This window comes from Meriones unguiculatus, chromosome 20, assembly GCF_030254825.1.
Source record: "Meriones unguiculatus strain TT.TT164.6M chromosome 20, Bangor_MerUng_6.1, whole genome shotgun sequence".
In the NCBI taxonomy this organism is placed as follows: domain Eukaryota; kingdom Metazoa; phylum Chordata; class Mammalia; order Rodentia; family Muridae; genus Meriones; species Meriones unguiculatus.
In genome coordinates, this window is record NC_083367.1 from 24,670,792 (window position 1) to 24,814,970 (window position 144,179).

General features: G+C 42.0%; 1 protein-coding gene across 1 annotated transcript; it reads left to right on the plus strand.

Moving 5' to 3' along the window:
* The first annotated feature begins 12,602 nt into the window (after nucleotides 1-12,602).
* On the plus strand, nucleotides 12,603-90,269 carry Moxd1 (monooxygenase DBH like 1). The gene is made up of 12 exons (XM_021653709.2): nucleotides 12,603-12,917; nucleotides 34,099-34,245; nucleotides 40,262-40,429; nucleotides 40,574-40,657; nucleotides 70,481-70,660; nucleotides 70,952-71,054; nucleotides 73,644-73,810; nucleotides 74,781-74,972; nucleotides 76,970-77,029; nucleotides 80,315-80,457; nucleotides 87,568-87,736; nucleotides 88,773-90,269. Exons 1-12 carry the CDS (start codon nucleotides 12,654-12,656, stop codon nucleotides 88,932-88,934), a joined length of 1,839 nt encoding a protein of 612 aa, XP_021509384.2. The 5' UTR covers nucleotides 12,603-12,653; the 3' UTR covers nucleotides 88,935-90,269.
* The last annotated feature ends 53,910 nt before the right edge of the window (nucleotides 90,270-144,179 follow it).

Here is a 144,179-nt window from a genome sequence, read left to right on the forward strand (position 1 = left end):
TCGCAAGAGTTGTCGTGCTGGAGAGGTCTTAGCTGGCTGTTTTCATGAGGAGCCCTATATTTAGTTTTCAGGCTGAGTGGTTCCTCCGGTGAATAATCTTCTATCTCCTGTTCAAGTCCACTCCTACAAATCTATGACATGCAACACCTCACTTATTCTCCTCTTCCCTCCCATGCCACCTTCCCTCACAGCTGCCTCTGGACCCATGAGTTTTCGTTGTCACCTTTTCTGAAGATGGCCTTTCAGTTTGGAGCTGAAATAGATCAGGGTGTATAGGCACAGTTGGGTGGAATGGTGCAAGGCTTTGCTTGAGTTTTTCCCTAAGTTTTCTCAGGCCTATATTGATGGTTCTCTCCACTCACCTTCTCTTGAAAAACTGCCAGTAATTCCTGATGCTGAAGCATCTTTTGGAGAGTATGTGATTGATTTAAGATGTCATCCTTCTCCTGGTTGGGATCGTTCCCCAGATTTGGTGAGCAAGGGAACACTGGTCATGCATCGAGGTTGTCCAGATCTTGCTGCTCTTTCTTGCCTTTCTATTTTTCTTCTTGGGTTTCAGGCTCTGCAAGGTGAACAGCAAGCCCAGAGGTGACTCAACCTGCCTCTTCCACTCAGAGATTGTGTGCACTGCATCTTCTCACATGGAGAAAGTTTCTGTCATTTCAACCAGTTCATTGGAAACTCCCATGCTTAGAAACAGATAAAGTCAGAGTGAGCTCAGTGGTCATGTTGGTTGTTGAAGCATGACTCAGTCAACAGTATTGCCCCATAGAGGCACCTTCTGTTATACAGAAAGATTATGCTTCTTCTGATACTGAAAACCAATGTTTTAAACTGGCAAATATAAAATAAAAACACACATCTTACCCTACGTCTTCACATTTGACTATTCCCTTTGCTTATTTGTTTTTCAAAGTATGAGATACTGAATAGTGGCTTATAAATTCAGATAAGAACCCAACAATACACGCATTAGACTTTCAGGATTGCTGACTGCTTCCAGACGACTTCCTCGGCCTTATGTTTTCACTTCCTCACGAATGAATGGCTATCTCAGAACTCTCAGGAACTAGATCTTTCAGTTTGGTCAAAGGTCACCTTGATGCAGCTCATAGAGGGTAAGTGTTCTGTGAGTGATGTCAAAGCCCTCAGGGGAGTCTGCCAGTCTGGGGGGGCCTTATTCAAAGATCCTACACAGCAGCCTCATGGCTCATGAGACATCTGGTGCCTAATTTCAAGGATTTCTGAGTTGGTCCCTAGCAGTTGTTGTTGTTGTTGTTGTTGTTCTTCTTCTTCTTCTTCTTCTTCTTCTTCTTCTTCTTCTTCTTCTTCAAGCTCTTTGCATGCTCGTGTGGCAGGGCTAGTGAAAAATTCATACTTAGCATCAAAGCTGAAGATCTGAAGATTTGGTTAGTACACTGGACAATCTATCTGGTCCAGGAGGAATAGGTGGGGCCCTTTGGCCCATCACACTTCCCCTTCCCTTTTAATGGTATTCACTCTACAACTCTTCCTCCGTGTATTTATGGCTAATGACACAGGAAAGTGCCCACTTCTTTCCTAGCCATGTGATAGGAGGCTGCCAAGGTTAACAGGGCTCACTAAGTGCTTTTAATTATAGCACTTGTAAATATTTTTTCTTGCTTTTTCTGCCTTGCATTTTTTAGGCACTTCTGCTGCACTAGCTTCTAACTCCATCTAACTTCAGAACTCTTGCCTCTCACTAAGGACCTACCGAGTGGCAGCAGCAGGCCCGTTATGGAACTTGTATGTACAAATGCGATCTCAGTGGGTAAAAAGAAACAGCTTCGGCTTCTTGAAACAATGTATTTGTTGTGCAAGAAGAAGAATATGGGTGGGTCAATGGAAAAATCTGGTGTCTTCCCAAACTTTCCACTGCTCTGTTCTAGGGAAACTATTTCCAAGAGTGAAGATGAATTTTGTCTTCAGTGTTATTCATTAATTTTATTAACTACACGCTTGCGTATTATTTCCTAGACTCTAAGGATTTTGTAGGTGAGTTTACTTTTTCCTGACAGTCCCTGAGATATTTGTCACCTTCACTCACATTTTACAAAAGATGAAAATGAAGCCCAGAGAAATTAAGTAACTTAATTGACTTTGCAGAAACTGTGGGTTGCAGGGCTGAGGATCAATTCTATGAATTCACTCCCCTGTCTCAAAATTCATGCTCTACCTGCCCTAAAATTTGAAGCTGAAGTTATATTGTCATTGACAGGTTTACAGAGGGAAAGAAGGCAAGGGAAAAGAAAAAGAGAAAAGAATAGGAGAAGGAGGGTAAAGGAAAACAGGGAGAAAAAGAATAGAAGTAGAATGTAAGGGGAGAGAAGAAAAAATCTCAAGGGACAATGATTAGTTTGTGTCATCATATATATTGTATATGTGGTCAATACATATTGATCAAAACTTAGAAGGAAAAGTTTAAGTTTCAGCAGTTTTCCTACATATAGGTTTCTGATTCAAAACACAGACTGAATGACTGAGCTTCTACTCCTGCAAAAAATGGACTAAATTGATTTTAGCCCGATGCTGTAGATGTGTGTGTGTTTCCAGGGAGATCCAGCTGTTCTGTACAGCCCATCGCCTGTGTGCTGCCTCACAGCCTGGAGTGTGATTCGGGCTGCACAGGAAATAAGGCTAGGAGGTGGAGCTGGAGTGGTGTGCCTTACAGAAGGAGGGTAAGCCTCCACTCAAGCAAACACAGGGGAGAAGCCAAGACTATTTTTATTTCCGAAAGAGCTAACGATAAAGAGAGTCACACATACTCAAACAACCAATTGCCCCGACGAATTTGCTTCCTGATGCATTAACTTGATAAAGAGTTGTGTTTTGGGGTGACACATAAAAAAAAAAAGAACATGGATATTCTTGACTTTGGTGAACTAAAGCCTTACTCATAATGACACTTTTGCGTTTGTGTCTTTAGAGCCTGGGCGCATGACGTTTTGCTGGTTGAAACTTTGTGTCTTGGCTCCATGAAGAGTATCTTGATGCCGTTTTTATGTTATGTAAATATTTTGTTTTGTTTTAGTTCTGATAATTCTTACCACATGGACAAAAAAACAATTCAACACTTTATTTTGGAGCATGGAAGCCTCATTTTGTACTTTTGTTTTGTGGGGTTCAAAATAAAGAGAGTAAACCAGGTAATAGAAGACAAGTAGAAATCTAGGTAAATAGATGGATGATGGGCAGGTAGACAGAGAGATGCATAGCAGGTAGAGGGAGCTAGGGAAGGAGGGAGGGAGGCAAGGAGAAAGGGAAGGACAAGGATGGAAAAAGAGAGAAAAGGAGAGAGAGATTTCGTGTCTTTAAACCTGGCCTTGAGCACCATATCCTCCTGCTCATACCACCCAAATGCATCATTAGTCCTGCCTATAAATGACTAACATCTTAAATTATTTAAATATTAAAGAAACATCTTTAATTTAAAGGGAGGGGGTTGTCAGGCTTGTGACCAGCTATGATTTATTTTCTCCAATACTTTCTAAGTCAGCTAAGGACTAGAATGCAAGATCCACGTAGCGACAAGGTAGGTTTGCTCAGCGCTATGTCTCAAGTGTCTGGAAACTTCCAAGAACATGGCAGTATCTCAGAGGTATGGGTGAATCGACTTTGCTCACTGATGCAACAGGTAAAAATTACGTGGGTTTTTAAGCAAATAAAACATAAAAGAATCAGTTTCAGTGAATCAAGGAAATTTCCTTTTACAGAGCTTTGGAAAGTTTTGCTTTAAAGTATTTATTTTTAAAAATAATCTTTTTTATTACTGAATGTCTATGTTTTTCTGGTTCTGTTGGTCTCCTTGTGGAGTTCCAGTCACCTCCAGGTCTTTTATCTTCCCCTTCTTTCAAAAGATTACCTGCACTCTGCCCAAAGTTTGGCCATGAGTCTCAGCATCTGCTTTGATACTCTGCTGGGTACAGTCTTTCAGAAGCTCCCTGTGGTAGGCTCCTGTCCTGTTTCCTGTTTTCTCCTTCTTCCAATGTCTGTCTCATTTGCCTTTCTGAGTGAGGATTGATCATCTTAACCAGGCTGACAACATTTTTTATGATCCTTCTTAATTTAAAATTTTCCTTTCCACCCACACCCACCAACACACACACACACACACACACACACCAATTTTCTCTGACTTTCTGCTTTTAAGGTTTGGGTATTCCTGCAACTGGCGTCTTTAGATGGGGCTGGTCTTACAATGGGAACCCCAGATGAGATTGCACACACATGCGTGTTCATTTTCAATTTGCTCTTTACATTTCCTTTTAAGGCTGCACTGCGGTGTCCTGACTCCTGTGTGTTTGCCACGTTGACAGAGATATCTTGGGAAACACACCCAAGGTGAGCCAGCTTTGCTCTACTTACTCATTAGGTCAATGGCAAAATCTTACAGAATGGCCAAGAAGGGAAGTGATGGCAGTGAAGAGCTACCTTGAAATGGGTGCCATGGGAGGTAGAGCTCATAGGGGCTGATGACTCTGAAATTCTATTGCCACCTTCACCCCTTTTGTTTTTGTATTTGTCTTCTGACCTGCTCAGAGCAATTTTACCTCCTACTTTCGAGTCCATTCTTTTCTTGTCCTTAGGCAGCAAAGAGCTCTGTTTCTACCATTCTCTCCATATTAAAAATCCCACCTTCTCCATCAGTTACTATATATATTTCCATAACACTAATCATTTTCCTAACTTTGTCATCCTGAAGTAGCATGCAGCTCACATGCTAATTCCTCTTGTTCACCATGTATTAAAAACTTAAGGTTAATGTTCTTTTCTCTAAATTACTTGCTATTTCCACAGGACCTAATGTACAAATTTCTTCATGATCATGTTTTGAAGAAGACAGGAGGATGAGAGCAGGAGCTGTTTTAACTGTGTCCATCATTTGGCTTCCTCTGTGTTAGAAGCAGAAAGAGCAGTTCCAAAAAATCATCTCAAAGACCCTTCCTTGAATATTTATGTATCCAATGTTCTTTATATGAATAACTCTCACAAAAGTCGACTGCTTTTTTTTTTTTCAAATCAAAGTCTTGGTTCTTCTAGGGAAACAAAGAAGCTCTTTAATAGTAATGAAGATATAAAAGTAACATGGATTTCCTGGACTGTACCTCAGGGGATTTTTCTTCTTATTAGTCCTGACATAAGACATGTCAATGATAAAATCTTATCTGTCAGGTCCATTAAAACAAACAGTATTTTTTTTTCTGTTTAAATGTTCAAACAAGACATGCATCTAGGGGAAAAAGATGATAAAGTGGGGAAGGAGGAGAAAAGAGAAGTGGGTATGGGTTGTGTATGGTCAAAGTAGGGCTTGAGCACGTAAGACAATGCCACAGAGAAACCCACTGAGCTCTATGATCAGGCAATTATAACACAATAGAATTTCAAATTACATTGTAGCCAATGATGGGTTAAGCTATATCTGCAGTTATGGTCGAAATGCCTCTGCCTTCTGATGTCACTGCAGGTCACAAGATAAACACATAATTAAAAACGTTTGATCCTGGCAATTTTCTCCATAATGTTTTGCTGCTGTGAATTCTAAGCAGTGATTATATACTTGAAAAGGAGAGCTGGATTACTTTTGGTTTTAAAGTTGTATCTTACAAGATAATCCTCTCTCAGTCTTTGGTAAACAAAGTTTGAATTTTCAACTCGCCCATTCCTAACAGCTAAAAGAAAATAGATTCAATAGTAGCATGCCCCTTAAAAAGAATAACTCAATTAATTATTACTTTCTTTGTGTGTGTGTGTGTGTTTAGGGAGGAAAGGAGGGAGGAAAAAACAAGGACAGAAAGAGAAAGAGAGAGAGGAGGCACTTCTCAGCTTCACTCATTTCTGCTATTCACTTTCTCCATCGTGTCTTTTTTCATATTGATTTTTTTTTAATTTCCACTGCCATATGATTAATTCCTGTATATAGCCACTTCCCTGGGAGTTCAGTAATCACATAAAGTTCTAGAAACTTAGGACAAGTATAGCTCCAACCATATGTAGCAAATTGGTCCTCTGTTATGTACTTATCTGTGTCTAACAAAAATGGTTTCCATACAGTTATTTGATGAGACATGAAACCGTTTTAAAAGAGATAGCAGTTGAGAGTCTAGTAACCAACATTGTAGGAAACCTCTTTCTTCACACTAGAGAGACAATCCCCCGTCTTTGCTTTTAGGAAACTTGGACGATAGTTCCTTCTTCAGTTGCTTCCAAATGGTTTCCATGAAATCTGTGCATTACACCCAAGGGCTCTGAATTACTGTTGTCCTACTCTAAATATTAACAGTAGCTGGCTCCTCCCACCGCCTCTTAGCAATTGTTCTTTATGCTTCTGGTGTCTCAGGCAAGTGTTGGATTGTCCTAGCTGTGTATTAACTTCCCATAAATGCTTTAGAGGAGAAAGAAAGAGGAGGAAGAAAGAAATGTGCAGTGAGTTCCCCCCAAACCTAGCCTCCTCAGGCTCTGTTCCATTGGTGAGGCACCATTGGTTGTTTTGCTGTTCAAGGTCATCATGAAAGAGTATGGGGTCTGGATAGACACCCCCACCCCCAAATCTGGGCAAACACTACTTTAAGAAAAGTGAAAGTTAGTATCTGTCCCGTGCCTTAGATAAGGTTTCTATAAAACACCACGACCAAAAGCAACTTGGGGAAAAAAAGTGTTATTTGGTTTATACTTCCACATCACAGTCCTTCACCAAAGGAAGTCAGGGCAGGAGGTCAAGGCAGGAACCGGGAGAAAGGAACTGAAGGTGAGGCCATGGAAGAAGGCTGCTGTTTGTCTTGCTATCCATGGCTTGCTCAGTCAGCTTTCTTATCCAGTCGAGGACCACCTGTCCAGGGGTGGCACCACCCAAACTGGGCTGGACACTGCCCCTACATCCATTACTAAATTAAAAAGGAAGGAAGAAAGAAAGAGTCCCATGGGCTTGCCTATAGGCCTATCAATGGAGGGTTTTCTCACCCGTGGTTCCCTATTCTCAGATATATCTAGCTTCATGTCAAATGAATGAAAACAATCAGCACAGCCTGTTGCAATTGTGATGTTGAATCTGATTATTTAAAGAGTTATTTTATAATTCTCAAAGGAAGGGAAATTATTCTTTTTGAAAACCAATCTATATTTATATGAAGCCAGTTATATAGATTGGACCTTGAAAGGTAGAAATTTCTAAAAATATTGAGACTAGAGATTGGATTTAGTGACAGAATAAAATCTTGCAGCATATGAAATGGGCACACAGAGTTTTCTTCTTTCTCCTCATGGTGACTGGAGTGCTTCAAAGCCTTATCCCTCATTGCTCAACTATGCCCTAAAGCTGTCATTTTCCATATGAGGATAAACACTTTGGTGTTTCCTCTTCAGAGGAAACTTTACTCGCTGTTTGTTATTCTTGGTAATGGCCATAATGATTTTAAGCTTTTTGGCTATTAAAATTTAGTTTTGTATTTCTGGCCTTTGTGTTCTTTTATTACTGTACAGTTTATAGTATATTATTTCAGTGTAGTATAGATTTCAGTAAATTTTCCAAAACCGCATTTGGAAGTTTGGAATCAAGTGAGTTACTCTGAACCTCCTGTCACACCGAGGGAGGGGTTAAATTTGCATTGAGCTTTGAATTGAAGTCATTATCCCATTTTGAAAGAACACATGCTTTTTTTTTTTTTTTTTTTTTTTTTTAGTTGATGGCTACAGAAGTATAAAAGCGTCAAAACATTTAAGTGCCAAGTCCAGCAGAAAAGGTGATATGTCGGGAGTGATAGGCCTGGGTGAGGAGAATGATGCTTAGACTGCATCCTCTTCCTCTCTGCTCTCTTCTGCTGGGCTCCTCCAAGTAGCAAACCACTGCCCATGGTGGACAGGACAGCCTCAAGATGTGGAGCAGGCATTGCTGCTTGTGTTGGGCAACACTTTTCCTGCTTATTTACTTTTAAAACTGGAACAACTGCTTTTCCACAGGACTCATTTCCTTTATGTGCAAGATAAGAGAATGGGGGAAAAAAGTTTTGTGGTCTTTTGCAAAGTTGACAGTCGGTAAGTAACTCAGTCCTTTCACCTCTCCTCCTGCAGTCAGCTCTGGTTGTCTACTCCCCTCAGAAGTGAGATCTAACGAGACACAAGAAGATGGACCTTTCTTCGATGTTGACGATCCTTCTTGTGAGGCCTAGGCCCCCAGACCCAGACAGGGCTCCATGTTACTGCAGCTGGGTGCTTGGAACACATTGCTGATGTCACTGTGCTTCCTTGTAAAGAGAAATTCTCCTAGGTAGCATTAGGAATAAAACTTTTGCTCCCTCCCCACCATCCCTAGCCTTTTAAAGTCAAAGCAGCTGACTTTCAGAGCGTAGTTCATCAGTAACAGTAAAGTGTATGTTTTTGCCTGAAGAGGTTTGCTTGCAGTGATTGCGAATAAGAGCCTAAGAGTGATTTTTGTTGCCAAGCGGCATCCATTGCAGAGTCAAGGGTAGCAGAAGCAAGGCCACTCCATCCTCTTCCTTTTCCCTACATGTCTCTACAGTCAATCACAGCAGCACTGACTGACATGAGGAGTACTCCATCCACCCATGGCAGGGCTCACAGCGCCTCCTAGCTCTCGGGAAATATCAACCCTACTGAATGCTCCAACGTAAGGACCTGGTGGCTTTAAATTTTACTATTATTTTTTATTGGAGATGAACTGAGATCTAGAAAAGGTATGTAGTCGGAGGGATGTCACACTTCTATTTCAGTCTTTTCCGCCACTGGCTGGCAGGATGTGTTTGAACACCCACCCACAAATGGAGCTTGGTTATGAAGTGAAGGAATGCTTCAGATTTCCTGTTCTAGAGCTGAAGAACTGCTGAACACTTAGATAAATATTCTTCTTTGAGCTCCCTAGAAGACAGGAACTTATAAATATTTAGTGTTATTGTTACACCTTAGGTACAAGGAGACAGGAAACTAATGATCCTCCCAAGAAGGGAGCTGTTCAGAGCCCCTACTGCACACCAAATGGCTCTGCCTTGGCTTGCCCCCACCTGCCTGACTGCTGGCTTTCCTTATTCTCCACCCCACAAACGGCCCTGTGTAGTTGACTAATGTAGCAATATAAATAAACTTTAGCAATAGAGGGTTGGGGTGGGAGAGAGGAAGCTCAGCTTGGGTAGGGCCACACCAGCTGATGTCAAGCTGTGTCAAGTTCACAGGAGGGCCATCAACATAAATATCAAACTTTGAGGTAATGAATGAAAAGGGTAAGGAATAATTCATTTTAAGAAAGGGTAATCCAGCCGGATGTAAGATCTCACAGAATTTCCAGCTTCCTTCCGTCCTTTCTTTGTCTTCCTTCCTTTCTCTCTTTTTCTTTTCTTCCTTCCTCCCTTTCTTCTTTCTTTTCTTTCATCTTCTCCCCCATCCCAATCTATTCATGTATTCCGAGGAGACGAGGGAAAAAGAAATAAGCCCCATCCCACGTTTCCAGTCACTCTGTTATTAACTCCACGGTCTCTTGGTACATTCTCGCGCAGCAGGCTGTTCCTGGGATGTTTCAGTGTCAGCCCTGCAGGATGTTCCAACGATGTCCTGGGGACAAGGTCCAGAAAGGCACACAGGGTTATGTTTGGAGTACAGACTTTCAGGAGATTTCTTTTTTTCTGAGTTTACTTTCTTAGTTATGTTTTTCAGAGTTTGCTGACTGTTTTCTTTCTAAAAGGCACATTTCATTTTTATAAAACCAATACCATAAAAGATGAACTTGAACCTTCTTTACCCTTGATGTCATTCTCTTTCCTGCTATACCCCAAGCTTTAATGGACCTTCCTACTTCTTTCCTTAACTTTTTTTTTTTTTCCCATTGCTAAGGTTTGGATCTGCTTACCCACACAAAGTAGCCACTGAACTGCACCCCAGGCCTTCTGATTTCCTTATACATTTAAGACAGGCATTAATACAGCAACCAATTTCCAAATGAACTGACAAGACGCTTTTGATCTAGGGAACTCAGGCGCTTACAAAGGGAACATATTTTGTCTTAAAGCACAAGGCTATTTCAAGCCAAAGTAGAGTGAGTCTCTTGAGTAGGAATCATGCTGACAGTTTTCTCTGTGTTCAACTAAGCTCAAGATGAACACAGTGGCAAATTTAGGGCATATTTGAGAAATGGGTGCTAAGGTTTTGAAATAACTCCAGTCAGTACAGGTATAGAGGAGTGAAAAGTGAGTATGGTTATTTCCCATGATGTAAGATTTTATTTCAACTCTAAATCGAAGTTCTAATTTTAATATTTTGAAAATTTCTACATCTTAAGCTCCACGATAGACAATTAGCCTTATATAAGTATAATTTGGTTTTCAAAAAGAAATATGCTTGATTCCTTCTAACAGGTTTAAAGATGTACAGGTTTTACACATCACACACACACACACACACACACACACACACACACACACTGTGCTGGATAGTTTTGTCAACTTGACATGAGGTAAAGTCATCTGAGAGGAGGGAACCTAAGTTAAGAAAATGCCTGAATGATCATGGCTGCATCACACTGTTGTGAGACTCTAATCTTGCATATATACCACAGGCAAACCAAGGAGACCAACACCAGAAGGCCTGCTAACACTCCCATGCCCGCCCATTCCTTCAGATGATTCATGGCTGCAGCAATCCATGTTGATCATTCAGGCCTTTACAGCCATTGAAGCAGGACATTCTCCCCAAGCATGGTTGGATACCATAAAAAGCTAAAATGATACGCTCAGGATGCGAGGCTAAGCACTGCACTCAGGGTCAGCCGCTTTGGACCCAGAGAAGAGCATGTCTGATTGCATGCGGGTTGATGCCCCAGGTCCCGCCTCTGAGAAAAAGGTATCGGACGGTCTGATGCTCTTTGGGTGGATGACACCTAAATGAACATCTGTACAAAGTCCCAATTTATTTCTAATATCAGAGATCAGACCTCTACTCTTGCCTGATGCGTCTAAAACAAAAAGGGGGAACTGTAGAGAGCTGCGGAATGCCGCGCCTTAAAGATGGAGCTGGTTTCCGCCTTCCACCTTCCCGATGGTGAGTGCTCTCTGTCACGAACAACTCCACATTTGGCTAAGGCCGAGGATCTGGCTTGCTTCCATGTATGTGGACCTATCTGCATTGCCCCCATGGCACGCCTGGGTTGGCTACCCAGAGGCTATTTAAGCTGTGGGCTGGCTTTCCCCGGGGTCCTAGGATTGTTCAATGTTCCTGAATAAACTGCATTGAAAAAAAAAAAAAGAAAATGCCTGCCGTAAGATTGGGTTGTAGGCTGGCCTGTAAGGCACTTTCTTAATTAGTGATTGATGGGGGAGGGCCCAGCACCCTGTAGGTGGTACCACTTATAGGTTGGTGGTCCTGGAAGAAAGCAAGTCTGGAGGAGCAGGCCAGTACTGCAGTACTCCATGGCCTCTACCTCAGCTCCTGCCTCCAGGATTCTGTCCTGCTTGAGTTCCTGTCCTGACTTATTTCAGTGCTGATGTGGAAGTGTAAGCCCAATATATATTTTTTTTCTCCCCAATTTGCTTTTGGCCATGGTGTTTCTCTCTCTCTCTTTCTCTCTCTCTCTCTCTCTCTCTCTCTCTCTCTCTTTCACACACACACACACACACACACACACACACACACACGCATGCACATCCCCTAGTTTGACATCTATACACACGTGGACAAAATACGAACCACAGGTGACCCTAGAAGGACAGAGCGTGCATCTCTTTTCTTATCCGTATTTTGGTCTGATATCGCCTTATTTGGTTTCTCACTTGTAATTTTTTAAGTCGGCCTAGAAGCTGCTTTTGAAGCATGGTAAGATGTACATAAACTAATGAGGAATCTAATTTACTCTTAATACGAGTACTGAGCATCTGGAGGACATGAGTGGTGTGTTCAAAGGCAAAGCAAACAAGACTTCTGATTAACAGACTCATGGCCAGAACTTAAACCACCGGGTTTGGAAGGAAAGTTGACCTTGATCTGATCCCCTTCACAACCAAACTAAATGAAATCAAATCCCAAAGAAAAGCTCCTAAATCAGCAGAAGTACCAAGATTTGCACACACACACACACACACACACCCATCACCTCAAGAGGAAAGACTGAAGGAAGGGCGATGGGGGTGGGGGTGAGTTGTGCCCTCCTTGAGGAGCAGGCATCCTTAGGTGCCCTGGCTGAGGAAAGCCAGGGATGTGCGGTCACCATCTGGAGGTGGGGTGCTTTCGCTTTCTTTCCACAGACAGAGTCTCCCAGCTGTCTCTTCCTTCCTTTGGTTCCGAGTGGGAAGCCCTTCGATTCTTTCCTTCCCAGTCTTAACTTCAATTCCTTTTCTCTCTCTCTTCTTCTTCTTCCTACCATCCATCTGGCCAGGTCCCATTTCCTCTGTTTCTTCCGGGAGGTTCCTCGCGTTCCTGCCTTCTTAAGCCAGACTTCAGGGACAAGATAGGGTGCAGGGTGGCAGCAGCAGGTGGATGCCTGGGAAGAGGCTGGGGAGTCTCCCCAACCCGGCGCCCGCGGGGGCGGGGACAGCGGGAGGACCAGGCCAGCCCCGGGGGCGGTCCCAAGCTGGGCTCCCGGCCGCGGTGCGGGTCTTCGCCCCCAAGTGGCGGCAGCCCAGGTGCGGCGGGACGGGAGGATGTGCGGCTGGCCGCTGCTGGTGCTGTGGGCGCTGCTCTCCGCGACGGCTGCGGGGAGCCCGGGCGGCGGGTTCCCGCACGGCACGGTCCTCGACCCCGAGGGCAAGTACTGGCTGCGCTGGGGCCGGCAGGGTGGGCGGCTGGCCTTCCGCCTGGAGGTGCGCACCACAGGCTACGTGGGCTTCGGCTTCTCGCCCACGGGGACCATGGCCGCCGCAGACATCGTGGTGGGCGGCGTGGCTCACGGGCGGCCCTACCTCCAGGTAAGCTCCCGTCCCTTCGGGGAGCTCCTTGCGCCGGGATAGCCCGGGGCTCACCCCGGGAGCGCGGTGCTGGAGCGGGTAGGCAGCGGAGTCCACGCAAGGGCGAGGCTGACACAGCCTCCCTCTGCTCAGCAGAGTTCCTGTTGCCTTCGCTGCCACCTTTCGCCCCAGGGTCCCCGGAGTCCATCCTGGGGTCCCCGCCTAAGTCATTGGCAGTCTTCACCCAGGGACGTTTTTCTTCTCGGGAAGCTCTTTCATCCTGTGCGCCGCTTAACAAACTATCTCGCTCTGGAGACCCAACCTGCGTGGAAGGGCTGGGTGCACTTGGGTGTCTAGGGCTGGGGATAGCAGGCAGTCTCTAGTGGTTGGTTTGGTGAACACCGGAGCAGGTTAACCTTTCCTGTATCATACAGGGGATGAACGGAAGGCCCCGAAGAGTTGCTTTAGAAGACGCTCTGTTACTGACAGCTGTCGAGGAAGCCAGGTTTAACGAACCCTCTATGCAGGGATTTTTTTTTTTTTTTTTTCATTTTGAAGGGCAACAAAGCTCGCTTCTTCTCTCACTGCCCATGCTGCCCCGTTTGTTCCAGGGAGCGGTGGTCGATGCTGTCTGATACAGGCGTCTTTCTGTGTAGGGAAGCGGCCGGAATGATTCCGTGGTTCGGCTTCTGGGATATTTATTTGATATTGAACAACATCTGGGCCACAGCGGATAGACGCACTTTCTTAGGGGCCAGCTTCCGTCGGAGAACACTGCCCTTTGTAGAAGCCTCATGCAAACCTGCTTTTCGAGATTGTCTCCCCCTGGGCAGCGTGAATGTCTCGGTAATTTCTCCTGACTTCTTAGATGTTCAGAGCATCCCGATTGAGGTGTCATTCCATTTTAGCTTCAGTTCTGACCCGGAAATACTTGGCTAAGAGTAAACTGACAGCAATTCAGATTTCCAAGCCACTCTTCTTACGTGCTCGTTTCTCCCAGATTCATCATTTCCTCTCCATGTAAGTACTGTGCAACTCTGAGAGGAAAAGGCCCGTTGAGGCCCACTCTGCTGACTTCCCCCACGTGTAAGTTTTAAGGGGCTACATCATCTCCGCAATGAAATTTGTTGGCTGAGGATTTGACCTCAGGCACAGGCCTCACCAGCCAACTGTCTTACTCTCCCTTGATCTGAGGTGGGATGCTACCTTACTTTAATAACTGTTGCAACCGAGTTGCTTTTCTCAAGCTGTTTTTGGAGAGTATCATGACCTTTGCACAGCATATAGAAGTGGGCATGAGGCATCTTGCTGTGGTTACAGCAATAGGGCACGCGTTAAAAGTTAACTACTTTTGCCAAAAGAGCAGCATTTCTAGAAAAGCCCACACAATTAGATATCAAATGAAAGTCAGAGGGGAAAAAATCCTGATCCAACTTGCCATAATGGGTCCATCACAAACATCTTGCTAAACCACATACTATTTCCATCTTGTGGGAGGTTATTCCTGAGATTATGTAAGAATTAAGTGTTCTTCAGATTGATTTTGAAACTCTGAAATTTTCTTAAAGCAGAGGGCACATACTACTGTGAGATACATTAAAAACGATCACTCTATGTAGCGAACAAGAAATAGCATTTTTGTACTTCCTGTTGCTCCAGAAATGCATTCCTTGTTTGCATATATAAGACCTACTCAGTTTCTTATTTGGCTGATATCTTTTAGCACTTCACTTCTTTAGAGATTCTGCTGACTTCAGGGCACAGATTAGATGGAAAGAGAGCCTCTTTAAAACCTCCTTAATAAGGTAAAAGATTAACAGTTTTAATAAAAAGAAACATTTTGATTATAGCCAGTAATCCCCGGTGAGAGATTTCATTTTTCTAATACTTAAAATAAGCTCCTCTCCCTAAATACTTATCTGGATTTTTTTTTCACACAGTGGTATGACATTATGCCTTAAGTAACTATACCCAAACCAAAGCAGTCTTCTTTAACGAAGTATATGTGATTTTACGACTAGACTTTGGGTTGTATGCAGTTCTGCTCCCAGTGAGAACTGACTTTGCATGGAGCGATGACAAAAATCTCTGGTTGCCCAGGGCATCAGTATAAGCATAGCTCGTACAAATAGCGGCACAGCAGCACCAGGCTATGTGATGTAAGCCATGTTGGCACCACAGTCATCCACGCTGTGGCTTTTCCCTTACGTTTCAGTCTTCCCAACTTAATTTTAGACTTGAATTTTCAATTTCTTAACCTTCTGACTTTTATTTTTAAAAATTATCTATAATGTCTTCATTGGGAATGAGTCGACTCCTGCATGACTAAGAGTAATTCCCAGCCAACCAGGCAGAGAATTTTTGAATAGATGCCTCAAACCAAAATGCTTGGAGACAGCAAGAGGGCGGTCTCAGTGTAGTGCGGGCTTGAGGAGAATAGGCAAGAAAGACAAGAGTTTTCTGTTGAGTTACTTTTTCTGGGGAGTTCAGATCCAGTGTTGCCAGACATTTTGCTTGTCTGTCTTGTTCTTAGAGAGAAGACGGAAATTCAGTGTGTGTGTGTGTGTGTGTGTGCGCGCGCGCGCGCGCGCGCACACACACACACACACACGTGTTATCCAATTAAGTTTGCACACAGCACTGTGGACAAAGCATGCATACATGAGCACTTTCAACTGGAATATATCTTCCAGATGATGTAATCTTGGACCAAGAAGGAAAAAAAAAACTAAGTTGAATAAATTATCAACACAAATTATGAAAATCCATGGAAGGGAGAAAGGGAAGGCCAATTTCTGTTCAGAGTGTTAATTCTGTGCCAGGAAATGATTTCAATATGGGGGGGGGTGTCTTGGCCATTATTTGAGCTATTGACTTGCATGTAAAAAAAAAATAAAAAACTACCCCCAAACAAACAATCACCGTTATTTTGTTCAAAAGTATGTAATTTGGGCAGGGCTTGGTGGGACCTACTGCCATTCTCCACGCTGTCTGTGTCAACTCTAAGGTGGGCGGCTGGAAGGCTCTGAGGGCTTACTCACCTTCACGTCTGTCTGGGATTGAGGTTGACGATGGGCTGGGGCCTCACTCAGCCAGTTCCGTGGTGTGACTGTGGCCTCTCCATGCGGCTGCTTAGCTTCCTCATGGCATAGTGGCTGGTCTCAGGCCAAGCACCCCTAGAGGCCAAGGTAGAAACTCAATGTAGCCTTTTATGACTTTTTGACCTTGCCTTGGAGCCAGCCATTGGTGTACTTCTGCTGTTGCCATAGGATCTTAGAGTCAAAAGAGAGCCTATCTTGATAATGGGATGTAGTAGTGTGGCCATTTTTGTAGAATTAATTCTACCACACTTGTTTTAATAATATGCCACCCCATCATATTTGGTATAGAGGAGGTTTATTGTGGGAAAGGCGGGGTAGGTGGAGGGGATGAGGATGTTCAAGACAGAAACAGAAAGAGAAGGAATAAGAGAGCACAGATCCCATGCTCTCCCAGTTCCATCTTATCCAGCACACACCTGGCATCGGTGGCATCAGCTGATTGCATCAGAGGTTGCTAGGCCTTCATGAAGCTAGTAGGACTGCCTATATACTAAATTCCTCCCCCCCCCTTTTTTTGTTTAATTAAAAAATTGCAAACTTAGGAAGCGGTAATGAGGTGGGAATGCAGACTTTGTGTTCAAAAAGGCTGCTTCCTGCTGACTTGAGGGTGCTTGCATCTTTGGGGACCCTAAGAGAATGGGGGAGAGCTGGCGAAGTCCTAGGAAAACCTCCTGTTTTACTGCTGTTCAGGATCTGTGAGGACATCTTCAGCTAGGAAGGAAAATGCAGGTCAAGCTAACACAATCTGTGAGGCTAGATCGGAGCACCTGTGGGTAGCTGCTTTGTCGCTGACCTGGATGTGGGAAACACCTGGACTTGACAGAATCCTGGAACATAGATATGGGCAGAAGACAAAATTAAGGAGGGCAGAGAGAAAATTCTCTTTTAGGAGTACATTTGAAACTTTTAGACCCATGATTTTGTTAGTTGGGAGAGGGGAGTCCCAAAACTAGGGAGAGGGGGAGAAATCTCACCCTCTGAAATAGGCAGTAGATGGGAAACTTATTGATTGGCAGTACTGATCTAAAGTCCATCTGACCTGAGAGGTGGATTTGGGTGGATTTCCTGTAGCTTATCAGAATCCTTTTTTTTTTAAGTTTACAAAGAAGATAAGTTTTGAACACGTTAGCATCACCATTGTTGAAATGCACACTGCAGGAAAAGGCAGCCGACACACATCTTTGTGTCATAGCAGAGCAGAGGCTTGGGAAATTATTTTGTGTTAACAGCATGAACATTCTTTAAGGTGAGATGAGGGAAGATAGAAAGAAGCCCTCTGTAGGATAGAAAGGGCAAGACTCACTTGATCTTGATTTTCAGTATGACTATACATTATGAAGGAGGGGCTTTTTCCCTTTACCCCCAAGACTGGAGATATATAAATCTAGCACCACAAGAAGCATTTCAGTCTATATTTAAAAGAAAAACCAAAGGAATTTTAAAATTTTGAACTTGGAATCATGAAAGTGTATCATATAGTGGAATGGTTTCTTTTTGTTGTTGTTGTTGTTGTTTTCCAGAGTTAGATTAATAAATCAGAACTCCAGTGATTAACGTCAAAGCTCTGAACATTCTTAATAAATACCACAGTACCATAGCAACAGGAAGAAATCTGCAGCATTTTCCATTCTTTTTGGGCGAATCGCTGTCTTATAACCATGTAGGTTTTCATTTGTATTTGTTAACCTTAAAACACCTTCTTAGACCCTAAAATACTTTCTTGGGACATCATAACTTAGGCTTCTGTGTCTTTGGGCCTTATGTAAGCTTTATATCTTTCTTCCTATCCAGTTATTTTCCATGAGACACAGGTGACACTGTGGTAGCAGTCACTGTCCCTTAGCTAAAGGAATACTAAAAAGTTACATCTAAGACCTGTTTTTGAGTCTGGTACCAACGAAGACTGTGTCTAGATCTAGCGGCAGCATCTCCAGGAAGACTGAGTATATATCTGAATCCTGTTTAGCCTTTAACTTGAGGTCTGTGAGCAAGGCAAACCTGTTTGCCTTTTAAATAAGAGATCTAGTACTTAGTAGTTTTAACTAGCTAATGAACTGACTAGTAAACTAACATGGTGGGTTATCTTGGGATGAGGAACTAATTTCCTGTTCTCTAACTGTCAAGCTACGATTAGCTTAGCCAATGTGATCAGGGACCTGAGAAGGATAAATTGTAACCTAAATGAATCTATGTATCAGTCAAAATGACAGACACTAGTCAGTCCATAGTCCACTACCTAGACAGTTGTCCCAGTTCCTGGAGTCTCCATGGTTATATGGTCAGAGGCAGTCTGGCCACCAGGCACAGAAGATGAGAGGCTTTTTCTGGGAGGAAGACCACGGGAGAGACCAACTTCACCATCTTTTCAGCAACATGAGACAATAACTCTCCATGTGTCCAGTTTGTCCACGGTTCAGGCCTGGCCCTAGCGGCAGGCAAGGCATCAGGCAGTCTGCCTAGTTGTTGGCATACCACAATCCAGGGGTGAAGTCACCTGTCCTGCCCTTGTCTCCTCGGAGGCCTTGGGAGTTACTGATAGGATTAGGAGTTTCTGTCTGTCATAACAAGCATACACATATACCCAAAGTTTGTTCAAGTACACAAAAAGGACACTTGCTCAACCATGTTTATAGCAGCTCTATTTGTAATAGCCAGAACCTGGAAACAACCCAGATGTCCATCAACGGTGGAATGGGTACAGAAATTGTGGTATTTTTATACAATGGAATACTACTCAGCAATCAAAAAGGAGGAAATCATGAAATTTGCAGGCAAATGGTGGGATCTAGAAAAGATCATTCTGAGTGAAATATCCCAGAAGGAGAAAGACAAACATGGGATATACTCACTTATATAGACCTATAAGATATGATAAACATAATGAAATCTATACACCTAAAAAAGATAATCAATTGAGCGGACATGGGGTAAGATGATCAATCCTCGTTTAGAAAGACAGATGGGATGTGCATTGAACGTATGACAGGAGTCTACTGAGCGCACCTGAAAGACTCTAACTAGCAGTGTTTTCAAAGCAAAGATTCATGACCAAACCTTTGGCAGAGTACAGGGAATCATAAGAAAGAAGGAGAGTTAGTCTGATGGGGAAAGGATAGGAGCTCCACAAGGACCAAATATATCTGGGCACAGGGTCTTTTCTGAGACTGACATTCAACCAAGGACCATGTATGGATATAACCTAGAACCTCCACTCAGATGTAGCCTGTGGTAGCTCAGTAACCAATTCCCCAAAGTGAGGGGAACAGGGACTATTTCTAACAGGAACTCAATGGCAGGCTCTTTGACCTCCCCACCCCCGAAGGGAGGAGCAGTCCTGTTAGGCCACAGAGGAGGGCTTTGCAGCCAGTCCTGAAGATACCTGATAAAACAGGATCAGATGAATGGGGAGGAGGTCCCCCCCATCAGTGGATTTGGAAAGGGGCACGGTGGAGATGAGGGAGGGAGGGAGGGAGGGACTGGGAGGGAATGAGGGATCGGGACACGGCTGGGATACAGAGTTAATAAAATGTAACTGATAAAAAAAAATAAAAAAAAAAAAAAAGAAAAAACTCGTCCACCTTGAAAAAAAAAAAAGCCATATTCAGCAGGCTTGAAGGCTCATACTTGAGTTCAGCAATCTTTGTCTATCTTTAGGTATCTCCTCTAAGCTATACCTTGCAAACATTAAACAGAATGTTATGATCTGTTATTATGCCATAATCTGCAGATAAGTGTTGAGGGGGGACCACGTCTATCTCAAGTAGATCTAAATGGATCAGCTTTGCTTGTTTCTAGTTACTTTTTTTGTTTAATTTTGAAAACATGTACAGGAGCCTAAATAAAGCTTAATCCTGTAATCAGTCACACTAGTTCTTAGCATAACTACAAATGTATTTCTGGACACGTTAAAGGATTGGATCATTTATAAGATGACTGACTATTGTTAAACACAAGGACTTTAAATTTCATCCTTGTTAAGTTGGAGCCTTAAAGATCTCAACATAGTCCTTAAAGAGACTGGGAACTTTTTGACCTTTTATGCTGTACTACTATAGAACATAACAGTTTCCTGTATGATTTAGTTTATACAAAATATATAGTTCATAGAAATCTAACGCCATATTATAGATTAGTAATATTAGCAAACACAAGACTAAACATATTTCTAAGGCAGTGATTTTTAACCTTTTGAGAGTGAGAAACAGCATAATAACCCAGTTCTAACTTTGTAAACAATTGCATGTCTTCTTACTAATATATGCCAACTTAAAAGTATCTTTGGAATCAGGTCACATGGTTTAATATTTTCTAAGCACAAGCTTTTAACTATGAATCCTGATTATGAGATTTAACCATATCCTGTTTTTGACCCTGGACCTTGAAAACATGCATGGGTCTAAGAGAGGATGAGCAATAACCTGTTTCCAGAGTCACCAATACAGCAGAACAATATAAAACAACTTTTAAAGTTACATTTGAATTTATTATGCCAAATCCAGAAAGCCTAGAGGCGAACCCTTAGCTCAGGCAGCTGGTGGCAGGAGAAAGAAACAGCCTTCATTCATGCATCCAAGGGCTAGCAGAGACATAAGTAGTTAGACATACATCCTGTAGATTTCCCATTCCTTTCATAGCAATCCCTCCCGCTTTTCCTCCCATTCTGATTGTAGCTGCTCGGTTACAAATGATATTACCTCCCCAGAGGGTCAGAAAGGCACAAAATGGGCAAAGTGAACTTCCATAACTAAGAAACACATATATATGTATATACGTATGTATGTATGTATGTATGTATGTAAGTAAGTATGTGTGTGTGTGTGTATGTATGGGTGAGCAAGGCAACCAGCTTAATTAACTATTAAAAATATACCTGGGGCTCAGCATAGTGGCATACACCTGTTGATGCAGGAGGATCCCACAGTTGAACCTAGCCTGGAACACATAATGAGCTACCTTTCCAGAACAGTCATGTGAACGAACAACATCTAGACCCCGAGGCTTCTCGGGGCGGTGGGCAGGTCACTTTCCATTCTGTCTTTCACAGCAGTAGCCGGGCTGGGTGGGAAACATTCTGTCCTTTCCAGCTGGCTTCTCAGAACCACAGTAGTTTGTCTCACTGAATCAGCCCAACTCTCATTTCCCTGATGGATTCCTGTCCTTCCCTTCTTCTCTGCCCCTTTGACACAACAACCCCACCCCCATCCGAACCATTTAGCAACTGTGAGTGCCCATTCGAGGCAAGTAATCCCGTTGATGAATGCCCAGCTTGTGTGAGTGAGAGAAGAGAGCATCATTGTCGGATGTGCTCTTGATTTGCACAAAAATGGATTCACCCTTCCTACGGGGGTAGACATCGCCCGTGAATGGAGCCCGACACATATGTCATCGTTTGTGATAGCCTTGCTTGTTGGCCCATTCAGAAACTGAAGCCTTTCTGTGCAGAGCAGTGTCTTGAGCATCTGGGTAATTGCTGCCGGGCCCCTTGCTGAGGAAGTTCCTGCGAGTGATCCGAAATCACAGAGAACAGTCAGCATTCTTTGTGGCTAACGATGTGCTTCTTTCTAAGCTCGCCCCAGCCAACTGCAACAAAGCAACATTGGCAAAGCAAACTGAGAGCGTGCGAGCCTGACACCGCTCAGCTGCAGCTTCATTAAGAGATGTTTATAAATTTCGGGACGATGCCCCCCAACTACCAGATGAGGAAGGGACCTTTCCAGTAATCTTGCTCTGGGCATTACTAAACAAGGGCACATGTCCCTCTGTTCAAATACAAGATGATGGTCCTCAGTTGTAAGCTATGTGCTTCTCTTGGCAAGAATAGAAGGTTTCATAATTAGCCTAGGGAAACGAGCCGGCCTCACAGCCAAGGAAACAACGCACCTGAATTGACAAACAGAGTTCAAGGCTTTGGGCTACCAAAGGCAGAATTTGGGAATCTTGGAAAGAGAAGCCAGAGTCCACTTCAAAGAAAATGAATGGCGGTTGATTGATTTGTAGTTTGTAAAAGGGTGCTGTTCAAGTTACTCACCAAAGAGACGAATCCATTACACACTAATGTTTTTCTGGAAGTGTTCAATCCGTGTGTAGTAAAAACAACAATAATAAAAAAACTGTGCACACAGATGACTCACAATGCTATGCATAATAAAAATCAATCATAACTAAAGAACTTTCAAATAGAAAGAACCTTCAGGTAGGAAAAATATAATTTAAGAAAGCTTCTTCAAAATGTACCTCTCTCTCCTCTTCTGTCTCTTTCTCTCTCTCTCTCTCTCTCTCTCTCTCTCTCTCTCTCTCTCTCTGTGTGTGTGTGTGTGTGTGTGTGTGTGTGTTTGTGCTTTGTTCCACCCCTGGGAGAAATAAATCACAGAATATGTTGTAACATGACTAAAGAAAGTAACACATAAAGCTTAATTTCTTTCTCACCCAGAATTTTTCTGTTTGTTTTGTTTTATTTTTAGACAGAGTCTCTCTATGTATCCCTGACTGTGCTGGAATTCATTATGTAGACCAGGCTGGCTTTGAACTCACAGAGATCTGCCTGCCTCTGCCTTTCAAGTGCTGGGATTAAAGGCTTGGGCTACCACACCCAGCTTCAAATTTGTATCTTTTTTTTTTTTAACTTGTTAAAGTCTATAGTAAAAACACCTGTTTGAAGGACAGCACACAACATAAAACAAGCATATGAACAAAGGCTGCTCCAAAAGTAATTCCAGGGTGCCTGGATCTCTACACAATTGTGCTGTCCCGCCCGATGACCTGAGTTCAAGATCTGGAACCACATGATGGAAAGAACTCTTAAAAATTGCCTTCCGACATACACATGTCCTGTATACACATGCACCCCTCCTCCTCCCCAGTAAAAAGGTTACAAAAAGCACAACTTTATTGGCTGTACTCCTGGGATCATCAATTTGACTGCTGTATAAATAAACGCTTTACTAAGAAGGTCTTATTTCCTCACCCAATGAGCCTAAGAGTTATGAGGTCTTTCTACTGCTTCTGCAGGTGAGATGTTGGTGGTTTGTATATTTAATCATTGTCCTTTAGGAATTCAGAGTTTGATAGCCTCCTTTCAAACTTCCTATCTCCATGCTGCAGACGCTGGGTGCCATGATGGCCTAGAACAGAGAGGGATTCACGTTATGGTTGACTATAGAGCTGGGATAAGATGTCAGACAATTGAGAACTGGGAAGGATATAACCTAGTTCCACATCAAAAATTAAGTGATTTGATCCTATATAAAAATAAATATGTTCACAGTGCCTGGGAGTCATCAGGAAAGTATTTGCTTTCCTAGCATGAGGACTTGAGTCTGTTCCTTGGAATCCATGTGAAAAGGCCAGGCATTGTGTCAACTCATAATCCCTGCTCTGGAGACATAGGATGATCCTCAACATTTGCTGGCCAACCAGCTTAGCCTCATCCATGAGCACGGGCTCTCAGCATGAGATCTTGTCTCAGAAATGAAGTAGTTACCCCTGAGTAATGACAATTGAGGCCTCCCTCTGGCCTCCAGTCACATGTGCACATACTCACAAAGACACCCCCACCATAATTCCCCACATCTCAATACCTTCCTCTATCCACCCCTTACTTAGGTAGATCATACGTGGATACCATGGAGCCATAGTTCAGATTTCTGAGGTAGGAAGGCAGGTCTGCTAGTTACTGGTTGTCTGTGGCTCTGGTAGAAAGTATGGCACTCAGCCTGCAGTTAGCTTAGAAGGATCCAGGCAGAAAAGTTCATATAAAGCCATTTCACCATCACCATTTGATGGGCTAATACCTGCTTGGCTGTTCAACAACTGTGTTTTAAAATGGAAGCAAGGCTGGTTGTTCTTAGCATGGGAACACGTCTGAGTTGTATTTAGTGAATTTGTATACAGTTCTAAGCATCTCACCAAATTCTTTAGCTACAACAAGAGCACCCGTTTTTACCCTTTGAGTATAAGTGTGTTTTAAAGCATGCATAGCAAGGAGTCTTCCTCCCCTCCCCCCATAGCCCTCTTTATATAACTACACACCTTATTTTGGCTTGTACTACTTGCTGTATTTCTAAGCAACAGGAATATCTAGCCTACACAGTGTAAAATGTATCAGATATGTGTTGCCACAGGCTACCTTATTTCTTTCGTAATTAACTGAAGGTCCCAGGATATCCCCAGTCTATAATTTCACCAAGAGAGGGGTTCTAATTGGAAAACTTTTCATCAGTGTTAACAGCAATGCTTTCTTTTATATCTGAAAATATTCTCTAGCATTGTTCATTACATAATAGATACCCTTTTCCTCCCTCCTCCATTCTGGGAGATTGCTAATAAGCTGTGAAAATGCCCCCAAGCTATCCTTGCAGAGGGCGAGGGAGAAGAGGTATAGGAGTGGTGGATAATTAGTATCTTATTAGGGCATGCATGGAACATTGTAGGTTGATGACTGTGTCAGTGTTGCCAAACCTCCCTGAGGTACCAGGAACAATTCCACGTGCTTGGCAGCATCTCAAGAAAGATGGCTGAGTAACTGGTGCAGATAAGATTGGGGAGTCTTCTAGACTGGGTATGGGCCTACAGCAACGCTTGCTGCTTATTTCTTGTGTGGCCCCTGGCAAACCCTAAACCCTCCCTAAGTGTCAGTTTCCTCTTGTGCAGAAGGGAAAGATCATGTTCTTTAGCTCACGGGCTTTGTGAGGATTGAACAACATAGGCAGTAAAGCTCTCTGAGGAGTGTGCTACCACGCAAAACTATAAATGAGAGATGTGATTATAGTGAGTCAGTAGTGAATTTGGGAACAGTAAGAAGACCACAGGGAGACAAGTACCCCAGCTTTTGAAAAGGCTTTCACTAAATATACAGATAGGGGGCTTAAGAAGTAAATTGTGAAGAAGTCAGTACAAACTTCGAGCAGTTGGATGGCGATTGTTGAAACCATTAGTAACCAGAGGCCAGCTTATTTCCGCAGATAGAATTTATAGGATGCAACTGCGTTTTCTTTTTCACTTGATGCATTGCTCTTGCAGATTAGGGTCTTAAGCAAATGGTATCTGAATGAGACAGTAAAGCAGTTAGCAGAGTTTCTCATTCTATCCTTCTAGAAAATAGATTAAAATCTTGAATTAGTTATAATTATGAATATTTAATATCCATACCCAAACACGATTTCAAAGTGTCTGCCTTAGGTTACAGATGGGGACACTAAAACAATGCAAGGAAACTAAAGGCTAAAAATTTGTTACAAATACAAGTAAACAACAATTTAGTGGGAAAAAAAAAACTAACTATATATGAACTTTGTAAAAATTGTGCTCAGTTGGGTTCATGTGGTTTTGGCCTAGTTAATTTTGGAGGTGCCTTCCAGTTCCCTGTTGTGGAGGTCGTGTTCGCTAGTGATCTGAGCTGTTCATATCAAAGGATTTAATAGCGAGGTTGTGAGATGCTGAACTTTGTGCCCCACGTGGTCGGCGCTGTGTGGTTCTCCCTGAGAGCTGTTTCCGAGAAGATGGAGACACAGATGGATTTGGCAACGACTGGAGTTTGGATCTCCGGAACCAAACAAGAAGGCTGTGGAGGCGGTGGCTGGAGGGCTGTGGCAGCCAACCGAGTCTCACCGGAGAGCTTCGGGAGCGGATGGCACCCGAGGGAGGGCAGCGAAGCACGTGGGCCCCACCCTCAGGCATGCGCAAACACGTGTGAGAGCAAAGCTTTGGGGAGAAAGCGTGCTTGATGCCAGCTGGATTAGGTTTGCCTCGGAACTAGCTTCCAGCTACAGCCTGATGCCGACGTCTCTTCGCTCCACACACGGGCTCTCAGATAATCCAAGAAATGAGTAGTAGAAAGCGCCATGCTGCTTTTAAAAGGACATTTTTCCTTGTGTCTTATGTATGCATGATAGTTATGTACGGAGCTGTTCCAGTGTCATGACGGCATCTCATCTCTAGGCCGTTCAGAAACGTCAATATGTATAGTGGATGTGTTCAGTTTTAAATCTGAAAAAAACAAAACAAAACAGAAGAATATTTGTCTCTGAAAAGCAGTATTTGGAGGGCCTCAAGAGCAAAGGCCAACAGGAATTTGTTTAGTCTCCGAGGCCTGCTTCCACGGGCTCATTGCTTTGACCCTTATTGAAACATTTTCTGCCTCCTGCCCTGTCCACCACAATATTCAGATATACTGCTCAAACTGAGTGCCATTCATTTTCCCACCTGTCTTCCTGCTGGCCTTCCCTGTCTCAGTGAGTGAGAGTTTTTGTTGGCTCCAGCTGAAAATTAGGAGCAATCTTTCCTTCTTCTCTTTCCTTTATCCATCATCTAACCATGTCTTCAGGTTCTGTTGTCTTTCCTACAGCATCTAAAATCTACTCAGTTCTCTTCCACTGAACTAAAGCCAGTGGGATTACTGAGAGATTTCCGCATCTCTTGGCCACCATTCGTTTGCATACTCCTCTCCATTCTCCTCACAGTATGCATTGTAATCTGTAAATACTTTATTCATAAATGCACACACACACAGACTTGCATGAAAGGAAGCAAGGAGGGAAGAATGGGGGAGAAAAGGGAAGGAGAGAAAGACAGAATAAATGTGTTTCTCTAAAGATCATTATTATTTCTTGGATAAAATGGACCTGGGCTCTTAAGGGAAGTCATCCATTTTTTTTTTTTCACTTAGAAGATGGATTAGGAAGGAAGTAAAATAATATTTAAAACTGAGATTTTTTTTTCTGCCAAAGCATGTGGTTAGGAATGCAGGCTTAAACAATTAACTTTATTGTATATGTCTCATCATTCTGTAGATTACCTTACATGGATGCCGAAGCGAGATGGACAGGTGTTACTGACCTCGTGTGTGTCCGAGTGTAGCACTGACAGAAAAACTCAACCTTGGGTGGCCCCTTAGCGAAGCATGAGTGCATACTTTGTAATTCACATGGCTATTTAATGACCCTTAGGAGACCAAGACAGCAGTTGGTCTGACATCGTTCCCTGAGGGCAGTCAACTTCTACTTTGAAACTCCATTTTGATTTCTAAGTGATGAAATTCCTTTTGAAAGTTGTTGAAATGTCAAGGTTTGGTTTGTATAGTCTTCCAATACAGCTTTCTACGGCCTCCTGACTGCTTAGGATCAAGGATGCTGCTTTAACTCAACAATATTTATAATACTGTCAATATCATGAAACGACTCTAACACTGAAGTTAACCTCATAGACAGAAATGTGCGGCTCGGCAGGCTTTTGAGCACAAGAAACAGAAGGGGAGCTGCAGGCACCTGTCGAGGGATGTGATGAAAGATGGAAACATTTTCCTCAGAATCTGCGTGCAGCTGTGCTTACAACCCAAAGTCTATTCAGATCTTCTGTTACACCCACCAGACGCTTTGCTTCCTCACAGCACCCGTCAAAGCTCTGTTCTGTAGCGGAGATTTCATTTCAGAGAGGAGGAGATAGAAGGAGACGGAGCAAGAAGCAGCTGAGCATCTGTGTGAGCATGCTGCTGGGCAAGAGACTGCCAATTAGCAAAGCTGGCTTTTTGGTACGTTCAGAAGTGGCAGGCAGTGCTCATGGTGACGTGAAATAGTGACCATCAACTCCCTGCCGACTGCTGGTAGGGATGACTTACTTTACTGTTGTCACACAGCATTTAAAAACCTGTTACATACTTCATGTTGATTTTTTTTCCAAGTGTAAAGCATTCCAGGGAGAAAAATATCTTGTGAGAACATGCGTCAGCAGGCATGCTTTCTGGGACACGGCTAAGAAATATCTTCATTGTTGGGGCTTATTAACTCACCTTTGAAGGTACTGGGTGATATTTTATTAGGGAAATAATCAAGGTCAGAATATGATCAATAAAATAGTCCACAATAAAAACAAAGACAGTCCACATGGAAGCTGGGCTGAGTGTCGGTGATAGAACCAATGGAGACTTACATAAAGGAAGAAGATTTTATTCCTAAACTCTTACAGTTTCTGTGAAGTTGGGCTTTCCTCTATCCTAGATAGCTCCCCCTGTCATAAGATCCAATTTTAACAAAGAAAAGTATGTGTGTGAGTGTGTGTATGTGTGAGAGTGGTGTGAGTATGTGTGTATACGTGTGTGTGTGTGTGTGTGTGTGTGTGTGTATGGGTTCTTGTAGAGGTCAGAAGCTGGTGTCACGTGTCTTGTCTTGATTTCTCTCCACCTTCTCCTGTTACTGCTTTTCAGAGTCTCTCGCTGAATGTAAGTGTGAAGGCTACTGATCGGGCCCAGCTGGCCCACAGCCTTCAGGGGTCTGCTTATCTCACTGTGGTGGTGGTGTGGTGGGCAGTTATATTTGGACACTGCCACATCTGGCTGTCTTCACGGGCGCTGGGGATCCCAACTCAGGTCCTCACGCTTACATGCAGGTAAGGACTGACTGAGCCACGTCTCCAGCACTCACTCCTCATTAGCCTTAACTGGACTTTTATCTATCACCATTTTGTTGGACATTTATAATGAATGCATTTACTGCATAGATGCTACAGTTAAGATTTTAAAATGCCTGGCTCCAGTCTCTGCCGTGCCTAAGCACCATGAGCCACATTTCTATCTTATTTTAAGTCCCAGACTCCCTTGCCCCACAGGAAGGTGGCTGAGTCATGACTTCTTGCTTGTCCAGTGCAGATGTGTGGTTCTGTTTGCTATGTAGATCAGTGAGTGGCCAGGGCAGCATTTGGCTCAATTTTTAAGGTAGGAACAAGATTCAGCAAAAATGAACCCAGAAATTTAAGTATTATACAGTATCATTTTGTCAATATCAATGTCTAAGTCATTTTATCAATATTTGAATTCTCAATTGGTTAATGTTTTAGCATTTCAGTGTCATTTTCTTCCCCCCAGAGGACAAAAACAAAACAAAACAAACAAACAAAAAAACAATACTCTTTGATTAGGCTCCTGAACAACAATTTGTCCATTCTTAAACGATAGGAAACAAACTCATTAAACCTTTTTTAAAAGGCTTAATGAATCTAGCTCTTAGTGCTGATCTTTGTTTTCTTCTTTTTCCATTTGTTTTTTCCTCCAGAGAATGTTTGAAGGGTGTGAACTTGAGATGTTTTTGTCCTTTTTCCCATTCCCTCCCTTAATTGCACTTGAAGGTTTTCCAGTGTGCCCCTTTCCCCGTGCAGCCCTGACACACAGGCTGTGCGTGGCACTGTCCACACACTTCCTTGTGTCCCGCAGACACCAGATGCATCTTTCCATTTCTTACTTAAAATGTCCTCATTGTGCAAAGTGGTCACTTTATGACCCTCTCCTTTCCCCCCTCTAATTCATGAGTTCAGTCTCTCAGGACACTTTTATGTAAAGTCTAAAAGATCATGGCAGCATTTCAGGGTGTCACAGAAAGCTGGGCTCCGCGATGGCTCATGCAGACCCCAATCCGTTCCAGGATCTTCCACACCACATCTTAACGGTGTATGGAGAGCATGTATTAACACAATCTATTAGATCATCTTTGGGTGGTTCCGTCTGCAGTATAATTGACCATTTTAAATATGGAACTATATAATTAGATTAAGAGGATTAGTTGTCCATTTCTTGGCAGTGGCCTCCGGCTCAAGATGGTTTAGTAATTTCTAGAAAGTGTCACTTGTTACACAGGAATGCAAGTGGAGGCAGATTCAGAACAGCAGTGACTACTTCCTGCCGGGATGGGTGGCTGGTAAAGACTGTAACCAGGAAATGGCATCATGAGTTTTGAAGGAAAGAAAGGACTTCCATGGGTGAAAGAGTGGAGAGAGAGAATCTCAGTTACAGTGAGAGAAAGGAAAGATGGAAGGGGATCAACAAGCAGAATGCTGAGGAAAAGCTAAACATTTGAAGGAAGCAATACACACAAACAATATATTAATAATAATCATAGCAACCGTGGGAAGCCATGCAAGGCTAAGTGTTAGGGAACAAAGAACCTGCAGTCTAGATTTAGTGCATTATAGTGCATGCCATTGAATAAAATGCAACAACATACTGAGGGAAATGCAATGACATCTCCAAGAAAACCTTGACAGAGCTGTTTAGTTGCTGGAGTCTGAAATGAGTTGTTGAGATGAGATAGAACAAGGTAGGAGCAGGAGCTATCTGTTCAGAGAGGAGTCACAGGGGAAAAGTTAAACAAGATGAGAGCTTTGAGTTAGACTAGCCGAGTGAATCATTAAAGACTATCTGGAAAACATATGCACAGGTTGGGCTGGAAATACAAGGTTGGATTCACTGCATTTGAAGTGGCAGCGAGCCTTGTCAGTCAGATGGGCTTTGGCAACTGACGACAGATGGCAATCTGAAGCCATTCCTTGGGAGTAGGGGAGGACTCAATAGGGCCAGAGAACAATGGGAGATAGACTGGTCCTCTAACAGTGGGACTGTCAATATTGAGAGAGAGAGAGAGAGAGAGAGAGAGAGAGAGAGAGAGAGAGAGAGAGAGAGAGAGTGTGTTTCTTTGCCTTTCTTCCAAGACTTATTCTCCACCTTGGGCAGGAGGATAATTCAGCCCTTCATCATTAACTATAAAGATGTCTGTGGACCCTTCCCTGGTGCCCTTTTTAAGGTTGAGAGTTGAAAGTACTATTCATCTACTGCATGATTATTGAAAGGTCTGGCTGTGCATAATCTCTTCTAGTAGCCAGAAGGCATTTGTTGAAATACAAATTTTCTTGGTTAGACATCTTTCAGAAATTTAGATGACTGCTTTTCTATCGTTGACTCAAGTCTACGTATCCATGATATACTATTTTTACATTGCAGCCATGATTTTCTATTTATTTCTGTAATTTTAAGAAAATAGCACCTAGTTCTCAGAGAGATATTAATTTGCAGTTTTTACAATGTCTTTCACATTGGTATCATGCTAGAGATTTAAAAGTCTGATTAAAAAGTGTCCTTTTCTTTTCTAGAAAAGGTTAGAAGGGATTGGGATTAACTTTTTCTTAAAATTTCTGAAAAAAAATTTCAAGTGAACCCATTCTGGCCTAGAATTGCCTTTGTAGAAGGTATTTCACCTATGAGATCACTTTGATTGTCTGTGTTCCCCTGAATGACTTTTATTGGCTCATGTCTTTTTATTTTTTGCCTAAAGTATTTCATTTTTTTTTCACTAAGAAGTGCATGATGTCATAAAATTTGAATGTCTTCACACTCTGATGTGACCTTTCCCCCATATTTTATTTACATCCGTGTCCTTATCCCACCTGCCTTATGCGTTTCTTTTAGATGTAGTACATTTTATGATTTACTAGAGTTGGTATTTTCTAGAATAGAGATAAGATAGGAAAAGCGCCCTTAAGAATCACAGCTGAAATTCTCACTAAGTAAATGAAGACACAGAGGGCAAGGGTGGGAAAAAATTGACCTCTTGCAAACGTGCACTTGCTGGGAAGCCTGGAGGCATATAGGTCTTCAATCATTGATCTGAACTAAATATATAACAATAACACCACTGGGATAGCTGAGATATAAAGATATCTCCAAATAAGCCTAAAAATGGTAAAATGGGGTAGGGGGAGAATCATCATGTGGTTACATTATTTTACAGATCAACTTAATTTTTAATAACATTCAGCCAAATTTTGGTTCACTTATATTGAGATTACGAGTTTCTTTAGGACAGTGTTACTCAGGTCCTGAACCACCTAAAGAATCCTCCTGTTTCATCCTTCTTCCTGCGGGCCCCACAGATGAATGCCGCCATAGAAAAGTCCACTCTAGACTTTTCCAACCATTAAGGGCTGCACAGACCTATATTTGTAGCTAATTGGAAAGCTGAGGCAGGAAGATTACAAATTCAGATTCAGCATCATCCTAGGCTACAGAATCAATTCAAAGCTAGCTTTAGCAACTTAGCAAAACTCTGTTGCAAGAGAAAAAGAAAATAAAATAATAAAGTAAAAGAGGAGAGAAGAGAAGAGAAGAAAGAAAAGAAAAGAAAAGAAAAGAAAAGAAAAGAAAAGAAAAGAAAAGGAAAGGAAAGAAAAGAGAAGAAAAGAGGACTGGAGACCTAACCTCCAGAGCAGAGTGTCTGCCTAGCATGTGGCACCATAAAATCCATCATACCTACATGCACACTTAAATAGCTATTGTTGATTTAGTTATGACTGAATCAAGAGATCTAGAGTAGCAGTTGAGTGAGACATCTGCTTTCTCATAGCTCAGTCCTCCGAGAAGCTAGAGGAAAGTAGACAGTAGGAATTCGTGCTGGTGAGCAGGAATACAGTGAACAGAAACTTGGCAGGCAAGATGGATATTTTATGCAACTATGGGTTTGGGAAACGTTTGCGCGATCAGGATAATTATTCTACTCTTTGAGCTGTTTGTGATTCGTGTTGTATTCATTTTGTTTGGAAAATTAGTGGTATGAAGAATGTAACAAATCATGAGCTGAGTAAAAAGGCACAACTGATCCCAACCCCCTCCTCCCCGTGGAAACTGGGATATCACCAACGGATTCACATACACGCGATCAGAACCAGCAGGCACACAGGCATCATCACAGGAAATGCCCTTTAATCTGCTTTCCCATTTATAGCCTAGTTCTCAGGATAAATGGTCAGCCCTCATGCTTAGCACACATAGGGAATATTTTATGTGAAAACTAATGGAATGAGTCTGTACAGGCAGGGAGAATAAAATAAACAAACCCATCACATTCCAGCAGTGGTCACTACAGTGAAGAGGAAGGACAGGGACGGTCAGCTCTGGCTGACAGCATCTGAGTGCTGCTGTTACCATTTCCAAGTGGACTATCCTGTGCATACTGCTTCAGTGTTGTTTGCAAATGGGAAAATGGTTGCATCTCATCAATTTGACCTAGTGGAGAATGAGTGAAGACATGAATCACGCTGCAGCAGTGCCAGAGGTGTAATGTGCACGTAGATGCAGTTGTTTTCAGGGTGAGGGACGTCCGCTTACACTCTGCGCTGTCCATATTCTGAGGCTCTCTTGTATTTTTAAAAGTACCGAGGCTTTGCATGTCAAATTTCTATGCATTTGGTAATCATGTTAAAGTGTACTAAGAATAAAATTGCTAAATGTCTCTCAAGTGTTGCTCTCTTGCATACTTGAAGGCTTTTCTTGTGTTGTATTTCTAGCCTAGCACAGCAACCAATTCTTCAGATATAATTGATGTTAGTTATAGTAATTATAGTTATATTTTGGTATGTATACTCTAACACAGCGGGCTTTTTCAAAAACAAAATACATTAGATATTTAAAACATAATTAACTTATATAGAAAACTGTATTTTGTAAATAATAAAAACCTTTATTTTGATCCTTTTTAGTGTTGTACACTATATATTATTTAAAAAATCTACAACGGAAATACATGCTATCCCTATTTTTGCTAGTGTTCAAACAAAAGGTCTTCTAATATCCTACAAAGCCATTGACTGGGACAGCTGGGGTTTGGATTCCCATGATCTTGCCTGAATTTCATGCTCCCTTCCCTGCTATTGTCTGCCTCTCAGAAATGGTTCACAAAACCGTATTTTTTTTCTCAGTTGGCCAATATATAGTAATTTAGCATTTTTTCTCTGCATATTTTGCGTTTCATTGTAAAAAAGATGTGCCATCAAAGTTTGTTTTGAAGTTACTGGCGACCCCTCAGGGCTGTGTTTCACATTATGAGTGGCGGGATGCCTCAGGAGGTTTAAGATAAGAGAAAGATGCTCTCGAGGCTGCTTCTGGCTTTGCTGCTGACACTGTCTTGTGGGGATAAGCCATTACATGGTGCTGGCCTTCGCCTTTCCATTTGTACACTAGAAAACAAACAAACAAACAAACAAACAAAAACACGCCCACACAGTGATTTCAAATAGTCATTCATTTCTGATGCTCTTTGGGTAGCATGGATCTTTACTGCCTTTCCATGAAAGGGCCAGTTGTTTAAATGTAAACCAGTTTCCTAGATAACCAACTCTTGATTTGTAATAATCAAGTCCATAGGGAAGTCCCAGGATTCATAACATGGCTTCAGATAAACAAACCGAGAATGGGCTTGGAAAAGTCCCCTAAATTCTCTTAAGTTTTTTGCATACTTAACAATATATATTTATCCTGATCTCTCTTTTTTTTTTTTTCCTGTTTTCCACAGGACTATTTCACGAATGCAAATAAAGAATTGGAAAAAGACACCCAGCAGGATTACCACCTAGAATACGCCATGGAAAACAGCACCCACACGGTGATCGAGTTTACCAGAGAACTGCACACGTGTGATGACCACGACAAGACTGTCACGGTAAGAAGCGTGAGAGGGAAGACTCCTGGTGAGGTGTGTTTACACCTGTGAGGATCTGGTAGCCTCGAAGGAGGAGCTCCTGGCAAACAGGCTGCGCCGGCAAAGTCACACAGTCCTCAGGAATGTTTCCTCAGGGATGTTTTGAACTCTTTACAAATCATACAAACTCCCACAGTTTTAAAACCGTAAATTTCACTCAAGGCATTTTTTTATGCAGATGTAACATTTTGAAGATGTCTTTTGAGTCTGTTGATTTAAGAAAAATAAATACATGTCGGCTTTTTCCCCATAAAAATTTGAAACTAGATAATAAAGGTTTGATGGTTATACAGAAGAACCACGAGGCTGAATATGAGAGTGCAGTTCACCTGATTGCTAACCAATCTGGCTTTGTAGGTTTCTAAACTCCGGATGAATAGTAGGCAGATTATAATTACCTATTGGCTCGTTCTATGAGGTTTCTTATTTTCAGGTTTCACACAGTCATCGTCATGAATATGCAAATTAGAGGCGATGCACTCCTGTGGCACTTTGCATGGATTGCTTGTGCCGTTTCATTTTGACAGGCCAATAGAATTTTCTTTCTTTCTTTCTCTCTCTCTTTCTTTCTCTCTCTATTTTTTCTTTCTTTCTTTCTTTCTTTCTTTCTTTCTTTCTTTCTTTCTTAATTTTCAATCCACTAAAGCTTCAAAAATGAGAATGTAAAAAATGTGAGATAATTCGGATTACCCTTCAGCCTGAGGAGTCAAGGAGGAAGAGGAACACACATGAGCAGACTGGCCTCACTTTTCACGAAGCACACAGCACAACTATAATTCAGTTGGAATACTTCTATATCATCAGACTTATGAACATCAGAACAAAAGGAACACTTAAAACAAGTAGTCTTTTCTTTATTACTTATTCCCAGAGTTCTCATTTCTAGGAGCTGGCAAAACACTTCTATCTGTGGAAGGATTCAGTCATTTTTCCATACTCCTTCAAACCTTCCCCATCCCTCAGTCCCTCAGGCAGTCTCTCTCTCTGTGGCTCAGTCACAGGCAGTCTAAGCCAGTTTCACTTGCTTCCCCTTGGAAATTCCCAGGATGCATACAGTGAGTACAGATGTGAGCTGTAAAATCAACAAGCCCAGACACAGGACTGCCTTCTTCTGTATTTGCACTTTCTGTAAATCCTTGATTGAGCAAGTGCCTGGAGGAAAAGCTATTGTGAAAAAAACAGTCTTAGGGTAATTTATGTTTAAAAACTTTTTTTAAAATTTTAAAACTATTTTTAAGTTCACACACAACTTAGTGGATTTTATTATAGCATTTTCACACAAGTATGTCATTCTACTTTGCTGGTACCCGTTTCCTTCCTCCACTGCCCCCTTCTGTGCCTCTTTCTGGCTACTGTCTTTCTTTTGATAGTTTTTTTTTTTTCTGTTTTGTTACTGTCTTTCCATTATCTTGATGATCTCTTCCAGCTCTACCATGTTACCCATTCTAGTTTCATGGCCTATAAACACACACACACGCATATAATTTAAACTCTAGCTTCACTTACTAAAGAAAACATATAGATGCTTTCTGAGTCTGGATTATTTTGTTTAACATGGCGAGTCTTCAGTCCCATCAATTTACCTAAAAATATCACAACCTTATTTTATCAACAGCTATCTAATATTACATTGTATTTATGAGCTACATCTTCATTATCAGTTTATCAGCTGATGACATCTAAGCTGATTCCATTTCCAGTTATTTTGAATAGACCAGAAATGAGCATGTATAGAAAAATGCCTCCTCAGTGGGACATAGAGTCCTCTGGGATATGCCCAGGAGTGGAGTAGCTGGGCTATGCGATTCTGTTTTTCACTTTTTGAGAAAACACCATGCTGACTTTCACAGTGGCTACAGGTTTACACTGTCATCAGCAGTGAATTAAGTTCTCAGTGTTCTCACACAGTCACCGGCATTTGCTGTCATTTGTTTTCTTAGTGATAACTATTCTGACTGCAGACAAATGGAATCCCAAGACTAGAAGGGAAAGAAGAGAGGGCTAGTTGAAGGAATTCGGGGAGGAACAATTAGCATGAAGAGGCATATGAAAATGTACTACTGTAGGAGCTTCTAAAATATATACCTATATGAGAGGAATGTAAATGGAGCCAACAAATGGAGGAGAAAAAGCTCCAATAGACATGCCAATAAGTAAAACCTCCTTCCGTTGCCAGAGCTGGATCACATGTAATGGATTCTCTAGCCAAGGTGGCACAAAAGGAAATCCCCAAAGATCTCAGTTTCATTTGAAATTCTCTAATGGCAAGGAATTTAAAACATCTGTTTCAAGTGTTTCCTTGCCAGTTGTATTCATTCTGAGTATAGACTATTCTGTCCAATAGCCCATTTGTTGTTCAGCGGATTTGGCATCTCGGTAATTAATATTTGTAATTCTTTATGTACCAGAGACCCTAGTCCCCTTTCTATTTACCGTTCATTGAGTAAGACTTTTCCCATTGTGTAGTCAGCCTTCCTCTTTACCCTGGTGGGTGTTTCTTTTGATGAACAGGTAATGCCTGATTTCATGTCATCCTGTTTTTCAATTCTTGAAGTGATTTCCAGTTCTATTTTAAAACAGCATTTACCCAAGCATCTTAAAGTGTTTTATTTGTGTTTCCCCCTAGCTATTTCAAAGTTTTAGGTCTTACGTTAGGCCTTTATGTGATCCATTCTAGATCAATTTTTTTTTTTTTTTGTTCAGGGTGAAATATTAATTTCCTTTTTCTTCCTGTGGATATTCAGCTTCTCCAGACTGTTTGTTAAGGGTGTTGCCTCTTTTGCAATGTGTGCTTTGAGGACATCACTGAAAAAAGTAGGTATCAGTAGCTTTGTGGATTTATTTCTAAGTCCTCTACTGTACTCTGTTGACCTACATATCTGCTGAATATCAATTCTGCCAATCCGTGTGTATGGAAAGTCTTCCTGTCTTCCAGGACATCCTCAATGTTTTCCTTCAGTGTCTTAAAGTTTTGATTGTAGAGGTCTTCCACCTTCTTGCTTGGTTTTACACCTAGGTGTTTTATATATTTGAAGGCATTGCAAGTACTCTTTCCTAATTTCCTTCTCACAACTTTATTCTTCATGTATGGAAAAACTACTGATTTTTATATCTGAATTTTGTAACCTACCATTTTGCCCCACGTGTTAACAAGTGTAAGAATTTCCTGGTGGAATCTTTAGGGTCTTTAAAAATATAGAACCATGTCATCAGCCATCAGCAATAATTTGGCTTATTTCTCTTTTAATTGTGTAAGTTTATTTCCTTCTCTTCTTAGTGCTCTAAGACTGTCCATTACAGTGAATAGAGGCTGAGCGAGTAGGCTACCTGTATCTCATTGTAGACTTTAGAGAACATGTTCTCGGTTTTCCTTTATGTGTTGTGTTGGTTGCAGTGTTGTCATATATGGCCTTTATTTTATTGAGATAGGTTCCTTCCATTCCTGGTTTCTTTGGGGCTTTTTATCATGAATTGACATTGAATTTTATAGAAGGCCTATTCTGAATTGGCACCTATTTAGAAGATTTCTGTTCTTCAGTTTATGTGCTGCATTATATTTATTGATTTGTGTATACTGAACCAACCTCAGAACCCTAAAATGAGTAAACTTAATTAAATGGGGTGTGTATGATATTTGTAATATGTTCTTGAATTTGGTTTGCTAATATTCTAAGGAGAACTTTTGCCTAGGTGTTCATAAGGAAAATGGTTTGGTAGAATTTGGCAATGAATCCATCTAGTCATTGAGTGTCCTTTTGTTGTGAGATTTGGTATTACTATTCAAATATTGCTGCTTTTTATACATTTCCTCAAGTTTATATACTCTAAGTTTCATTTGGGTAGATTATGTTGTTTTGTGCCACTATTCATGGGTAGACACAAACAAATATGTCACCTGATAAGAAACTAACAACAGATTAAAGTTCCAAAGTCAATCTTGGCTAACAAATGGTTATTATTGGGATTACTACCAAGACTATGGGTGAAAGAGTAGTTACTTACAGGAGCAAAATTACTTGGGCAGCTGCATTTCTTTTTTTTTTTAATTAATTTTTTAAGTAAATGATGGTTTGTTCACTTTGTATCCCAGCTATAGCCTCCTCCCACATCCCCTCCCAGTCCCATCTTCCCTCCCTCATCTCCTTCCATGCCCTTCCCCAAGTCCACTGATAGGAGAGGACCTCCTCCCCTTCCATCTGACCCTAGCCTATCAGGTCTCATCAAGACCGGCTGCATTGTCTTCCTCTGTGGCCTGGTAAGGCTGCTCCCCCCTCAGGGGGTGATGATCAAAGAGCCAGCCACTGAGTTCATGTCAGAGACAGTCCCTGTTCCCCTTACTAGGGAAGTCACTTGGACACTGAGCAGCCATGGACACAGGGCTACATCTGTGCAGAGATTCTAGGTTATCTCCATGCATGGTCCTTGGTTGGAATATTAGTCTCAGAAAAGACCCCTGTGTCCAGAATTTTTGGTTCTATTGCTCTCCTTGTGGAGCTCCTATCCTCTCCTATCCTCTCCAGGTCTCTCTATCTTTCCATTCTTTCATAAGATTCCCTGTACTCTGCCCAAAGTTTGGCTATGAGTCCAGCATCTCCTTTGATATCCTGCTGGATAGAGTCTTTCAAAGGCTCTCTGTGGTAGGCTCCTGTCCTGTTCCCCGTTTTTTCCCTCTTCCGGTGTCCATCCCGTTTGCTTTTCTGAGTGAGGATGGATCATCTTACCCAGGGTCCTCCTTCTTGCTTAGCTTCTTTAAGTGTACAGATTTTAATATGTTCATCCTGTGTTATATGTCAAATATCCACTTATAAGTGAGTATATGCCATGTGTCCCTTTCTGCTTCTGGGATAGCTCACTCAGGCTGATCTTTTCTAGTTCCCACCATTTGCCTGAAATTTTCATGATTTCCTTGTTTTTAATTGCTAAGTAGCTCCTCCATTGTTGGTGGAATGTAAACTTGTACAACCACTTTGGAAATCAATCTGGCGCTTTTTAAGACAATTAGGAATAGTGCTACCTCAAATCCAGCTGTAGCACTCCTAGGCATATATCCCAAATATGCTCAAGTATACAACAAGGACACATACATACCAGCCAGAATGTGGAAACAACTCAGATGTCCCTCAACTGAGAAACTGATACAGAAGTTGTGGCATATTTACACAATGGAATATTACTCAGGCAGCTGTATTTCTAAAGGCTCACCTCAGTGTGGCTCATAGCTCACAAAGCTGGAAACCTGGAGCCCACTGTATGACTTGCAGGCAGCTCACCAGGTTGGACTCTTTCTTCTAAGCAGTTCAGGGGCTCTCTGCCTTTTTCAGGTGTATTGGCAGATGGAGTCTGAGCCTCTTCTAGACAGCTCAGGTTGTCTAAGTCTTTTAAGGAGCTTAGCTGGTCAGAAAGCATTCTCAGAGGCTCCATTTGTCTCACTGTGCCTTTCCGAAGTCCTTAGTGCTTCTTATATACTTAGAGAAGGAGGGGCCTAGAGTATCTGGTCAGTTTCAGGGACTTTCTGAAGCTGTTGAATTGTTTACTTCCTGACCTCACTTAGACTACCCTGTCTTTACTGAGTGTCCTTCAAAGATGGAAGATTTTATTTTAGAGGAAATTGCTTTACAACACATGTATGTCTAGGAATTTACCACTTTTTCTAAATTTTCCACTTTTTAAACATCAGTTTTCAAAGGGTTCTCTCATGAGTCTCTAGATTGTATTTTATAACATCCACTTTTAGTCTTCAATTTTATTAATCTGAGCATTGTTGCTCTTTATTTTGGTTAATTTGGCTAGTATTTGGTCAATTTTGGTTTTGGTGCTTTTTGGGAGGAGCTTGTCTAGGATCAATTCTTTTGATACTAAATATTTTATTTTCATTTCTTCATTTTTATGTGCTACTTTAAGTAGAATTCTTTAAATACAAGTTATTGGCAAGCAAAGTGCTGTTATGAGACATAATGTACCCATGTCTGATTACCAGGATAGCACTGTGAGAGTTATCTGGGCCTACCACCCCGAAGATCCTGGAGAATCTGGTCCCAAGTACCATGACTCGAATCGGGGTACAAGGAGTCTGCGGTTACTGAACCTCGAGAAAGCCAGTGTGCTCCCCACAGCCTCACCATACTTTGATCTGGTAAATCAAAACGTAAGTTTCCTCTTTCTTTCTTTTTCTGTTTTTAAACAAAAAGATGGGTTAACTGAAAGTGTATAAGAGACTGTTTGCTTATATTATTGAATTTAATGTCATGCCAACAAAATGTGACTCCCTCCCTGCTTTTTCTTAAGACAGGTACCCATTCCAAACAAAGGCACAACATACTGGTGCCAAATGTTTAAGATCCCTGCATTCCAGGAAAAGCATCATGTAATAAAGGTATGTGACTTTCACGTGGGCCAAACTTTATTGATGTGAATAAAGAAAAAAAATGTTTTTCTTAAAATGAAAATAGTAAAAAATATAGAAATGATTTCTAAGTATATGAAAGTTATTGAGAGAGAAGAAACTTTTATCTGATTTACACACTGTTTTCAGAGACTGAAAATTTGGGTTATGGGTAGTATTTCATTTATGTTCTAATTTTACACATTTAAAGTAAACAGGAAATATTTCCATAATAGGAATTTCTATTTTGAACAGTATATTGCATGTTGATAAATTATATGCAGAAAGGTGACATTTCTCACTTGCATTGAGAATATCTGCTTTATTGAAAATACTTGATGTTGTCATTAAGAAGACTGTTTTGTTTTTGTTTGAAGATAGAAAAAATAATTGGTGAATGTATGCCAAATTGATGAGAATAAAAATTGGACAAGCTCAGAAAGTGGATAAACTCAAATTGTCCTGGACATGCTGTTCTCCCTTCTCGTTCTCTGGGACTGAATCTCCCAAAACTCTTACGTCTAATTAATGAATGAACAGACCCCTGGCTTTCATAGTTATTGGCAGTTCCAAAGAGATTGATAATGATGCTGTATGTGCTCCAAAACCTCACAGGGCTGTTGTAGAATAAGATACATATAACTATTGCCAGATGAATAATGTGAACCCTTAGGGCGCCTGAGGTTGCCACCTTCCTGTTGGTGCCCCAGGTACGTTATGAAATAGTGTGGATGTGAGAGAGGAGCTAAGGGTGAGATTCTGGCGTCTGGACGGCATGTGGGTCTGAATTAGTGGCTATTCCTTTCATCCACATTCTGCTCTGAGGTGAAGGACCTTGAATAATGCTGAAACCACAGTTGTTGTTGTTGTTGTTTCTGGCATTAACAGTCTCTGTCATGACACTCTCTCTTCCAAGCTCAGAGCATTTAAGTTCAGCTGGAAATGCTCGTATGTTAGAGTGACTTAAATAGGTTGATTTCTAATGTATTCACCCAGTTGCCCAGATCTGCCTTTGTTCCCAGGATGTTTCACATCTGCGTAGGGTACAGGGAATGTCTGAGTTAACAGATGCAAACATCTACAGCACATATTTGTCAACACATGTCACAGCGACCACATGGCTGTGAATGCATTGCTCACCTCTCCAACAAGCTGTTTTTCCTGCATGCATGTGTGAGAGGAAGGTGAATTCAAACCTATGTACTTAATGCTGGGCCAGAGTTCTTCACTCATATCAGTGAAGTCTTTCTCAGAAAACAGAACATTCATGAACACCACGTGTCATTTTCAGTACATTTACAAGCTTCCGGCTTAAGAAACAGATGCAAAACTAGGTTCTGAAATGAGAACTCATATTTCACTAAGTAGGCCCTTTGTTTATTTTAAACCTTGATAGGTGATAAAATTCATAATTGCTTCCACTATGTGGCTAGCTGTGTGGCTTTCATTTGCTTGACACCTCACCAAGAATTCTTAGCAAGCATATTTTTCACAAACATGTCACAATAACACATACAAAAGGCCCTCGGATACGTACTTTGGAAACTGTTGATATCTTTACTACATGATTGTATAAAGAAGAATCAGTGACTTGAACGACTTTACTTCTTTCAGTATTCCCAGTTCTACCAAAGCCTAGGAGACCTTTATGTTGAGTAAGACAGGACTTGAAGGAGGGTCACCAAGTTTTTGACTGGGAGAGAGTTTTGGTGCCTTTTATTGTTTAGTTTAAAATATCACTCACAGATTTCTGCTCTTATCTCTCAGGCCCCAAAGTAAAGCTCACTTAATATTATGAAACCGGGTCATCCACGTAAGAGAATCAAGCCCTACTGGGAACAGGGTTGAAACGTTTGTGCTGTACAAGTCGTTTTGAGCCCTTCTTTCAAAAGGTGTTTTTGTTTTTGTTTTTTAGTGAATGTTATAGCAAAATTCTAGTAAGTGTCTAAGGTAGAATTTATAGATCTACAGCCTTCCTGGCTCTTTCATCTGGTTTCCAGACTCTCTGTCCTAGCAGAGACACTCTCCATTCCTTTATGGGCAACGTGCGATCTTCCCATAGAAACAAAGACTGGCCGTTTGAAACATGAGGGAGTGTTTCTTGTGTTTTCTAGCTACTTGCCCCACAATATTAAACGGTGTTAAAAGGGCTCCAGCAGGCTGGGAACCTGGCTCTTCAGGTAAGGGCATTGGCTGGGAAGCCTGACAACGTGAAACACAGGGTGAAAGGAGAGAGTCGATTCCCACAGGTTTTCCTTTGACCTCTCTACATGACTTATGCATACCTCTGTGGTGCCTGCACATACCTCCCAAAACACACTGAATAGATGAATATATAAAAAAAAATTAGTCCTCTGACACAAAGTCCTTTTACTGAAGATTGTTTTTAAATTATCAAGTATGTGATTTACAATGAGTTTTAAAACTATTGACTATAGATTGATTTTTATACGATGGAAACTTCACTGTAATTCAAATAGAGTTTCTAGTTGAGGTACAAACGTTGAGGCTGTATATTTTATGGCTGTAAGCAATAACAAAACTAAACAGATAAAATGTATGAGTCATCTAGTCATGGAATAATCAAAGTTAATGACACTAGTTCAATCTTAAGTTTTAATTTTATTCATGTAAAATTTTTTATTATAAGCCTTATGAAGTGATGAGGTAAATAATGTTGAAAATTACTAAAATTACCAAATAAATAATTTATCTGGAGAAAGATTATTTTTTAAATAATTTTCATTTTTACTAATCACAAATTATTCACTTTGTATCCCCCCTGTAGCTCCCTCCCTCCTGCCCCCCCCCCCCAATCCTACCCTCCTTCCCTCTTCTCCACCCATTCCCCTCCCCAAGTCCACTGATAGGGGAGGTCTTCCTTTCCTTCCTTCTGATCCTAGCCTATCAGGTATCATCAGGAGTGGCTGCATTGTCTTCCTCTGTGGCCTGGTAAGACTGCACCCCTGTCAGGGGGAGGTGATTAAAGAGCAGGTCAATCAGTTCATGGCAGAGGCAGTCCCTGTTCCCATTACTATGGAACCCACTTGGACCCTGAGCTACCATGGGCTACATCTGTGCAGGGGTTCTAGGTTATCTCCATGAATGGTCCTTGTTTGGAATATCAGTCTCAGAAAAGACCCTGGACCCAGATTTTTTGGTTCTGTTGTTGTCGACTTGTGGAGCTCCTGTCCTCTCCAGATCTTACTGTTTCCCACTTCTTTCATAAGATTCCTTGCACTCTGCCCAAAGGTTGGTCATAAGTCTAGCATCTGCTTTGATACCCTGCAGGGTAGAGACTTTCAGAGGCCCTCTGTGGCAGGCTCCTATCCTGTTCCCTGTTTTCTCCTTCTTCTGATGTTCATCCTCTTTGCCTTTCTGAATGGGGATTGAGCATTTTAGCCAGAGTCGTCCTTCTTGATTTGTTTCTTTAGGTGTACAGATTTTAGTAGGTTTATCCTATATTGTATGTCTAATATCAACTTATGAGTGAGTATATACCCTGTGTGTCTTTCTGCTTCTGGGACGCCTCACTCAGGATGATCTTTTCCAGTTCCCACCATTTACCTGCAGATTTCATGATTTTCTTGTTTTTTTATTGGTGAGTAATATTCCATTGTGTAGATGTACCACAATTTCTGTATCCATTCCTCAGTTGAGGGGCATCTGGGTTGTTTCCAGCTTCTAGCTAATACAAATAAAGCTGCTACAAACATGGTTGAGCATGTCCTTGTTACATATTTGAGCATATTTTGGATATATGCCTAGGAGTGGTATAGCTGGGTCTTGAGGAAGCGCTATTCTTAATTGTCTGAGAAAGCGCCAGATTGATTTCCAAAGTGGTTGTACAAGTTTACATTCCCACCAGCAGTGGAGTAGGGTTCCCCTTTCTCTACATCCTCTCCAGCATGTGTTGTCACTTGAGTTTTTTTTATCTTAGCCATTCTGATGGGTATAAGGTGAAATCACAGGGTTGTTTTGATTTGCATTTCCCTGATGACTAAGGACGTTGAGCATTTCTTTTAAGTGTTTTTCGGCCATTCAATATTCCTCTACTGAGAATTCTCTGTTTAGCTCTGTACCCCATTTTATAATTGGATTACTTGATTTGTTGCTGTTTAACTTGATTTCTTTATATATTCTGGATATTAGCTCTCTGTCAGATATAGGGTTGGTGAAGATCATTTCCCAGGCTGTAGGCTGTCGCTTTGTTTTGACGACAGTGTCCTTTGCTTTACAGAAGCTTTTCAGTTTCATGAGGTCCCATTTATTGATTGCTGCTCTTACAGCTTTTGCTGTTGGTGTTCTGTTCAGGAAGTTGTTTCCTGTGCCAATGAGTTCCAGGCTCTTCTCCACTTTTTCTTCTAACAGGTTTAGTGTGTCTGGTTTTATATTGAGGTCTTTGATCCACTTGGACTTTAGTTTTGTGCAGCATGATAAATGGGGATCTATTTTCATTTTTCTGCATGTAGACATCCAGTTAGACCAGCACCATTTGTTGAAGATGCTGTCTTTATTCCATTGTATGGTTTTTCCATCTTCATCAAAGATCAGGTGTCCATAAGTGTGTAGATTTATTTCAGGGTCTTCTATTTGATTCCATTGATCCACCAGTCTGTTTCTATGCCAGTACCATGCAGTTTTTAGTATTGTTGCTCTATAGTACAGCTTGAGATCAGGGATGGCGATATCTCCAGAAGATCTTTTGTTGTAGAGGATTGTTTTAGCAATTCTGGGTTTCTTGTTATTCCATATGAAGTTGAGAATTTTTCTTTCAAGTTCTGTAAAGAATTTTGATGCCAATTGCATTGAATCTGTAGATTGCTTTTGGTAAGATGGTCATTTTACTGTGTTAATCCTGGCATGCCATGAGCATGGGAGATCTTTCCATCTTCTGATATCTTCTTCTAATTCTTTCTTCAGAGACTGGAAATTTTTTCCATACAAGTCTTTGACTTGCTTGGTTAGGGTTACACCAAGTTACTTTATACCCTTTGTGACTATTGTGACGGGTGTTGTTTCCCTAATTTCTTTCTCAGTCCTTTTGTCTTTTGTATATAGGAGTGCTACTGATTTTTTTAATTGATTTTGTATCCAGCCACTTGGCTGAAGGTGTTCATCAGCTGTAGGAACTCTCTGGTAGAATTTTTGGGGTCACTCAGGTATACTATCATATCATCTGCAAATAGTGATACTTTGACTTCTTTTCCAATTTGTATCCCCTTGATCTCCTTTAATTGTGTTATTGCTCTAGCAAGGACTTCAAGAACTATATTGAAGAGATATGGAGAGAGATATGGACAAGAGCCTTGCCTTGTCCCTGATTTCAGTGGGATTGCTTTAAGTTTCTCTCCATTTAGTTTGATGCTGGCTACAGGCTTACTGTATATTGTCTTTACTATGTTCAGGTATGTGCCTTGTATCCCTGATCTCCTGGAGAAAGATTATAATAAAAGTCATTTGTTTTTCAAATTCTCTCATGACTCTAATGTATAGATTTCTATTTGGAAGGCAGAGATAGTGGTTTTCCTGTTTTCCAAGCACTCATGAAGCTAAGGCTGGAGGATTGTCACCTCAAGGCCAGCCTGCACCACTTGTGAGACACTGAAAGAAAATATTGTGACTTTGAAAATGTGCTTGTTAGATGACAGCAGCTCATTCTTGCAAAGAGTGTGTAAATTGTAGAAAGTTCTTGGTAATTTCTATTCAACCCACTCTTCACCCGGGATCTTCTGTTTGGATCAGCTGCTTGCATCCTGGCAGTCTATGCTCCAGCCCACCTCACCACAGGCCAGCATGCTTTACCGAGCTTTCTCATGCTCAGAGTTTATGCTGATAGATGATTCCTTCAGCTGGTGTGTTCCACAGTGATGGAATTGAAATGACTAATTAACACTTTAACACGCTCTGTTAGAAGTTGGAGCTGTAACTTGGTTTAGTATAGTTTCTTTTCAGAGAATTTCTCCTCAGAGAATTCTCTCCGCAGAAAACCCACACCATGAATTTGTCTATTCAAACAAGATATACCTTTTAACTAATAAGTATTTGAAAATAGCTGGCTTTGTTAGAGAAGAAAAGACCCATCATGTAGCCCAGTGTAATCATGGTTTCTGCAAGTCCTCAGAATGTCACTTTCCTGGTTTCCTCCACGGAGCAGCACGACCCACTGAACTTGAACCCTTTTAAGCCGTTTGCTCAACACGTCTGTGGGAAAGTTGTTGGCCATTCTGTAGCCCGGTCTTTATTGAGTGGGCAGAACACCTCCCTCAGGAGTTTTTAGACTAAGGGTTGAACTGCAGGTGGGGTGTTCTTTATTTGTCTGTTAATTTTGTTTTGTTTTGTCTTCTCTTTTCTCAGCACAGCACCAGTCACAGAAAGTCTTTATCAACCTGAGTGCTGTTGTTGGGCAGTTTAATTTTCTTTCGCTTCTCTTGGGATGGCTTCTGTCTGAAAACTACATGCACTGAAAGCCTGGGAAAGGACAAAGTTACATGATACATGTGTAACCAGAGCTGAGGTCCAAGTTAGGGTTGCTTTGACTAAATGTAAAATTGTTTCCCTTTCTCTGCTGATTTCCCCCCTAGAAACTGGGGAGTAGATCTTACTTAACTTCCATAATGTACTTCACCACATAGGTGTTACTACCACTGAAGTGTGAATCAAAAGCATGTAATTCTTAGAACAATGCCCAAACTGACACATACACATGGCGGCTGATCATCTTGCTAGGTGTCTGAGTTGCGTAAGGATTACCCATCAGCCTTTCTAGACATTTATGGATTTAAATAAAGCCTGCATTATTGGGCTGGGGAGATAACTCAGACAGTAAGGCACTTGCTGAGTAGTTATGAGGAAATGAGCTTGATCTCCAGCACCCATGTAAAATGCCTGTAGTTTCAGTTCTGGGGATGCAAGACAGGAGGGTCCCTGGGCCTTGATGGCTAGACAGTCTAACTGTATTTGAACTTCAGGTTCCATAAGAGATCTTGTCTTTAAATAAATAAATAAAGTGGAGAGCCATGGGGTAAGACACCCAATGTTGACCTCTACCTGACCTCTACAGGAGCACATATACCACACAACATTGAACCCCTAGATTATCAGGGAGATTACCTTGAAAAATATGTGCTTTAGTGAATGCAATAAAAAAATGTAAAACAAAACATTGCCATCTTCAATAAACAATGCGAGGGAGTGCTATGCTTTATGTATGTCCCTGAACAAAATGTATTTCCTTCCATGAGATCAGACATACTTTGGACTGTTCAGATATGATTGCTTCTAAATCTCGATGATGAATTGTGGAGAATGCTTCCTAGGAGAACCCAAGAATAACTACCATTAAATAGGCATGAAGGGTCCTTGAAACCTGATTACTGTATAATCATAAAATAGTTACTAGAAACTGGATTCCCTGCTGAAGGCATAAAGCAAAACCATCTGTCATCATATTTTATGTTAAATATATCTGGTTGACCAGTTACCCTGTTGTGCTTACTTCTTTCTTAGAATGAAAGGACATTGTTGAATGGAGAACTTCATCATTAAAGCAAATCAAAAACATCAAATGTGCAAATAGGTTATTATTTTTAAAAATGGGGGAACACTTGCAGCCTGACTGTTATAAAACTACATGATTTTCTGAGGATCAGAATTAGCTTTTCTCTCATCGTATCTCGTTTCTGTTTGTCCCCCCACCCCCCAAAATATATCTTAACTGACCCTGGCTTTCTTCCTTGTGAAAATGGTTTCTGGTCTTGTTATCAGGACATGTCCCCGTGCTTCCACTCTTTCTCATGTGTTCACCTTCTGTTTCGTTTTCATCATGTAGGAACTAGATGGTTGCGATGGACCCCTGACTCAGTGGTTGTTTGTGCTATGCTCCGAATCATGTGGAATGGCTTTTGTTCACTGCTCCTGGGTCCCTTTCATCCGTGGCTCTCTTACTATATTCCCTGGAGGCAAATCTCTGGATCTTTAGATGGATCAGTTTAACAAGTTCAGACAAATGAACTTTCACAGTAAGCCTTCACGTGAACACTTTCCACTTTTAAAAACTCACTATTCTAGTCAACATTAATGATGTAAGTATAAAATTTCAACAATCCACATTTTGGCAGTTGTGCTACATAGGTTATCAGTATGTCAAATAGCTATATCCCTTATATTTAATTAGTCTAATTTTATATACACACAAATATATGTATATACATATACATATACAGATGAAAAGACTAGGGTATTTGCAGTGGCTAAGCCTAAAACTTTGGATGCAAAGATGTCAGTAGGCACATCAGCCTTACTGGTGATGATATGACTCAGATATGCATTTTTTTAAAGATTGCTGCTGGTACAGGGTGTTCAATCTTAAAAATTTTGCCCTGTGTCCTCCTGGGCTACATCAATGTCAGATATGTCAGGGATTTGTCTGGCTACCTGGGTGTTCTTTGTAGTCACATAGACTACAAGCGATTGAGTTCACTCTGAAAGCGTGTCTATTCACGAACAAGATTTATTGCTCTGCTGCTAATTAGCTTCCCGACCCCAGAGACAGCACTTAACCTTGCCTGCTCCTCAAATTCCTTCCCAGTCAGATCAAGAGATATCACCAGATGCTCTCAATCGGCTCTTTCTGCCTCTAGATATCTGTGACTTGCTGGAAATTAAAACTGAACACTGTTGGAGAAAACATGTCCTGGGGTCTAAGTTTCCCATATGTGGGCTCTTCTAGCCCTACAGCAGTCGGGGTGAATTTACCCCTGGCCCCCACCCACCCGCCCAAGTTAAAAGGCTCCTTTTAGCATAGATTTTAATGCATCTCAACCCTCTCTAGGGCATGCCACCCGGAGAATCTGGGCAGTCCAGACACAATTGTGGCAGCTCAGGGTATTAACAGAAAGACTCAGTTCTAAAGGGAGACCAGGAGAGTTACTACGTCTGGGCTAGAAAACTTTTCATCCCTAGACCCACAATTTACTGAGCTTGTTGCTGTTATTATTCGATAACTATTCTATTCCTATAACAATTTCTTATGAACATACAGAGAATTTACATTAAGCCAAACAACAAAGCCACACGTGCTCACAGTCTCAAGCACAGCCCGTGGTGTCAGGCACCGTGATTCAGATCTTGGCTTCTTAGCCAGTAGTTGTTGATCCCAGCTGAGTTCTTCACTTCTTTAAGTTTTAGGCTACCATTTGTAAACAGGACCAATAAAAGTACTTGTTTTAATTATTAGCTGTCATTATCAAATGAGTGTTTACATGTTTAGCATTTACCTGTTTAATAAGGACTAAGCCATGTTACCAACTTACCATGGTTTTCAAACCTCCTAAATCTTAGGATAAGACGGAGGCAAGCCTTTGCTGAAATAGACTGGAACAGAACTCGGTGTGTCCCGAGTTCTGCTTTTCATTAGCTAAGTAGCCTTGGGCAAAGTCAGCTCTGGGAGCTTTTCTCTTCCATCGTAAAGTAGGAAAAGTAATTCTCAGTGAAGATTAAATGAAGACAAGTGAAAACACCTGTTGCATAACAGGCTCGTAATTGCTTGTTTTCTTCCCTTGGAGGGGATTACAGCGACGGATGACTAAAACTTCTACTATTTTTTCGCATAGGCTTCTCGTACAGGCTTTTCTTATAGGCTTCACGGAGGCCATGGTAGGCAGTAAGTCACTATTTCATTTTGAAAGAAAGATTCTTTAGGAGTTAGATTTCATTGCTTGCTTCCATTACTCTAAACCAACTGAAATGTAAGCCCCTTTCCCCCTGCTCTTGTCTAAGAAAGGACAAAGGCCAGCTGGTGACGCTCCCCTGGGACATTCCTGGACATTCCTAGTGCTCCCACTCATCTTGCGTTTGGTGACTGTAAATAATTTTCAGCAGACACTGGATATGTATTTTTCTCAGCATTCCTTCTACCACCCAGCCCTAACCCCCTCCTATCTAGTGGTGCAGGGTTGGGTGAGAACTTGATAAGGCGTTAGCACATATAATGGGAGTTAATGGCTGTAAAATTGGCAAGTGAATTAATCATCACTTATACTGACAGAACCCAAAAATACTTATATCAGATTTTAGGCGTGGGTGGTACAGTCAGATTAGTAGATATGGCCACACTGAGATGTGACGGTCTTTATTTTGTGCACAGGGAAGTATCCAAATAAAACCGCTGTTTCTTTTTGCTACTTGGATGTATCATCTTCTCAGGATGTCATCTTTTCCTACAAGATAAACTGACTTTCCACGGTTTGCTGGAGGTAGACAAGGTCCAGCAAAGTAACTGATCAACACCATGTGATGCATTTGAAGCAGGGCCCAGATCTGAGCATAGATCATCTGAGAAAACCCAACAGACCTTTCACTATACAGTCTTACTAACTCAAGCCTTTTGACCCTGCCCCACCCCCACAGAGCTATTTGTGGTTAAAAAAAAAAAAAAAAAGTCCGTGTGGGAAATGTTCAATAGCACACTTTCAGCCCTGAGTCTTTTCAGTAGACTTCTTGGAGCTCTGGCTCCTTTAGTTTTGTTGTTGACAGCTTTACTGAGACATGTGGTATATACAAAGAACTGTATAATGTTTAATGTGTGCCATTTGGCAAATTTGAACGCATGTAAAAACCCCTAACCTTATTGCCAAGCCAAGGTAAAAGACATTTGTACCACCTCCCAGATTTTCCTAACATTTCTTTCTTTTTATTGTAGTAAGAACGTTTAACAGGGGTTGTGCCATTTTAACCAACTTTGATGAATATAGAACCATATTTGGCAAGGTGGCTTTTAAGTGCCATAGAATGTGAGCATATCTCTTGGACTACATAAGGTGACCCCACCAGGACCGTCAGGGAATTTGTGTTAAAAATCCTGGAAGCTGACAGTCTTTGTGTGGCATCTGAGTAGACAAAAGCCTGCAGTTTCAATGTTCTGTATTTAAAAAAAAACAACCCAATAACCAACCAACCAACCAACCAAAAAACACTCACCAATGACACCTATGATGTCTAATATGTTTAAAGCTTCATGAGTGACTGAGGGAGCTATTTAAGGTGAGGGTTAAGATATGTAGGCTAAAGGTTATGCATATGGCTACAGAAAGGGGCGGAATGTTGAATCTGAGATGATGCTAGGGAGAAAGGAACTAGCAATAATGTGAGTGTAATGGACTCTAACCTTATTGAGCATGTGCTGTAGCATAAGAATCTCGGGAAACAGGCCACAGCTTTTTTACTGAGTTAAAAAAAGAAAATCTTTCTTGGAAATTGAAATAACGGTAATGGGCCATTTTGTCCCCATCCTAACAAGGGTCTATAGAGAGGGACCCATGTGATGAATCGCTAACGTGTTTGGTTGGCTCTAAATCTGTGACGCAATGCCTGCAGTGTCACAAAACAACAAAAGACGCGGTGGGAGAAAGCTGGAAAAACTGGCCTCTCGGCTCTGCTGAAGACCCACTGGGAGCCCAGAGCCTACTCCCACGCAGCCTCTGGCGGCCTGAGCGCTACAACCACAGTGCCTCTAGAAGGTTAAATTCTGGAGATCTTTGAAGCTGAGAGGTGGTCTCACGTGTTCATTAATCCTTATGAATGTTGTTCTTTCATTTACTAATATTGGGATTGGGAAATCTGGACATTTATAAACTCATAAATACGCTTCGTTGCATTCACTAGCAAATTAAGTTATAATACAAAATTATCTTAAAATTACAAAAAATAATGCAGATAACTTTTGTATATTCCTAAAGAAAATTGAGTTATAATTTTGTGTGTGTGTGTGTAAAAAGCCATATTAGTATACAACCAGGATGACATTACACAATTGATGCAAAACAAATTATTATAGTTTTTATGACTGGAACTTTCTTCCTGTTTGAATTGAAAACTGACTTTTAACAAATGAGATACTTAAAACTTAAGTTTGTATAACTCATTGAACTGAATATTTTTTACATCTTTGTAGTTTATATTCTCAACACTAAATTCGCACACCGTTGAACTATTTATCATCAAAAATTAAGAATAAAAGCTTAACAATACAACTATTTTAGCAAGGGGAAATTATACCAAACTTAAAAACATTAGGTATTTGTCTTGCTCCGCTGAGCCACTATTGTTCTGCTTGCTTCATATCCTTAGGGTACAGTTTAAACATCAGCCATGTTAGAACTTTAGGGATGGTGCTAACTCTTGTGTGAAGGGGTGGGTGGTTGTTGATTTTCTTTGGAAAAGTTTTCCATCCAACCCTGATGCCAACCTATTGTTTGAAAACCACTGTTTTTGTCTCTACTTAAAATTCTCAGATGGCACTTGTTGTGATGTTAATATTTTATAGCACACAGTAAAACACTCTTCATGGTAACATCGATACTACATTTTGTAGCAAACAAATTATTTTACTCAACACATATTGGGAGGTGGAACACACATTAAGAGTCTACTATCAGAATGTAGTAGTCTTCCTGAAGCCCAGATTGCTGGAGAAACAGCTTAGTAGTTAAGTGCTATTGCTGCTGATGGAGAGAACCCAGATTTGATTTGGCTCACAATGCCATGGAACAGCAGCTCCATGGGATCCAGTCCTTTGGTCTAGCCTCTACAGATGCTACAGACATGGGTTGCAGTATACATGAACTCAGGCAGGTGCAGACATACACATAGCAAATCTTTATAACTCAACAGTTTATGGCATTGACATCAGTTACTCGTTGATGCCTTGTGTACTTATTTGTGGAAAAAGAGAAGCTGAAAACCCAGCTGTTGCCCAGAGCCACAGCTGCCTTCCATTATAAAACCTGAACCACTGCAGAGTGAGAGGAAACTCTCTTCATGTAGGGATTTATGTTCTAGTGAAATTGATGCACCGGAGTTATGTCTATATATTAATGTTTAAAATGTAAGGACACCTAAGAAACAATACTGAAGGCCACCTTCCTGGCTTTTAAAAGGTGAGTTTCTTTAAATCATTTTGTCATCAAATCATAGTGAAACCAAGTTCTCTCTGAATCAGTGTATCTGTATTTTAAATGTCAAGTAAAAGCAAGACCGTGTAAATAACTTTTAGCATGCACACGGTACCTTTTGCTTCTCAGCCTGAGAAAGTCCTGAAAATACAGGCAGTGCTAGGTAGGAGTGCAATCAAGATACGGGCTCTCTATGCCCACTATGTATCTTACCTGCCCGAAGCATCCTTTCATCTCTACGCCTTTGGATTGCAAAGGATAAGTGAGTGTCTGTGGAGTGCCTGCTTCTGATAGTATTCAGTGCTGTCTTTTATCACACAAAAGCAATGCATCAAATAGCCATCCACATGGAGGAACTCATCACCTCCATAAGGAGAAAATATGCATGCGCAGAAGTGAAGAGAGTCCACACAACTAGCCAGTGGACCTTTATGCCCAGCCCCAAAGCAAAGGCAGTAACAGAAGAAAAGCGAGAAAGCCGTAGATTTGGGGTACAGTTTCGTGTCCTATGGAAACAGCAATTTGGGGACAATACTATTAAGGTAGATTTCAGCAGAGAAGAAATGATGCGCTGAGGATGACTAGAAGCAAGCTCTCCGGAAGATACTTGGTACTAACATAACATCGTAAGACCCAGGGCTCGCTGAGAGCTCTGTGGACCCTCACATCAAAACCCACAAAGGAGGCAGTATGGCCATCTTCATCCCACAGGTGGGAAACGGAAACCCAACAGCTTAAGTGATTGTCTGTGGTGGATCATTCTCCTCTTGTCCGCCTTTCCCTTGAGGAAGACGGTCTTTGGTAAGACTAACTGTGAATAGCACCGTGGGTGCTTTAGCCTTACATGGGACTTTTGTATCTGTAGAAAGTCGCCCTTTGTCTTTACCATTCGGAAACATTACACATCAATATGGAAGAAGCTTCATTTGGTTCTGAGTGTGGCAAAGAACAATTGATTACAACCAACATCTGCTTGTGCCAGAGCCAAGGAGCAAGTAGTGGCTGGCTCAGTTTCAGGTGCTTAGTCTGAACATGTCAAGTCTGAATGACTTTTTGCCATGTAAACCATTTATTTTATTTTATTTTATTTTTTAAATCACCGAATGCCCTAGCCATACTGAGGCTGCTAGTGTGGAATACTGAGAGGGACTGCAGACTGTAGCCTTACGTACCTAAATGGGGTTACAGTTTTTTTTTGTCTTGAGTGATATCATTGTGTGGGTTCAACAGCTTCATTTAGTGTTAAGACTTTGACAAGTCACACGCTGAAACAGAAATGAAGGCTACCTCCTAACTGCACGCACATGAGTCTCACAAGGGAAGCTCTGACTGATCCTACAGTCCGGGTAACGGCTTTTCAGTTCTCATGGCAATGAAGATCTTTAGGGACTACAGCTTGAGTTTATAAAATATTGGAGTAATGTCTGTTCCCATATCAATTTTGTTCGTTCTTTCTTAATAGTTTTAGCATACATAATACACGTGGGCTTCTTTGGAGATGTTTGTATAATTTAGCTATCCTTTTTTTTGACATATGTACTGGCTGGCTTTGTGTGTCAGCTTGACACAAGCTAGAGTCATCAGAGAGGAAGGAGCCTCAGGTGAGGAAATGCCTCCAGAAGATCCGGCTGTAAGGCATTTTCTCAATTATGGGGAGGGCCCAGCCCATGGTGGGTGCTGCCATCGCTGGGCTGGAGCAAGCCATGTGAAGCAGGTCAGTAAGCAGCACTCCTCCATGGCCCCTGCATCAGCACCTGCCCCTGGGTTCGTGCCCTGTGTGAGCTCCTGTTCTGACTCCCGTCAGTGGTAGACTAACGTGGAAGTGTAAGCTGAATAAAGCCTGTCCTCCACAACTTGCTTTCTTTTCTGGTCATGCTGTTTTCTGGCAGCAATAGAAACCCTAACTGAGACAACATACAAACCCAAAATGATGTCAAGATTATTATTTGCCTATTGTCCGATGCTTAAGAAAAAAACAATACTGCTTTTAGCAGGCTTACTGGAACACATATATAACCTGAGTACTTTTTAGGCGAGGGCTAGAGGATTTGAAGGCAGCCTTGATAGTGTAACAAAATTCTGCTTCAAAAGCGAAAAAGAATTCAGCACCTTAAGGCCACCTACCTAAAACATAACTTTGGTTCTCTTAAATAGTAAACTCTTTATGTGTTTTCTTCGTTTCATGTGTGTGTAACCGTGTGGTATATGTACGCATGTGCATGTGTGTTTCCACGTGGGCGAGAGTGCTCTTGGTTTATGTCAGGAGTCGCCCTGACACTCTTCCTCCTTATTCTTTGAGTTAGGATAGCTGAGCTCACAGGCCAGCTTACCGCTGGGACTCCCTGGCTCTGCCTTCCTGGGCTGGAATTACAAAGGAAGCCCCATGCTCACCCTGCATTTATGTGGATTCTTGGGGTCTGAACTTGGGTTATCTTGCTTTCACAGAGTGCTTCAAGTGCTGAGCCATATCCCCAGTCCCCATTGGCTTTTTTCTATAATCACTTCCACTATGAAACCAGTTATTATATCCACAGTGGTTGGTTTTTGACCTCATGACTCCGAGGTAAAATTCATCCCTTTGGAGGAAAGTTTAAAGAAAGTTCCTCAACCCCCTTCTTCCATGCCCCCGACCTGTGGCTGCAAGGACGTCTCTTTGACTTTCATTCACTGCCACGATCTTGGTATTAGTGTATCCATCTGTAAATGCAAATGCTTCAGAAAGGTCACAGTTTGGACAACACACACAGATTGCTCTTCGTATCTCAGACACTGCTTTACTTAACAGTCATGCCATTTTCCAGAAGAGCTAACCAGGGCTCAGAAATGATGGGCATCTTCTTCTCCAAAGCTACAGAGCCCGAGGTGGGGGAGGAGGCCCGTGCCAGCCTGACACCCTGGTCTCCAGGACTGCTGACTACATTGGTCACATGAGCACAGCAGACCACAAGAACAGAGTCGATTTAATTCTGTTTAGTTCAGCTGAGGCTGAAGGCCTTGCCTTTCAGTTCACAGAGAAGCTTGAAAACACTCTCCCTACCCTTGACTTCTTTGACTCTTGGTTTCTGTATTGACAAAACAGATATCATACCTGCTTACAAAATGACTCTGGAACTTATTTGAAAATGCTTAGAGAGCACTTGAGGCTGATAGATGCAACACCTTGTTGTCTGTGACCCTTCTTCTCTGGCAGTCTGAACTAGCTATTTGATTTTGTCACATTTTATTTCATGGTCGTTTAAAAAAATGAAGTCTACTAAAAAAGAAAAACATCTCTTTATTAATGTGTTATTAAACTCGGATTTAAATTTAAGTCATAAATTGCTGTTATTTATCCGCATTTCCCTTTTAACATGTGAAATTGAAAAAGAATTGCTAGATTATATATATATATTTATATATAATATTTATAGTCTTTTCTACTGGATCATCTTTTAATAATATATAATTAAAGAAGTTCCAGAGCCTCTGAGAAAGCTCTAATTACTTGGATACAATTATATAATAATTCAAAGCAGTTGGAAATTCACTTTGATTTTGTCCAGGACAGCCGGGGCTAAACATGAAAAACCCTGTATCAAAAAAAAAAAAAAAAAAAAAAAAATTAAAAACCAACAACACGAAAATTCCAACAGTTTGTTGCCTTGGCCACACATTTTCTTATTGAAGTGTTAAAAGTTAGAATTATGAAGTAATTTACGTCTTCAGCTTGAGTTAATAATCGTAGGAAATCCCTGTGTTACGCCGTGCTCTGCACTGGCCTTTGGAGGACTTGACCAGAAGTCACAGCTGCTGCCTTCTTTATCCCTACCCTCTGGGGGACAAAGGAAAGTCTGTCCTCAATGCTGTCTCTTCAGACAATACTCTACTTTCCAGCATAAGAATTCGCCCTGTGTGTACCTGCTTCATTTCCAGTGTAATGATGCTTGCTTTTATTTCAATTCCTCAAATATTTTCATGTTGATACTTTAATTTCATTATTAAAAAACTTGGAAATTAAAAAAAAATTGCACACCAAAATTAACGAGACCCAAAGTGTACTTACTTGTGAAAACAAGAGTGAGAAGCATATTAAGAAAATTAGAGACACCCCTTTCTGAGTCGACCAATGATAACATGCACCTATATCCTTTATAATTTTTTGTTCAAAGAAATAATTATAATATTACATAAGTTTTTATTTGTTTAATTCTCCTTTTTAAGGTTACTTTGAAATTCATTTTATCAAATGACCATACTTTCCTAACTTAATCGTCTGTTTTGTGTAAGCTGTGTTTTTACAGCCGTCTCTCACTGATGAACATTCAAAGTGACTTGTGTGTGTGTGTGTGTGTGTGTTTTGCTGTTACAAGCATAACATTAAGTATTGATGGCTCCGTTTCTGTAGGTTGACTGCAAGGTGCATAGTGTCAAGGGCTTAGGCCTTGTGCATTTTCATGTGTGTACCAGGTTAGTTTCCAAACACATCTCTCCCATCACCATGGTGATGTGTGATTACCTTCAGTGTCTTCTCAGCACTAGGTATGTTGGTCATTGCCAACGGATGGCCACAAACATGGTGGCTGCAAGGACGATCAGAAGGCCTTGTTATCCTACTGTCAGAAGTTCAAGTGCTGAGGGGTCCTGCTTTATTTTGTCAGATTTGGGTGTTAGGAGGGCATGACCAAGAATCTTGGAGAAAAAGATAGTCCTGGGAGTATCTGAAAGGGCTTGTGTAAGGACCAGAAGATTGTGCATGGTAGGCTATAAAATAAAGCCTGTAGTTTTTAAAGTGTGTATTTGTGTTTCTCTCCCCTTCCCTGTTCATGTATATGTGGTGTATGTAGAGGTGTGAGTGTTGCATCCCTCTGCATACATGTAGAGGACAAAGCATAACACTGGATGTCTTCCTCTATAGCCATCTGCCTTGTTGCTGGGGGAGACAAGGGTCTCTCACCGAGGCTGAAACGCCACCATTTTGGCTTGGCTGGCCAGGCAGCTGACAGTATCTGCCCGTCACTAACCTCTACATTGAGGTTCTAGGCACACCCAGCCGCGTCTGGCTTTTTATAGGGGTAGTGGGATCCAAATTCAAGCCCTTATGCTTGCAGGAAAAGCACATTTACTCACAGAGACATCTCCCCAGTCCCAGAAATGAGTTGGGTTTTGTTTGTTTGTTTGTTTTGTTTTTTTGAGCAGCAATAAAGCACATGAGTACACATGTGAGTACAGATGTGAGCACACACACATGTGAATGCAGAAGGTGAGTTGAGCAAGGGATGTCCATTGTTTTTCCACCCGGGTCTCCCACTGAACCTGGAACACACTGTTTTGTCCAGGCTGCTGGGCCTGGGTGAGAATCCCCTTGCTTGCCTTCCCAGGTCTGGGACTATGCTGCTTGGGTACTGAATATCAAGCTTGGGTCCTCATCCTTGGGAGACATGCATGTCCCCCACTGCGTCATCTCTGTAGCCAAAATTTCTGTGCTTGGAGAGATGGGATCATTTGCTGTAGCGCTTAGAATTCTGATTACTCGAGCTAGGAGTTCGTCAGAGATATTAGAAGAGGGTCAGGTCAGAGGAGGGGCGGTTGTTGCCAGGAAAGAAGCAGCCTTGGCAAGGAGGAAAGAGGCCCATGAGAGCTGACACAGAAGGAGCTGGTGTGTCAGATCATCTGATGGTAGGTGCTGGGACTGTAGGAAACACTGGGGAAGGAGTGATGGTTCAAAGGGGAGAGGGGATGGTAACTTCTGTCTTCGAACCAAGATAACTCGATCTACCTGCTCTTCAGATCTCTTCTTCATCTGCCAAGAGAGGAGATGGACCACATTTCTAAGACTGTCAACTTTTTGTTTGAGTACCTAAGGAGAGGGAATTACACAGTTTAAGTGGAGTTTAGCCTTTATGTGCCTGGGAAAATATCCAAATACAGAATAAATCACCCATGTGTTTTGTGTTTCATTTCTAAGTAGATCCATTTTTCAACGTAATTTCTATGACTCACAACCTGAGAATAGTTAAATTATAGCAAAACCGTTGCATTTGTTTTGTTAAAACGGAGGTGACATGTTTAGGGGAAAAATAACAAAACAAAAACAAAAACAGATTAGATCTGTTGAGACTAAAGATAGCACGTTTGTACCTGAGTTTATCTATTCATTTTATCATCTGGAGTACTTGGAGGGAATGCAAAAACTTGCTTGATTCAATGAGGGTTAACATGAGTGACAAAATAAACATTACAAAGGATGAATTCACTTGGGATGGTTGCTCCGTAAAGAATGCTAAAATATCTTCTCTGTGCATTAATCTATAAAATAAAATGCATTCGAACAAATGCAAAGACTAAGAAAACATTTGCCGTGCTCTCAGAACATCCCCGAGTATGGGAGAGGACTAACTTATTCACACATCTGGAAGGCAGCAGGAGCCTTGAACTGCTTTGAGAAGGCAACGTCAGTGTGGGCCTATTTATGAAGACAGAAGAACTTACCAGAGCAGGCGTTAGCTACCTATCCAGAGAGGGGAGTCACCCACAGACAGAGCACCAGCGTTTAACCCAGTCAGGACCTGATAGAGCTGAGGTCGCTTTCTTATTTTTCCATATTTTTCCTATGAATGGTGATTTTTAAACATCGTTACCTCCTGTTTAAACACATGGAGGACAAGAAAAAAAAGGCATAACAGCAAAAGTCTATCAATTTATCTGAGTTTTACAAAGCCTAAATGATCACATTCCCTTTCCTCATTTGTCTGAGTGTGTGTGAGCACGCGTCTGCGCAGATGAGCATGTGTGCAGGTGTAGAGTTCAGGTGTCGACATCAGGCCTTTTCCTCAATTGCTTTCCACCTTGCTTTCTGAGAAGGAATGTTTCAGGGCGCTCATGGAGCTCATCATGGCCAGCAGGCTCCCGGGATCTTTTTCTCCTCACAGCCCCAGAGCTGGAGTTGGAGACACATGCCATTGTAGGTGGTTTTACCTGCATGCTAGGCATCCAAACCTAGCTCCTCATGCATGTGCAGTGAGCCTTTTACCACTGAGCCCCTCCCCGATCCTAGACCACGAGCCTCAAATGTAGGAATGATGAATCACAACTTAATAAAAAGGACAATACCTCTTTTTTTTCTTTCCAGACAGGGTTTCTCTGTGTAACGGCCCTGGCTGTCCTGGATTCGATTTGTAAACCAGGCTGGCCTCGAACTCACTGAGCTCCATCTGCCTCTGCCTCCTGAGGGCTGGGAGTAAAGGCTTGTGCCACCACGCCTGGCTCAAGATAGCCTTTCTAATTAAAAACATTTCCCCTTTTCTGCCAGAAAGAAATACTCCATAAAATAAAACAACTTTCTAAATCAATGCTGTAACACGAAATTAATTTGGGTCTCATCCTGATTTCTTCCTGACCCCAGCCCATGCACTGTAGTTCTTCTGCAGCCTGAACAGGGTAGCACAATTGCCACAAAGTGTCACCCTCAACATGAGACTGAAGCTAGTGAGCTCTGAGTGCAGATTCAGGCTCTCTCCCAGAAGCTGTGTGAATGCCCTCACCTTATCACTGGTCCTCAGTGTCTTTGCTTATGAAGTGAAAATGAAGTGCTTCTCAGGTAAATAGTAAAGATTATGTGAAACTAATTGTGACAATACACGTAATGTACACGGAGTGGTGTGTGTGTGTGTGGCAGATGCACACGTGACGGTCACCGCTGCTATCTAGCATCTCTATCTTAGCTTTAAGTCCCCGCACGGCTGTATGATGCTATCCTTAATCTTCAGCACCGGCACAGGTCCCGAGAGCTCAGTAAATCTTCGTGGAATCAATGACTCGAATCTAGACGTGAACTGTAACCGTGTTCGGCACACCTGTTTTCTCTCTAGGATGGATGCACTTTAAAGGGTGACCTGTGTCTGAGGAGCCTGTTGAACTGTAGGGCTGGGCCAATGAGCTCGGTGGCATCCTTTGCCGAGGCTTCACAAGTGGAACCAAAGTCAGGAGAGTGAACTATTACTCGAGAGTGAGCCAAAGGTTATAGGGGCCAAAGAAAGTTTATTTTGAACCTTAGAGAAAACGACACCAGCGTGTTCTGCTTTCGAATTTACTTTGCAGACCTTTAAGACAGCTGTGGAGTCTTCCGCAAAAACTCCAGCACAGACTTTCCCAAGAAGCAATGTTGCTAATTTGTACTGTGTGCAATTAGATCTAATCTCTAGACTGTGTCTGAAGGAATAACAACCACCCTTGTATTATTTCCCGGCTCTCAGGAGAAAAAAAACAAGCCACCCCATCTGTTGAATTCCTCTATCAAATAAATCTTTAAATTAGGACAAGTATATACTAAAACAGAATACTTTATTTAAAGCTGCCAAATTATTATGATCAATTATATTTAATATAGGCAATAGAAGTTTGAGAATGAAAAGTATTTCTATGTTTTTTTCACAAGGAAGTCAGATTTAAGAACATGAAGAATTGAATTGATAAGTTCAACTTGGTTTCGTTTTCAAGTTATATTGGATTAAATGAAAAACTTTTTTCTACTTCTAATTTGGGGCTGTGACATTTTATTATGGAGCCATTTGTTGGTAATTAAGTTCTGTCCAGTCATGTTGTCATTAAGATCCTGAACTCATAAATGTAAAAATAATAAAAATAACTCCCCCAGCAATGAGAAACAAGATGAAGTCCAGCGCGCAGATCTTCCGGGAGACCTGGAAGTGAGCGACAGCTTGGAAAATGGAAAACACTTGGTGCAGAATCCACGGGAGACTGTGGTACACGTGCTGCCATCCTCCCACGGGGGAAGGAAGCTGTCAAGGAACCCGCACATTTGGGCTGGGAAGGTTTTACAGCAGGTTAGAGTAATAAAACCATGTTGTTATGGAGATGAAAGCCTCGGGGGTCATAATTGAGTTTTTAAACGGAATATATACATTGTTTGACGAAACCTATTTCTAAACCTATCATAGTTAATTACTATTCTAAATGTGAAACTTTAAATAAAAATGAAAAGGGAGATTAATTGTGTTGTATTAACTCAGCATTTGGAAAGTAACTACCCATAACATTTAAATTCAAAAGTTTCCCTGGTATTTTACAACGTAGAAACTGCGCATACATGAACAGCAAGTAACGACTCAGTACGTATGTACATGTTTGAGTCATGTTTACTTCAAGACACATATGCCTGTCTCCTCAAACATTGTTCATTTCTTCATGCTGAAAACATTTTAAATCTTTCCTATTAAGTTCTTGAGAAATACAATACATATTTCCTATAGTGTTTCTGCTGGGCTATCACATGCTAAAACGTGCTTCTATCTAACTGTAAATTAGCATTCGAAGAGTTGACTGAGAGAAGGAAATATTTTGGGAGGTTTGTGCATACTTTTCCTAATTAACTGTGATAGCCCATAATAAATGTAATTTAATTTTTCAAAGAAATAACAAATTATGGACAGAAATATGGACATTTGGGTTGATGCTCTCCCCTCTGGGGGTCTAAAGCAGCATTCTTCACGATCACCTTACAAACTAAGAAATGAGGATAATGATGTTAATCAACTTGTCATAGGCCAGTTAGTGGTAACATCAGAATTTTAAGTATGTACTGTGGGTTAATATTTTCTTCACAGCAAAACAAACCCAACACACAGAATTGTTAAAGTGAATAGCAAAACGCCCCGAATTCTACTGTCCAGGCTTTTCACAAAACATCACTAATGTCTCATATTTTTCTAAAAATTCATTTATATGTGTTTATATATTTTATATAATAAAATAATAACAACATATTATATATATTTTATTTATCTATTATATGATCATGAAGACATGCTGTCTTAGAAACCTCCTGCAGCAGAGAGCATCAACAGAATATAAATACTTATGTTTCTGTCTGTAACTTGTTATTTTTTGAAAAATCAAAACGATATTTATTATAGGCTATCAAAGTTAATTAGGAGAAGTCTGTACAAACCTTCAGAAATATTTATTCCCATCAATCAAGTCAATGTATTATATACATAATATAATGTTATATATAGTATGCATGTAATATATTTTATCTATATAAAATCCATTTGTTTTATGTATCTTTCTCCGACTGCATATATACACATATTTTTTTTTTCTTGGCTTTTAGACTTTACTTCATCCTGATTATCAGCTTGACTGGGCTGAGGTACCCAAGCAGTCTCCTTTAGGATGTGTCTGTGGGGTCCTGTCTCCTATCCCTTCCCCCTTCCCCACCCCAACCCCCAGCTGCTTAGGCCAGGAGAGCCCTGACCTAATGATGATTTGACTAGCCTTTAAAGGTCACATCCTGTCACTTGCCCCTTCCTTTGACTCTGTTCTCCTGTCTGTCAGGAGTCTTGAAGCACTCCACAGCAAACCCTTCTGCCAGGAGACACTCAGCGCAGGTCTGGGAACATGGCAGCAGCTCACTGCTGACTGAAACCTCCTGTGAACATCAATTCCTCCTCACTGAAGTACTTTCCTCAGGGGTTTTGTAGCAGCCACGGACAGTTGGGCTGACACAGACTCTATTAGGGTATTTGATACTTGCCTTTTAAATTTAAAAGAACCTCCTAAACTTTTGGGTTCCAAACCAGAGATTTAGCTCATTTTTATGAGTGTATCAGTTACCTGAATTTACTGTAGTTGAATCTACTACCTGAAGTGATTTCCAGTTCTTCTTCCCTTTACATTCTTTTGAGCCAACATCACCAGTTAGCAGAGCTAAGTGTTGCCAGTCTCATAGGTAAATGAATATGTTAATTTGTCTTCATTTGCATATAGTCAATGATGAATGAGTTTTGACCTCGTTTTATCTGTAATCACAGAGATCTCTTTTCAGTTCATGAACACTGTCCATTTTCACTGTTGTGTCTCTGGCTGGTCATGATTTTATACTAAGGGAATCATCCTCTGTTCGCTGCAAATTTGCAAATAAGATCCTCCATTATTTTCGCACTTTAACATTCACTTTTCTTCACCCAGTTGACGGCTGCTTCCAGCTCTTTCTTTTGTTGCATTTAGTTTTCTTCTCTGGGATGGGGGAGCGGGACACATAAATGAAGTTGGTGCCCTTCACTGCATAGCTCTGTCCTCCCTGTCACTCTGTGATGCATGCTTAAAGTCCCTGTTTCTGCAGTGGCCATGATCCATATGACACGTAGATCCAGGTCTTTCTATTCATCCAGGGTACATCTGTCACAAATATAGCTACCTTCATTTTTTGATGTATTGCTGTACCAAAAAAACCACATAGTGATAAAAAACTGCCTGAATGTTCTCTAAAACATTTTTTATAATATGGAAGATATATATATATATATATATATATATGAACTGTATGTACACTTGGCTCTATAAATTCTCCAAATTTGAAATGTACAGAACAATCTGTCTTGCAAAAACAATGCATATTCATCAGGACAAAAGCAAGATCTTGTCGGAGAATATCCAGCATGATTTTTGTGTCTGTGCATTGTATATACTTGTTAGTATGGATGTGTGTATATGTGTGTGAGGATTGTCTCTGTGTCATATTTTGTTAACTCTCTCTTGCAAATTTGCATGCACTACACACATGCACACACATACACATGAAAAGATTCTGAAAACCTTTGCTCCAGGTAATGAATTGGCAGCATGAGAAAAACAATGAGTTGCTTCTCGAAGTAGGGAAAAGCACATGGGAAATAATTGCAATCAGAAAAATGTAAATATGAAGCATGTTGGACTGAACTTAGAACAGTATTTGCTGTAAGTTATGTACTGGATGTACTTCTCCATTAATTTTTATGATATACTGAATTTTGATTTGGAATTCCATTCATAAACAAGTAGATGGAGTTTTGCCAAGGTGAAGAAATTGGCATCAGGTTACGAAGTTGGTGAGTGGCAGAGTTAGGATTCAAAACCCTGTCTTTGCCATCAGCCTGTGCAAACGGTACAACATCCTCAGGGAAGCTTGGAGACAAATGTGAGCCAGAATGAAAGGACACATCCAAAGAAGTTGGCGCCAGCAGCAGTGAGATGTTCATATGTAAGCTTGAATAAAGGAGACCGCTGGGAGGCGGAAATGAATGAATGAGATGACGGTGGTAAGAAGATACGTGTATGGAAGAAGGAACTGGGGTCTCAGTGCCTGAGAGCTCATGTCAGTGGGACTGTGTGGGTCGAGAAGGCCGTGAATGTCAGAGAGAGTGTTGACTTGTTGAGCTGCCGTGCTGGCTCGGCATTACTGGTCAGATTGCCAGTGTGCAAAGCGCCGTCTTGGAGACAGTGGCTGGTACCTGGAATGCTGTCAGGAGGCAAGTGTCTGAACATCCTCCTCAGATTGCTTCAGCTGCCGTAACAAAACACTTCAGACACTGGAAATTATGAAGAACAGACATTGGCTTATCATTCTGGACTTCAAGAACTCTAAAATAAAGGCACTAAGGTGAAGGTCTGGAAGGTTGCCATCTGATGGGTTCAAACAGCACAATAAAGGGGGATGCTGCCCGATCTCCGGATTTGGCTAGTGTCGTACACATGAAACGAGATACCCCATCAAACCTCCAAGACACATACCATCAATACAGCAAAGTTTTATCTGAAAAAAAAAAAAAAAAGACGTTGGCATTCATAACTGCTGCTCCCTGAACTTGCAGCCGGGCCTTGCCGTTGTGTGGGCATGGAAAGTGTGCGCTAGGATAATTGTATGTCTGGAGTGTAACACAAAAGACCTTCTGAGGATGTCTCTCGGCACGTTCTCAGTTTTCAATTTCTAAATAATGTCTTCAGTTCACTTCAGATGTCAATGTCTATTTGTTGTAACGTGTTGCCTTTCTTAAGGGGGGTTGCATGTTCACCTAATCGGACAGCTTGAATGCTAGAGCTTGTGCACGCTAGAGGCAGTGTTTTGTATTCTCTCTCTTATGGCTCTGACAGGGAATTTACTGAAACAACTGATAATAACTTTCCCAGGTCCAGTTAAAAGAGTAATTAGGAACAACTTTAGGTGGCAATGTTTCTAAGATAAGAAAAAAAGGCAAGTCAGGTGGTGTGTGTGAGTAGGAAACACGGATGAACTGGTGACCTGTATTTGTGTTTTCAAAGTTTTTGATTGCAAAAAATCACCAGAGAAAACCAAACCAAACCAAACCAAACAAACAAACAGACAAAACAGGATGAACCAGCTTGGGAGGAAAAGGAATGTGTTAACTTAGGAAAGGTTGACTAGTCTCAGATTGGCGAGAAGGGACAGTAAAGCTTCTGTGGTCTGTCTTTTCTCTGGCTCTTTCTGTGCTGTCTTTGTGGTAACCACTGTGCTGGGGCGTCTTCCCACATGCAGAAACACATCACTTGTGGCTTCTGTGACCTCCTGCTTTGGTCTTTTAGGGGAACAGACTATTTTTTATAGTTGAAGAAACCCGAGGACAGCTTGATGGGCTGCACACCCATCCCTGAGCTGGTCGACTGTGGTCTGTACAAGGTGGTTTGAGAATTCTGGACTGCAGTAAAGAGTGAATGATTTCCCAGAATTCTCCCCTCCCCACTTCTGTTTCTTCATTCTTTTTCATTTCACCCCAGTTTGACCTCCTGTTGTCACCTCCTTTAGCTGCCAAGTTCATTCTTGTTGGTCTTTAGAAGCCACATCGAGTCATGCTCTGCTTTGATCCTGTTCTCGGGGCGGAATATTTGTGGGATGAAGACTCCATTCATGCTCAGCCCAGTTGAATATATTGTTATGCTCATGCCATCCACTTCAGAGCTGAGGGTAAGGCCAGGGCAGGTGGGGGGAGATGTTTCTCCCCAGAGGCAGCATTAAGAGCCAGCAGACCTCTGGGTGCCCTCTGTTAGAATCTGTGGACTTTCCCGTGGACACTAACCTGGGTTGGGGGAGCGGAGTTCGGATAGGGTCATGAGGCAGTGTGCTAGGAGCAAGAACCCGCAGGAAGAAAAGTGATGGGAGTTTACAAAAATTCCAGTTCATCCCAGATTCCTCCCATCGCCTCTCCCTTTTGTTTTAAATTTTAATTTATTCAATTGCAAGTTGTTTTTGGAGAGCCCCACTCTGCTCCTCATGTTCCAACAAGCAAGGCACCACATCTTAGGCGGGTAACTTGGAACAAGGAGAAAATGGAAATTGCTCCAAAGAGCTCCAGTCACCAGTGCCCCGTGGCTGTGCTTACCCCAGTTGGATAGAAGGAGAAAGGTACCTCTCCCCTGTTTACTACCGCATTAAAACTAAAGCAAAACACACAAAGCTTCAGTCTTAGATAAAGATAACATTAACCACAAGGGGACACATGCGTCCGTGTGTTTTCTCTGTTCCAAGCAATTGCCGGGGCAGTCATGACCTCCATATAAATGTACAGAGCTGAACATTGTTAATTCATGGTCCAAAATTCAGAACAGGTGATGCAGCAGCTCTCTAAGATCCTATAATAAATAGTTGTGAGCAGGACATCTTGGAACCACAAAGACATGTTATCCTAGCCCGAGGCAAAGGCAGGGCTAAACCACGGCCTCCTGTTCCCCCTTCGCTATCCAGCTCCTTTTATGTGTGGAAGGTTGCTCCTTCTTCCAAAACAGCTCTTCTTTTCTTCTCCCAGCCTGTACCCAGGTCTGCAGCAAGTTTCCTTTCTGTTTCGTAAGTAGTTTACTCCTTCAAAAGAGAAAATCCTTTTTGTTTTCCTTTAGGGTTTTGCCCTTAGTTTGTAATCTGTAAATGGAGTCATAATCAGATTCTCTTTGAGCCTCTGGCAGATTTACTGGAGACACACTGTCTTCTTTTGTTCTGTTTAAGAAAAGGACATATTAACAGACCAAGGGGCCTGGGTAGTAAGATGGGTAGACCCCAGCACATGACTGCCGGCCTGATACTGCTTCTCTGACGGCAGTATCAGGCTCCCTGAAGAAGCTCCTGCTGCCCTTTCTCTCATACCAGCTGCCTCCAGCTCGGCTTTCTGTACCTTTCATCCTTCCTCCCACTGGTAGTGACTTGTAGCACTGGTAGCTTTCCAACATGCCTTCCCGCCACAGCGAGCTCCCATCAGAAGAGGCTTCAGCATCCGAGCAGTCTCATTTCTCATCTCTGTCTCCCCTAAGTATCTGTGGCCCATTGCCTAATCTCTGTGACTCTCAGTTTATAGGATGGAGACAGTAACCTTAGTTTATAGCCATGCAGTTAATATTAGGTATGTAGACCAGATGCAGGAACAGACTGATCCTGAGGCTGGTACATGGGAGATGCCGGATAAAGGATAGATACCATTATTCCCAGAATGCATTGCAATCTAGAGGCTCGATGTTTCTCACAACAATTTGCTCTTTTTTTTTTTTAAGTGTCATTTGAAGCTACTTAAACTCAACCATCCCGCTGCGTCTCACGCCCTTAGCTCTGTCTCACTATGCCTTGATGAAGCTGTCTGGACCTTGTTCTCGTGGCTCCTTTCTGAGTTCTGTTTTGCAGAACTCGGTGCAGACTTAGAACTTTTCCCAGGCATGTAACAAAAACCTCACATGGATTTGAGTATCTGGCTCTTGAGATCTTTGTCTTGTCTTGTCTTTGTGGGTGAGGAGAAGCATCCAAATAAGTCTATTAGTATCACAGGTCAGTTCAAACTCGATATGGAAGCAAACTTTTGGTAAAAGTTCTGAACTAGATTTCTGTGCCATCATGGCTAATTTTATAATCCCGTTTAAACCATCATTGTCGTTTAAGCAAAGGAAATACAGTCGCCACCATCAGGGCTTGTAACCTTTTCAAGATGAGCACAAACAAAGCCATGTGCTACCTTATTTCCGTAAGTGGGAGTCGGAAATGCACACGTGGATAAGAGCAAACAGGATCTAATTTAAAAAGCGGAATCTCCTGGCAGCCTGCTTCAGACCACTACTCACTCTATCCTGGTGCCCCTTCAACTGCAATGTCGTAGGAGAAAATGGCTAAAGATGCGTCACCCGAATCTGCAGTCTGAAGTACAGAGAAAACAAGGGTTTCTGAACGCAGGGCCTGCCTGTGAGGAGTGGGAGCCAAAGCGGGCATTGCTGAGCAATGCAAGGATGCCTGTAGTGGAGCCTCACACCCTCAGCCCAGACTCCCTTTTCAGCTGGGTAGGGAGATGTCCAGAAGTGTGACTTAGCTCATTCTGGGTGGTTTGTATTTTCCTGGCTGAAACAGACAGCTGCTATGGAGGAGACTCACAATAATCCGATAGAAACGAACAGGTTTACGTGGACTGTCAGTGCCAATTGCCTTTTCCATTTTAACTAGCTTCATGTTCCCCTCCACGATTCAAGAAGTGTCACAGAAGTCCACTTATTGACTCCCAAATTCCAGCCACCCAAATTGTCATTAGGATGCGACCTTTAGTGTTAAAATTAAAATATCTATCATTTAGCCCTTCTTCGTGCCCAGCTCACACACACACATATATATAAAAGACTAAGACATGATCTGTCATCCCTAGTAAGGTAAGAATAATATTTGGAGGTGGAAAAGAGGGAGTCAGAGAGTTTGTATCAGTAGACTTGACGTATATTTTCTATGTGTAGAGAAAATAAACGGGAATAATCACAATACAACGCGAGAGCCTGGAAGAGAGCAGGGAGTATTGCGGAATGAATAAGGGAAATAGATATGGGCTAAACATAAGAAGAGAAAATGGCTGACGTTCTGCAACTCTCGGAGTAAACACCTGCCTCATCTGCGTTGTCATCACCCACCATCATCTCCAACCTCAGGACAAGCTCAGGGTGTCAGTGTCCTTTCTGTAACAGAGAGGGATGTTCCATTGGAGACTGAACCATCACTGCCGCTGCTTCTGTGCTCACTGTGGGATGTGATAAGGCCCTGTCATTTATGACAGCATCACTGTCATTTGTATTTGTGTAGGTTGAGCCAGTAATAGAGAGAGGCCATGAGAGCTTGGTCCACCACATCCTGCTCTACCAATGCAGCAGCGCCTTTAACGACAGCGTTCTGGGCTACGGACACGAGTGCTACCATCCAAATATGCCTGACGCCTTCCTCACCTGTGAAACTGTGATTTTTGCCTGGGCCATTGGTGGAGAGGTGAGGCTAATGGCGATGACCAGCCCATAGACAGTTATTTAATTGTGCTTCTCCTGCATGTGTGGTTCTAACAGAAATACACTGCTCTCACACAAAATATACATAATGGGTTACTTATGTTTCTATTTTCATAGGAAAGGATTCTTCCCTTAAATGGTTGTATTTGATCTATGCTTTATGAATGGTGTTATTCCACAAGCTGAAATGTCTTGGGGGAATGGTTGGGCTTGGGGACCAGACCTCTAAGACTTCCACAGGTCACTGTCTTGTGTAATTTTTTTCCATATTTAGGGCTTTACCTATCCACCTCATGTTGGATTATCCCTTGGCACGCCACTGGATCCTCATTATGTGCTCTTAGAAGTCCATTATGATAATCCCTCACACAAGAAAGGTAAGCCCTTCCTTTGTGTTACCTATCAGTTTTAAAAGGTCAAGTAACTATTGTCTGTAACTTAGTTGAAGTGAAGTGGGAAGTTTTGTATTAGAAAGTGTTGATGTGTACAGTGGCCATCTAAATCAGGATGCTTTAAAAAGCAAAGCAGACTGACACTGGGACAACAGCCATTAACCAGCAGCATCCGGCACACAGGCATATGTGGTCACAAATCCTAAGAATATACTCTCATGTTCCCCACCAAGAGGTAGGGGAGTAGACAGTTCCCTTCGTGATGTAAATTAGTTCCAAATACATGTGTTTTTTTTAAAAAAAACTCTCTCTCTCTCTCTCTCTCTCTCTCTCACACACACACACACACACACACACACACACACACACACACACGAGAAACAGAGAGGACAAGTGTGCTGCGGATGCTGGATAGGCCAACAGTGATTCTGATAGTGTACTCTGTCATGTTTAGTGTGACTCAACATGAAGAATGCAATGGGAATTAGAAATGAGCCCACATTACGGTTTTTTTCACAGTTTCATAAAATATTGTTTAATGTGCAATTCATGTTCAAATTATCAATCCCATTACTATATTTTTTATGAAATTCATTTTTATATTAGTTTTTTCATTATCATTTATTACAATTTATTCTCCTTGTATCCTGGCTGTGGCCCCCTCCCTCATCTCCTCCCTCTTCCTCTCCTATGCCTCCCCCAGTCCACTGCTTAAGTTGTAAAGAAAATCTCCTTCACTGGCTATCTTCCTCAATTGCCCTCCATCTCATTTTTTGAGACAGGATGTGGGAGTTTGAATGAGAACAGCTCCCATAGGCTCATATTTGAATTCTTGATCCCCAGTTGCGGCAAATGTTTGAAAAGGTTTGGAGGTTGTCTTTGTGGAGGATTTGTGTCATTAGAAGTGGGCCTTGAGGTTTCAGAAGCCCACAGCAGCCAGGCCCAGTTAGTTCTTTTTCTTGTGGTGGTTGTTTCAACACGTAAACTCTCAGCTACTGTTCTCCAGGGTCATATCCCCTGTCACCATGCTTCCCACCATGATGGTCAAGGACCAACCCTCTGGAGCTGTAAGCCAGCCCCCAGTAAACTCTTTCTTTCATAAGCTGCCTTGGTCATGGTGTGTCCTCATAGCCATGGAAAAGTCATTAAGACACAAAAGTAATTATCTCTCACTAACCTGGACCACACTGGATTTACCAGAGTGGCTTATCAGCAAGCCCAGGGGATCCTTCTGTCTTTCCTTACTCAGTGCTGGTATTAGAGGCATGCTGGGAATTGAACTCAGGTCCTCATGCTTACCAATCGTGCACTTTCTCTCCAGCCTCAAACATTTTTCTTTCTAACTACACTTATGAAAAAGACACCATCTATAACTCTAAAAGCTACTGGCAATTTGTTGTTTGATAGACCCTCAGCAATGGTACTCAAGAAATATGTCTGGTAAAGAACTGTATGATAAGAGGTAGGTGTGAGGATGTGCATTCGATTTCTAAACTTACTCATACCATTTTTCAAAGCAAAGAAAGAAAATCATAGATTCAATATGAAATCATCAACGAAAGCAGTCTTGATTATTTTACTCCATAATTTTTCAGTGAACATTAAACATCAGGTAGCTGTTGGCTCTGTGCCTGAAGATAATATGAGTGAAAAAGATACCCGTTCACACATGGAAGTGATAGTCACAGCTGTGTATAATGGTGAATGTGTGTAATCCCAACACTTGGGCCCAAAAAGCAAAGGATTGCCAGCGTGGTCTACATAGTGAGAAACTAAAATGAAACAGGAAATGAAATAAAATGAAACATACAAAAAGTTAAGAGTCCAGCAGGAAACCGAAACAATTCCAATAAAATCACGTGTTTCTGCCAGCTAATACAGTGTGAGGGTACTTAATTGCTGACCTAACTAAGCCAGGAGGATGGGGTGGTAGTTTACAAAGGGTTCCCTGTAAAGACCGACTCTTCATAGATACATATCGAGGTACCTGTGGGAAAGGTTTCAATTAATTATAATTAATTGCAGGTTTATAGATTCTGGATCACATATTCCCCCTCCCGTTAGTCTTGTGTCACAGCAAAGAACCTTACACTATCCACGACATACCCACTCTGTATAACTGCCTGATGAGTTTGTTAAGGATTAAGGGAATGTGAATAAACTGTGCAGAGCTAACCTTGAGTCGTTTTCTTATCACTAGCTGAGTGATCTATACCACTCAGGAAGACTTGAAGTCACCCGCAACAATATAAAGTAAAACTAGGGTTACCCAATGTTACAGTGAATGGCTTTAAAGCTTTTGTGCTGTTGTGTGTTAGGTAACTGTGAAACACGCTAGATAACGCAAGCACGTCCTCTGTAGCATGTTGCGTGGGTCTAAGGTGCTTATAGTCACGGTGGTGATTTGTGTTCTAATTTCTGTTCACAAAGCTAATTCTCGTCTTGCACTCATTTCCGCTTGTCCTCCTTTCCTGGTGAGATTTTTCTAACAGAAATGAATGATCCATCTCAAATGAATGTGAAAACTTCTTAAAGGTATTCAAATTCACTCTTTGTTACGTGCTCTTGTTACAGGTTTAATAGACAGTTCTGGGCTGAGGTTTTTCCATACCACGGATATAAGGAAATATGATGCAGGAGTGATTGAGGCTGGGCTCTGGGTGAGCCTCTTCCACACGGTCCCTCCCGGGATGCCTGAGTTCCGTTCTGAGGGTCACTGCACTCTGGAGTGTCTAGAGGAGGTAAGCAGTGTCACGGTCTACGCACTGGCATCTCCACACTAGCTCATGTTCTCACACATACCGCTCTGAAGGCTCCCTTGCATGCTCACTATGAATGAGTTCAGTGATGGCTACCTGCAAGGCCTTTGCTGTAACTTGTAGGGCCCTTGCCTGCCTGTTGTAAATCTCCAAGGCTGGAAGAGAAGAGTCATGGAGGGCAGAATGACCTGTGACGTGTTTTCTTCCTTCCCGGATCAGTTTTGTTCCTACTTCCTTTGGGCATTCTATGACTTTTCTTCCTTCGTACTCCGTTTCACCTGTCATTTCCATGATTCACTTTGGCTTTTCTCTTCTCTGCTGTATAGCTTCCTTCACCTAGTAAGAACAAGCAGTGTGAAATACACTGTGCGCAAGGCAAGCTGTAAGCTGTAGGCTTTCAGCCACCACCCCCGTTAACAGTTTTTCTCTTGAAGTGTTTCAATATGGATCGTATTACTTATGAAATACGGGATCCTCTGACCGTGGTGGAGTGGAAAGAACACGCTCTGCCGAGTCATGTAGACCCCGACTCAGATTACCATGACAACATGCCTCAGCTGCAGGACCAGGGTGAATTGTGTAATTCCACTGGGAAAGATGCCCTCTTTTATCTGGGAAAATGGGAACAGCTTCTCCGTTTGAGAATTTGCATTTTCCGGTTGTTGACCTGCTGCTGTACACTTTTCACAGAGGCCCTTGTCTGTCTTTCCATCTCCCAGAGGAAGGGAGGAGAAAGCTAATTTCCGCGGGGCCCGCTACCTTTCTCTTCCTCATCCTGGCAAATGCTGATCACAAAGAGAACAGGCGACAATCCAAATTTAGAGTGTTAGGCAGCTCAGGCTTTCCCTGAAGTCACTTCATCTTTTCTGTAGGCTCTATGTCTCAATAAGGGTGAGTTGTCTGAGCATGCCCAATTCACTGGGCTAATGGAGTCCTCCTGGCTATTCCGCAGGCCTTGGGGGCTGAGAGGCCCAGCGGAATCCATGTGTTCGCGGTTCTCCTCCACGCTCACCTGGCGGGCAGAGGCATCAGGCTGCGTCATTTCCGCAAAGGAGAGGAAATGCAGTCGCTGGCTTACGACGAGGATTTCGACTTCAATTTCCAGGAGTTTCAGTATCTGAAGGAAGAGCGAACAATCTTGCCAGTAAGCATGCGCACCCTTCTCCAGAGCACGTGTCATGAGGTTTAGGCCCTAAGATGCAGCAGGATCCCGCCAGCCAAGAGAACTGCTCGCCGCCTTCATTGTCTTAAAGCCACCCACTGTGGGTGTTGCAAACATCAGAGTTCAGAATATGTTTGATCTGCTTCCCAAACTAGAAACTCACTTTTCCCACCATTCCCCCTGGGGCAATCCCAGTTCTTGATTAAAGAAGGGAAGAAGAAAAAAAAAAACCAAAACAAAACAGCAGAAGAGCTCAGATTCAGATCACTGATTCTTTGGGTTGCAATTATGATAATAGCAAAATTGCATGTTACACTATGTCATCTTAAAGAGGGGACACATTTTATTAGTTTCGTTTGAGTGGAAAATGAACCTAGGGTAATTCTTCCACCAAAAGAGCAGGGCTGGAGAAGTGGCTCGGAGGGTAAGAGTGCTCGGAGTGCCATCATGGGGGCTTGAGTTCAAATCCTCAGCAGCTTTGTAGAAACTTTGCATAACCCTGTATGCTTATGACCAGCATGTTGGAGGACAGAGATGGGAGGAGCAGTGACCGGAAGCATATGTGTATGTACCTGTGTGCTCGCGTGCACACACACACACACACACACACACACCAAAACACACACCCTAAGAAAAGGTATCAGACAGTTAATTATTCTTTGCTTTGTGAGCCACATTGTAGCAAGGGTGGAAGAAGAGAATTGTATGTCTTCCAATAGTGAAACCTTTTCTTTAATTTTATGATGCACTGTCTCCCTTCTAGGCCCATCAAAGTTTATTGTTTTGTTTTGAGACAGGGTTTCTCTGTGTAGCCTTGACTGTTCTGGACTTGTTCTGTAGACCAGGCCGTCTTGGAACTCACAGAGATCTGCCTGCCTCTGCCTCCCAAATGCTGGGATTAAACATGTGTGCCACCATTTCCACTAATTTTTTTTTTTTTTTAGTTTTTTTTTACCTGTCTTTTTTTTTTTTTTTAGGATCATACTTTACTCATAACTCTGCCTCATGCTTCCTTTTGAAAATCTTTCTACACCTCAACAGACGTAAGATATTTTGAGAAAGAGTCATTTGTTGTGGGTTTTTCTGTGCTGCTCTTTCTCTCCTTGTGTTGGTCTTGCTGGCTGTTCCAGAGCACCCACTTTCTAAGAGGGGCTTCCTTCAGAGCATAGGCAAACTGAGGTGCTGATCCTCCGTGAGGAATACCCAGGGGCCAGTGCCAGAGATGCCTGCCTCCGCCCATGAATACTTGTCCCCTGCACGTAACGGGGGGCTTATTTTTCTCCTATCATGTTTGCCCGAGGGATCAACTCAGCCTGTCATGTTTGAGAGCAAGAACTTTTATCCACTGAGCCATCTCACTGGCCCTTTAAATCTGCTTTCAAAAGTTATATTCTTACATAACTTGTGAAATGACACCAGCAGAAATATCTTATCTACATGGTGGAAAAGCTATAAAAATATCATTTTTATGTGTGTTTTAATGTTCAAAAAGTTGGAAAGCACCAAAACAATAAATTTCTATTAATATCCAAGGAAATAAGAACATAACTAAAAAGCTTTAAGGACGATAACAGGCGATTAAGCAAGCGAGTCATATCTTACCTAGTATTTCACTAAATAATTCATCTCTACTGAGGACTAAATACTAATTATGTCATCAGATGTTCTCATAAGAGCTGTGCAAACGAAGTGCTATTTTTACTCACTATGCTCAGATGAACACATCGTGTCCAGATTGTTTAGTTCTTTTTTTTTTTTTTTTTTTACCCTAGCTGTCCAGCTAGACTATTGTAGAGTCTGGCCTACTTGGAGAGCCCACTTGGTCTGCTTGCTTCTCATTACAGTGACAAACTGGAGTTAAAATAAGTCAGTCTTCTGAGTCAATCTGCTCGACACATTCCCTCAGGCAGGAAACACAGACTGTTGATCTAATGGTGCATTAGGTAACCATCACCTGAAGGCTCTTGCTTTTGTTGCAGGGAGATAACCTGATCACTGAATGCCGGTACAACACCAAGGACAGGGCCGGGATGACTTGGGTAAGAAAATGTTGTTCTTCCAGTTCATGGAAAGAGAGGGAGAAATAACCTCATATTGTAAAGAAGAAAAATAAAAAGCAGAGTTCATTCCTATCTCGCAACAAAACTCTGAAATACTTGTGCATGAAGCATCGGAAAGGGTGCCGTGTTAGTTTTTATCAGACTTCAAACCCCTGATGGCACTTTGGTAATAACTATGGTGTAATTTATTGGTTCTTTAGCTTTCTTTGGGAAAGCTATGTTTCCCTTATCTCTCACTTTGTCCTCACCAAATAGACGAGGCATTAACTCATCTCTACATTACTTGGGTCTACTTGGGTGTTTGCTTAGATAAATCCAGACTTCAAAGGGAAGAATAAAGTACATGAACTCAGAGCTTCTGACCCAAAGAGAAATCTGGTCCCAGCAGATTTATTGGAGATTTTTCCACCAAACTTGCAAGAAATAGATGCTTCACACTTTGCTCAGTCTCTTCCAGGAACACGAGTGGAGGTTATCTCCCACCAGCTCATCTTTTGAAGAGAATACACTCTTCACTCTAAAGCATGAACCAGGCCAATATGCACCTTTGGAAAAATATTAAAACACTGCATCCCGTTTTATATAGTCATCTACTGTTATACCTGGTTTGGGTTTAGGAAAAGAATATGAAATTGAATTAAGTCAGAAAATGTAGCCTGCCATTCCATGTTATGAGGTTGAAGGAAAAAAAAAAACACCATGATTTCTGTAAGAGAGGGAGAGAAAAAAAAAAAAAACATCCTAAAACTTAAGCCTATCACAAGGCAAAGAAAAAGGCAGTAGCTAGGAATGCCTGGGAACTGCCTTATCCAGGTCAAAGTTAGCTATGATCAAATCTGTAGCCAGTGTTATATCAGATGTTAAAAATATTTGTTCACAGTTGTAAAGCGTGCAGAAACATTTATTAGTACTGGCTCTGTTGGCTGTTGGGCCAAAATTTCATTGTGCCTTCTTGGGAAAGATTGAACTAAAAATTATAAATATCAAGGAAGAAAAGGTGAGTGAGTAAAACACATCCAAACCTCCCCACAACTTATACTTAAGAGTAATTGCATTTTAATGTCAGAAAACAATCTTTTGGTTAAATAATTGAAAATAAGCCATATAGAAATAAAATCCAACATTGGATATAATGAATGTTGTAGATAAAAATATAAGTATTTGCATGAGACAGTAAATAATAGTTAAAGAAATTAAGAGAGGCCATGTTCATGTATCGTATACTCAAAGTACACATTTATATGAAAATAACCTTATTAAATAACCTTATTTAATCCAGTAACTTTGACCTGGATAAGGCAGTTCCCAGGCATTCCTAGCTACTGCCTTTTTCTTTGCCTTGTGATAGGCTTAAGTTTTAGGATGTTTTTTTTTTTTCTCTCCCTCTCTTACAGTTGAATGCACAGCAATAAAAAATTTTAAAATAGCAATAAAACCCCAAAAGGAAAAACTAAGTAAAAGGAAGAAAACCTTCTATTTAAGGTGTTCTATAATTTATGTGATTCTAGTAAAAAAAAAATTAAAGCAACTTCACAATTTGGTGTTTTGGTTACTTCTTAATTATTAATAATTAATGCTTTAATAAATAATAAACCTAGTCATCACTAAGATTTTCTCCTCTTCCTTAATTTTTGTGAGAGCTTTTGCTGTTTTAGTGTTTACATGCCACAGACATATACTTGAAAGAGTGAAGGGTCAAGAATCAGATACTTGAAGAGAGTCCGATGGGAAGTGAGCTAAAGCAAGCCTTATTTTAGAGCCTGGGTAACTCATGCTGGGTGGTTTGGGTCCACAGTTAGGATCCCTGCCACAGAACTACAAACCCTACATCTTGAAATCTGGTTGGGGATTGACAGGGCATCCAAGTAAGTGAGGCATTGTGGGTTTTTTGATTTAAGGGTGCTGGCATGATCAACTGCCCATAAAAAGAAAAATATAAACGTGTCTTTATCATGGATAATGTTCTGCCTCATGTGTGCCTGCATGCCAGAAGAGGGCACCAGTTCTCATTATGGATGGTTGTGAGCCACCATGTAGTTACTGGGAATTGAACTCAGGACCCCTGGAAGAGCAGCCTGTGCTCTTAACCACTGAGCCATCTCTCCAGCCCAAATGTGACTTTTTATAAGATTTTTTACTCTCTGTTGTTTAGATTATTTCTGAACCAGTTTTAAAATCCATTAATTCTTCCCTAGGTCATAGCAATTGTGCTGTTGAATTTTTCTTGTGCACTTCTTACTCCATTTTGCACATTCAGCATGTAACATCCCCTTTGTCTGGGTTTTCTCTCTCTAGTGTCGCTTCTGAACTCTTCTCTCATTTTGATCGTATTTGTCTTTAATTACTTGACTTTTGCAGCCTTTGCTAAACCTAACATCTGTATCTTCTCGTGATTTGTAACCATTGGCTTCTTTTTCTTGAGTAGAAATCATAGTTCACTGTTTCTGTAATAAATTTTGGTTGAAAACTGGTCAATGGAAAATGTTGGAGCCACTCCAGATAATTCAGAGTTGAAGCTTTGATTAAAATATGGTGGAATATCGCCTGCTTCTATCTAAAATGTGTTGCCTTTCGCCACTGCGGCACACAGCTGCTGACATTTATATATAAAGATAATATCATAAAAAACTCGGATCAGCTAAGAAAACACTCCGGCATTACGTGGGAGGCAGAGGCGAGAGGGTAAGAAATTCAAAAACAGTTTGGTCTCCGTAAGAGCCTCTCTCTCCCTCACAACCCTGAATATTTCCGTTAAAGTGATTTGTGACATGCAAACATCTCCAGGAACCTCCGGAATGTCTACCGTGGCACACGCTCACCCCAGATCAGCAGAACGCATAAAGGGCTTCAGTGGGTTATCTCAGAAAGGCATCGTTTAAAGAGACAGAAATGAACTTAACTCGATGTTTCGGTATATTTTTTGAAGGTGAAGAGTCCTTTAAATTAATAAATTTCAAGCCAGCTACTTAGGAGGCAGAGGGGAAAGAATTGTGAGTTGAAGGGCAACCCCAGGGACTTAGCGAGACCCGGTATTAAAACTGTTTAACAACAAGCTCGGTCAAGAGAGTGGTGGTAGTGGTTCCTCCAGCAACCCCAGGGCAGGGATTTGACCCTCATTACTAAGGAGATAATGACAGCAAGCATTGCACATGAAAAAGATCAAATGTGTTTCAGAACCGGGCAGATCGGCGTGACGCGCTTGCCCTTGTGTTCTGTGTGTGAGAGCTGGCAGAACTTTGCAAAATAACCCATCTCCGTTTTCAGGGAGGACTGAGCACCAGGAACGAAATGTGTCTCTCGTACCTTCTCTACTACCCGAGAATCAACCTGACTCGGTGTGCTAGCATCCCGGACATCATGGAGCAGCTGCAGTTCATCGGGGTGAAGGAGATCTACAGACCTGTCACGTGAGTAGGCTCCCAGGAGCCGGTCTTGTCTTCACACTGAGGCAGTCCTCGTAATATGGGTGACTTCATGTGCTGCTGGTTGCTTGGAACTCGGGAGACCAAGTAATCTTGGTTGCTGTGTCCAAGGTCCTCCAAAACACCCTTGGGATCAGTGATTTCTAGGGAGACCTATAGCATTCGGCCCATGACTGTTCTTGTGGGTGAAGTTATTGCAAGAAAAAGACACAAAGGGAAATGGACAAAGGAACAGGCAACCATCAGGCAATCCAAGCTCCCAGAGGCCTCTCTGGGTAGCCACACAGAACACATAACCAGTTGCACTGATGTCCCTGAAGGCAGCTCTCCTGGAGGAGCTCTGTAGAATGGCTGTGCCAGACATTTTACCGGGGTTGCTTCTGTGGTGCTGCCTTCATAGGGCACGCCCAGGTCACAGACTTGACGACACAAAGCGAGTGGTAAGTCAGCACAGGGCACATCAACAGTAGTGCCTGGGCAGGCTGAGCCTTCTGATCATTTAGAGAAAGTTTTATAGCCGTCTAGGATACTGCTACCCATTTTAAGTTTCCAGCCAGTAGCCAGAAGTCAACCACGTAGGTAGCCTTTTTTGCCTTGGGTGTGGCCTTCCTGTAGAGTGTGTGTTGCCCCCAAATCTGTGATCCTCCTGTCTCCGCCTCCCAGGTGCTAGGATTCTGGTTGTGTGCCTTCATGGGCAGGGAAGAAGAAGGTGATCGGTCATAAAGGCAGCAGATTCAGGCCTGCCCTGTAAACACGGTACGGCTGCGTATCACAGAAACGAGTAGGATTAGATGTGGAGACTACTCTTTTCCTCTTAAGGTTATATTCTAGAGCTTTGGGTGATATAACAGACAAATACATGGACCTTAAATGTGAAATAGTTGTCAGTGTTATAAAACAGTGAAAAGAAAGAAGGGCAGGATTATCACTTGCTAGCAGAAGTATCACCTTTCTGAGAAGGTGATATTTGAGCAGGGACCTGCAGTCTGAGAAGCCAGCAATGGGAAGATAGACAAGTAGGCAGAGAGAAAAGAGAACCGTGTGTGTGTGTGTGTGTGTGTGTGTGTGTGTGTGTGTGTCACGAGCCTGCTGGGTTTGAGCAAGAAGATACCTTTGGCTAGGCTGGAGTGAAGAATGGCAGAGACTGTGAAGAGGTGAGGTCAGGAGACGGGGCCACAGAGACCATTATAGAACAGTACAAAACGAAGCCACCGTGGGACAGGAGCAAAAACCATTTGGCTAAGCCGGCAGGGGTGCTTGACTTTCCTAATGTTGCGACCCTTTAATATGGTTCCTCATGTTGTGGTGAGCCCAACCATAAAGCTATTTCATTGCTGCATCATTACTGTAACTTTGCTACTCGTCTGGATCGTGACGTAAATATCTGATAAGCAGGATATCTGATATGCAACCCCCAAAGGGGTCGCGACCTACAAGTTGATAACCCCTGGGCCAGGGTGACCAAAAAGGACTGCAGGGGGATAAGATGGGGGAAAGTAGTAGGTCAGGAATTTACTGTGATTGTCCACTGACAGCCACGAGCACCGTAGGCCTGGGTAGTGGCGCCAGTTTTGACAAGGGAAGTGGTTTTTCATTCAGATGTCTCTGGGAAAAGAGCCCCTGAATGGCCCGTCGGCTGAGCGCATCTGAGGGAGGAGAAAGAAGAACATGAGTTCAGTGAGTGGTCTCGGGACAGAGGCATGGTCTCATGTCAAGGATACGCTACAGGAGATGCTAAGAATTTGTGTCCTTTCTTCCTACTTTCTTCTAAGCTCAGTTTTCCTGTATTTTATTTGAAGATTTGTTTTAATTATTTTAAATTATGTATGGGGAGGAGGTTATGTGCACAGGAGTGAGATGGTCACACAGGTCAGAGGTTTCAGGTGTCCCTTGGAGCTGGGGTTTCAGCTGGTTGTGACCTGTTAGACTTGGATACTGGGACTTGAACTGGGGTCCTCTGGAAGAGCAATATATTATCCTCAACCACTGAGCGATCTCTCCAATCCTCTTTCCCAGACTACGTGATTCTCTTTACCCGTGTGGTTTCACGAGACTCCCATCTCATTTCTTTGCTTATTCTGAGGGCATCTTTCCAAAACCTCATCAGACATATTTGAACCTAGGCTTTCTTCTTGACCCGCCACAGCTGGGGGTCAGGTGACTCATCTTCTGCACACGTGTTTTCATGTTTTGAGAAGTTGTGGGGTGGGATTGGATGCCCCCTGCTTGAATATGTGACCTGTGCCTGCCTTGACTTCTCTCTGGTGGGTTATATCACTTCCATGGAGGACCATGCCAGCACTGGGCAGGGTTGTCCAGTCTCTTGCCACTCTGTAGCCTTCTGTCTGTCTGAGAGACCCCATCTGTGTTCCTTCCAGTCGTTTTGTGGAGTGTGAATTGGATTAGGAGACCTCACGGGGCCGTTTTCCCACCGTCCTTCATTAAGAATCGGGTTGTGAAGGTGACTGCATGGTGTCCATCTTGGCTTTGTTTTCTTCTTGGTGACCTGCTTCCGGCAGTTGTGTTGACCCTTTAGGTCAATCGCTTGAGGCATAATTTAAATTTAAGTGTGCCTGTTGAGACCATTCACAGGCCTCTGAGCTGGAACACATGGGGCGATGCCGAATACCTGTGCGATCGCCAGAGACGCTCCACTCGGCTAGCTGGGACACGAAGAGAGATGGTAATCTCTGTGAGCTCTCGGAATTGTTTGTTTTCAAACAGTTCCCCAGTCACTCTTGGCCCATCCCTGTGCGATCTCATCCTGAGTCTAGTTGGCTCATCACTCAGGCACATCCTTAGTTTCCCCCAGCACAGACATAGAGAGCTCTCGTGTACCACCCCCTGCAGTATTCTGCTTTGCAACTCCTAGTGTCTCAGACGCCCCTAACTCTGATTTTTTTTTTTTTTTTTTTTTTTTTGTCTCTTGAATTCATTGAGATTGTGACTGTATTGCTTGGGAATTCTCCTTTTGCGCTGTTATCTTAGGAGTGCCGACAGGCAGAGCTCCAGGCTCAGCAGGCTGTTCAAATAGGACACGTGTTCGTTTCCTTCGGGGCCGGAGTTTCCTCCTGCCTATCTTCCAGTCTCCTAACCCTCTGTGCAGCTCTGCTCAGGAGCGCTGGCGCGTTGTTCCACAGTAAGTCGGCGTCAGTTACTCCTCGTGGCCAGGGGTGAGAGTCCATTAATGAGCATCGTGTTTGCTTTTCTAATTTTTGACCCTACGCCTGTGTGCACGGCGGGATCTGTAGGGCTATTCATTCGGCTGCATGGCCCTGGCACCGCTTCGTGGCCTGGGGTAACCGCTCTCCTTCCTTTCCCACACCTCCTCCTGCTCCCGAGAGTGACTCTAGCGGTGAGACCCTTGAAACAGCAGCGCGGTTCCATGCAAATAAGAAGCCTAACAACTTACAGAGACAGGTTGTTCTCTGCCATCTGGTTTACATTACATGGAGCAGGAGAGGCGTGTCTAAAGCCATTACCTTTTAAATGCTTCACCGAAGGAGCTGAATTTACAAACAAAATTGTTTCTTTTTGCAGAGGAAATTAAAATATGCTCTATCATCGTGTGTTGCAGTAAATTTTGCTCTTATAGGAAAAGTGTATCTCAGAGTTTAAATTGGATTTGTGCAGAGAAATTTTCCGTCAGTAGTTAAATATAACATTAATACAGTTTGTTCGGATCAACTACAGTGATTATCGAGATTATCTTTTTTGTTTGTTTGTTTTCATGTGTGTCTGGGTAACACACCCAGTGGCCAGATGTGTGGAAATGTACTATTTAGTTTCTGTAATTCTCTCAATGCTTCTAACTGGATTCCCCCCCCCCCCCCCAGTAATAGTAGGGGCACTTGTTACTTTTTTCTGTTTGTTTTTTGCTTTGTTTGTTTGTTTTCTTTTTCAAGATGGGGGTTCTTCGTGTAGCCCTGGCTTGCACTGTATACCAGATGGGCCAGGACCTCAGAGCTCCTCCTACCTCTGCCTCCCAAGTGCTGGGATTATAAGCGTGAGCCACCGAGCCTGGCTTGTACTTGTTCCTTTAAGGTTGTCTGTTTCTGGTGGAAAGCTTAGTCTTTTTCAAATCAATAATTAGCATATTTGCTTTTGCAAGGCTTCTCTCCTTAGGCCTCCAGGGAATAATTTGATCTGTGGTCTTAGAGAAGCTGGAAAGGCTAGGGTGACAAAAAGGAAGTTTATTACCAGCTCTAGAAAGAGACAAAGTATAAGTCAGAGAGGCAGAAAGAGAGAGAGAGAGAGAGAGAGAGAGAGAGAGAGAGAGAGAGAGAGAGAGGTGGGGAGAGAGAGTGGGAAATCGAGAGAGGAGAGAGGAGAGAGACTGTAGTTTTAGTTCCCAGTGTTGAGGCAAATTCTCCAATCTGTGAGCCGTTCTGTTTGCTTGTCTCCCTGCCTTGCCAACTCATGAAGTTACAGCTTTCACCTTTTTTTGCTGTGAAATCTCCATAAATATTAATTAATGGCTTATTATAGAATCAAAGCTTCTGGAGTCATCTCTGCAGAATGCTTACAGTGTTCCCTTTGGCCAGCAAAGCTGCCCATTTACCACATTAATCACGCCAATACCTTAGTAAGTGTTCAGGTGCCCCCTTGTGGGAGTTCCTGGGATTGCAGGCAGATACTTCCCATGGCCCGTCTCTGTACCTACTGTATTTCCATTTACAAAGTATATTTTTCTTTTTTCATTATGGACACCTTATCTATTTAAAATAAAATGTTATTTTAATATCAATTATAAGTATATATTACATGCAACAAAACTAGCAACAACTTTTAAATGGCAGAATATGCAAATTTAATAGGGGTCTTTCCTGTCAAAGTTTGCTCTACAGCAATTCTGGGACATACATCACCACAGTTTGGTTAGAAAGTGCTATTGATTTTAGGAAGCTACATGATATACTTAATGTAATGTGATGCAGATTGCTTCCAAGTTACAGTACTGAACTTTAAAGACTGTGTGACATAATGCGTTCAAGACTGCGCACAGATATGTTGACTTTAACCAGAGGGTTGGGGGGTGAGGGCTGAGGAATAGAAGCCCGTTCAAATAGTTCCCACTTTTCTCATCTTTTCACTTAGAAAGATAGAGAAAAAAAAACAATTTTCAATTTTGACATGAAAATATGACTTTCATAGCCCTTCCTCTCAGATTCAGAAATTTTGTCTATCTTGTTTAAAAAGATAACAACCCGCGTTCCCGAGAGGGCTGCTGAGGTGAGACAGAAAGTGGTGATAAAAAAAGAACATGGGGTCAGGACCCAGTATGTGAACTGTGGGTTCAGCGTCTGGGGGACACTGTCTGCGATTACTGGTGGCCACCCAGCATCCTTTGGGGCGGTCACAGAGTCTGACACCATTGGTCACTGGTGTAACAGCGGTGAATTAGTTAATGTAAAGCTTTGGATTTGTAAATAGTTTATACTCCTCCTTTTCTAGAAATCAGTAATGTACAGCATTGAAAGGAGCCTTTCAAGCTGGCTCAGATCCTGTGTGTATCATCCTCTTCTTCCTTTGGCATTTAGACATATGTCTTTCCAGCTCTTTCTTTTCAGGGTATCCATGAAAGCAGAGTATGTTGGGTGTGAAGTATAATTTTCTCAGTACATGTTTTTGAGACAGGGGCCCATGTAGCCCAGGCTAGTCTTGAATGCACTGTGTAGCGAAGGTTGGCCCTGAACATTGTCCGCACCTGCCTGTCTCTTAGGTGCTAGGGTTATGGTCAGAGGCCTCCACATACGGTGTCAGTGCAAACTTTAAGCCACTGATTCAAAACAAAATCTTTGGTGTTGGTTCTCTCAAGCTACCAGAGCTGGTCAGCTTGCTGGGGAGGCATTGCCACTGGACACTCTGAATGTTATACCTGCTAGAGTAACTTTCGAGAACCTACCATTAATGGTGGTGTCCTGTTCAGACATTAATACTCACCACTTATGTTATAATGTTAACTGAAATTCCCTAACCCTGGGAAAGCATTCTGAAGCAAAATAATTTGCCAGAAGTTGATAACCACTTTCAGGATTGATTCCTTTGCTCTGGTGGATGCACCCCACCTCTGCACGGACTTAGTGGGTTATTATGTCAGACTGCCTCTGACATAAACTGATTGGCCTGCTCTTTGATCACCTCCCCCTGAGGGGGGAGCAGCCTTACCAGGCCACAGAAGATGACAATGCAGCCACTCCTGATGTGATCTCATAGACTAAGATCAGAAGGAAGGAGAAGAGAACCTCCCCTATCAGTGGACTTGGGGAGGGGCATGTGTGAAGAAGGGGGAGGGAGGGTAGGATCAGGAGGGGAGGAGGGAGGGGCTTATGGGGGATACAAAATGAATAAAGTGTAATTAATAAAAATTAAAAAAAGTTAAAAAAAAGGAAAGAAAAAGGTAGGAAGTCAGGAGGTGCTGTGTTGGGCGGGGTGGAGAGGCAAAATGGCACATATATGATAATATTTTGTTGTACATGTGTGTGAAATCCTCAAGAATAAAGAGAACTTGAGCAAAAAGAATCTCTCTGAAAACAAAACAAAGCAAAACATAGCAACAAAATTGGATCAATGTGTGGAACTGGAAAATATAAATAATGATCTATGATATCACCTGAAACAGTAAAAAGTAATACCCATTTTCATCTAAATAAGATGAATCACTATTTTAAAAGCTTCCTTATTTGTTCACTGGAGAGACCATTCAGCACTTAAGAGCACTTGTTCTTTCAGAGAACCCAGGCTCACTTCTCAGCACCTAAATGGCCGCTCACCACCATCCATGACTCCCCGGTTCTCAGGAATTCGACCCCAATTTCTGACCTCCCTTGACACGAGGCATGCATGTGGCTCACCTACATATATGAAGCCAAAACACCCATACACATAAAACAAGTAAATGTAAAAGAAAAAAAATTATTCTTTATTTGGAGTGGATTTCTAGTAGCAACTGTGTCTCTGGATGTTTTATGTGGGATTATTTTTATATGTAAAAAATGAGCATGCATGAAGTCTATGCTAAAAATGATGAAAATTACAGGAAATGTACTGTAATGTAATGTACTGAATGCAATAATTGTGATTATTTAATTTCAGGACATGGCCTTTCATTATCAAAAGCCCTAAGCAGTACAGAAACCTCTCTTTCATGGATGCGATGAACAAGTTTAAATGGACTAAGAAAGAAGGGCTCTCCTTCAACAAGCTAGTCCTCAGCCTCCCCGTGAACGTGAGATGTTCCAAGACCGACAACGCAGAGTGGTCGGTGAGTCCAGCTTGTTCGCCTCTGGGAACCTGCTTGTCCCCATTCCCCTTGACCGCAAAGAGCAAAGCCTAAGCTTCAGGCAGCCATCTGTGTGTCAGTCATGCGGGTGTCCTTCCATGTTTGATTGTGGAATTTGTTCGGTGATCATTTGAGATGATGGACAACCCCTGATCCCTGAGAACTCCCCTTGAAGAAAGACATTTATTCTGAAAATGGTGAAGTGGTGATTCATAGGGTGGCTTTAGAAAGCACGGGGACCTGCTTAGAGCTTTCTCCGAGGCATGCCTAGTCCGTTTACTCCACTTCTCCCTGCCAGGGCTAGCGTTTCTGCCTCCTCCGATGCTCAGCCTCTTCACCAAGTGCAGCCTACCCCCCTGTCTCTAGCAGAGGCAGAGGTGGCTAGGCAAGTGTCTTAGCTGGCTTATTGCCATGTTAAGACACTGGGGTGACATCAACCCAGGGCAGCGGTTCTTAACCTGTGAGTCGAGGTCCCTTTGGATGTCCTGCATATATCAGATCTTGACTTTATGATTCATGACAGTATCAAAATTTCAGTTATGAAGTAGCAACGGCATAATTTTATGGGTGGGGGTCACCACAACTTGAGGAACTATATTGAAGGGTCAAAGCAATAGAAGGCTGAGAACCACTGATGCAGAAGGAAGAGCTTATTGGGGTCTTACTGTTTCAGAGGGTGACTCCATGGCCATCGTGGTGGGGAACCTGGCAGCAGGCAGGCATGGTGCTGGAGCAGGAGCAGTAGCTGAGAGCCAACATTCGTATCTAGGCAGGAGTAGGAAGCAGAGAGAGATAGAGAGAGAGAGAGCACTAACAGACCTCAAATTCTGCTCCCAGTGACACACATGCTCCAGCAAAGCCACACCTTCTAACCCTTCCTAAATAGTTCCACCAGCCAGAGACCAAGTATTCAAGTATATGAGCTATGGGGGTCATTCTCATTCAAACCACTAAGTGAGCTAGGCCACAGCCTTGTTCTTAAACAGCTGCTCACAAGAACTGCCTTTTTCTCTTTCAGATTCAAGGGATGACAGCGCTGCCTCCTGATATCCTAAGGCCTTACAAAGCAGAACCTCTGGTGTGCAGGATATCAGCTGCCTCTCCCCTGCTTGGCATTTCCTCTCTCAGGTTGCTGGCGTGCTCTCTGCTTCTTGGAAGCATGCTGAGCACCCAGGGCTGATGACTGCTGTCCATGGTGACACTGGAGTCTGGAATCTGACACTGTCCTTTAAACCCAGGTTGAAGACCGTGTTCACGTTGGGCCTGAAAAGATGAGTGTGAGGAGCCTGGACACTTTGATTGGGCACAATCCTTCCATTTTCTTCTCCGGGCTGCCTGAGCGATGCCACTGGGCTTTCCGGAGTTTCCTCATAGAAGTCAATGCTCTGTGAATATGAATAGTAGAATAAAAGGGACCTGATGTAACCACTTTGAAAGTTCAGTAAAGAAGAATCTTTAATTTGTTTTTACATTCCATGTTATTGCAACCCCCATTGTTCAACCTGACCCCCATCCTTCTCTTCACAAAAAAGTGTACTTTACCAACACCAAAGGAATTACTCTCACTCTAGTCTACTCATCTTCCTTCCTAGGTGTAAAGTGCAAGTGTGAGCTGTGAGCACAATCCTTTTTTTTTTTTTTTTTTACATTTTCCAGTCCCTGTGTTTTCTATGACTTCTTCATGGCCCTCTGACCTCAATGCTTTGTAGTGGTACCTCTTTTGTTTTCTTGATTGTCTGAGTCTGTTGATACCCAAACCCACATCAAAGTACCTCCTTGTCTCTGCAGCCCTGCTCGGCTGAATCTTTTTCTTAATCTCTGTAACTCTTCTAAAAGAATGAGATTTTGGTAAGTGTGGAGATAGAGGTGGTTGGTTGCAGACTAAGAAGAAAATACAGACAGCAGCAAACCTCTTTCCCTGAGGGCTTCTCCAGGAGATGAGATTCCAAAGCAGGGAGGAGAGTGTGAGCTGGCCGGAGGCCATGGGGCCTGCGAGCTTCCTCACCACTGGGCATTTCACACCGGCTCATTCTGAGTCATATTTCCTACGATAGATTTATTTTTGTATTAGTTAATAAACAATATAAAGTTGCCACCAATTGAAGATCTTATCATTCTTTTGGTCCTTTTCGTATTACCCAGTTAAATCTTGTTATACGTCCTGTATTCATCCATTAAGCTGGATGTATTCTAGAACCTTAATTGGCACTAAGTTATGAAAGGAAACAAATAATACTGGTGAATAAATAAGTTGGTAAGTGGACGACTAAAATGAAGTACTTCATGCTGTCTGAAATACAATGTATGTCTCACACTTACATATAATAAAAGCATGTGTCAAAAATTTTTTTAAAAAGTAAACTTTTTGTGTTGTATCTTATATGGTCCATGAAAGAATCAAGTGATTGTATACTGCTATCAATAAAATCAGCTGGAAAACTGCTTTTTCCACTTTAAGCCCTTTCTGTCTTATAAACGTTATATTGTCATTTAAATAAATATATTTTAGATTGTTTGCTCCTTGACTCAAAGAATTTTTACATTTGAAAAAATAGTGATGTATTTTGTGGTATACATGTATCTTGTTGTATCTTGTGGTTCATTCACACAAATGAAAGTGGTATCACACTCACTTTCATTTGTGTGAATGGTTTATATTAGATTCTATGATATTTTTTTCATTAGAATTTTTGCATGAGAAATAAGATCACCTGGATACCTCCTGTCTGAAATCTCATGTTTACTTTTACTTCAGGATTTCTGGGCCTGAGGTACCGAAACCAAATGGTTTGCATTGGAAACAAGTCAGTACTATATCCATTGCCATTGTTCTTGCTTAGTAGGGAAGGTGAGCACAGCAATCACAAGGGAAGCATGTCAGGAGCCAGCCCACGAGACCTCTTTCTGCTGGCATTGCTGGGCACCAGGTTGCACCTGACGTTCCCCTCGGGTTTCCTATGCCTATACACGGCTTTGAGGAATCACATGTATGCTGGGACTGGGGAGATTAGGTAGCGAGAATTCTGCGCAGTACTTACTATGTTCTAAGCTGTTTGATTTGGTGCTAAGTAGTCCTCCTTAAACTGTTCTCGCTTCTTTTCCGTGGTCTTCATGATGCTGCCTTGGGCTAAGCCAACACAAGCTGCTTCCTAAGGTTGTCAGAAGCCAAACAGATGAGGGGACCTCTGTTTTGATCTTCAGCTGCAGGGCATGTGGGGGAGACATGAAGATCAGAATTCATCATGGTGGAGGGGACCTTGAATGGTCAGACTTTTCTGGAAAAGTCTAGGTGGGATCCCAGCAATGATAAGACTGCTACACTCAGCCTGGGGCAAATAGACAACAGCACCGACCTGCTCCTAATGCTAATGGCTGCAGAGACCAACGGAAGAACATTTGGAGCAGAAATAATCATGTCATACAGTGCATAAAGGCTATTTCTGCTTTTCTGTGTGGTGACCGTCATCTAACTTTCTTATAAAAAATTCTCATACCTCTGGGTATCTCTCTACAACTGATTCAGTATAAGAGGACTTAGGGGAATAATTGTGTGCATTTCCATGAATTTTGGTGAGTATCTGTAGTTGTCCTTAACTTTTCCTCAAAGATTTTTGACATCTAACTATTTATTTACAGAGAAGGCAAGTGTTTTAAGTGTGATAAAAGGGTAACAGTTGTGGTGCTAGGATTAAGGGTTCAGGGGTTCATTTTATTCTTCTTGTAATTGTTTTTGTTTGGAAGTATTTCTGAATGGGAAGTTCCAAATACAAAGTAAAGAGCAGCACAGTAAATGTTGACTCAACCAAGGCACACACAGGGAAGGGGCCTCTGCCCTGCATAGTGTCCCTACCGTTGGGGGTAACAAAGGAAGAGGTTATGCAGTGCACCGAGTCAGACTCAGTGCTGTTTCTGGCCTTTGTGCTAGATGTACAAGCAAGTAGGAGAGATGACTCTGGCCTCCAGGTTTTCCACTTGTCACTAAATGAATGAGTTACCAGTTTTAACATCTAAAAAGGGAGGGTTAGGGCAAGTAATCAGGAAAGAGAAATAATCCCAAAAACAAAAATCAAGGAAGAATTACAGCTGGGAATCATTACAAAATAAACACACAAAGGCTTCCCTCTGGCTGTAAACCTAATGTGTGGCAGTTCGATACACTAGGGAAAAAAAATAGAAAATATGGTGACTCCGAGAAAATGTATGATTTTCAGATGTACATGCTTCTAGTATATGTCCATCAAGGTATATATTTAGAAGTTGATAGAAATGCTAGGAGACATTACAATTTGGAGCAAATTAAAAATATTACTGTTTTAGTTGCAGAAAGGTTATTTTGTATTTAGCAGTTTAAAGGGCATGGCCCATTCTGTGAGTCCCTTTCCTTCCTGTAGAGAGCCAAGAACCCAAGAGTCCTATGCTTTCATCATCCTTAGCACCCAAGGATTCTCTGCATCTAGCTGATGCTGGAGAAAGACTACAAAGAGGGGCCAGACGTCACCCCACTTGCACTCTAATCGTTAAAATTAGTCATGTGTCTTCATTCTAATGTAAAGACTGGCAATATAGTCTCTGGTACCTAGACAGTGATGATTCCAAGATGGAAAGACATCCTGGATGCAGTATATGTACTAGCAAAAAAAATTGATTTTTATCTAGTCTGGCAATTCAAAGGTTTTTGAGTTCTAGGAAGAACCACCAGACCATATCAATTCTATATTTTGCAAAATAGAATCCAAACAAATAGTTGTTATGATTGTTAATTGTGTTAAGTGCCTACTTAGCTGTAGGCTCTCAATGGCTGTTGATATAAAAAATTGAACAAAATTAGGCAGCCTCTGCACCACGATGACAAGAGCCTTGTAATGAGGCTTATAACTTAGTGAATCGAAACTTACCACCCAAAGGTTATTTTTGAAAATGGGTAGATTTGGAACAGATGTGAATCCTTTAAATTGAATGAAAGTAGCTTTAGGAACAGCCTTCTTCATCATTAATTTTCCCAAAGATGCTTTGAATCACTAAACTGATTGTGATCTTGATTGGCAGTCCAAATCCCAACAGAGTCAAATTGATGCCCAATGAGCAGATAATCCTTAAGCAAATTGACTCAGGGAAGAATCTGTTAATGCTCACATGAGAGCTATGCTCTGCGGAAAAGAAGAAGGGTGAAAATTGTTACAAAGTACTCCATGCCAACTATAGAATTTCTGAGTATCTGATTACGCCTTCGAAGTCCTTGAAAATTTGCCTACCATGGAAGGTCTCCCAGACTCACTGGCCGCTGGGCCAACGGTCAAAAGACAACATTTGTCAAGGAACACAGTCTGGGAGACAACTTTTTGAGCAGAGCATATCTATATTTCTGTAACAAATGTTTAGGTACTTCCAAACTTCCTGGGAAAGTACAAGTTCTAGTCTAGTCAACATAACTCTTCTGTTTGTGCTCACTGGTTCTTTACCACTCTGTTTTAACAAATTATTAAATAAGCTGTTGTTTCAAAGCTAGAGTGGTACAATTTACAAGGAGAAAGGAGTTCACTTTTTTTTTTTTCCAGGTAGTTTCTCTGTGTAGTCTTGTCTGTCCTGGGCTCACTTTGTAGAACGGGCTGGCCTCAAACTCACACGTGCCTCTGCCTCCTAAGTGCTAGGATTAACAAAGAATGTCACAGGTATACCAGTATGTAGAGATTTATGGTCTGTTACAAAAGATGGAACTGGCTACAGGATGGTCTTCTTGAGAACCTGTGACTGGGTCACTCCTGGTCCCGAAGGGAGAACCTTCTAGTATTATTTTGTTAAATTGTCACAGGGTCAAACTGGAGGCAGACTTTGATCTGATCTGATCTAAATAGGCTCTAAATACATTGTGTAGATGTGTGAAAATAACAAAGACTATGTTTTAAAAAGGATATACTTTGGCATGAGTTACATGGTATGAATGGGATATTAAGAAATGTTGACAAGCCAGGTTTGGTGCACACGCCTGTAATCCCGGCACTTGGGGAGGCAGAGGCAGGCAGATATTTGTGAGTTTCCTTCACAGCCTACAAAGTGGGCCCAGGGTAGCCAAGACTACACAGAGAAACCCTGTCTCAACAAACAAACAAACAAACAGAACAACAACAACAACAACAACAAAAACCAAAGAAATGTTGACAAATGTGCCTAAAGATGCTTGGAAAGTTTCAGCGCTGTAAAGACTGCTTCCACCCACTGAGTAGTCCGCGTCCCCAAGAGAAAGTTGTAGCTTAAAAGTATGCATTATTCCTCAACAGTGGAAGAAACGAATCCCAGGAGATCTATCTGAAACAACTCTTCCACCTGTTCTCTCTTTTGGCATTTTATCAGCCTTCTATCACTTAGGGAAAAGGGTTCCCAGTGGTTCATTTGGTAGCGAGGTGGCTGAGTCGGTTCACCATAAGGAAGCCATGCTGTAGCCATTGGCGAGAATTGCTTGCTTAGGGTTCCCCTACTTGTCTTTTGATTCACAATACTCAGAGGACTTCGTGGTCTCTGCCTATGATTCGTTTAATGAAATCATTTGTTTCCCAGTTTCCCCAAGATTTGAAGAAGGGTTGATGTAATATGAAAATAAAGAGATATTGGGAAAGGAGTTCAATACCGGAAAGGATGCTCTACAGAGGGAACAAGCGTGAACTATCCCACTTTCCCCAGCTGCTCATTAAACACTGCCACCAGAGTAGCATGCCTGTGTATAATAGTTTAGAATTTGCAAAGTTAGTTTTCATTGCTTCTCATTTAACATTAAGGCTGCTTTTCTAAATGAGTGTTTTTCTTCAGGAAAACTCAGCATACAGCATGCTGAGCTGCAATGACGAAAGGAGGCTCAAGTTCTAATCCTTTTACAACCTATGGGTAAAGAAGCTAAGTAAAAATCACAAAGCCAATGATAACCATAAATATCAGGTCCAAGGGAATTTGACAACACTTTCTAAGAGTAGTTAATGACTGGCTCTTCACAGCTTATATTTTATGCTTCTGAGAAGAATAAACACAGTACCCTTTGCTCTCTTTACTCTCCTGTAAAGAGTCTGCTTTTATTGACGCTAATAAAACCTGAGAGTTAAATTGAACCAGTAGATCTTTTGTCTTTTGAATGATTTATTTTTCATGGAGATTGCTTTACATTTTAAATCTTTTTTCTCTTGCATATTTGATTGATGCCCTTACTCATAATTTTGACTGCTTCATAAGTTTGCTTCAATAATTAGGCTCTACCTAGAAAAACAGATATTTCCAAATAATCTTCCTGAGTTAAATGGAAGATAACTAAAAGTCTGATAACTAAAAATATGGAAAGATACCAGGCAAGCAAGATGAGGAGAGAGTAGTTACATTAAAGGAAGGTCACAACAATGGTCAGCTGGGCAAGAAAAGTAGGGATGTAACGGTGCACATATATCTTGGCAACATCCAACAGTTCTCTAAGTGGTTTAAGATCTACTCAACAAGAGGAAAAACAAGCCTGGTATTGGAAGCCTATCCAGCTACTCAGGGCTACGGAAGTCACGGAGAAGACTCTACAATGAGGACTTTACTAAACCAGCATAATCCATAACTGCTTTCTAAGTGTTTGTTCTTATACCCACAGATAAGCGTAGTTCTCACCCTTCAACTTCCCTTTGCAACAGATTGAGGCTATTACAGAGACTATTACTATTACAGACTGTTACAGAGAACCACAGCCAATTAAATGCAGACGTATGAAGCTTTGCAAGTCCAAATGGATACATCTACAAACAACCCCTACCTCTATGGTTCAGAGACCACTGTGGAAAAGATTGTAAGAGCTAGAGGATCAGGGAGTTTTCTGTGAGAGCGTGTCTCCTAGTAATGTCAGAAGTTACACCAACGAAGCTTCACCAACATGACTACCCAAACATGAGCTGAACAAGGACAACAACAGTAGATATGCCAAAGTGTACAGGAAAAGATGGCAAGGACTCAACTCTGGATCAACTGAAATGACATGAAATTATACAGAGACATTAAACAGAGAGAGCGGGTTATATTTCATGTCCCATACTCCTGGACATGGGACCTTGCCTTGAGTGTGGTTTGTATACTTAGTGAAATTCCATTGGAGAAACAGATTACTCTTTTGCAAGAAGTTGTTAATTAGAGATATATTCTTGGCTGAGGACTGGAACACATGGCTACTTCCCCGTGTCAGCCCAGGGACACCATCTGGTTTGGACATGTGCAGGCACCGTGCATGCTGCCATAGTGTCTGTGAGTTCATATGTGCATTGGTCCTGCTGTGTCTCAAAGACATTGTTTTATCATCCACCCCCTCTCCTAATCTCTCTGCCTTCTCCTCCACCTAGCTCCCTGGGTCCTGTGGGGGAGGGGCTTCAAGGAGACATCCCATTCAGGACTGAGTGTTCCAAGGTCCCACTCACTTCATTCTGTCCAGTTGTGGGTTTCTGTATTAATTCCCATCTCTGGTAGGAGAAAACTTCCCTGATGATGACACGGATCAGTGGGTATAGCAGAGTGTTGTTAGAAGTCATTTTATTGCTATATTTCTTTAGCAGAACTGTAGGCTTATATTTTTCAAACACCTACTTTATTTAATGTCCTTAAATGCCTCTACCTCCCTTCCCATGCTCCAACCTTAGGTAGAAGATTAGTAGGGAAAGGGGATGTAGACCTCTTTTAGGTACTTCCTGCTGATTAGGGTCATTGGGTTCTTTGAGGATATACCAATCTCAGTGGCCAGGATACCAGCAGTCCAGTCAAACAGTGAAGTATCAAACCACAGCTGCAGCAGCAGCAGCAGCAAACAGCAATGGAGGTGGTAGCACTCAGGAGAAGGGCCAAGACTCCACCCAAGCAGCATGAAAAGTCCTTCGAAGCATTTCTCTCAGCAAAAACCAGCAAAGCAACGCTAACTGTTTCGAAGCGTAATGATGCCAAAAGCATTGTCTCTCTGTCTGTGAGCCTCTATTCATCCCTACTCAGGGTCCACACAAGGATTCCAGCTGGCAAAAACCAAGCCCCTAGCAGCCAAAATAACAAGAACAAAATTCACATGGCACAACTTAGTTTCCAAAGGAACCAGCAGCTTTCACTTCACAGAAAAATAGTACTTAGTTTTCCCCTAGGCTCACAACCAATTTAGTCTCCGATTCTTGGCCACCCTAGCAATGTGAGGCGTGTATTCCATCTCATGCATAATTCATAATCCAATCAGATAGTGGTTGGTTGTGTCCACAACTTGGTGCCACTATTCCACCAGAGCATCATACAGGCAATTACCATTGTAGATCCAAGGGTTTTAGCAGGGTTAATACCTTTCTCCTTTGTAGTATGTGGGGTACCCTCCAATAACATGGATACTCGTCCGTAAGGGAGAAGGCTGTATTAGGCCCCAGGACAACTCTATGCTCAATGAGATCTGTAACTGTTGTCTTTAGCAATAGCACTTTGCCATCCATTTATGGAAGGCGAACAATAGCCTTGGCGATAGTCTGAGTCATCTGAGGGGCTTCCATGGGGTCCTTTGGCTAACAACTCAATTAGATGTAATTCATTCCTGGCACTGGAGGTTTCTCTAGGTGGTGAGAGATGTCTGGTTGGGGCTTTGTCTCCCTGTTATTTGATGGTGTCACTTAGATTTCTTTCGTATACATACATAGTTTAAAAAGGGTCTACTGTAGCAGTTTCCATATGGTTCCTCAAAATGCCCCCCCCAGTGTTAGCTCCTCCTCTCCATATGTCCTCTCTTCCCCTCTTCTTCCCATCCTCTCCATTTACCTTTAATCTTCCCAATTCAGTCTCCACTCCCCCTTTCTCTCTAACTATATATTCTATATCTCCCTTCCTTGAGAAATCCGTGCTTCCTGCCCTAGTTCTTTACATTATACCTAACCTCTGTGGTTATTCAGATAGCAGCATCCATATCAAATGCTTCAAAGCTAGCATCCATGTACAAGAAAATACAAACAATATGTGTCTTTGTTGCTCGAGGTCACCTTACTCAGGATGATTTTTTTTTCTAATTATATCCATTCCCATAAATTTTTTGTTGTTGTTGTTTTTCTAAACAGGTGAATAATATGACATGATAAAATGTACCACATTTTCCTGATCCTTTCTTCCGCTGATGGCCATGGAGGCTGTTTCCAATCTGGCTATTATGAACAGAACAGCAATGGGCTGTTGAGATAGTGTCCTTGTAGTGCTTTGGATATATGTTCAAGAGTGGTACAGCTAGCTGGGTCTTGAGGTAGATCAATTCCCAGCTTCCCGGGGAACTCCTCCACTGATTACCATAGTGGCTGTGCTAGTCTGTAGGCCTACCAAGAATTGGTGAGTGTTTCCCTTAACCCATAGCCGTACCAGCATGAGCTGGTCTCGTTCCCTCGATCTTGACCATTCCGACTGGTGTAAGATGAATCTCAAAGTAGTTTTAATTTGAATTGCCCTAATGACTAAGGGATGTTGAAATTTCTTTAAGTGTTTCTTAGCTATTTGTGTTTCATGATTTGAGAACTTTGTTTAGTTCTGTACCCCCTCCCTTTTTTTTTTAAATCAGGTTGTTTTCTTGGTTTTTAGTTCTTTATATATTTTATATATTAACTCTCTGTCAGCTGTGTAATCTGTACAGATCATTTCCCATTCTTTTAGCCTGTTGCCCTGTCCAAATAATGGCGTTCTTCGATATGCAAAGCGTTAAATTTCACGAGGTTATTAATTGTTATTAATTAATTATTAATTGTTCTCGGTGCCTGTGTTATTGGTGTTCTACTCAGAACATCTTTTCCTATGCCACGGAGTTCAAGGCTATTTCCCACTTTCTCTTCTATTAGATTCAGTATATCTGGCCTTATGTTGAGACCCTTCATTCATTTGGAGTTGAGTTTTGTGCGGGGTGACAGATATGAATCTATTTGTATTCTTCTACATGCAGGCATCCACCACTTACTAACAACGCTGTCTTTTTGTCCAGAATGTATTTCTAGCTTCTTGGTCATTAATCAGGAATCCATAGGTGTCTGGACTAACATCAGGGATTTCAACTAAATGTCACTGATTAACGTGTCTGTTTTTATGCAATACCGTGATGTTTGTATTACTATAGCTCTGTAGCACAAACAGAACTGGGATGTTGATATCTCCAGTGGTTCTTTTATCATTCAGAATCGTTTATCAAGTGTGTGTGTGTGTGTGTGTGAGTGTGTGAGTGTGTGTGTTTCCATTTGAAGCAGAAAATTGTCCCTTCATTTTCTCTGAAGAATTGTGTTGGATTTTGATGGCTATTGTGTTGAATCTGTAGATTGCTTTTGGTAGGATGGCCATTTTTACTATATTAATTCTATGGATTCATGAGCATGGGAGATCTTTCCATCATCTTATATCTTCTTCTTCAATTTCTTTCTTCAATGTCTTAAAGGTTTTTTTTTTTTAATCATACAATATTTCACTTGCTTGTTTAGAGTTAGCCCAAGATTTTTTTTTTTTGAGGATATTGTGAAGGGTGTTGTTTTCATGATTTCTTTCTTGACCCATTTGTCATTTGTGTATAAGAAGACTGTTAATTTCTATGTGTTAATTTTGTATCCAGCTATTTTGCTGAAAGTTATCATCAACTATAGAAGTTGCCTGGTGGAGTTCTTAGGGTCATTTGTGTAAAAAAATAATACAATCTACAAATAAAGATACATTGTTTCTTTGCTCTAGCTAAAACTTAGAAGTACTAACCAGATAAGGTATGGAGAGAATGGGTGTACTTGTATTATTCTTTCTTTTAGAGAAAATGGTTTAGATTTCTTTCTTTTTAGGTTAATGTCAGCTGTGGGCTTGATTGTAAACTGTCTTTACAATGTTGAAACATGTGCCTGGAATCTCTAGTCTCTCCAGGATTTATATCATGAAGGGATTTTAGATTTTGCCACAGGCCTTTTCTGCATCTAATGAGATGATCATGTTTTTTTTTTTTTGGGGGGGGGAGGGGGTCTTTCAGTTTGTTTACATGGTAGATTATATTTATTGATTTATGTCTTTGGACCATTTCTGCATCTTTGGAATGATGTCTACTTGATCATGGTGGATTATCTTTTTGATGTATTCTTGGGTTCAGTTTGCAGGTATTTTATTAAAAAATTTTTGCATCCATATTGATAAATGGGATTAGTCTGTACTTTTCTCTTTTGGGTCTTTGTGTGTTTTAGGTATTAGGGCAATTGTGGCCTCATAAAAAGATTTAGGCAATGTTTCTTCTATTTTATGGCATAATTTGAGGATTACTACTGTTAATTGTTCCTCAACGGTTTGGTAGAATTTTGTGCAGAATCCATCTGACCCTGGGTTTGCTTGTTTGTTTGTTTTTGTTTTGTTTTGTTTCTATTTCACCAGTGTTTATGGGTATGTTTAAGGTAATTATCTGATCCTGATTTAACTTTGGTAGGATGTATATTTCAAGAAATTGATCCATTTTTAAAAGATTTTCCTATTTGATGGAGCACAGAATTTTAAAGCATGTCTTTACGATTCTTGGATTTTTCTGTTTGTTGTTATTTCTCCCTTTTCTTTTACTTTTATTATTATTATTTATAAACATTATATCCTGACTGCAGTTTCAGCTACCTCTACACCATTTACCACCTTCCTACCTCCCTTTTCCCTGTATCCACTTCCAGGGATATCAACCAAACATGACATAACAAATCACAATTAAATAGGCATAAGCCCTCACCTCAAAGCTGGATAAGGCTACCCAGCAGGAGGAGAAGGGTCCCAAATATGAATATGGGCTAAAGATTTAGAGATAGTCCTGGCTCCTGCTGCTACGTGTCCCACAAGAACACCAAGCTTTACATACGTGCAGAGGACATAGGTCAGACTGCTACAGGCTCCATGATTGTCCGTTCAGTCTCTTTGAGCCCCCATGAGCCCTGCTTAGTTGATTCTGTCGACAGGTGTTCTGGTGGTGTCCTTGACCCCTCTGGCTCCTAGAATCTTTTCTCCTCCTCATCCTTCTCCTCCTCCTTCTCCTCCTCCTCTTCTTCTTGGTTCCCCTGGCTTTGCCTAGTGTTTGGTTGTGGGTCTCTGCATCAGCTACTCGCAGTTGCTGGATCATGCTTCTCTAATAACAACTGATATTCCCCCTTTCACATCTAACTTTATTAATTTAAACTGTGTGTGTATCCCCCCCCACACCTCTTTAGTTTATTTGGCTAAAGGTTTATTAGGCTTATTGACTTTTCTAAAAGAACCAACTCTTCATTTCATTGATTCTTTGTATTGGCCTGGCACCTCTGATCCTTGCTGAAGCAGATGGCGCCACCTTCATGTGACAATGAAGGGCCACATCTCAAAGTCCTGTGGCCCAGAAACACCTCAAACTTAGGAATTTTAACAACAGACTATGGAAAGTCGTAACTGAAAACCAAGAGCAAGTCTTAGGACTTGAAAATTTTCCCAGCTGCTTTGGCAGTACTGAAATTGCATTAATGGAACCACTTTTTGTTTATTTGTTTGTTTGTTTTTATGAGACAGATTCTAACTATGTAGCTCTGGCTGTCCTGGAAGTCACTGTGTAGAACTGGCTGGCCTTGAACTGACAGAGATTCACTTGCCTCTGCCTCCAGAGTACTGGGATTAAAGGAAGGGACTATCATGGCCTGTGGAACTGCTTTTTCAAGAACAAAAATCATCTTTTTTTCATGGTTGTATGGATGAATTGTGGCCTAAAGGATTTTCACTTTTGTTAAGAGTGTTAAACAGACACAGGAGACTAATGACAGTGTGGAAATCAACACTGCTACACAGGACCTGGTGAAGAATACAAAGTTAAAATGATAAAACTTTCCCATTTCATTTCATTTCATTGTTTAACATTTGCTCATTTTTAGAGAGAATGTTCTCTAGAAGTAACAGATCTTTTTAATGAGTTCAGAAAATAAAACAAAACTAAAAGTTGCAAGGTGTCCTTAAAAAGTCTGCTGGCTGGTTTTGTGTGTCAATTTGACACAGCTAGAGTCATCAGAGAGGAAGGAGCCTCAGTTGAGGAAATGCCTCCATGAGATCCAGCTGTAAGGAATTTCTTAATTAGGCATCAGTGATGGAGGGCCCAGCTCATAGTGGATAGTGCCATGCCTGGACTGGTGATCCGTGGTTCTATAAGAAAGCAGGCTGAGTCAGCCTGTAAGTAGCACCCTCCGGTGGCCTCTGCAACAGCTCCTGCCTCTGATCTGGAAGTGCAGCCGAATAAAACCCTCCCCACCCAACTCCCAACTTGCTTTTTGACCATAGTGTTTCCTGGAAGCAATAAAACCCTAGCCCAGACAAGAAGCATCTTCTTTGAAGAAATATCTGTTTTCAAAATGAGAGTTTAGAGGAAAAAAAAAAAAAAAAAAATGACCGCCGGCTCTTTGCAGGAGCGCAGCTGTAATTGAGGAACAGGCACCACCTTGCGGCACAGACGAAAAATGACTCTGTTGGCAAAATCTCCCGTTTGTATTCTAGCTTTCAGAACGCCCGAGCTAGCCCAACGTGAATTCTACAGTTTCAACTCAGCCCAGCACAAGAGACAGGTGCAAGAGGTGTTTTTGTTTTTTTTGTTTGCTTGCTTGCTTGCTTTTTGGTTTTGTTTTTCCAACGTCTGGCACTTTCTGGAATGATCCAGGACGGCTCTAAACTAGTGAGAATTTAGGTTCGTTTTTTGAATGAGGAGTGAGCACAGTGCCCTCTTGTGGTAGATATATTACTTTGCAAAGAGAATGACGAATTAGTGCAATCAATCCTGACTTTAGTTAGGGAAGACTTGATCAAAAGGTATGTAGATGTAGACAAGGAAGGAGCAAGGATTTCTCATGTGTGACTGAAAAATAAGACGGTTGAAGATAATGTACTATACATCTTTAAAACATAAGAAAGGATTTGGGAAATTTCACTATACATTGGAATGCAATATGAACAACTGACTCAAGCTATCCATCATCTGTGTATCTATCTATCTATCTATCTATCTATCTATCTATCTATCTATCTATCTATCTATCGTCTATTTGTCTATCTATCTATCATTTCATTTCATCAATCAAACTGGCAATGTAGCCAAGGTTGCCCTGGGTCCTCTGTCTCCAACCCCTCAGTGATATGACCTTAGGTCTTTCATAAGACAAACCATTCATTTATCTTATTATAGGCTTTAAAAAGAAATCTTGTGCAAACCTATAGCGGCTAGTTTTACGTCCCTTGACATAAGCTAAAAGTCATTTTAGAAGAGGGAACCGCAAATAAGAAAATGCCTCCGTGAGATGGGGCTGCAGGCAAGCCTGTCATTTTCTTAATTGGTGATTAATGGGAGAGGGACCAACCCACTGTGGGAGGTGCCATCCCTGGGCTGGTGGTCCTGGGTTCTATAAGAAAGCAGGCTGAGCAGGCCATGAGGACCAAGCCCGTAAGCAGCACCCCTCTATGGCCTCTGCATCAGCTCCTGCCTGCAGTTTCCAGCTCTGTTTGGGCTCCTGTCCTGATGTTCATTAGATGATGAACAGCAATGTGGAAATGTTAGCCAAATAAATCTTTTTCTCCCCAGCCTGCTTTTTGATCATGGTGTTTCGTCATGGCAATAGAAACCCTATGACAAAATTGTTGTCTTTGAACCTATGTTTTCTTCTAGTGTCTTTGGGACATTAGTGGAATCACTTCAAAATAATGACATTGTATGTGGCTCTTATCTGAGAAGCAAACATTAACAAAACCTCCCAAGCATAGCATCAGTTCCTACCTGGGAAGTATGCTGTTAAATACAATTTTTCCATCTTCACCAGATGCTTAGCAGACTTGGGGATGAGCAAAATCTCATTGGTGACATCGCATATTAATTAATAAGTAGAAACCCTACATAACGTTATCTGTCTGCTACAATTCAGATATGGCTGCTCTCAAGACACAGGTAGGTGAGTGAGTGAAAACCATTAATCTTTTTAAGTGCTTTAAATGTGTTTGGAAGACCCTTGTTAGATTAGAAGATAAAGCCGTCACCCTGGGGATAGAGTGAGTAATAAAGCAACCATGCCCTGGCTAAATGTATTTCTCAGGCTGATTTTTACAAAGATTTGTCCAAAGCCACATTTCAATTTCATTTTTTTTTCTCAAAAGAAATATAATTTTATGGTCAGTTTTCTTGTGTGTTTTTTAAACTTTCTAAAATAAAGAGAGAGACGGATAAAGTTTAATTCGGCATAAAGTTACTTACATAATATGGCCTTCTGAGACTCGCTTTTGCCATCTGAATAGTTACAGGAAGTAGAACTGTGGAATCACAAGCGGCCAGATATATAAGGCTTCTTCTCCATGTCATGAGCTTAGCTAGGGCTTAGCATGAAATGGGTTCCGTTTATTGCCAACTGCTCTAGAGTCTGCTCACCCTACAGCTTTCTGGGGGTCGCTTGGGGTCGGGATGTTAGCATTGATGTGTGTATTCTATTCCCTTAGGATTTTGCTACCTCGACTGGGAACTTGGAGAATGAACGTAGAATTTATATTTGTTCCTTTTCACAAGGGGTGCCTACTTTATAACGCAAGGCCACAAAGAGTATTTCTTTGCAGGCTCTTCTCTTCAGCTGTGACCCGAGGGGTTTCGGGTGCTGATTGTCTCTCACGATCACTGCTTTTCTTTTCAGGATCCCTTCACACATGGAGTTTCTGTCATGCTCCTGCGCTCAGCATACTCTTGGGAGATAGAAGACAGCAGAATGGGGGGAAGAAAAAGTGTGCTTCCCAAAATTTAGAACAATCTAAAAATAAAAAAAAAACCTTGAGGAGACACTATGAGTATTAGCAGACAAGGACACACGTGGCTCGTGTGGGTACAAACGAGGGCAAAGCCTCAGAATCAGAGCCACGAAGGTGCCACAAACTGCCAAATGCAAACGGTGTATAGCGTCAAAAGCCAGATGGAGGATTGGAGACAATAATAAAGACTGTAACAGCCTAATTACCGCAACAGGAAGGCGGGACTTCTCAGACTGTCCGCTCTACACTCGGCAGCGGTACTGTGAGGGGGTGAAGACACTGTTGTTTTGTAGATGTGAAAAAAAAAATCTGATGTTCAAGAAGATTAAATATTTCTGTGTGTCACTTGCAGTTCCTGTTAGTCCCTTAACAGTGATAATATGTGCTGGGAAAAAAAAAAAAAAAAAAGAGTCACTAGGCCATTGCATCCTTGTGTGGACTTCAAAGAGTGGATTTACACAACCCCAGACTCCTCAGTGGTTGCAGCCTCTTGACGCAGCTCAGACGTCACAAACAAAAGGGAGGGCGCTGTTGTCAGCCGGCTGTTTATGACAAGTTAACTACACGGTATAGTAAATATGTAGCCTGGCACACAGATGTTTACTGTCATGAGATGGGATCACGTACCATACCTCACTGTACATGCTACACCGTGCAGTGACTGGCCCCACTATACTGTCACCAGAATCACCACGATCATATGTGATTCATCACATCAGTCACCACCGTGTTTCATCACAGGAGTTTCTCAGGTCCGTCACAATCTGAGGACCACCATCATGCATCTGTTACATGATGCTTCATGTTGCGGAACGTGACTGCTTTTTCTTTTTATCCTGGGCCTAAGTGTAAAAGACACACAGGGAGGGGCGAGACTGAGGTCGGCAGGGGGTTAGCTCTCTATTCTTGCCTCTCTGCTAGAGTGTTTGTGTGTCTCAACTCACTTTGCCGATACTAGCCCTTTCTAATGTGCTTTTTCCCACAGCATGACCTATCGTGCCAAGGAGAATTCAACCTGAGAAGCATTGGCTCTGAAACACTGAAACGGTTGGTCTTTATTTTAATTACAGATATTCTAAGTATAGATAGATGAAGTAATAGAAATTGTTACTAATTTAATATGCATTGAATACTTTTAATATACCAGGAATTTTACTAAATGCTTAATATATTGCATACAATTTAGAACTCACACACACAAAAATAACTGGAGGGGTAAGCTATTATTGGCCTAATTTTATGGATGACAAAATGGAAGTTCAGTGGTTAGGAAGCTTTCCAGGGGAGGAACCATTTATGAGCCATCAACCTCCATACAGCCGTGTAGTTTCTTTTTGTGACCGTTCCTGTGTGTCACTGAACTTTGGGCCCTTTGGGCGGAAGAAACCGTGAGATTAGTTTGGGGGGGATGTATTTTGATAAGTGCCGTTCTAGTTTCTCTTCTGTTGCCATGATAAAATACTCTGACAAAAGGCAACTTCATGAAGAAAATTCACAGTTCAAGGGTCCAGTCCATCCACGTGGGAGGAACTGGAAGCAACTGGTCGCATTGCATTCGAAGTCAGAAAGCAGAGAGCGACGGATGTTCACTTCCTCATTTCATACAGTCCAGGACTGTCACCCAGGAGTGCCCTAACCACAGTTAAGATGGCTTTTCTCACCATCAAAATTACCAGTCCCCTTCTGGCATGTTCGGAGGCCCCTCCCTCGGGTGATTCTGTGTCAACTTGTCTGGTGGACAGTTAGCAATAACGATCCCAATTCATTGTAGTAACAAAACATTGTGTGGTTAGCCCAGTGCTAAATGGTTTGTATCGCATACTTAACTCATTCTTGAGAAGCAGTCTGATCTTTCCCGGGTTATTATTTAATATGTGTCCTGTTGACTATGTGAAAGAGACTACAAAGCAAATGAGGGTAACCTGCCACCCTCCCCCCTTCTTTCCACAACAACTACCACCAAGCAGTGCTCTCTGGTGTTCTGGCTCAGCATCCTGCTTTTGAAAAAGTGGAGTCTTATTCTGAAGGACCCAGAGAGACTGTAAAAACTGGAGGAGGATCTGGAATGTGGCTTTGTAGATGACAGACGCACTTCTTCCCGGTTGGTCTCTCTGTTAAGAATGGGAATAGGACGTGATTCTCATATCTGCTGCTCTTTCCCCCCACGACATTAGCTTTGTCAATACCAAGGTTCTTTCTAGTGTATTAATAGTGTAATGTGATTGAATAACAGGATGACAGATTGTTTTGTTGTTTTACAGTTCTGTAGGAAAAAGCCAGTGGCTAGTTATATGGCTATAGTTTAGATCTGGGGTGTCCTGAAAGGACCATTGTTGAAGGTGGAGGCAGCGATGACCTTGATGAGGTGGGGCCCAGCGAGAAGTACTGCCATAGAGCAGCGAAGCAGTCCTTCCTTCCTTTGAGGTATGACCCAACCACTCCTCATTTTTGTGTTCTGGCTCTAACGAGAGCAGTTTCGCTCTGTTACACATTCCCACAGTATATTGCCTTGCCATAAACCCAAAAGCAATGGTCCACCTGGTCATGCGCCAGGACCTCTAAAATCATGAGCCAAAATTAACGTCCAGTCCTTGTTGAGATTATCAACTCAGGTGTTTTGGTATTGGATGGGGAAAGAAATGGCTGCCTACACGTGAGACCGTTGGCTATAGCTACACGCCTGATGTTGTGGAGGTGACTTTGCTATAAAGCTATGAAGCAAATTAGAAAAACCGGAAGGAACGGGTTGGAAAAAAAGTTAAGATGGCTGTTTCTGAGTAGGCAATCCTGATGGAGGCCGGAATGCCAGTAGAAATGTGGGCAATAAGTTACGCTGATTAAGCTTCAGATGGGAATGAAGGCTTGAAGAGCACGGTGGTGAAGAAAATGGCTGTGCTTTGTCTGAGACATCACTGCAAGCTTCCAAGGGCAACAATTGGTTTATTGTGTGTCAGAGGAATGTTCTAGGCAGTAGAGCTCTCAGGCTGCAAGTGAATGCTCCCACCAGCCTTGGGTCAGCGCTACAGTGAGAAGAAGGTAAAATGAGGAGCTGAGCGATACCCAGAGGAAAGAAGCCCTGGGAAGGTGCGTTTGCAGAGTACAGTTGCCAGCATCGGTGAAGGGGCTCAAATACTTGGGAAAGCATACAAAGAAGAACAAACATCATGGTTCCCTCGGTTTTGTTTCCATACGCGATAATTACAAGGTATTGCCAATAAGCAGGTTTTTAGGCAACCATACTCCATGAATTCTGCTCAAAAGCATTTTCACAGGCACATTCTGTCCTTAGGTATAAACGAGTAGTTCATGCATTACTATCTACTGATGTGGTCAAAACGGAAAAAAATCAGTAGGTCTTCGTATAGAATTAGTTTTCACCACTGAGCACTATGTGAACCGCAGACAGATGGCGATGGTGTCCTGGATGGTGTCCTGGATAGTCAGGACGCTGATTAGATCATGACAGAACCTCCTGTCTAATTCAGCTCCTTCACTTGTAGTGAAATGTTGCTTTTAGGGGGAAATGTTTATATCCAGTGTCCTCAGATAGCTCAGAGAGCCAACACACCAGGGATTTTTCTATTTTCTTTTTAACCTTGAAACTTTTTCACTAATCTTGGTTCCAAATTTGACACCTCCGTCAGCCCCTCTGACGGTCAAGGGACACTGTGGAAGATGAGGTGGAAGGATGTGGGAACAGCATTGGAGGAGCCCACCAGGCCACATGCAGGACACGGCATGGGCCTTGCAATCATAGCACACGCAGGCCCTGCGTGAGGTCTGAACAAAGACCTGAGGGCCATGGAAGTCAGGAGGGGAAGAAGAAAGCAGGGAGCCGGAGTGGGAGGGATAGGACTGGAGGCAGAGGGAAGGGCATGCAATCCTACTGCAGTGTAGACAAGTGTAAGAGTGCAAAGAAGTAACATCCTTAACACACACACACACACACACACACACACAAGTCTCTCCAGGCCTCAGCATGCAGGTGTACACGCGTGTGAGTGGGCGAGTTTGTGTGTTCTCACTCAAATAAGAGCTGTTTCCACTAACCCTCACAGGGAAGACCTTGAGATTTCACCTGTGGGAGCGTTTAGAAATATTCAAGTGGTATAACATCCTAGGATCGTAGTTTCTACATAGCTTTAAAAGTCCGCGGCCGTGTTTGTGGGCCCCCACCCTCCTCCACACGGTCTCCAGTGACCCACTAACTGTAGGCAGTTGGACCCTTTTCTTGGAAAGGTTTTTCAAAAAAGGCTGAGTAAGGACAGAGCGGAGGCTGCAGGTTAGCTGTGTTTACCCACCGCGAGCCAAGGAGGCCGGTGTAGGGACCGGGTCCCACTGGGGTGCAGTGCCGACTGCCCCGGGATAAAGGAGTAAGTCATCGACACAGGAAGAAGACAGGCCAGTGTTTGCTCTTGATATCTGGCCGCTAAAACAATTTACGCAAGTCGCACAGGGCCGAGGAACGGAGGCCAGCAGCCGGAGCTGCAGCGTGAGAGGGAGGCTGTCTCAAGACAGGGAGGGAGAGTTTTCACATCCTGTTCAGCTTGAGGCTGGCGTTATTTTCTGCAGCAAGTCGATGGAAAATACTGGAAGGTTTGGGCAGGCAGTTTGAAAACTAAAAAACTTGTGCTGCTTGTTAACTGGCCCTGAGCCTCCTCGCCTGCATCTGCGGCCCAGGCTCCCTCCCTCCGCTCCAATGCCCATTTGGAATGATTGATTCGATTCGTAAAGGTCACCCAGATCGCCTGCCAGCACATTTTTAAGGGAGGAGTCCAGCTCTCTGTTTTGATGTGAGTCAGATGCGTATGTGGCACCCGAAGAACACGGAGGAGACGGGGAAGAATCGGAGGCTCATCTGGCCCCATCACTGTCAACATGGAAAACGCGCGTCTGGGAGCCTTTTTTTGACCCAGATTACTTCAACCCTATCAAAATACCCCAAGACATTTTAATAATATTTTCTTTACCACAGTCTCAAATTTTAGTATTGACCTTCCCCTCCTTCCATCCATCCTTTTCCGCTCCTTCTAGTTCTAATTTCTTTCTCGGACCCTTCCTAGGTTCTTACTCTCAGTGTCAGGTACCAGGCGGCTGATGGGCGTTAAGAACAGGAATAATAAACAGCTTTGGTGCAGGTGTGCTGGATTCTTAGAAAACAATGACTAGCCACGGAACTGTTCAAATGTCACGGATGGGCTCACCCACAAAGTGCCCTGTGTCCTGGGCAATGACCTGCAAAGCAGTAAAGGGATACTTTAAATGCTACAGTAATAGAATCAGCCTGCCTACCTGACTAGCCATTTTTACTGTCATTGCTATTTGGTTCCTGAAATTCTTATTTGTTCTTACGGAGCTCCCTTGGCTGATGCACTTCAACCCCCATGTGGGGAAAGCTAGTCAGGTGTTAGATGGGTGCTAGGATTTGGGGGTTAAGAAACTGAATGGGAAGGTCATCTGGCTAAAGAACACACGACTTTATAATTAGAGGATTTAATTTTTTATATTTATTCAGTTATTTGTGGGAAGATGTTCCCACATGTGCATGCAGAGGTCGGGAGATAATTTGTGAGAGTCAGTTCTCTTCTTTGGCCGTGTAATCCTAAGGGTGAAATTCAGGCTGTCATAGGCTCTAAGAGCAACAATCAATAAATGGGACCTCATGAAGCTGAAAAGCTTCTGTAAAGCAAAGGACACCGTCATCAAAACAAAACGACTGCCTACAGATTGGGAAAGAATCTTCACCAACCCTTTATCTGACAGAGGACTAATATCCAGTATATACAAAGAACTAAAGAAGCTGAAAAGCAGCAAACCAAGTAATCCACTTAAAAAATGGGGAACGGAGCTAAACAGAGAATTCTCGACAGAGGAATATCGAATGGCAGAGAAACACTTAAAGAAATGCTCATCCTCATTAGCCATCAGGGAAATGCAAATCAAAACAACCCTGAGATATCACCTTACACCCATCAGAATGGCCAAGATGAAAAAGTCAAGTGACAACACATGCTGGAGAGGTTGTGGAGAAAGGGGAACCCTCCTCCACTGCTGGTGGGAATGTAACTGGTACAACCACTCTGGAAATCTATCTGGCGCTTTCTCAGACAATTAGGAATAGCGCTTCCTCAAGACCCAGCTATACCACTGCTGGGTATATACCCAAAGTTTGCTCAAGTACACAAAAGGGATACTTGCTCAACCATGTTTATAGAAGCTTTATTTGTAATAGCCAGAACCTGGAAACAACCCAGATGTCCATCAACAGAGGAATGGGTACAGAAATTGTGGTATTTTTACACAATGGAATACTACTCAGCAATCAAAAAGGAGGAAATCATGAAATTTGCAGGCAAATGGTGGGATCTAGAAAAGATCATTCTCAGTGAAATATCCCAGAAGGAAAAAGAAAAACACGGTATATACTCACTTATATAGACCTATAAGATATGATAAACATAATGAAATCTATACACCTAAAAAAGATAATCAAGAGAGCGGACATGGGGTAAGAGGATCAATCCTCGTTTAGAAAGACAGATGGGATGTGCATTGAACTTATGACACGAGTCTACTGAGCGCATCCAAAAGACTCTAACTAGCAGTGTTTTCAAAGCAAAGACTCATAACCAAACCTTTGGCAGAGTACAGGGAATCATAAGAAAGAAGGGGAGTTAGTCTGATGGGGAAAGGATAGGAGCTCCACAAGGACCAAATATATCTGGGCACAGGGTCTTTTCTGAGACTGACATTCAACCAAGGACCATGTATGGATATAACCTAGAACCTCCGCTCAGATGTAGCCTGTGGTAGCTCAGTAACCAATTGGTTTCCCAAAGTGAGGGGAACAAGGACTATTTCTAACAGGAACTCAATGACTGGCTCTTTGGCCTCCCCACCCCCAAGGGTCCTGTTAGGCCACAAAGGAGGGCTTTGCAGCCAGTCCTGAAGATACCTGATAAAACAGGATCAGATGAATGGGGAGGAGGTCCCCCCTATCAGTGGGCTTGGAAAGGGGCACGGTGGAGATGAGGGAGGGAGGGAGGGACTGGGAGGGAATGAGGGATCGGGACACGGCTGGGATACAGAGTTAATAAAATGTAACTGATAAGAAAAAAAGAAAAGAAAATATAAACTCAAAAAAAAAAAAAAAGAAATTCAGGCTGTCAGATTTTGATGGCAAGTGTCCTTACCCAGGAGCCATCTCACCAATCCTGTGAGAGCTGAGTTGACATTATAACCCAAGCGGTAAGTTCCAGATGTTCTGTAGGAGGTACCGCAGAAATGGGGAGTGCAAAAAGCTTGCGTCCCACGGCTGGGTCCCTCTGGGAGATGGATGATCTGATGAAATCACCAAGGAGAGAGGTGAGATTGGTGCTAATGTTTGAAAATAGTTAAGTAAGACTTCACAAGTGCAGTGTTCACCTCAGATTTCACCAAAGTTTAGGTGCAATATTATAAGGCATTACAGTTATGAGTGGCAGCTTACCTGTTTAATATTTCGCACTCGCTTTCTAAGGTCTTTGGGTTGCCCTGATAATTTTGTTCACTTTTCTCAGTCCTCTCTCCTTTCCTTATCCTTCTCTTTCTTTACTCTGTGCCTTCCTTCCTCTGACCCATGCCTTTCTCCTGCCTTAAATTCCACTCACATTGGAGGCCGCCTTTCATGTCCATAGACTATGAATTTGGGCCATCCAGCAAAGAGCTGTCTTGGCATAGATCTGACCTTTGAAACTTTAACTAGCTTCTCTCTCCAACTGAAGACATATTGTTCCACTATTAATTATTCAAATCCGTATGGAAATCACCAGAGTCAATTTTGGTTTTAATGATGTTCACCCCTGAAAGTTCCTGTGAATCACTCATGACTCCTGACCCTAATTATTCTAGGGGTTCACGGCTTGTTATTTTTTTTCCAACCTGTCCCCATAACATAGTGTCAGTGTGATTTCTACACCACCTTCCAACACATCTCATACCGACCACTCCTACTAGAGACACTGTACAGTTAGAGGTTTTGTGGCTAGTGTCACCTAAACTATCAACCCTAGGAGCAATCTAATCGCCAGGTGTGGTAGTGCAGCTGTGAAGTCCTAGCACTTGAAAGCTGATTTTGGAGGATCAGGACAGGCTGGGTTATATCACAGGTTGAGGAGGGGGTGGAGAAGAAGAAGAAGAAGAAGAAGAAGAAGAAGAAGAAGAAGAAGAAGAAGAAGAAGAAGAAGAAGAAGAAGAAGAAGAAGGAGAAAGATTGAACAAGCACAGGTAAAACACCAAACTAGATGTATTGAGATGTGGCAGGCTGGGAAGTGGCTGAGTTTATGATGGCTAGCTTGTGGAGTTAGAGCTCTGAATCCCTCCGGGCCTTTTCTTCTTTACGATCTCTGAAGAGACTGAACTAGAGAAAGTCAGCTGTATACAAATTCTGAGAAGAAAATTAAGGTCATTTTTAGGGAGTCTGCCTTTTCTGACCTTTTCCTTAAGTTGTCTCTTTGAAGGTAGAGGACATACTGGCTTTTGAGAAAAGGTATGTTCTTGGAACAACTGTGTAAAACTAAAAATAGTGGTAAATGAACCTAGGAATGCCTAAGGCGGGAAAGGCAAACTGTAGATTCTGGTTACTATATTTAAATAAAACCACCTTCATAGGGAAGAGAGCAAAATTCTAATCCAATTGGTATAACTTAAAGAGCAGCTGTATTTTATGATGCAGAAGTTATTTCCCTTAAAACAACCCATTTCATTTCATTAATTTTTCTTAGTTCTCAGAAATTCAATTCAATTGGCTTCAAGTTTTGGACATTATTGTTGAATATCTAAATTTAGTTTTATAATCATGAAGAAAAAGTCATAACAGAAGATTTGCAGACTGTGGTTTAATGATCCTCATGCCTTTTTTTTTTTTTTAATCCAGGCTTCTTCTTGGTGTCTAAATGTCATTCTCTTCACAGGGCACCGGAGGATTCAGGTGAGGAAGTCATTTGACACCTGAAAGCAACTGTGTCACCATTGTTGTAAAGATGAATATATGAAGGGATTTTTAAGATCTTTCATCTAAACTCAGTCCTTTAGACAACCATAAGTGACATTTGATAAGTACCTACCTTCAAACACCCAGCAAATCCATCGTATGGCATGCATTTTAGCCGGGCGGCAGCAGAATAGATGAGAGAGCTTTCTGAAGAGCCACTAAGCCAACTCAAACACATGCTTTCTTTGTGTGGCAACAAATATGTCCCAAGAGTTCATCAAATGGAGCATATTATTTGACCTAGGATTTTTAAATATTTTGTACATTCTTTTGGTGATGGGCTTTTCATCTGTATCTCAGATAAAAGCACTCTTTAGTAACCCATCAATCTTTATCCGTGCTTTAATCTTCTCTCAGCAACATCTGCCCAGGAAGAGGATGTGACGTTACTTTTGAAAAGCATATAATAGTTACCTTTGTGATAGTGCTTTGAAGTTAATGCTAAGCACAATGACACAGCTAACGGTGTCACTGGTACAGTCCACTGAGAGGCTCTGAGGACCCTGGGGTCTTGCAGATTAACAAGGCACGTTGAAGCCAGAGCTTCTGGTAAAGTGAAGAGGATACTGTGAGAACATCCAAAGTGGTAACTAAGGGGGTTATGGAAACTTAGAGTGTCATCACAGCCAGAATGAGAACTTTAGCAAACATCTCTAGGTGGCGTGGTATGTATATTGTTTTTTAAAAAAATTACTTTCTCAAGCAAGGTCAGTGTTGGTGGTGGAACATATTTTTAAAAAAATATTTTGTGGATACTCTTTGCTTCTGGAACACAGCTGCTAAAATATTCTTTCTTCTGTGATCTTAAGTTAGGGGCAATCATTCCTCCAAGTAGACATAATTCTTGTCTGATTCTTACTTCACTCCTGTAAAAGAGGCAGCTAACACCCTCAGTTACTCCATATCTATTAGATATCAATACAATCAATTAGTTTATGGAATATATGGTAATTGAGGACATAGAAAGTATCAGAAAAATTCCCAGAGTTAGAGATATGGAGGTCATGCTTCAGGAAGAGCTATGTGTGTAATATTTGGCACCTAGGTTATAAACTGGTGCCAGAAAGTATATGACAGAATTAACAGAAATGTCTATACGGGTCCATATAGTTTTAAATTATTGATATGGTTGAAATAGGAATACCTTTTCCTCCATATCTGTGTAATTAAGGTTTTTATAAAAATTTAGTATTGGAGGAAATTTGGCATGGGTGGAAGACACAGTCGTTAGCTCCCCTGTCTTCTACCCATTTCTTTCATGTTTGTCTGATAGTCATACATAGGAAGGGAAGTGAGAAATGCTGGGCCCAACGGATCACTGGATGTGAGGGTCGGTGGAGACTGCAGTGAGGAGAATTTGACGATGACCCCAAAGCTCTTCCCTCTCAGCGTTATGTTGCTGACACTACGCTCCAGTATGTTGCTATTTTACATTATGTCATGTTTTGTGTACTGCAGCAAAGGGAGATGTTATCTAAGTGGCCTAGTTTAACCACACAACCCTCATCTGTAGCATGAGAATTATTCAGTGTAACCATGTGATCAACCTGACATCACCAGCTGAAGATAGGCTAAGTGAGGAGTCCTCGGGACACTGGGGGAAGACTCCACCAACTTCCAGTAACATGACAGTGACCTCGCTTCTCCAAGTGCAAGAAAACCGAGTTGAGACCCACCTCAATGTGACCGAAGAACAATTCTCTCTTAAAACCCAACCTAGCTGGCTTCTTGTTTCCGGCCTCCCGAAGCTGAGCAGAGAAAGCTTGCTTTGGGAGTTGAAGCAAGCTGGAGAACTGTGACAACAAGGGATGTCGCTCTCAGGCACAAAGTCTGTGTGGTAGTTTTTACCAACTGTAATAGAAAGGACCATCCAACTAGGGAAACCATCAGCCAGTCACCTAGGTCACTACAAACCTGCACGTATCTTTAAGAAAAATAGTGAACATTTAAAAATGATGAAATCAGATTTTAAAAGGAATGGGTGAATGTATCTTATGGCTAGTCTCCTTGAGGACTTCATCGACTGACAGGGGGCCGAACCACACCTACAGTATCCATACTGCATACAAGGCATTGGGTATTCCTCGGAGACACTGAGAAAACTGACCTACATCCAACAGCTAGCAGATCCTGAACCATCGATGCATGTTGAATTGAGTTGAATTTTATTAAATGCCCTCGAGAAGCCCCAGTCTCACGTGTTAATATTTTCAAGCTATAAAGAGAACAAATGCCTATATTTTCATAGTCATTCCACCCATGTGATCTTGATCTCTGATTCAGTTACTAATTTTCCTTAGGTGTTTTCTGCGTACAAGCATTTGCCTTCTTTATCTCTGAACGCAAACATAGCAATGTTCGTCGCTCCGCAATTTGCATATTGTGTGTTTAGAAGCTCACAAGGAGCATTTTCACAGCCCACCGTTAGACTGTTGGACTGGCGTGCCTGGGTGCCTTCATCTGCAGGCCATTCCTCTGCTTGAAATCCACAGCAGATGTTTGGCATGAACTTTGTCTACTGACTTCCACCATGATGTCCCAGCCAGGAACAGTGTGCTGGTCAGGAGACGATCCTAATGTCACCCTTGACCTATTTACTTCTCAGACCGTTTACAAGACCCGCCTTGAACATCTATTTCAGCCCTTGCTACATATATAATCTCATTACAGTGAGTGAATCTAGAGATGCTTCACTTCCTATGCATTCCATTTTTGAGTCATAAATTTCCCTTTAAGCATATTTTTTCCTGGCAAAATCTAATAGCCATATCCGTTTAATATTCTGGGGGGGGGGGAGGGAAGGCATGTTCTTTGCTCCTAACCTTGTTGGTCTGTTTGTCCTCCTCCAGTCTCTCGTGAATTGCTTCTGTACCAATGTTTTCATCAGATTGTTTTGAGATGAATGGAATTTCTTAAAAGGTCAAAAGAAAAATTTCCATTTCTAATTTTCCCCTAGAATTATAGATAGAAAAGGATACAATGGAATTTTTAAGTATTAGCCACAGTGTTGCTATAAAGTATCATTAAAAGTAGTTTTAAAAGTACTAAAAATTAGCAATAAGTGTTAAAGTTAATATAGAACAGTTATAGTTAATTATTGTAATTAGGTATGAAGATTTTGTAAGTTGATATATACTACATAAAATTAGTGAGTTAAATATACATGCATGTATGTCTAGCTCTTGTATTAGTTAGGGTTTCAACATTGTGGTAGGACACTTGAAAACGAGCAACTTTAAAGGAAGGATTTATTTTGACTCACAGTTTTGGAGATTTCGGTCAATGCTAAGTTCACCCCACTGTTTGGGGGCTTGGGGTGAGGGAGGATGTTAGCGAAGGGAATGCGTAATAAAGTAATTATGCTTGTCTTACAGGGAAGAAAAGGGGGCGAGGGGGAGGGCCAGACACCCACTCTGCCCTCCAGAGCATGCCCTGAGTAACTTCCTTCTACTAATTCCTGCCTCCTAACGATGCCACCACCTTCCGACACCACCACAGACTGACATTTTGGATTTTAAATCATGGGCCTTAGTGGAATATTGAAGATCCAAACCACAATAGATAATTTCATATCCTTTTAAAACAAAGAATTATCAAGAGAAAGAGTAAGGTTTTCTCTGAACACTTTTACAACTTCTCTATGTCCATTTCTCTCTTCAGGAGAGCTCCCCTAGTTTGTCCCAGGAAAGTCTGAGGTCCTTTTGTGTGCCAAGTCCTGCTTACTGTTGTATTTCCCACTCTATGTTCCCTGTAAGTTCTCAAAAGCTGAAAGGATCACATTATGTCTTAGAACATGGCGTTTCCTGTGTGTGCTTACCAATCCCCAAGGAAATCTCAAAGACATTCTTTCTAATTCACAGCAGTAGCAACAATGTGCGGTATCCAGTTGTATGTGCACAGATGAGTTTGCTGAGCAAATATGATGGTTTTGTAATAAGCATAAAGCAAATGTATAAAAAATAGGAATAAAAAGTACTAAGATAGGATACTTTAATTTCTTCGTTTTAAGGTAGTGAAAATGGAATGATTCACATTATTGTAATTAGCTTATCCATTCATCCAGTCACCCATCACTCCATCTATTCCTCCATCCATCATCTGTTCATTCTGTCATCTACAAAGCATCAATTAAATTTGACACTGTTTTCTTTTTCACTTACTGGCAATATGGTTTTATAAAAATATGGCTTTATAAAAAGAACCTTCCTGAAACCTTATTTAGTTTTATAAAATAATGGCAGTTGTCCTCATCTATTTAACCCATAAAATCCAAATGGCATATTTTTTGTTAAAGTATTTTGAAAATTGTGAGGTGTTCTGTAATAATGGGCTATCATTACAGACCACATAATCAGCACTAGGAATAACCATATTTATATAAGAATTTCTATCCCTACAGGTCTCAAGAAATCTTAGTCAAACAGGGCTGAAGTCATGTTTCTATGTACTATTCTCAGAGCTCTGTTTTAAAAGAAACAGTTTTTTAACAGAACGTGATTTAACATGAACCTATGGTTTCTCAAATTAAAACAAATCAATCAAATTATCTAAATACGTAACTACCACTAACCATTTGAACAAACTCTTTGGTTATTTTCTTGCTCCCATTTTCAATCCAAGTTCCAGGTTCTGCTAAGTTGAGAAAGCCAAACTCTTGTCTCAGCCTCTGAATATTATAGAATGATGGACAGAGGTTTGCAGCTGAAACTATTCCTCTGTCAGGCTCCCAATATCAAGTAGCATCTACACACAATTCATAGAAACATACAGAAACCAGAATCTTGCAGGCCTAGGAACCTTCCGTGTTGTTTTTCCCACATATCACTTTTCGGCAATTAAAAAAAAAAAAAAAGGATCGGTTATATGGAAAAAGTAACCATGCTTAAAAAAAAAAATCTGGGAAATGTTTCAAAGCATTTCAAGCCTAAGCCTGTAGCAGTCCCTTCTTTGACATCACCCGGCTATAGGTGTCCCAGCATGTCTGCCTCAGTTCTGAGCAACAAGAGTGATGGGGGCCCTGGATACCTGCTGCGGAAGTGATGGCAGAGAGCCTTTCCCGTGACATACCCTTCAGCACAGACTGAGGCACACAAAGATGGTAAGAATCCACAGGGGATACAATTTTCCTTTATACCATGGCAAGAAGGAAAGTCTGTTAGCTCATAGGCATCAGATGTGATCTTTTTTCTCTTCACACAGTTAGAGTTTCCGTTGACGTCCATGACAGAGAAGATCCGACCAGATAATGGTCACAGAGAAGACTTGTGTTGCTGGAAGCAAAGCCTGCCAAGCAGATTACCGACTGAACATCTCATTCTGAGCCTGCTGCAGGAGTTTCTCCTGTACACTAGAGGGGGGAGGCTGCAGTTGCTGCAAGCCCAGGGGTAGGACAGGTTCGGGAATCACATTACTGATCTGCTGAAATCTGCACCTGCGACCAGCAAGAAATCCAGAGGTAACCCTTGTCAGGCTGTCTTCAAGAGCTGGGCGGAACTGTTTGGCTTACCCACTGTTAGGACCAGGGCTGTTGGTCTACCATCCTCTTTTCCCCTTATGCAGAACTCCATGTGCTGACATAAGCTAAAGCGATGTACAGATTTAGAAGAGGGCCATTGCCATCTCTGCCTCATCTAGCTTAACTGGCATGAGAGTTTGGAAATTTCCTTCTGGACTGGCTGGTTGTGTGTCTTGACACAAGCTAGAGTCATCAGAGAGGGAGGAGCCTCAGTTGAGGAAATGCCTCTGTGAGATCCAGCTCTAAGGCATCTTCTCAATTAGTGATCCATGGAAGAGGGCCCAGCCCATGGTGGTTGGTGGTGCCACCCCTGGGCTGGTGGTCCTGGGTTCTATAAGCAGGCTGATCAAGCCAGGGGGAGCAAGCCAGTAAGCAGCACTCCTCCATGGCCCCTGCATCAGCTCCTGCATCCATGAGCCTGCTCTGCTTGAGCACCTGCCCTGACTTCCTCCAGTGATGGACTATGATTGAGATGGCTAAGCCAAATAAAACATGTCCTCCCCAATTTGCTTTTTGGTTTCATGTTTTATAGCACCAATAGTTTAGACACCTTCTAAACTAAAAAATATCTACTATTTTCTTTAAGTTGATGGTTCCATTTGGTCATGACTACTTCATGGCTTTCATTATTTGTTCATGTCTTTTCAGCCTGGAACTCAACCTAAGTGCTGTAATGAGCCTTCAAGCTCTCCATAAGGCCCTTATTATGCTTCTAAGACACACTATATGCCTTTCAGGTTACTGAATCTCTAGTAGCAAAGAAGATTCTGAGAGATTTCCAGTAAGTGTTCAGGGAAGGCTATAACAACACACCATGATTGCCATTGACTGTTTGAGGAAAGATATCATTGCACAGGAAGGCAGTTTTTCCTGTACTTCCTGGTGATGTGTGAGAACAAAGTTCAGAGATCATAAGGGAAATTACCAGTTTAAAAGACCTTCAGTTCTACACCCAATACCATCTCCCCAAAATGGAAAAAAAAATCATTTAACTTGAACAGAAGTAGCTACATGAGGAAATAAAGACTTGGAGGAAAAGCAGCCTATGAAGAAGTTTCTCATTCATTGCCACAAGGTGGCATGAAGTGTCCATTTAGCTTGGTTGTTCTGTGCCAGGTAGGAGCTAAGGAAGAATAAAGGGCAAATTGCCCCTGGGGTGTGGAGCAGAGGAGGGGAGCAGCACGGCCGAGGAGCATGGCAAGATGTAGAGGTGTTTTTCAAGCTAAGCATTATGGGAGGTGGCTGCAGTGCTCTCCTTAGAGACTTGAAGTCCCCTCTCTCTTCCACTTGCAGCCCTTTACATCTTTCATCTCCCTTTTAATCTGTACCAACCCTGCTCTCTCTTTCTGACTTGCTCCAAAGACAAGTTTTCTCTTAAAACAAAACAAAACAAAAAAAAAATGCAGCATCCCACCTCAGTACCCATGAACGATTTAATGAGACTTTGTGACTATTCTAGAATGTATACTATCCAAGCACTAAAATCTATGCCCAGTCTAATCACCAGTGGTTTGGCACAGCACATCCAATCCCGCCCTGCTTGGGCCGGAAGAATATGGAAAAGTGGAGTGATATCAAAAGGATATTCCACTGGCTTCAGCTTCTTGGAAGTGCATGCTTGTGACGGTTTCAACATTTTCCATCTGGCCTGTCAACACAAGTTGCCAGAGCTGGGCAGTGTTGGTGGAAACCAACCTGGAAAACCCCCTGCAGGGTACCGGTCTGCTTTTTCCCAGAGAAAAGTCTGGGCATGAAAGAAAAGCCTTAGTACCTACCGAGACTCACATTCTTCAGAGACATTTTGTTGTTGTTTCTACTAGTTTACAGATCTGAGATTCAGCAGTCAGAAAAGACACTTAGAAAACTTTGTTTTCCTAGTAAACATGACCCACTCCCAGGACAAGTTCTGCTCTGTAAGGTTGCCATTAATCAGCCACGTTCCTCCAGAAGTACCTCATGAGTAACTGAGTGGAAGAGCTTCCTAATGCATTAATAGGCATCACTCTTGATTCAAAGCGAGTTTCTGGTTCCTCCTTGGTGCTGGAGTGTTGATGTCTGGACTGAGCCTACAGGTCATGCCCTCTACAGAGCTCTGTAGATGAGTCACTATCCCCATGACTGAAGTTGCAAGTCCAACCGCCACACCCAAAGAAAAGTAGATGGACTTCTCCCTGGTAGTTTAAAGACAACGTGGATGGCTTTTAGAAGAGATCTTGACAGGAAACAGAAATGCAGGTGGTCATAAGTATACATCACAGATAGTGATGCCATTTCAAGGAGACGAGCCTTGATCCCAGGGTTGCGATGGTGGCAATGATAAAAGCCAGCCTTCATTCTATTTGTAATATGTGCTGTACATGGTTCTTAATCTTCCCAGTGGCTCCATGAGCTCCCTTATATTATGTTCTTTTATACCTGAAACAAGCAGCATAAAAATCTTAAACAAATTGCCTAAAATTACAAAGCTTCTGAGTGCATAAGGGAGGATTTGCAAAAAAGTGAGACTGGCTAACAGAGCCCAGGCCGTTCTTTCAAGAAGCACATAATACAAGTTCTGATTGGAATGCTCTAAGTGAAAGCAATTGTTCAGGCAAGCATGAAACCAGCTCCTTACTTTAGCACCTTATCTTTAGGAGGCCTTCCATTTGGAAACTTCATAGATTTGTAAGACAATTCCAAAGTTGAAAGGAGAAAACAAGATAGGGCGAGCAGCCCAACAGACCCACATCAAGGCTCTAAGGTAGTGATTCTCATCCAAGACCCTCAAAGACCATTAGAAAGCACGGCTATTGACATGATGAGTCACGGTGGTAGTAAACTGTAGTTATTAGGTAGGAACAAAGGTAATTTTGTGGTTGGGGGATGTCTTAGGGTTTTATTGCTGTGAAGAGACACCATGACCGAGGCAACTCTTACAAAGGAAAACATTTAGTTGGGGCTGGCTTACAGTTCAGAGGTTTAGTGCGTTAGCATCATGGCGGGAAGCATGATGGCGGGAGGCATGGCAGCCTGCAGGCATGCGTGGTGCTGGAGACGGAGCTGAGAGTCCTACATCTTGATCTGCAGGCAGTAGAAGGGGACTGTGCGCCACACTTGGGCATAGCTTGAGCACAGGAGACTCAAAGCCAGCCCACACGGTAACACACTTTCTCCAACAAGACCACACCTCCTTGTGGTGCCGCTCCCTGTGGGACAAGTATTCAAACACAGGGATCTATGTGGGCCATTCCTATTCAGACCACCACAGGGGGTCACCACAACATGAGAGGCGGCATTAAAGGGTATTAAGGGTATTGGGAGAGTTGAGAACCACCACTCTAAGGCATAGCTGGCCCTCAGGATTGATAGTTTCCCAGTTGCCACTTGAATATTATGTGTATCTGTTATTCCTACAACACCTACCTTAGCCAATGTCACTGCAAACACAGTTTCCAAACCCAAAGAATTCAAATTTGCTGTCATCGACACCTGTTTTGGGAGTAGGAATGAAACATCAAATAGTGGCCTGTTTTCATAGACTCTGGAGTCGTCATAGCTCTGTCACATAGCCCATTACGTGACGAAGAGACATATCTATAAGATCATCACACTATACCCCATAAAAATGGGCAAGTATTTGGTCTTAATTTCAAAAAGCATATCAAACTTTATTTGTCTATTACTTGGGATGAAAACATGAAATACTTTGTAAAAAGGAAGATGGAGTTTGGTTCAAATTAGGTAATGCTTTTTGAAAACCAAAACTGTAATATTTTTACTTTTAAAAGAAAGCAAGGCTTCTGACAGGCAGGTATTGAACACCAAACTCATGGCCCTGTGAGGAAGTTGCTTTCTGAACACAGAGCCCCATCCACAGCTGGGGCTGAGGGCAGAAAAGGCCTCGAAGGCAGGCCCAGGTGCAGAGGCGGGACCCACGGGGATTGGTGCTTCTTCCCGTGGAACTGGAAAGTGGATTATTTTATTATAACAGAAAAGGAAATGTATTGAATATGATTCATATATTAGGAATTGATGGCATAAAAATTATTGTTGTTGTCGTGACCAAGCCTAAGTCTGTCTTGCATATACCTAATGAATTGTTAAGTTACCAACCTGGGGCCCTCAAAATGAAGGTACTTGCTATTTAAGTCTGACTACCTGAGTTCAGTCTCTGGAACACACATGGCAGAACAGGAGAACACACACACACACACACATACTCACACATACACACATCATATGCACAACACATGCATACACAAACACAAAGGCACACACGTACACATAAATACACACACAAACACATGCACACATGCACACACACATACTCATAAACACATTCATACATATATATATATATATACACACATACACACACATACAAATAAAATAAATAAATGAACAAATGAGCTATAAACCGCCTTAGGTCTCATGATACACTGATAACCTTGAATCCCTGATAACTCTTCCTTTATCACATTAAAACAGCCTCTTGTCTGCAGAACTGGTGGTTATAGTACTTTATTTTCTACAAGATACAAAATGAAGCTGTGAAAGAACTCCCCCTTTCCGCCCTCTGCAGCATTCTGTTTTATTTTGAGTCTGATACATACTCTGTTTTGGAAATTAAGCACTTCTGGACTAGTTACATTAATTGAATCCAAATATCAGTTAAAATCTGTTTTCTCTTGCTTATTTTCCACCATAATTTTCTCTAGTTTAAAAAAAAATAGCAGCAGTTAAATTATGTCACTCATGGAAACTAATGTAGTAAAATGAAAATTAGAAGGAAATTTCCTATAAATGTATCTGTTTTTCTGTGATGGGAAGACCTTTGGATCAAGTTCAATTTGAAGTATGAAATACACAGAATTTTTTTCTGGACTGGAGAAGACATCCAAGCCAACAGACAGCAAGAACCTCGAGGGCATGTGCTCCTACCTCAGTGCTAGGAGCCTTGCTACTGCAGGTCAGGGGAAAATGGCGGGTGTTGTTAGAGTTTAAATCTTCAGTGCCTCCCCCAGCCCCTCACCACCCATGTGTTTACAGCATGGTCTCTAAGCAGTAGTGGGTTCTGAGACCGTATCACTTGCACTAGAATTCACAAGTGCCTAGGATGATAGATGATAGGAACTAAGAGGGGGGGGTTAGTTGGACAGAAGGCAAGCCCTTAAATATGTCCCATTGTCAGCTTTTTCCTCTGTCCCCCGTTCCTTGCTTCCTGGATGCATGTGATTGGCAGCTTTGTCCACCGTGTACTCACCCCTGATGCTCTGCATCAACGCAATAACACACACCGGAACCAAGGCTAGAACTTCTGCAAAGATGACCAAAAGAAAGCATTGCTCCTTGCGCTTGCCTTCGCACAGTTGTTTTGTGGCAATGGCAGACACTGACAGATACAGGTCTCAAGGAACTCTGGGTCTTACAAAAGAGTTAGCTGTAAAACCAACAAATAGCATGTGGAATGCTGTGTGAGGACACTGGTGCCAGGAATGATGGGCTGGGGAAAGCAAGGTGCCCTTGGGAAGAAAAGGAGAGAAGGAAACAGTGGTTGGGAAGGCGGGCCCGCACTTACCATCTCTAGTTCTGGAGTGAGGCTTGGACTTCAAGTCTGTTCTGACTTCACAGTGAGCTTTGGGCAACTTATTATTTTCCATGTGCCCTTCCTGTGGGGAGAAGAACAACTCCTTCCCTTTTGAGTTGCTTAGAGTATTTTATATGAGGTCGTGTATGGAAAATAGTTCAGTGCCAGCCAACAGCTGCCTTTACTCAAAGTTAGTCAAAGCTAAGGAAAGTGGATGTTCCTGTAGATGTAGAGAAGCCTTCTTTTGCTTGGACAGCAGCAAGGTGCCAGGCTTAACATTTGTCAGAAACATGAATTTATAAAAGCAACAACAAATCAGTTACCGAAGCACAAAATACTTTGATGAGCTAAGCAAATGAGGTAAGTTAGCCTTAAGCCTTACACACACTCAGAGGTTTCACCTGCAGTTTTGCAGTTTCAGAAATGAAGATTCAAAGTGAGTCAAACAAAACAAAAACAAAAATTAACCATGAATTAGATTATGAATTCCTGTCAATCCTCCTGTTAGAACATTCTACCTTACTCCTGCCACACATTTTCTCCCTCAGATAACTTGATGGCTTTGCTTTTCTTTTTCTTTCTCTAATAATTTGCATGGTGTGCATGTGTGTGCATGAGGCTGATGGTGGGAGTCCCCTTCAGCTATTTCTCCTCTTTATTCTTTGAGGCAGGGTCTCTCAGCTGAACACAGAACTAAAAGGAAGGACTAGTCTAGGGAACCAGCTTGCCCCAGGAATCCCCATTTTGAATGCTGGAATTACAGGTATCACTCAGCACATTCACTGAGTATGTAGAGGGATTGTGGGGATCAAATTGTTGAGTCCTTACTTTGTGCAACAGATACTTAATCCACGGAGCCACTTCTCTACCCCAAGACCTTTTCTTAGGTCAATGAGGTACTGCTTTTAATCATCCTTAACCTCACTGAGAATCTGAACTCACTGTCCTGTTGGCTGTCAATGACCATATCACCCTGTGGGAAAACTCCTAGGCCTTGGATTTTCAGATGAAAGTCAACGGTCAGAAACAAAGCTAATGACTGTTGTCTATGCAATATTAGCGTCACTGTATAATGTTGTAATGGTTTTAGTGACAGAAGCCTTGAGGCCCATGCAAACTATAGCAACTGCAAAACATTAAGTCACACAAATAGATTGTATCTTTAAAATAGCCAACAGGAAGACAAATGCTAATTGGCTGTTAAAATTCAGAGTAGCAGCAAGGGTATACTTAATCTGCAATTTAATACAATGAAGTCACTACTTTCTTCACAAAGCATCCTATGATTCCAACAAAGAAGCCAAACCATTAATGACCTTAAGAAAAGAACATATGGATTACAAGGATTTAATATTTTGTGTTCCCATGATGGGGGGAAGTTAATTCATCTAGGAATGAAATACTGGTGACAAATAAGGATGTCAAAGTCATACTTACAGAAATTGCCATGGCTAATTAGGCTTGCTTTGTCTCTGACCCAGGGGACATGTGTATGCTCTTAGCACCCATGCAATGATGGCAGGAAGAGTTGTTAACTTGCAGATGGGCTCTAGGTCTGCTACAGTTTTCTACATTTTGTACACTTGAGTAGTTAGCTATCCAAGCAGGAATAGAAATGTACAGATTCCTTTACTGGTGCTAGAACATTCTCCTTCTTCCCTTTCTTCCTTGTTCCTCTTTACCCCCTTTCAGTGCACTTGAACGCAGGGCCTTGTGAATGTCAAGAGAATGTTCTATCTCAGAACTGTATTCCCATTCATCACCTTTTTACATTTTGAAACAGGTGCTAAGTTGCCCAAGTGGGCCCTGAACTCACTAGAGGCCAGGTTGGCTTTGAACTTGTAATCTTCCTTCCTCAGCTCATCAGTAGCTTTGATGGCTTCCCTACCTACCATGTCTGGCCTTCCTGTTTTTCTTTCAACCCATGTTCCTGTAGCTATTTACCATCCTCCATGAGATTCTTCCTAATCTCTCTCTCTCTCTCTCTCTCTCTCTCTCTCTCTCTCTCTCTTTTTACAGCCATCTTCAATGCTCCTGCCTAAATATTTCTAAAGCATAGGTATAGACAAGCCTCTCCTGATAAGACTATTGCTTTGGCTTAGATCACCCCAGGAAGGTGAACTGTAAGCATAAATTTAAGGGTGTGATATTCAAGTTCCAATGAATCATCCACACAGTTCTTCTGCCTTAACTCCCAATGGCTCCAAGCAGCGTGATAAACTCTAGACTCTTCAGATTCTCAACGCTTGTCCATATTCATGTCTTTACCTATGTTGGAACACCTACCACATGCCCACCCCATGCAGGCTTGTTTGATCTACTCCATCAGTGAGGACTCAACAGAAATACTCTGGCAAAAATGCTCTGATAACTTATTTCCCTTCCTGACTCAGATAATTAGCTCTTGCTTCTACTGCACCTTAAGCACCTTTCCAAAAATTGTAGCTGTAGTATTGTATTATATCACTTTCTTTACCCATCCTTTATGCTAAGGATGAAGGTCATGCCTTCTAGCCTTGCATTTTCTGTGTCACACAGTGCCCCAGAAATTTTAGGTGTCATTCTTCTTTTCATAGATGCATGACTGAGGGCATAACTGAATGAGACAGGAGTTAAGATCTTCCTTGAATCCAAAATATGAAGCTCCTGGTGAAGCTACCTACTGAATGAATGGATTGTAGGTTGGCTTTTCATACCTGTTGTCTGTTTCACCGATCCATCCACATACAAGATCATTATATCAATGAATTAGCCATTCAATAATTCCTTGTGCTCTGTTGACACAGCTGGCCTTGGCTGGTGTTACTAACTTCAAGCCAGTCGGTTTGAGAACAGTCAAAACACCAATTGCAACAACTCTACATGAATGGGTCCAAGTTTAATAGTGAAAACAAGACCTTCCTGAGTTACACTTGAGGGAAACCTGAGACTACGTCTGGGAAAGGTACCGAGAAAAACACCCCGAGGATTCTGCTTCCATTTTACTGCAGAGGATTGTCCCCTGTCAGAAAGCGGGACCCTGGCTGCTTCCTAATGGCGCTAAACACAGCCTGTCTCTTCCTCCCTACAGTGTACCCTGCACCCCCACAGAGACCGATCAAAGGGAGCAGGGGTCTGTCTTTCTCGAGGCCGGACTGCCAAGGGAGGAAAGACAAGAATGAGAATCTAGAGAAAGTTACAACGTTGGGTCCCTGGGGAACAGGCCTTTCCTCTACCTCTCTCTCTCTCTCTCTCTGGCTTCTGTTTTCATAGCCTCTCAGTTTCAGGTCACTGGCAGCTCTGGGAATTAGGGCCAAACTGAAAGGTGCGACGGGATAAAAGGCTGAGGAAAGAGACAGCTTGAGCTCACTGGCTTAACCTAAGGGGCAACTTTACTCACCCAAAGTCCAGATCACTCAGCTATCATCCCACAGGCACACCCTGCACGGTGCCCTCCAAGCCTCGGCACCAACAGGAACCTTCGATTAGCTAGTGTCACCTCATCAAAGAGCAAAGAAAAGAGGCTGGCAGCAGGCACTCAAAAGAGGGAAATCCAACCAGAGTTCGTACCTGAGACCAAAGGCCTGTTTTCCATAGCAGAGGTGGACACGGGGACAGAGTTGCCTTTTGAGGTAGCTTTGAAGCCACCCTTCGGTAAACACACTCCTTGTCCAAGCTCTCTGCACACAAACTATGTTGCCACCCACAATTCTCCCTCTACCACCCAGTAGAAACCCCCAGGTGGGTGACTTTCCCTCACACCAAACACGAAGAGGAGGCCCACGGGGATGCCCATGACCTCCCAGTATTGGGCCCTGGGGAACCGCAGGGCTGGTTTCCCATCACCGCAGAGCCATGCTGGAAGGGTCTGCACTGAGTTTGAACTGGCATTTTTGAAAAGTCTTCTTTTTCTCCCTTCCAATAAAATATTTATGGCAGGAAATCAGTTTAGACATTCCTGAAACTAGCAAGGGTTTAGGAACACACTGTCCTACCTTCCCCTGACATGCAAAAGTAGTCAACTTTTTGAAGGAAGACTCTTTACATTTAACCTGAGCCTTCAGAGGAATGCAAACACCCACTTGGAGCCAGGCCTGTGGGAAAGGATTACCATATGCGAGCCACACAAGGAAATTCCTCCTGGAAGCCAGAGTTTATATTGCCCAGTGAGCTATGAATAGAAAGTTTGTGCCTGGTTATGAATATGGATAAAATACATCACTCATGGTCCAGGGCATGGCAAGCCAAATTGGAAACACATATTTTGGATTGGAGAATATTTTCAAAAATATATTTCAAAGAAAATAAACAGATTGTGTGTTCATTTACTGCTTGAAGTACTCCTCAGGAGAGAGGCATCAATAGTCTTTCTTTGCAAATCATTTGTTCTCCCCTGTGGTTCTCAGGCCAGAGGCAGACCCTCTGGGAAAGAGAAGGTTCTCCTAGAGTGCAGCTGGAGCGGTTTTACTGGAGGCCATCATACCCTCTTCCTGTGAAAGACAAGGAGTCGAGTCTTTGGTGTGGCTTGGGCTGATGTGTCCTGCTCACTCCTGTTAGGCTGTGTTGGCCTCTCCATCTGCCCAGCAGGACTCTGCAGGCATTCACATCTTACACTTTTTTTTTTTTTTGCTTGCTAGGTAATTCACAAACATGATAACATGACATCTCTATGTTGTTAACCATCAAGATGGAAACTGGAAGTCTTCCATCTTGTTTCGTTCAGAGGTCTGGCCTGCCACAGGATTATAAAGAGGAAGGTGTGAGTTTGCTTCTGCTGTGTTTTGACACTTAACCTGCAATCGTAGTCCCTCCCTTCATGAACTCAATTCTCCCATGTTATCACTATATTCCCAAGGACTCATTCACTCACATCCCTCCCAAATCTTCCCTCTTTAGGTAGGCTAGCTTAGCACTCTGTCCCTATATAGTTCTCCTTCATGTCCACTAAACTGCCATCCTTCTCATTGACAGGGGACACTGGGCATCAGTAGAGATGCCTCATTAATCTGACATACATTAGGCAGTCCGTAGCCAACTGGTAATACATTTCGTGTAATGTGGACACACCTTGTTTCCATCTGCTCTCCTGCTCACGACTCATCCTGAAAACCGTTCCACGAAGCACTTAGCTCATGCAGCACAATCTCAGGCATTATGACAGCGGAGTGGCTCCTGTGGGATTGTGGGACCTAAGTGATGACCTAGATTTCAACCAGCACTCGGTGCTATCATCTCATTCAAAATGCTGCTTTGTGCCTGTTTTGTTCTCAGGAATTATAAGTCCAAAGCCCGCCAGGTGTCACCTATCTGAACTGAGGATACATATAGCCGTGATGTGTGTGGGGGGGGGGCTTGGGGTGCCCAGTTCTTAGATTTGGGTTACACATGTCTTCTCTATCCATTGCTCTCTGGGTTCAGTGGTCTCAGTCCGTGACCCATCCTGGACACTGATCAGAACAACACACATCTTGAGTTGGCTCTTTATCTCAGGAAGGAATGTGTCTTTGCCTGGGCCAAACTCTGGCTCAGCTGTAGCAGAAGGTGGCAAGGGATGACTGGAGTTCTGAGAATAACTGAAAAGGGTGAAAAAATAATCCATGGCAGCTCTGAGGTAAGAGAAAGTTTGTCCATGACTCTGTAGCAGAGGTTCTCAACTCTCCTAACGCAGACCCTTTAATACAGTTCCTCACGTGTGGTGACCCCCAACCATAAGTTAACTTTGTTGCTACATTATAACTGTAATTTTGCTAGAGTTATGAATAATAATGTAAGTATCTGTGTTTCCCAATGACCTTAGGTGAACCCTGTGAAAGGGTCATTAGAGCCCCCTCCCAAGGGGGTCACGACCCACAGGTTGAAAACTGCTGCTCTACAAAATGTACGTATCTTCTTGTCACTTCTTTAATTATAGCACCATGCTCTGTCTTACCTGTCATTGATCATTATGAATTAACACGTATAACATAAATTTGTGTACGTGCTCGTAAACAAATATATACCTAACTAGAAAGATAATTACATGGTTTAACAAATGAATTATTGCCTATGTTAATCATGCTATTTTAAAGTACCTTCAACTCTACCCTAAGTATTAGCTGTTCTTCTGCATATTTGATGTTCTTTTGTTGACCTGGTGTCAATTTCTTGTATATTAGATACCTTGCAGTACACAGACAGTATTTTCTAGCTGCTTTTGTGTACTATGTGGCTAGTAGATATTCTTACAGGCCATCGGAATGCATTCACACTAGTGCCGAGTGCGAGTGACACGGGACATGGTGGCTGCTGGTAAATCTGAAATGAGAGACATAGGCCCTGTAGTCATGACACATTGCTGCCCAAAGCTCTATGTGTTTATTTTCTGTCTCCCTACTAGAAAGTAAGATTGATATGAACAGAAGTTTGTTACTGCCAAGTCCCAGATTCCGGGAACAGCATCTTTAATGTAGTGGACACTAAATAAATATTTGTTGAATGAATAAACCCTTAAAGATTTAAAAAAAAAAAAAAGGGAAAGGAAGGGAGGGAAAACCTTTGAAGAGGAAGTAATTACCTCTTTTATATCCGTGTGTCCGTGTTTGGTCTACTGCATACAAAGTGCTTTTCTCTCTGTAGGCCCAGGTCTACCCTTTCTTGACATTAGTTTATGACTGTGTTACCCAGGCTTTTTAATGAATGGCTTGACCTACTTGGTACAATATTATTTTTTTTGATAATGTGGTATTTTTGGAAGTCGTACATAGCTGATAATATTTCTTATCCCTGACACTGATGTGGTGACTGAAAAAACACATCCCCAACATATCCTCTTGTTGCTGAGGAATTTGCCAATGTTTGACTAGGAAGCAAAAGAGGATGTTTTGATAGATTTAGAAGAGACAGAAAGTAAACCATCCATGTTTCTTTCTCAGCTCTGTCATGTTCTCTTCCGTATAACAACCATGCACACGTGTCTATTCAGTGTAAGTAGGCATTTGGCTGTGGAAAACTGTGGCATGCTCCTTCACTGAAGAAGGTTAATGTTTCCACCAAACTGTGGGGAAAATTAATTAAGGAGTAAATATCTTCCAAATTGCCTCTGGGTTCCATGGAAAAAAAAGTCTATATGAAAAATGGCTTCACTCCTGGATTCAGATCAATTTCCTATGCATTTTGTTTTTATGGGAGAGGAAAACCAGTCAAGTGATATTCTATACAAGGTTTTCATTTCTGTTTTACTGTTACTTTTACCTGAGAGAACACTTTGTGACAAACACTGAAGTTAACCTTTGTAATTGCTACTTAGTCTGCAGAAGCTCCGGAAAATCCCTGGGTACATTCAGGGTCAGAATGAAAACCAACCTTGTTAAACACTATTGTTTCCTCCAGTGCTTGAGAAAGCACTTGGAAGTGTGTGCGCGCTGGCTTAGACTGAGAAAGGCTCATGAGCCAATAAGGGTCATCTAAGTTAGTTATTTCCCTGGCTTTACAGCTAATGCACGCATGTTATCTAACACCGGCAACTCTGAGTTTTATAAGTGTTTATTGAGAATTTCATACATGCGTTGAATGTGTTAATAGAGTCCATCTTCCATGCCCTCCTCTTCAACGTCTCCTCTCTCCACAATCATTTTCCCAACTTTGTGTGTGTGTGTGTGTGTGTGTGTGTGTGTGTGTGTGTGTAATGCCCACTGAGTCTGCCTAGTGCTGCTTGTTTGCACATGGAGTCAGGACCATCTGCTGGTTTGTGGACAGCCCCTCAGACACCACCATCTTGAAGAAAGCAGGCTCTACGACTCCTAGCAGCCATTGGTTGTCGATAGTTCCTCTCCTAGGATTGTAGGGATTTGTGTTCACCTTCCCTCTCCGTGCTGGGATTTTTGTCTGGTACTGATCTTGTTCCAGTTTTATGCTTGCTGTCACAACTACCGTGACTTCATAAGCACAGTTACCCTGTTGTGTCCTGGAAAAAAAATGCTTTGTTGTAGTCATCCATAACCTCTGGCAACGATCCCTCAGCCATGAGAGTTTGGGAGTGGGAGCTGTGTTATATAGAAATCCAATTTAAGGGCTGAGTACTCCTTTATTCTCAGCACGTAGACCAGTTGTGGGCCTCTGTGCTAATCATCATCATGCTAAACTAATAAATAAACACTTAAAACATTTCCATTACAGTCAAGGGCAAGGCAATGATGCCCATTCTCTGCATTCTTGATTATTGCACTGGTTGATGTCTTAGTTAGAATAATGAATATTTCCTTCACTTAAACAAGTGAAGGAAATAAAGGGGACACAAACAGGAAAGGAAAACAACAAAGTATCCTTATTTGCAAGCACTTCTTAGAGTGAAAACCTCGTGGCAGTGAATAGCTATAGTCACCATATGGCTTGATCATAATGTCTTTTAGCATCAAAAGGTGTCAATATTTTATCAGTCATGAATATAATCTTTAAGTGCTATGTGGACTATGTGCTGGAAGGAGAGATGATTTTCTTTAAAAGAAAAATAGAAGTCAAAATATTCAGTCTCAAATGTTTATGACGTAGGAGACACAAAGTATAGGACTCTGACATAGGACCTCAGTCATTTTGTAAAGTATAAATTTTAGTTACAAAAAAAATGGCTGCTTGCCAGATACGTCAGACCATCTAAGCCTATTTATTGACTTTACCATAGTGTAGCCATCCCTGTCTTGTCAGGAGCACAGATATCCCCAGAGGAATCATTTATGCCCTTCCCTTCAGCTAGCATACTACTGACAAAAGCCACGTGGTGCAAGCCAGTAAGCAGCACCCTTCCATGGCCTCTGTGTTGGCTCCGGTCTCCTCGTTTCTGTCAGGGTTGAGTTCCTGTCCTGATTTCCTTCTGTGATGCCCAGTAATGTAGACAGGTAAGCACAAATAACCCTTTATTCCCCAAGTTGCTTTTGGCCATTGCGCCTCATCGCAGCAGTAGTCGGCCTAACGGAGACAACAATGGGCTCCAAGGAACTGGACTTCTGTGGGAGTCTTGCCTGCTGGGAAGGGAGACTGGAGCTCTGGAGCTGCGCCCAAAGGGAGTGCCTCTCTGGGGAGGAGATTCCTCACAGTTCTACAAATTTTCATACCTTCTTGGTGGACAAACTGGGGAGGAAATCCTGATGGATCATTGAGGAGTGAAGCCATATATTAACCAAGGCTGCTTAGTTTTCAGTGTTTTGCCCTCTTTTAAATCTAACCCCTCGTCAGAAACCCAAATGAGGACTGGGGGTCTGTGAGCCTCTTTCTTCCTTTTTTTCAATGTGGCCAGACAGAGTACATTTCTTTTCTCTGTCTTTCATATTACTTACCTATCTTCTTATTTTTCATACTATTATTGGCTGCTTATCTTTTTGTTATATTAAGGATATATGGCTGGGCATATCTCAGTAAGGCCACGAGGCTCTAACTCCAACAACTCTAGCAATCTTACTGCTTTTCTTTTATCCTTTGAGCTTTTTCTTCTGTAACATTCTGTCCTATGTTTACAAATAGATTATGTCATAAAACTATTATGGACATTTGAAAGGGATATTTTGAAAAGACTTTATTATTTTATAAATTTAGAGAATAAAGGTTATGTTTTAGAGGTTTTTATATAACAAAATCAAGATTCCCTATGTAGCCATTAGACTATAAACATCAAAGCAGCAGGGACAATGGGATTTTGTCTGTCGTAGAGTATCTAGGGCTCCACACAATGCCTGCCATGCAGGAGTTGTGTGACAAATGCATGTTGAAAGACTGGGACATAAGAAATATGTCCTGACAGAAAAATTAGTTCACGGAGGCACTGTAGCCAGGAGGCAGCCAAACACAAGCAGTGCTAACCAAGCCAAGTGCCCTTCCAGGGTGTGAAGAAAAGCACACACAGTCCAGAGATGTAAACCCCACCCAGAAGTCTAAGTCTGTTAGATGTCCACACTATTTCAAGACATTCACAAATTAGAAGTCAGTACTCTGAATCAAACCAGAGCCTTTCAGATGTGCAACACACAATTTCTTTCCTTCATGATACAGAACAGACCTGAAGAGCTGCTTCACATCAGAGGCTGTTTTTTTTTTTTTTTTAATGTATTGCTCTTAAGTAACAGTAGAGAAAAGAGGAAGCTCATATACAAACGCAGGAAGCTCCCTCACAAATGCCGCAAGTTCATACATAAATGAAATGTGCAGATGAAAAAGTAGAAACCTGTAAACTGGTACAAAATGGAACGATTCTGAAGTTGTCTCGGTTAGGCTGACCACTGCTGTGATAAGGCACAATGGCCAAAAGCAGCCTGGGGAGTAAAGGGTTATTTGTGCTACCTGTCTACCTTTCTGGGCATCATGGAGGGAGTCAGGACAGGAACTCAACCCTGACAGGAACGGGGAGACGGGAGCCAACGCAGAGGCCATGGAAGGGTGCTGCTTACTGGCTTGCACCTCATAGCTCATTCAGCCTGCTTTCTACAGCACCCAGGACCACCAGCCCAGGAGTGAGCCTAAACCTACAGTAGGCTGGCCCTCCCCATCAATTAAGAAAACGCAGCCAAGTCTTATCTCGGCATTTTCTCAATTGAGGTTCTTCCTCTCAGATGTCAAGGTGACATGAAACTAGTACAGGAGCCATTGACCTCGGTGAGCTCAGTGACAGGGGATCCAACATGCTCTTCTTTTTTTTTTTTTTCAATGCAGTTTATTCAGGAACACTGAACAATCCTCGGACCCCGGGGAAAGCCAGCCCACAGCTTAAATAGCCTCTGGGTAGCCAACCCAGGCGTGCCACGGGGGCAATGCAGATAGGTCCACATACATGGAAGCAAGCCAGATCCTCGGCCTTAGCCAAATGTGGAGTTGTTCGTGACAGAGAGCACTCACCATCGGGAAGGTGGAAGGCGGAAACCAGCTCCATCTTTAAGGCATAGCATTCCGCAGCTCTCTACAGTTCCCCCTTTTTGTTTTAGACGCATCAGGCAAGAGTAGAGGTCTGATCTCTGATATTAGAAATAAATTGGGACTTTGTACAGATGTTCATTTAGGTGTCATCCACCCAAAGAGCATCAGACCCGTCCAATACCTTTTTCTCAGAGGCGGGACCTGGGGCATCAACCCGCATGCAATCAGACATGCTCTTCTCTGGGTCCAAAGCGGCTGACCCTGAGTGCAGTGCTTAGCCTCGCATCCTGAGCGTATCATTTTAGCTTTTTATGGTATCCAACCATGCTTGGGGAGAATGTCCTGCTTCAATGGCTGTAAAGGCCTGAATGATCATGGCTGCATCACACTGTTGTGAGACTCTAATCTTGCATATATACCACAGGCAAACCAAGGAGACCAACACCAGAAGGCCTGCTAACACTCCCATGCCCTCCCATTCCTTCAGATGATTCATGGCTGCAGCAATCCATGTTGATAATCCTGTGGCTAGTCCTGCGTCCACTCCGGTAGAATTTACTGTGACAATGGCCACTCTCAGCTGCTCCATCGTAGTATCGAATTCTCCAGTCCAATTACCTAAAATATAGCTCGACAATTGTTTAGACAGATTTGCAGCGCAGGAAAAATTCTCATGTTGTATGCTAGTGACACAAAGTCCAGCATACTTTCATTGACAGCCAGGTTGAGCGATTTGCCATAGGGTATCAATTTGCTCCTGCAAGAGGTCAATCCTCTGATTGAACACCGTCAAGCTTCCTTTTAGTTGAGCATTAATTCCTTTATGTACAACTAAGGCATGAGCTACATTGGCTAAATGATTATTCAGGGTCTGAGCAGTCTGCCCAGTATGACTCATGGCTAATGCCCTGGTGGTAGCTCCAACAGCCGTCAATGAGATGGTAGTAACAATGGTGGCTGTAGTTCCAAGATCCCTTTTCTGTCTGAAGAGAGTCATAGCGTGAGGGGCATCAATGGGCATAGGCACCCAGTGAGGCATGCGAGTAACCAGGGCATACCTAACTTTACTAGCATTCCAGCATTGGGCAAAAAAGCAAGTATCATTACCACAATTACTTGGCTCTATCTGGCTAATAATGAATAAAAATGGGGGATATAGACAAACAGGTGTGGGCTTATAGGAAATATTATGAGAAGCCTTAACCCCTCGTTGGAACATCCTGCGTCAGTTCTAGAACTAGCAGTGGTGGTGTCCGAGGTCTGAGTAGGTTCAGGAGACCATTGCCCCCAGGGGCGAGACGTGCTCCATGCCAATTGACTAACTCCATGTTTTCCTCCAATTTTGAAAGTCATTTAAGGTTCTTAAATTATTTTTTTCCCTTTTTTCTTAAATTTTTCATCAATTACACTTTATTCATTCTGCATCCCCCCATAAGCCCCTCCCTCCTCCCATCCCAATCCCACCCTCCTTCCTCCCTCTGCTTGCATGCCACTCCCCAAGTCCACTAATAGGGGAGGTTCTCCTCTCCTTTCTGATCTTAGTCTGTCAGTTCACATCAAAAGTGGCTGTATTGTCCTCTACTGTGGCCTGGTAAGGCTGCTCCCCTCCCCAGAGGGAGGTGATCAAAGAGCAGGCCAATCAGAGTATGTCAGAGGCAGTCCCTCTTCACATTACTATGTAACCCAATTGGACTCTGAACTGCCCTGGGCTACATCTGTGCAGGGGTTCTAGGTTATCTCCATGAATAGTCCTTGGTTGGAGTATGAGTCTCTGGGAAGTTCCCTATGTTCAAATTTTCTTGTTCTGTTGCTCTCCTTGTGGAGACCCTGTCCTCTCCAGCTCTTACTATTTCCCAGTTCTTACCTAAAATTCCGTTCACTCTGCCCAACAGTTGCCCATCAGGCTCAGCATCTGCTTTGATAGTCTGAAGGGCAGAGGCTTTCAGAGGCCCTCTGTGGTAGGTTCCTAGGTTGTTTCCTGTTTTCTTCTTCTTCTGATGTCCATCCTCTTTGCCTTTCTGGATGGGGATTGGACGTTTTAGTTAGGGTCCTCTCTCTTGCTTAGTTTCTTTAGATGCACAGGTTTTAGTGGGTTTGTCCTACAACATGCTCTTCTGAACTACTCTGAGGGCACTGCACTCACATGTTGCACAGACATACATGCAGGTAAAACACCCATGCACAAAGATACAAAGTCATCTTCTTTAAAAAGTTGCTGTACAATGCCAACCAGGTGTGTGTTTCAAAGTGAGACCAAACCAATGAACTAGGGAGCACAGACTACTCTCTTTTGACATACCCAGAAGCCTTACTTTTTAAACAACATTGATTCTTTGGTGGTTTTAAGCAACCAGTGGCTATGAGGAGGTGAATTTGGTGGCAGGGGATGGATTTCTGAAGAGATGAGGAAGAACGATCATACAAAACTCCTCTTTTATTTAGCTTAAAGAGAGCATCGGTTACTACCTATGGGGACCTACAGGGGTCTTTTCAGAATAATCTCTCCCCCTTCTCTCCCTGAGAGAACTGCACTGCATTTATGTACATTGTGGTTGAACTGGACAGGAGCTTGAAACGGCCCAAATCAGCATAGACCATGCGAACGATGCAATGTGACATCAGAAGGTTGCAGCTTCCAAAGATGCTTGTCCTCAGACCCCAGACTCTATCTGTGGAAAATGCACATGGGGAGGTCACATGTCCTTATTCTGGCTGATAACTTTGATTAGCAGTAGACAGGAACTAGTATCATATACCGGATATATGAACAAAAGGGGAACCAGATCATTATATAACACACAGAACTTTGGTCTTTCAGAAGGTCCCAGAATTGTAGAAAATGTCCTTCCTGCTTTGTATAAATTCAGAAACAACAAAGAGACAGTTAGAGGGATAATAAATATTGTTATGATTTTAGTCAGTGGTTTTCAGCTTGTGGATTGTGACCCCTTGGCAAACTTGTATCTCAAAAACATACTTCCGTTACAACTCATAACAGTAGCAAAATTCCAGTTATGAAGTGGCAATGAATATAATTTTATGGTTGGGGGTCACCACAGCATGAGACATTGCATTGCATTAAAGGATCACAGCATTAGGAAGGTTGAGAACTACTGCTTTAAATCATGTCTTGCTGTTAAGTCTTTTTTTTTTCACACAACACTGGGAATTACTGTATTAGTTTGCCATTTGTTTCTGTCACACTGTAATATATTATTTAGATCTGCATGCTTCTAAACTTTCTATGAATGGAATCATGTTTGGCCTTTGCATCTGAAACGTATTTTTCTTTCATGTTCGTACTTGTGGAGATGTACACATTGCCACATTAATTAGTTGAATTAATCTATTTTCACAATCATATAGAAGTCTCCAGTTTGGAGAGAAAATAAAAATTTTTGATTGATTCTAAAATTTGATAGAATTTTTTTTCCATAACACTAACATTAAAAACAGCAAGAACGCCTACTACAGATCTTATCAATAAGTAATCAATTCTTTCACATTTGAAACGTTTGATTTAAGATCCAATATGTGGTTAGTTTTTGGACATTTAGTTTACGAACTATAATTATTTTTATGTGCTATGTGTCATAATGCTATAACTTTTTCTTCAAAGTAATGTTGCTCAAATAGATTTCTGCTGACTTTTATCCTTTTGTCAGCCTTGAAGAGAGATGTTCATAAAGCCTCTGTCCTTTGCGGGGGGGCATCTCTTTTCTTCAGACTTCTGCTATTTCTTGAAAAATGTCTCACTTGATGAAATTAAGTTTGATCTTAACATGTCATCTTTATTAATTGACCCCTCTCTCTCTCTCTCTCTCTCTCTCTCTCTCTCTCTCTCTCTCTCTCTCTCTCTGTCTTGAGACGTGGTTCTCTTTGTAACAGCCCTGGCTATCCTGGAATCACTTTGTAGACCAGGCTGGCCTCAAATGCACAGAGATCTACCTGCCCCTGCCTCCCATGTGCTAGGATTAAAGGTGTGTGCAATCACTGCCTGGCTATTTCTCTGTTCTTATTCAGTAAATACCTTCAGAGATCCGTATTGTCTGATATATTAATGTAGCTTCCATACGTTTATTTAATTAGTATTTTCCACTATATATTTTCTTTTCTTCTGAGTTTTAATCTTTATGGATATATTACAGCTGTTGTTACTAAATACAATACAATTGCATTTACTTAAATAAAAAGTTTTTCCCTATGTTGAAATGTTACTCAATTTTAATCTTCTATACATTTAGATTTATTTCTACTTTCTTATTTATACTTTGTGGCTGTTTAAAGTGTCATATCTTTTTCTCTCATTTTTTAAATTCTAAAATATTCTTGTTATAAATATTTTATGTGGTAAGTCAGTTTAAAAATCCCCCCCCCCTTTTTACAGTTTTTTTTTCATTTAGTTTTGTCTGTATTTGTCTCTCTGTTCACATACAGACTCGTGAGTCACAGCATGTATGTGAAGGTCGGAGGATGGCCTGTAGGAGTCTGTAATCTTCTTCCAAGATGTTAGTTCTGGGTTTGAAAAACAGATGGCAGACCCTTTACCCCCTGAGCCATTTCAGTGGCTCTAATGCACATCAATCTTTAATATCACATACGTAATTTCAGAAATGTTTTTGTGCCTTAATTTTTAAATAACATTGATTCTTTGGTGGTTTTAAGCAACCAGTGGATATGAGGAGGTGAATTTGGTGGCAGGGGTGGGGGTGGATTTCCGAAGAGATGTTTCTATGCCGGTACCATGCAGTTTTTAGTATTGTTGCTCTATAGTACAGCTTGAGATCAGGGATGGAGATACCTCCTGAAGATCTTTTATTGTAGAGAATTGTTTTAGCAATCCTGGGTTTTTTTTGTTGTTCCATATGAAGGTGAGAATTTTTCTTTCCAGGTCTGTAAAGAATTGTGTTGGTAATTTGATGGGAATTGCATTGATTCTGTAGATTGCTTTTTGGTAAGATGGCCATTTTTACTATGTTAATCCTGCCAAGCCATGAGCATGGGAGATCTTTCCATCTTCTGATATCTTCTTCTAATTCTTTCTTCAGAGACTGGGAATTTTTTTCATACAAGTCTTTGACTTGCTTGATTAGGTTCACACCAAGGTACTTTGTGTCCTTTGTGGCTATTGTGAAGGGTGTTGTTTCCCTAATTTCTTTCTCAGTCCTTTTGTCTTTTGTGTACAGGAGGGCTACTGATTTTTTTGAGTTAATTTTGTATCCAGCCACTTTGCTGAAGGTGTTTATCAGCTGTAGGAGTTCCCTGGTAGAATTTTTGGGGTCACTCAGGTATACTATCATATCATCTGCAAATAGTGATACTTTGACCTCTTCCTTTCCGATTTGTATCCCCTTGATCTCCTTCAGTTTTCTTTTACCTTTAGAAATTGTGCTTAATAGTTCTTTCACACTTCAAATGATACTTTTATTTCACCTTTGCTATTCTCAAAATAGGAAATGCCTCCTCTCACCATGTAGTCTATGACTTTACCAGTTAGAAGCCTCATGTCACTGTGGCAGGCTGCCCCACAGTGTGCATTGTATGCAGTCAGTTCTTGACTATTTTTTGGAGAGTTACCTAGGGAATTAATTAAACTCTGCATTTGAGAGTTCTTCTGGAGATGAGGGTTTGCTCTCCGTTGTTGCTGGAGGTACAGTCAGCCTGTTACCACCTTAGAGTCTTGGTTTTTCAATTCCTCAGGCAACCTACATGGTACAAAACTGATTTCTGAAACTTGCATGAGATAGAACCTTTGACACAAATTCTCAGGCCCCACATCCCCACCTATACGAAGCACTGAGGCTGATAAGCTGCATTTCTCTACAGCCCCAGAGTAAACGGAAGCTTTTTCCCTTCTGGTTCCTTTTCCCCCTGAAGGTGCAGTCATTGGATCTATGTTTTTTGCAGGTCAATAACTCTGAATATCCCTTGACTTTCATCTCCAGTCTTTCTGCAGCAAAAACCACAGCACCAAGTACAAAGCCCAAATTTCAATACAGACACCTGACCCCAAAACAGAACTCAGCTTTCCGCTCTGCTTTCCATCTCACCAAGAAGTTGACTTCTGTTCATGTTTTATGTGACTGTCCGTTAATTTAGATTTTTGGCTTACCCATCACTTTAGGTTTTTCAGCAGGAATCCCATAACAAATTTGCTTACTCTGTCACAGTGCCAGGGTCAACAGGTTTGTCCTATCGATTTCTGAAAATCTAAAACACCTCAAAAAGAGATAGAAACGACCTCACTCTTCCTCTCTACCAAGATGCCAGTATTTCCTGCACATATTCACTTCATGCAGGAGGCAAGTTACTTAACCTTTACTTTTGCATTTAATGTGAGAATCACCCCCGTGTCTGCTTCATAGGGTTGCTGTGGAGTTTCGAATGAATGGATCTATGTAAGATATCACTGTGCTTGGCATGATATTAAATGATAACAAAAGACTAGCTACTGTGGTTTTTATTTCTATGCCTTACCCAAGGAGGGGCATATGTGGCTAGTAAGCTCTCTATAAATGGCTAGCCATGCTCTGCTCAAGGATATTCATGCACAAAATGATTTGAATTATTTGAAGTAGCCGAATGTCCGAATATCTTTGGAAAGACATTTTTTCATATTAATAAGATGCTAGCAACCTCTAGCAGTGGCTTGAGTACATGGTAAAAACATAAGTAATATGCATCTAAAATCAGTAGCAACAGTAATACAATAATCATAGTGCATATTTTCTGAAAGTTGAAGTAAAGAGCTAATACTGGAGAGTTAACATCTAGTTCTGAGCTGTGGTACCTAGGATATCTAGACAAATGTAAGTTCTATATAAGCACCTTTAATATATAGTCATAACACTTTAACAGTTTTTTCATTAGATTCCTGTGATGCTATCTTAGCCCTTGTGGATACTAATGACTAAGAAAGCTTTGTTTGTTCGATAACCTTTATCATTTGGGAATTACAAAGGATGTGTGTGTGTAGCATTTTCTTTCTTGAGTTTTTAAGTGAGTCTTTAATGGATGAGAAGTGATTTAGGGGTTGCATTTCTGAGAGCAGAGGGCTGTTCATTTGCTAAGCCTGGGACCAGCCTGTGTGGCTTGCATTTTCAGCTTCCCACAGTGTTATGGAAACACAAATTAGCCTTACCCTGGAAAAATGACTCTCTGTCATTCTCTGGACCTGTGCATCTTCAGGACATGGGCAGCCAACACAAACAGGCATCATCAGATTCCTTTCCATCTCCCATGGAAGAGTGGCCTCATTGAGGATGGCTCTTGAATGATGAGAAAGGCTTCATTCACCCATCACTGCCTTTACCCTCCCCTAAGGCCTTGACTCCTTGCTTTGACCCTGCAAGGGCTGCAGACAATCAGCAAAGGAATGTGTTTTTAAACATGGTTTTTCAGACAGTCCTTCATTGGTGAAAAATGAGGACATTCTGGACCCTTCCTCTGGCTCAGGGGAGTTGGCAAAGATGGCATTTAAAATGTCATCTGCTGTTACCTATGGCTTTCATAAACTTACTTACACAAACATAACCAAGGTGTTCATAGAACGAGCTCAGATCTGTCTGTTTAATAAGAGGTGCCTCAGTGTGAAGAGCTGAGAAAGATCCAGAGATTAATTGATCCAACCTTTCTTTTTATACAAAACATGCCTTGCTTATGAGCCAATGAACCATAAGTCAGTAACAGAATGCTTACCATGTGAAACTGCTTATGTATTTTTATAAATGTTCACCTTTATCCAACTCACCTGAAAGCGTTTCTTTTAAAGGGCAATGATCCCAAATGATCTGTTTGCTATCATAATGAGAAATTTACACTAAAGTATGTAGAATGTAAGACAAATCAGAATTCAGGAAAATTAAAGAATATTATTAAATGTATTATGAAGGTTAAAAATTGATATAATTAGAGCACATAATATGTGAGATAACACAATCTAAGCAAGAAAAAAAATCCTCCATGTTCTCCCTTGTATGTCAGATCTAGTTAATGTGTGTGTATATATGTAAATAAATGTACATGTGTTTACAATATAACATGCAGAAAAAGAACGAAAACATTGAAGATTAGAGCATGAGGAAGGAAAGACTTAGTGCAGTTTGTGGACATGAGAAATGAAAGATGGTATAAAGCTAATTGCCCATAGAGGAATTTTAACTCACAAGATGGCTGCTCTAGCAAGAGATCACATCCAAAGACCTTCTAGGTCTGTGGGATCCAGCTGGAATTCAAACATGCCTTTAACCCAGGAGACAGAAGCAAGCAGGTCTGAGTTCAAGACCAGCATGGTATAGAGCAAGTCTGAGGTAAAGAAAAGCTTAGGTCCAGGCATGGTGGTACATGCCTTTAATCCCATACAATGAAGGTAGAGATAGTTTGTAGAAGGAAGCACCCGTGTTTGAAAGTGATGCTTAATTGAGTGGCAGAAACAGTGATGAATCAGAGAAAGACTTGACAGAACAGATGTACCCAACTCTCCTGAGAAGAGAGAGAAAGGGGAAGCTATTTAAGGGACAAGGAGTTTTATCAGGACAGTAATAGAGAGATGGGTTGCAGAGAAAGAACTCAGGTGAAGACTGAATGAGCCAGAGAATGAGACGGAGCCAGAAGATTAGAGCAGATTGCTGGAGTTAGTTTGAGGCCAAGCAGAGCAATTCAGGGTCCGAGAAAGAAGCTAGATTGAGTA

Excerpts from the sequence above, each read along its gene's own strand:
- Moxd1 (XM_021653709.2), top strand. The coding sequence starts at position 12,654 with ATGTGCGGCTGGCCGCTGCTGGTGCTGTGGGCGCTGCTCTCCGCGACG. Across the intron at positions 12,918-34,098 it reads ACGGGCGGCCCTACCTCCAG|GACTATTTCACGAATGCAAA; the intron begins GTAAGCTCCCGT and ends TGTTTTCCACAG. Across the intron at positions 80,458-87,567 it reads GAGATCTACAGACCTGTCAC|GACATGGCCTTTCATTATCA; the intron begins GTGAGTAGGCTC and ends ATTTAATTTCAG.